The sequence below is a fragment of the Aegilops tauschii genome, chromosome 4 (genome assembly GCF_002575655.3).
Source record: "Aegilops tauschii subsp. strangulata cultivar AL8/78 chromosome 4, Aet v6.0, whole genome shotgun sequence".
Taxonomy (NCBI): domain Eukaryota; kingdom Viridiplantae; phylum Streptophyta; class Magnoliopsida; order Poales; family Poaceae; genus Aegilops; species Aegilops tauschii.
The window spans coordinates 467,300,439-467,444,617 of record NC_053038.3 but is presented as its reverse complement, the minus strand read 5'-3'; the positions used below and the strand labels follow the sequence as shown (position 1 = coordinate 467,444,617).

Genomic DNA, 144,179 nt, shown 5'->3' with positions numbered 1-144,179 from the left:
TTACATCACGTGTGGTTACATGGAGCTTACAAAACGGCGTCCGGTTTACCCCTTGATTTAGCTTCTTAAAGTTTGATATCAGATCACTTGGGGGCTTGGTCGTATCCGAACCATAGCTACACCTCTTGGTCGGCGCAATGCCACAGCATCACTTGGGAGCATGGTCGAACCCGAACCATGGCTACGCCTCTTGATCGGCGTAAAGCCATAGAATCACTTGGGGGCTTGGTCGTATCCGAACCATAGCCACGCCTCTTGATCGGCGTAATGCCACAACATCACTTAGGAGCATAGTCAAACCCGAACCATGGCTACGCCTCTTGATCGGCGTAAAGCCACAGAATCACTTGGGGGCTTGGTCGAACCCGAACCATAGCAATGCCTTTTGATCGGCGTAATGCCACAGCATCAATTGGGGGCTTGGTCGAACCCGAACCATAGCAACACCTCCTGATCAAATTTGGGGCCTGGCAGCCCGTGAAAAGCCTCGACTACAACGGTTTTATTTTCCTTTTGCTAAGTTTCTTTTTCTTTTGCTAAGATTTGTGATGTTTTCAAGCCGGTGTTTATCAACCCGGTTGGGCTGTCAACTACAAGTTGTCAGTACATGACCAAGTTATAATCCGGAGACTATCAGCCCGGTCTGGTTTTGACTCATAGTCACCAGTATGGAATAAGCCGGTGTTTATCACAACCCGGAACGGTTTTGTTGTAAACCGGCATTATATAACAGGAGATACTTTTACTCCGAATTAAGGTTATTACCTTCATTACAAGGTTGGTCAGCCAACACTATGCCTAAAGGTCGCAGGTATCATATATTTCCATACTTGGTTATCTTTTACAACCTTGGTTATAAAACTTGGTCATATATATAGTTGGGTATCATGACCCGCCCGGTGGTAAACCGCCAGGGAACTTTAAGCTTTTTATCTGCAGGAACAATTGGAATAAATAGCTATGGATTATGAACATCATATCTCAAAGCATGGTGGATTAACACGCATCAGTTGCAGATAAGTATGCACGAAGGCATAACAGACCAAGTGTTTTAACTAGCCTATTACAAGGCATTTCAGTGCCCAAAGGAATAATTGTTTCTCAAAAAACATTGAAGTATGGAAGGTTAAACCGGCCCCCGGGTTATGATCACTGAGCAGCTTGACCTGCCGGCTGCGGGTCATCTTGCACCGGTTCTTCTTCTTCGTCCCTACCCAGCGGCTGGAAGTCCAGTTGTCCAGTCGATCCCAGTTAAAGCTTGGAACACAGCTTCATCGCTTATAAGGGTGGACGGTTCAATATCAGGGGCATAAGTGTGCTTACGGATTGGAGGGATCAGGCTTTGAGTTTCAAGAGCTGGTGCAGCAACCTGCTTGTTATTGATATCATAACTTGCCTGATAATGTGAAAGATCAGCTTCTTCAGCAAGTTGACAAGCCAGTGGACGTACTTCCCGGTTTATGGCGTGGAGATCTTCAGTGCAAAATTCTGATCCGTCCTCTTTCAAGCTTGGGTAGCCTTTAGCCATGTCCGTCGGATCAAGATTAGGCACCCATGCTTTTGCCCGGGTTAGCGCGGTCAGAGCGCCAGCCCTTGCAGCAGACCTCTTCAGCTCTTCTATCCGGGCAGGCAGCATAGATAGCCTGTCTAAGGTATCCTTGATCAACGTCGGGGGTGGCTTATTGTGCGAAGCGGTGTAGATAATCCGTTGTGCGCCGGTATACAGTTGCTCTATCAGCGTGTAGGTAGCTTTCAACTTCTTCTGCACATCTGAGCCCAGATGGCTAATGCGGGTTCCTGTATCATTACAAACATCAGTAAACCAGCAACGCATGAGAGGACACGTTGAAAGCATAAAGGAAGGATGCTTACCAAACACAGCAGAGGTCATAGCATGCACTTGCCGTTTTACACCAGTGAGCTCGTCAACCACCGGTTTAAGAGCGGCTTCTGCGTTTTGAGCCCTTTTTATCAAAGTGGCTTTTTCAGTCTCCCAATCCGCCCGCTCTTTGTTGAAGCCCTCTTTCAGTTTCTCCATAGCGCCTAGAGCGCGGGTCAATTCTTCCTTCGCTTTGGAGGCTTCAACTTGCTGGGTTTTGATATTCTCCTGCAGATCAGCGGTTTGGCGTTCCTTCTTGTTCAGCTCCGCCTGTAAAGAGACAGATACATAATGAGTTGACAGTACATATTTGAAGTACCAAGCACATAACAAGTTATGCCCTTAGTACTTGGGGGCTAATGCATATTTGCATTTACTCAGAAATTTTTACAAGTCCCAAACACAATACAAGTATTAAGCTTGGCACTTGGGGGCTAATGTGTGTTTGAAAAGCTGTTGATATGGGAATTCTTCTACAGTCCCGGTTCATCTTTATAAAGTTAAACCGGCCCTTGGGGACTATACCGGCGAAAGAACAGTATGGCAAATTTTAAGGAACCGGTTCATCTTAACGAGGTAATCCGATCTCTGGAGGCAAAATATGCAAAGATAAGTTGTGAAAAAAGTCCCGGTTTAGATCGGTATCATAAACCGTCACTTGGGGGCTACTAGGAATTGATAAACTACAATTGGACAAAAGAGAAAAATGGTAGTTACCTCATATCGCTCCTTCATTAAGTTTACCAAACTAGCTTCATAGTCACGGCTGGTATACAGACGGTTCAAGAAGCCAGAGTGAATATCTTGAACACTGAGGTTGGCGAAGCTTGATAAATCGGCATTCCATTTGCCTTTGCCAATAGCAGAGAGATCATCCTTGGCAGTATGCTTTGACAAAGCTACAGGGTTGCGTGGAGTGGAGTGGCAGTGCCAGTAATCATAACATCATCGTCTTGTTCATCAGTAGCTCTTGCCGGAGTTGGTGGTTTATCAGTGTCCTTCGTTTGACTGACCGGTTTGTCACCAATTCGGACAGGGCTGGTTGGCCGGTCTGCATGACTTGTAGTATCAACTTGCACTTGTTCAGCAAGGAAATCATGGTCTTGAAGCGGCGGATCATGAAGCATGGCGTCAGCATCGGTTTCTTCCAGATCTGGAGTTGTTTCCGGTTCAGCGGCTACATTTTCATCAGCCGGTTTGTTCAACCGAGCTTTCTTGCTGGGTCTTGGCTTGGCGCTGCGAAAATATAAGACATAAGCATCAGTACAGTATGAAAAGATAACATATCAAGAATAAAGACATGTGCATAAATCACCCAGGAACTGTTTTGAGAGGTGGAAGCTGCGTGGCCGAAGACTCGCCAGAGGATGAGTGAGAAGTACCCTGATAATTTGAATCAGACGGGTTAAGAGGCTGGCGAAAACAACCTGCTTTTGGGCATGAAGTATCAATGGGATAAGAGACCTCTGATCGGCGTTTCCGAACCGGACTGTTCGGTAAACCGGCGGAGGTAACTACCTGGCCGCTGTGCCGGGTTGTACGGCGAGCTTCGTGCTGCTGCGTCTTCAAAAGAAAGTTTGGATCCAAATAAGCAAGAGGGTGTGAAAATTTTACTTTCCGGTTTGCTTGACGGATTTTTGATATTGGCAAAGGATCTGAATCGGAGGAAAGAATAGTTACCTCTACGTCCTCAGCGTGACTGCCTTCAGCGTCGTCCTGATAATAATCATTGTCAATGAGATGTACGAAAAATGAACCAAGAGAGTCAAGTTCTACCTCTGATTCCGGATTACGTACATTGTCATCAACTGGTAGATCGGAAGATGCAGTGGTCCTTCTTTTGGCAGGTTTTTTAACAACCTTGGTCTTCAGATGAACTGGCTTGACCGGTTTGTCTTGCGGCTTCGCCGGTTTGTCTTGTGATGGTTTCTTGTTCCGGAACGGATCATCACCCTGTCAGAAAAATAATCACACTTTCAGAGAGTATTTGGACAGAAGCAAATTCAGATACAAAGGATTATATGATTCTTACAGCTGGTGGTTTGTTGAAGGTGCAGAAAGGGAGTAGCCCGGTTTGGGCACAGACGGCCTCCGGTTCATTCAGTATTTTCTTTACAGCCTCAGTGACTTCGTCATCTGTAAGCTGAATGTGAATGTGCCGCTGAGCATCCTTCAAACTCCCCGTGTACTCACACATCAAACCGGGGCGCCGACTTAAGGGCAGAATGCTCCAGCTTATCCAGCAATGCGCAAGATCAACTCCTGTCAAACCGTTCACCATGAAGGCTCTAAGCTTTGATAGTTGGGGAGCATAGTTGGTCCGTTCTCTTGCTGTGAGCCTCTGAGGAAATGGGTGTGTGTTGCTCAGGCATTCAGGGCGGTAACCCGGCAGGGGGTTTTCATCAGATGGAGAGGTATCCATGCAGTAAAACCAAGTTCGGTTCCACTCTTTGGGGTAACTGTGGAGTTTGGGATGGGGGAAGGTGACTTCTTTCCTCTTCTGAACCGCCATTCTGCCCAGTTCTGTATTGGGTCCATCTGAGAACTCGGTGCGACGGTTTAAATGAAAGAAATCCCTAAACAGTTCGACTGTAGGTTCCTCTTGCAGATAAGCTTCACAGAATACTTGGAAGTGGCAGATATTGGTAACAGAGTTGGGACCGATGTCTTGAGGGCGCAGCTGAAAATTGGCTAGCACATCTCGGAATTTTTTTGAACAGGGAGGGCTGAAACCTCGTCCGAGATGATCAGCAAACACGACTACTTCTCCATCCTTGGGTGTAGGAGGATTCTCCGGGCCAGGGACCCTCCAGTGGATGACATTTTTCTTGGCTAAAGCGCCCGTTTTAACAAGGTTGTTTAATTGCTCCTCAGTTACTCGAGAGGGAGCCCAATTGCACTCATAGACTTGTTTAGCCATGACAAGGAAAATCTGAAACATGAGTATTACCGATTTAAGATTTACAGTGGACAGCTATACAGCGGTATGAGGATACTAGCATATTGGTAAACCAGAGTCTGGCAATGGAACAGTGTAATGCATTGGCGGTTCAACAGGGGACTAATGGTATCTACCGGGTCATCATTTTTTCTGTGAGGTTAAACCGGCCAATCTGGTATTCAAAGGGTGTAAGAGAAGGAAGAAACAAGTTTCACATCTTGCTATGGTAATTTCAGATCTACCGCGCGTAGGAAAAACAAAATATATTCTGACCTAAATTCCAGTGTACTGAAGGTTCACCAAGATGAGATGAGTTGGATATCAAACAGGTGCTGAAACTGCTAAAGCACGAGATCTATGTGGTTTAAACTACTACCGCACGAGCCCTATGTGGTTTTTGGATCTAACCCACGGATATATATAAGGGAAAAGAAGGGCGGCGACAAACACCGATGAACGACAGAAACCCTAAGCGCAGATCTATGGTAAGAGAAAGGGGAGACTTACGGATGCTGTGGAGCAGCGGCGGCGCGCGGAGGAGCTCTGGTACGTTCAGGTCGATGCAGCGGCCAAGGTTGGTGTAGCAGTCGAAGGTTGACGGCAGCGGCCGAGGTCGAAGGTTCGGGCATCGCGAGGATGAAGATGAAGCGAAGAGGCACGAGGGGGAAACTGGAAAGACCCCCTGGCCCTATTTATAAGGAGATAAACGACAGATGCGAAAATCGAGGAGCCAGATTTTTGGATATAAGGTAATGCTGTCGCCTTGATTGTCGGAGGCTCGTTAATGACATATGACGTCACGGCGGTTTACCAAGATCCAAGAAGATGATGTCATGGCGGTTTACAAGATTGTGTGAAGATGCTGAAGAAGAAATTTTCTCAAGTATTGAGGATTGACATGAACCAGTTCAAATCAATCTGGGGCCTAATGTTGGGGATATTACCACTGGGCGTAAACCGGCCAGGAGAGGCCGGGTTAACTTCATAAGTAGTTCATCTGTATCTGAAGCCCATGAAGACAGACGGTGACGCTTCATGAAGGCCTAGGGCCCAAAGCCGGTTTAAGGCATGTAGCGACAACCCGGCATTGAGATGTAAACTTGTGTTGTAAGATACGCGTAGCAGAGACTGAGCCGGACACGATTATGAGCCAGCCTCGGAGTCTGTAAACCGATGGGCGTCAGCCCATGTATATAAGGGGACGACCCGGCGGCGGTTCAAGGACGACAGACAACAATCGAGACTCAGGCAAAGCGTATTCGCTCCCTGGTCATCGAAACCCCATCAATTCCATCACAAGTGGACGTAGGCTTTTACCTTCATCGAAGGGGCCGAACTAGTATAAAACTCTCTTGTGTCCCTTGTCCGCTTTAACCCCTTCAAGTTAACCCGTAGCGATGGCTCCACGACTAAGTCCTTTCTCTAGGACATCTGCCGTGACAAAACCACGATAGTTATATTACTCATATCATGCATATGTTGTATTGCAATGCTTAGTTTTTACATCATATACATAATATTGAATGTCATCTCCTTAGTTGACACATCATATATGTGATTGCCCTCTGCTCACTTGCTTATTATATAAATCATATATTTGAATTATATCATGCCATGATGTTTACATAGACAACATGTATCTGAATTATGGCATGCCAACCCATTTTCTAAAGACATAATACAATTATATCATCTCATCCTGTTTACATAGTCATCATATTTTGAATTATGCCATTCTATCCGTGAATTATATCATGCCATCATGTTTCCATCGACGGCATGTTTGTGATTTATGGCATGCCAACCACTTTAATAGACACATCGTATAGTTATATCATGCCATCCTGTTTACATAGTCATCATATTTTGAAGTATGCCATTCTATCCTGTTTAGTTAGCCATCATACATATGAAATTGTGTCATGTTATCCTGTTTAATTAGCCATCATATATGTGAAATTATGTCCTGCTATTCTATTTGGTTAGACACCATAAATGTGAATTATTTCATGCCCTGTTTTCTTCCCTACTATCCATTGCACCTGTCTATCTTACAATGTCTGTACATTCAATTACTTTTCTTGTTTATCAGCCAATTCAATTGGAGGGGTTGATGGCAGTATCTGTGGGAGTAAAAACATGGTCTTCAGAAAAGATCGTGCTACCTGTCGACGCAGATAGAACCACAGTTGTACTTGCCCAAGAACCAGCCCCACCACACATAGCCCAGACTCACGTAGATTGTACCCCTACCCAGTTGGACAGAGAACCAGCTACACCCCTTCTAACCCCAACCCCAGCAAATAGTAACCCAGTTCCAGTTGACACAACACCGTCTCCACCACAGAGCACCCAAACACGAGCAGTTAGTAAGGCAACTGCAGTGCCCAAAGCACGTAGACCACCACTCCGAACCCCAAGTCAATGCTTAAAGCAGAAGAAGAATTGTTCTCAGGTCAGGTTCCATAGCTATGGTTCATACTACTTTGCTCTTGCATCACTGTATTTACTCATAGCAACTAATTTCAAATTTGAAGGATGCAATTGAAACTCCAATGGCGCAACAGGTATGTTTTAAACCTGTTTCTTTAACGTGTTTGCTGTTGTAACTTGCTCTATGTTGATTTCAGTTTTAATTGAATAAAGAGTTATGTTCTCATGCCATGCACATTACAAGTGTTGTTATTGTTGTGTAGTTTCCCACACTTATATTCTGTCTATGCTGCTTTGTCTTAAATAGATATGATTCAAACTGTCTCTATCTTGATTTGGCAACATAAACGAGAATGATATAGACCATACAGTGACCATACTACATAGATATATGTTTATTTCATGCTGTTGTCCTGTCCACCTTACTACTGAACTGGTTTACCAAAATGAGTTTCATATACAACATGGTAAACCTGTGATGTGTTCATTTGTTTCTCTTTTAGAACGCGGATAAAATACTGGAGAAGAAAAAAAGACTCATCCGTGACATTTTGGGCCGAACGAATTTTTTTTCTGTCATACTTATGACACTTCTATGGCGATAATTGTGACAAAACCCGGTATCATCATAGATGTGGTGGGGTCCTACTTCTATGACAAAAATGGGCTTTTCGTCCTAGGCGGGCCAGAGACACAGCTGCATGACATTCTTTGGGCCGTCCATGACGGAAAAAACCGTGGTAGAAGCAAGGGCGAGGAAAATATTGGGGAGTTCTCGGTTACGGTGGGTGGTCGGGGGCCGAGCGATGCGCGTTTCTCTCGTACGTACGGGCGTGTGTGCGAGGCGTTGGGCTCTAACTGAACCCGAGCAATGCGTTGGGCTCTAACTGAACCTGAGCGATTGCACTGCAGGCTACGCGTTACTGAACCTGAGCGATCGATCGATCCCTTGCTGTTAACTAAACCCGAGTGTGATTCCTTCGCTACCGCTGCTAACTGAAGCCGATCGAACACTGCTGCCTCCTTCCCTGGATGAACAGTGAGCGTTGTTGAGGGGGTTTGGATGAACAGTTCCCAGTGGGGGGTTGGATGAACAGGACCCCGTGGTAGTAGAGGCCGTTGCCACTGGATGAACAGTACCCCGATCGATCGAGCGGTTGGATGAACAGGACCCCGTGGTGGGCTGGATGAACAGGACCCCGTGGAGGGTTGGTTGAATAGTAGCCAGTGGAGGGTGAGGGAGTCCTAGACTAAGGGGTCCTTGGGCGTCCGGCCTGTTATCTATTGGGCCGGACTTATGGGCTATGAAGACATGAAGGCCGAAGACTATACCCGTGTCCGGATTGGACTCTACTTGGCGTGGAAGGCAAGCTAGGCGATCGATTATGAAGATTTCCTCCTATGTAACCGACTCCATGTAACCCTAGATCTCTCCGGTGTCTATATAAACCGGAGGGCATAGTCCGGATAGACAGATTCATTACCATATACTCATAGGCTAGACTTCTAGGGTTTAGCCATTACGATCTCGTGGTAGATCAACTCTTGTAACACTCATATTCATCAAGATCAATCAAGCATGAAGTAGGGTATTACCTCCATAGAGAGGGCCCGAACCTGGGTAAACATTGTGTCCCCCGTCTCCTGTTACCATCGATCCTAGACGCACAGTTCGGGACCCCCTACCCGAGATCCGCCGGTTTTGACACCGACATTGGTGCTTTCATTGAGAGTTCTGTTGTGCCGTCGACGAAAGGTTCGATGGCTCCTTCGATCGTCAGTCATGACGTGATCCAGGGAGAAACCTTCCTTCCCGGACAGATCTTCGTATTCGGCGGCTTCGTACTGCGGGCGAACTCGCTCGGCCACCTGGAGTAGGTCGATAGCTACGCCCCTGGCCATCAGGTCAGATTTGGAAGCTTGAACTACGTCGCGGACATCCGTGGAGACTTGATCTTCGATGGATTTGAGACCGCGGCGATCGCTCTTCTTCTCTCCGATGAACATGAACCAAATCTGTCATCGGAACACACCCAGGAGATGGATCCTGTTGCTGCAACGGCCTCAGTCCCGAAGCAGGTCATCCCCTCCGAGGCCATAAAGTCCGCGGCGTTGGAGCCGCACACGGACTCGACATCCTGCAATGCTTGCGTCAACGGAACCCCGGACTCGTTTCCGGCTGCACGTTCCGGACCGGATACACCCGCGGACACCGAGCTGGATCGGTTGTCGATTTTCGTATTTAGCGCCGAGACGTCTTCCAGCATTCGCCTTTGGGTGACGTACTAAATTCTTTGAAGAACTTGTCCTTGGAGGAAGACTCACAGTCGAACTATGTTCGGTTCGAGCTAGAGGCGGACGATGAGGAATTTTGCTTCCCACCCGCCACCCACTTCATAGCCACCGTCGACGACTTAACCGACGTGCTTGACGATGGCTCCGAAGACATCACCGGTATGGACGACGATGTCGACGATGAGCAAGGCCAAGACCCGCCATTCACTGAACGTTGGACGGCCATCTCTTCGTACGACGTATACATGGTTGATACACCCAAAGGATCTGGCGACGACAAAGAAGAGCCAGATAAGAATAAACCTTCTGAGACGCAGTCCAAGCGCCGGCGCCCCAAACGCCGTTCTAAGCCTAGCCGCTCAAAAGATAGCAACACTGGTACCGGAGAAAAATAGCACTCCGGGTGATACCGAAAACAATGAAGACCTTGTCGGTGCTGCATCCGAACAGGAGGAACATGACGACAGACAAGACAACCCTGATGAGCAGGCCATAGAAGATGACTCGGGGGACGATAGTTACCGTCCACCCTCCAAAGAGGAGACAAGCCTCGGCAACGAAGATTTCATCATGCCTGAGGACCCTTTGGAGCAGGAGCGCTTTAAGCTTCAACTCATAGCTACCGCAAGGAGCCTGAAAAAGAAACAGCAGCAGCTTCAAGCTAAACAAGATCTGCTCGTCGATAGATGGACTGACGTCCTGACAGCGGAAGAATGCGGCCTCAAGCGCCCAACCAAGAGCTACCCAAAACGCAGACTGCTACCTCAATTCGATGAGGAGGCACCGGAGCACACATCTCCCTCGCGTAATGCGGAACGACCACCACGTGGTCGAGACAGGGCGGCGGACCGGCCACCACGCGGTCGGGATAAAGCGGCAACTCAGGCCAAACAGCATCCTGCCCAACCGCCCCGCAAAAATAAAGACGGAAGAATTCGGGGTCACACGTATGACCTCCGGCAGACCCTGGACAGTAGAGAAGGACATACAAGATCGATCTACGGATCGCGAGAACGTGCCTCGAGGCACGAAGACGGCTACCTATCCGGACGTGACAAACCTAACCACACCCAGTCTGAGTGCTGCAGACGGACTCCATCAGAGCTACGCCGCGACACGGCACGGTACAGAGGTGCCACACACCCTCTCTGCTTTAAACACGAGGTACTGTATCATGAATTCCCCGAGGGATTCAAGCCCGTCAACATCGAATCATACGACGGCACAACCGATCCCGCAATATGGATCGAGGATTTCATTCTCCATATTCATATGGCTCGAGGAGATGACCTCCACGCCATTAAATACCTCCCACCCAAGCTCAAAGGGCCAGCTCGGTACTAGCTTAATAGCCTGCCTGAAAATTCTATGGGCAGCTGGAAGGACTTGGAAGAAGCTTTCCTAGACTACTTCCAAGGAACATATGTCTGGCCACCAGACGCCGACGATCTAAGCCACATAGTTCAACAATCTGGAGAATCAGCCAGAAAATTCTGGACTAGGTTCCTAACCAAAAAGAACCAGATCGTTGACTGCCAGCATCCGGGACGAATGGCTCGCCCGCCACCTCGGCCAAGAAAAGCCGAGGTCCATGGCAGCCCTCACGACACTCATGACCCGCTTTTGTGCGGGAGAGGACAGTTGGCTGGCTCGAAGTACAAATACGGCCAACGAAACAAGCCCCTCTGAGGTAAAAAACAGCACCGACAAGTTACGGCGCAACAGAAACAAACGCCGAAGCAACGGCGCTAACACCGATGACACAACAGTTCATGCCGGATTCAATGCTTCCAAGTCCAGCCAATGAAAGAAGCCCTATAAAAGGAGCAGTGGAAAACCATCCAGCTTGGACCGCATACTCGATTGTCCTTGCCAAATACATGGCACCCAAGACAAACCGGCCAACCATACTAACAGAGATTGCCGGGTATTTAAACAAGCCAGCAAGGTAAATAGCAGAAACAAAGAAGCGGAATTACAGAGCGAGGACGATGACGAAGAGCCCAGGCAGCCGAACACTAGGGGGCAGAAGAAATTTACCCCTGAAGTCAAAACGGTGAACATGCTATACGCTACACATATCCCCAAAAAGGAGCGCAAACGCGCACTCAGGGACGTCTACGTGGTAGAGCCCGTCGCCCCGAAGTTTAATCCGTGGTCATCATTCCCGATCACCTTCGACCGTCGAGACCATCCGACTAGCATCCGGCACGGCGGTTCAGCCGCACTGGTCCTCAATCCAATCATTGACGGATTTCACCTGACTCGATTCCTAATGGACGGCGGTAGCAGTCTCAACCTGCTCTATCAGGACACAGTACGTAAAATGAGCATTGACCCTTCACAAGTCAAGCCCACGAAGACTACCTTTAAAGGAGTCATACCAGGCGTAGAGGCCCGTTGTATGGGCTCAATAACGGTGGAAGTAGTATTCGGTCCCCCAGATAACTTCCGAAGCGAAGAGCTAACCTTCGATATCGTCCCATTTCGCAGCGGCTATCACGCACTGCTCGGACGAACCGCATTCGCTAGATTCAATGCGGTGCCACATTATTCTTATCTCAAGCTCAAGATGCCTGGTCCACGTGGCGTCATTACAGTAAATGGAAACACGAAATGCTCCCTCCATACAGAGGAGCAAGCACAGCGTGGCCTTCTCAAGCAGCACTACTATCCGGTTTCCGAGCCCCTGGACACCATTAAGAGGGTCCGGACTATACTGCAGCAGGACAGCCCGGCTTGTCACGGGCCAAACTAGCAAAATTCGCCCTCCGTCCAAGCCCAGATGAGGCAATGGTATTAGTATCGCGAGCACATAAGCTACGCACTCATGGGTACTGACGGAAGCACAACTCGCTCGCGATCCACAGTACGGCTTGATAGACCCTGGGATTTGCACGCTTCTGCTTTTTCTTTGTACAGGTCTTCTTCTCTTTTCAATAGCTATACGGACGACCTGCCTGCAGAACACTCCAAGGAAGCAAGGGGCTCCGGCATACACAAGAACCCCCAGGTGGTTTCTAATAAATGATTCATCTACTTGTTTTACATACCCGCATGCAGCTCGCCCTTGGTTACGGCATTTTCAATGGCCTTACTTGCTTATCGCATTACTGGTACAAAGTACGCCTTGACGTACCGATTACATAACAACGGTGAATAAATAGTGGCGTCGGCCCATTACTTCATTTTTTCCGTTCACCCACCTCAGTATTTATTACTCACTACACACGTACACCATGGTACGTACTAATACGCCAGGGGCTTAAGTACACCCTACATCACGGCAATAAAAGTCCGAACACTTTTACAGTACAGTTCAGCACCCCGAACTTATAGCATTATATGCATCGGCTCCGAATCATGTCTTTGGTCAATAGTTGGGTTGCCCGACTCCTGTGCTTACTACCTTACGTTCCGCTATATCGGCTAGGGTAGTAAAGGGAGAACTACTGCGATTGTGTCCCGGTTCTTCCGGACGAGCACCTCAGTAGAGAAAGCCGAAAACTGACTGTCATGATGCGGCGAGAGCCGGTCAGCTGTTCGTGAGGTTCCAAATCGTTGGAGATTTTTCCCGCTTCTTGCGAAGAATCGGTTCTTCCGATTAGGCGTGTATAGCGCCCCTAATTCGGCCTTCCGAATACCAGGGGCTTCGCTAACTTTATTAATTGTCAAACTCCTATGGCTAAGTGGGGGCGGTAAAGGCCGCATAGTCTGATTGCCTTGTTCGTTGCGCTAAACACCTCCTTTAAGGACCAGAATGTGGAGTAAAGAGTGTTTAGATTTATCCCGAACACCCCCGTAATATCTACATGGGGGCAGAAGCCGACGACTGGTCATCCCTCAGATTTAACAAACGGCTGCACAGGAAGTAAAATTTAAAAATCACATACATTATACTACATAACATCCTTGTTCCACATTACAGGGCAAGATAATACACATGTCCTTACGGGAATATAATATCCTTCGAACATTTCTCCGCCACAAGGCGGGACCCCTCCAGGACACCATCAAAATAATGCTCGGGTCGACGATGCTCCTTGCCCTCCGGCGGTCCCTCGGTCATCACCTTCTTGGCATCCAGCTTCGCCCAATGCCTCTTGACGTGGGCAAAGGCCATGCGCGCACCTTCAATGCAGACCGACCGCTTTACGGCTTTGAGCCGCGGACAGGCACTCACAAGCCGCTGCACAAGTCCGAAGTAGCTGCCAGGCATTGGATCGGCAGGCCAAAGCCGGACTATAAAGTTCCTCATGGCTAGCTCTGCCAACCTGTGTAGCTCGACCAACTGCTTTAGCTGGTCGCTGAAGGGCACCGGATGTTCGGATCCCAGATATTGGGACCAGAACAGCTTCTCCGTAGACATCCCTTCCTCGGCTCTATAATGCTCGGCCGCATCCGACGCACTGTGCGGCAGACCTGTCAATGCCCCTGGAAAACCAAAATTAAGGATAAGTACAAGGGACGTTGCTTCTACACGCCCGCTCTGCATGGTGAAGAACTTACCCGCCGCAATCTTCTTGGCCATCTCGACTTCCTGGAGGGCTCTCTGGGCTTCGGCTCAAGCATCCTGAGCGCTCTGGCGAGCCTTCATCAATTCGGACTCCTGCGCCTTAAAATCACACTCCAAGGACTCAAATTTCTCTATCACGCCCTGGAGCTGCTGCTGTGCCTCGCCAACCTGGCCCTCGTGCTTCTCGCGCAAAGCGCGTTCCTTGGCCGCTTTGTCCTCGGCCTCGGCTAGCGCCTTCTTAAGGGTTGCCACCTCAGTTATGGCCCCTAATAAAGTTTATGACACTTTTAATCCGGCCGATTCATTTTTTCGAAATGTACCCACGGGTTACTGCATACCTTGGCTATCCTCCAACTGCTTCTTTATGCGGCCGAGCTCCTCCTCGGCCCGCTCCAATTTCTGCTTCAGTCCGGAGACCTTCGCAGCATGAGCAGTGGCAGCCTGCAGCGATACCTGCTTATTCACATAGACAACTCAAGTTAGACTCCTGCGATTTTTTGATCCTCTGTTAGGCTTTTCTTCCCGAACACCAAACAGAGTATCAGGGTCTACTGTCTATACTGTGATACTTTTCCTATAATCACATTACTTACCTCAAAGCCTGTTAGAAGGCCAGTGCAGGCTTCGGTCAGTCCGCTTTTAGCGAATTGAACCTTCTCTATTACCGTGTCCATAAGGACACGATGTTCATCCACGATAGAGGCGCCTTGCAGCGCCTCCAGCAGATTATCCGGTGCCTCGGGTTGGACAGAGGTCACCGGTGGGACAGGCACGCTCCCTCCTTGGGGGGAATGCCGTTCGTTGGACCCCGGAGCCGTATAGATTTCCGGAATGGTATCCGGCTGAGGTCCGAAGGGAACTCGGACCCCGTCACCAGTCTCCATGGGGGCTTTTTCCCCCGTATGTCTGGCGTCCGAGGAGTCATCCTGGGGCGTCACCCCGATGATCTTCGGGACCTCCCCCCCGCCTGGAAGGCCTTTTTGGACACCACCTCGTCATCACCCCTGAGTGAGGCGGATGAGCGGGTGGCGGAGATATGCTAGCCATCTCCTCTGTGTCCAGCGAATCCTCTGTCGAGGATCGCGGGGAGTCACCGTGCTCCGGACTGCAATAACAAACGTTTACGATATGTCAATATTACAAACCAGGAAAGCCAGACTTTTGCGAATTTCGGTACTTACGAAGCAGCCCGAGGCATGGTCTGGCGAGGTCGTTTCGGACTACTGTCGACGTCCCACGCGAAGTTATCTGCGAGGGAGCCTTTAACCCTTTTAGGCGCTTCCGCCTCCGGGCTTGTGGGGGCCGCTCTCTTCTTCTTCCCCACTTCAGGTGGGAAGTCGTTTTCCTCTTCCCCTTCATCGTTGTCGTCAGCGGACGAAGAGGAAGTCTCGCTTTCGGACGTCTCGTCCGGAGTGCTTCTCCGGCAAAGGCCCTTCTTGGCCCCTTGGGCCGCCTTTTTAGCCTTCTTCTCCGGCACCTCATAAGGTGCAGGGAACAACATATTCTCCAATAATGGAAATTCCTGGTCCTCGGGCAGCGGAGCCGGACAGCTGATCTCCCCGGCCAACTTAATCCAGGCCTGAAAATAGGGGGAGGAAGCTTAAGTTTCCTCTCATAATATGCTAGTAGGGGATGCTCCTTGAAAACATTAAAGGAACTGACTGGATTGGGCTGGCGCTTTAAACTAAGCCCGCGGTCTTCGATCGTAGGCGGTGGCGTCTCGCCGGCCTTGAAGAGCACATTCCAGATTTCTTCGTGCGTCGTGCCGAAGAGCCCCAGCAGCGTCTAGTGCTTGGACGGCTCTAACTCCCACAAATTACAAGATCGGCGTTGGCACGGAAAGACCCGACGAACAAGCATGACCTGGACCATGTTGACGAGCTTGATTTTCCTTTCTATCATGTTCTGGATGCACGTCTGGAACCCAGTCAGCTCGTCCGAGGGACCCCATGTCAGGCCGCTCTCTTGCCAGGAGGTGAGCCGCATCGGGATTCCGGATCGGAATTCGGGGGCCGCCAACAAGTTAGCATCGCCTGGCTCGGTGATGTAGAACCACCCCAATTGCCACCCCTTCACCGTCTCCGCAAACGAACCTTCGGGCCAGGTGACGTTGGGCATCTTGCCGACCATAGCGCCTCCGCATTCTGCTTGCTGGCCGCGCACAACTTTCGGCCTCACATTGAAGGTCTTCAGCCATAGGCCGAAGTGAGGCGGGATGCGGAGAAAAGACTCACAGACGACGATAAACGCCGAAATATTGAGGATGAAGTTGGGGGCTAGGTCATGAAAATCCAGCCCATAGTAAAACATCAACCCGCGGACAAATGGGTGAAGAGGGAACCCAAGCCCGCGGACGAAATGCGTAAGGAACACAACCCTCTCGTGGGGCTCGGGAGTGGGGACGATCTGTCCCTTGGCCGGAAGTCGATGAGCGATCTCTTTGGCCAGATATCCGGCCTCCCAGAGCTCCTTGATGTCCTTCTTCTTGACGGAAGAGGCCATCCACTTGCCTCCAGCTCCGGATCCGGACATCTTTGGAGTATTTTCTCGAACAAGAGAGAAGCTAAGGCTTGGGCGCTGGAGCTCAAGGACGGAAAGGCTGAGGAAGAGAAAGGGTGTGGGTGGAAGAAGGGAGTCCTTACCCCCTTATAGAGGCGGCGAATGTCAAACGCCTCCCTGCGCGCCTTAAACTCGCCTATTCCCAAGGGCCGTGTAAACGACACGGTTGGGTTACCCATGCCCGCATTGATGAGAACCCCGCAATAGGGGGGCACGATCTCTGCTTCGACAAGACGTGACAGTAGCAACCGCATTTTGAAACATGGGATGGCAGAAGAAAAACGGTTCGAAATTGTGACCGGACGGGCGTGATATCACGTTACAGGAAGCTGTCAGCAGATGGTACTCGTGTAAGATATATATATTCTCTCTGCGGTTGTGCATGGTGTGTAATAGGTCCGGATACAATCATCACATTCGAAGACTATCTTGGAGTTCGGAAGGAGGGGAGCCCGCCTTGTAATGTCGAAGACAATCTGCGCACCGGACTCCTCGTCATTGAAGCCAGGTTCAGGGGCTACTGAGGGAGTCCTGGACTAAGGGGTCCTCGGGCGTCCGGCCTGTTATCTGTTGGGCCGGACTGATGGGCTATGAAGACATGAAGGCCGAAGACTATACCCGTGTCCAGATTGGACTCTACTTGGCGTGGAAGGCAAGCTAGGCGATCGATTATGAAGATTTCCTCCTATGTAACCGACTCCATGTAACCCTAGATCTCTCCGGTGTCTATATAAACCGGAGGGCATAATCCGGATAGGACAGATTCATTACCATATACTCATAGGCTAGACTTCTAGGGTTTAGCCATTACGATCTCGTGGTAGATCAACTCTTGTAACACTCATATTCATCAAGATCAATCAAGCAGGAAGTAGGGTATTACCTCCATAGAGAGGGCCCGAACCTGGGTAAACATTGTGTCCTCCGTCTCCTGTTACCATCGATCCTAGACGCACAGTTCGGGACCCCCTACCCAAGATCCGCCGGTTTTGACACCGACAGAGGGCTGGTGGACCAGTAGCCGATGGAGGGCTGGATCAATAGTAGCCCATGGAGGGGTGGTTGAACAGGACCCCCGTGGAGAGGGCTAGTTGAACAGTAGCCGGTGGAGGCTGGATGAACAGGAGCCCGTGGATGAATACTCGCAGGTGGAGGCTGGAGGAGGTCGACGGTGGATGAACAGGAGCCCGTGGAGGCTGGAGGAGGTCGACGCTGGAGATGAACAGTATCCTGTGGAGTCCCGTTTTGCGGTACGCCACACCCCTCCCAATGAACAGGACCCCCGTTTCGACCGTCGCGCTCCAACACAAGTCTGTTTCCTCCGTTTTGCGGTACGCCACACCCCTCCCGATCAACAGGACCCCGTTTGGACCGTAGGAGGTCTGCTTCCTGCGTTTTGCGATACGCCAGACCCCTCCCGATGAACAGGATCCCGTTTCCACCGTGGCCGGTCGAACACAAGGCCATTTCCTCCATTCTGCGGTACGCCAGGCCTCGTTTCCATCGCCTGTTCCGTCCAAGCCGGTTGGCTCCCGATGAACACGACGACGCATTCCGTTCCGACCCAGCCGGTTGGCTCCCCATGAACACGACGAAGACGCAGTTTCTTCGTTCCGACCCAGCCATGTACACGAGCCCTGGCCGTACGTATGCGCGAGTAGGCATTCGAGACCCCACCCGTATGTACGTACGTGGCCATATTTACTTTCTAGCACCCTGGGCGCTGTACGTACTTGTAAATGCTATGTGCGCGCCTCTACTACCACACGTGAGCGCCTCTACATTGACCAGTATGTACGTACACGTTCGTGACCAGAATGACAATGCTATGTACGCTTCGACCGGGTGGGTCCCGATTGTCAGGCACTTCCTTGCGTGCGAAGATGTAGATGGTGGGTCCCAGCAGTCATGGGGGAAATGTTTTTTACGCAAAATACGGTGGCTCGTCCGGTGGGTCCCTGCTGTCAGGTGGAGGAATAATTATTTTGCGCGTAATAAGGAGGCACTTCCTTGCTGCGGCCATGGACCCAGCTGCCAGCCTCTCCACGTACAGTACTCTTCCGATGGAAGTCGTTCCTTGACCACCACGCCGCGCCGAGAGCACCAAGGCGGTGGACGATGGCGAGGCCTAGGAAGGAGACGACGCGGAGCCGGGGAAGACATAGCAGTGGAAGCCCACGTAGAGAGGAGTACGAGGGTTCACTGGTTCGGCTGCGGTGTGAGGCTGCCGTCGCCGCAGAATAACAGGGGTTGTGGGTGAGTAGAGGCGGATGGCCTGGCTAGCGTTGGGAGTAGTAGGGGGCGGTGAGGCCTCTGCGGCATCACAGCCGGCCACAGGAAGCAGGAGCACGCGGTACGACGGACGCTGGTTTGGGCGGCTGGAGCAACAAGACCAGAGGTTTAAGAAGCACTATGGCCGTTGGATGGACATCGTACGGTCACTGGAGCTAGAATCCTTCATATTGACTAAGTTGACAAAGCCCTCCGTCCCCGTCAACTTAGTAGGCCCACAAGTCAGCCTCCCACGCGGGGGGGGGGGGGAGGGGGGTATTCATTTTTGTGTGCGTAATAAGGAGGCACTTCCTTGCGTGCAAAGATATAGCTGGTGGGTCCGAGCTGTCAGCGGGGGGAACATTTTTTTTGCGAAATACAGAGGCCCTTCCGGTGGGTCCCAGATGTCAGGTGGAGGAATCATTATTTTGCGCATAATAAGGAGGCATTTCCTTGTGTGCGGCCGTGGACCCAGCTGTCAGCCTCTCCACGTACAGTCCACTTCCGATGGATGTCGTTCGTTGACCACGTTGACCACGCTGGGCCGAGAGCACGCGGTGGGGAGTACGAGGGTTGACTGGTTCGGCTGCCGTTGCCGGAAAATAACAGGAGGTGTGGGTGAGTAGAGGGATAGACAGGCCAGGGATGCGAGTATGGTGGGACCGTGAGGCCTGCCCGGCAGCACAGCCGGCCACGGGAGGTGGGAGCAGGCGGTTCCGCCGGCGCTGGTTTGGGCGGCTGGAGCAGGAAGATCAGAGACTGAAGAAGCACGATTGCCGTTAGATTGACATCTAACGGTCTGACGCTGGTAGAGTCGATTGTTGACTAAGTTTCTTTTTTTGAGAAACCTTGTGTACGCATGAACTTAGTAGGCCCACAAGTCAGCCTCCAAATCTGTGGCAGACAACATAGAGCCCATTTGCTGAATTTTTTTATAATTTGCAGTCCATTTGCTAATTCTTCAGTAATTTATTACAGCCCATTTTCTGCCCAGGACCACGGTAAAAAAGTTCAACCTTATTTTGCATATTTCGGTAGAGTCCGAACTGTTGTAATCCCGAAATGATAAACATTTTCTTAAGAACTTATTGATTTGCGAAAAAAATCATTTTGTTTTTGTAAGAAAATAAGACGTGGGACAATTGAGTTGGTTTAAGGGAAAACCAGTGGTAAAGAAATCAGCACTGGGAGGGAAAACAACAACAAAAATAAGGATGTAAATATGAAAAGGGAACTTTATGTATTTTCAATATAATGATACGTGTATATGAATTAGTAAAACTATAGGTAGAGATTGGAAAATGGATGTAGGACATGGCGTTTCAAGAGGAAAATAGAACTGGGCTGTGTGTTTGATTCAGTAAAAAAATGCCTGCGGATGTTGCAAGACAAAATATAACTAATGCTGGCGGGCCAGAGGCCAGTAGATACCTGTTGGATCTTTGTGCCCCGTTGTCGTTATGGGCTGGGCCTTTTAAAAACAAACCAAGCCTGGGCAGTATACAGCCCAGTTGAAACTTGCTCGACCTGAAAAAACAATATACCTGCTCAACAAACGAGAGAATTCTGCAAGTACAGACTGATAACTGGGATGCAGTTGTATATTCTTTTTCATCGTGATAATAAGTGCATGCACTTGTTTCAAAAAATTTGGAGAACTGGGAATTCGAACGGCAGGTGCTTATGCTACCCATCAAATAAAAATCAGGTGCCTGAAAATTTGTTTCGAAACAAATGATTCAGCTTTATATCCATGTCGACCCTCGACATGATTGTTGGAAGCAAATGCCAAGTTCATACCGAAAGATCGTTAACAACAATACCAACTTGCGGACGACAAGGTAGTACAAGTACCAATATCAAACTAACTTATAATCTTTTTACTCCTGGCCCTAGTGTTCGTCTGGTAGAAAATCTTGTAGAGGACCAGCTCCCGCTTCTTCTCTTGCTCCAGGTCCCCGAGGTGGTACTGGTGCATCACCCAGTTGGTCCTTTGCTGGTCGAAATTCTTGTTGGTGTGCAGCACCAGAACCTTTTTGCTGCCCGTCTGCCGGCCGTTGACCACCACCGGCAAGGTATTGCCAGTCTTGTGCCACATCGCGTGCATGCCGCACTCCGATTGTATCTTGCGATGTGTCCACGTGCCCCTTCTGAATGCCCTGGAATTGCGCTGGAATAAATGCTTGCTTAGGCCACTCAGCATGATACCTGCAGTATTGTCGAATACAGGTTTTAGTGTACGTGGTTGGCATTTTCATAACATCTTTGGCATGTTGCACTCACTTGTTTCACTTTTTATTAACTGTCAAATTTTAACTGCTTCACTAGGTTTGCGTCTAACAAGAAAAATAGAGCTATAAACAAAAAAATATGTTTGTGCAAGTAGACGGCCGATCGGTGTCTTATCTGGAAGTTTCTCAGGATGGGTGTAGCATATGCCGTGCTCGCTGTCGATGGTTGGTATGAACAAATCGATGAGAGGGTGAGATCTCGCGCTGTCAGCAGTCACTTTGGCCTCAAGGTGCTCGATCAGCTCCTGAGTCGTGGGATCAAACTTGACGCCAGCCGGCAGCACTGGCCAATCCTTCTTGGACTTGCATCGGTTAATTTCAGTTATATGGTACTCAATGTATGATCAATCGACTGTTTTAAGTGAATGATGATATGTTTTGACAGATAAGTGGTACTCCAAATCTGAAGTCCACAATACCCGAAGACGCCGCCGGGATTCTTGTGTCACCTCACGCGCAGTGTGTTGTCACGTTAATTCAATGCGTGGACATGATGAATAATTTGACCGACGTATACTAGTACTGCTACTATACTACTTACTAGTCGTATTTAGTGTCACATTTTAACCATATGTTTAACTAATAAAATGTCAATGCGTGTCACCGAAAATTATTCCATTGGAAATTATGTTGAAATACGAATAAAACGATATAATTTTTTGTCACATGCATTAACATTTAGTTAGTGAAATTTATGGTCAGAATTTGACACAAATTACGAAGGGGACAAGTAAACAAAGAGGGAGGTAGTAGTACGAGTAGCGCAATATACGATATAGAGGACTAATACAAATTTAGAAATGGGGTAAGAAGTTACAAGGCTGTGCGACAGATTTTATAGGCTACATTAGTAATATAAAATATAATTCCCATTGAACAACACTTTCACCAACAAGTACACACTTGAAGCCTAATTGAATTATATGGATCACATCGCCCTATATAAGGCCGATTGGAGTTCCTGAGATCTCGTAGAAAAAAAAAATCCCACCCAACCGTCCCCCACCTCTCACTCTCCCCTCGATCCCGACCGCCCCCGACCCACCTGTCGCCGCCACAGAACCCCCGACCAACTCGCCGCCGCCGCCCTCCTTCCACTGCGGTGGGCGGCCTCCCTCTCCCTGAATCCACTGCGGCGGCGACGGCCTCCCTCCCCCTGAATCCACAGCGGCGGCGGCCTCCCCTCCCCCTGAATCCACCGCGGCCACGCCCTGACTCCACTGCGGCGGCGACGGCCTCCCTCCCCCTGAATCCACAGCGGCGGCGGCCTCCCTTCCCCCTGAATCCACTGCGGCCACGGCCTCCCCCTGCTTCCAACGTGGCGACGCCGTCCCGCCCGCATGCTTCTGCAGACCACCAACGCCATTCACCGGCGACAGGCTCCTCCGCGGGTCGTCTCGGCAGTGGCGGTGCCCTCCTCCCCTCGGGCCCCTCCCTTCCTCTGCTTCAATCAGGCCACCGTTGCTGCGCCACCCGCCCCAAGCGCCGTCGTCCCTCCATCTCCTCCGTTGAATCCACCGCGGACGGCACCCTGCTCCTCAACGTCGGCACCACATCCAACTCTGACCGCGGCGGCCGACGACAATGTTACAGGTATTATCGCTACCTTTATTCCCTGATTTCTCTGTAACTCCATCTCCTCCATCTCCCTGTAGTCCAGAAAAGTTTTGGACAAAAGTTAAGGTGGTTGTTAGTGCTGCAATTTAGAGATATTGACGTTGATGATTATGTAAAAATTTGAACAGAAGTTCGAAGTTTAATTAAAAAGGAAAAAAAGGGCTCCATTTTAATAAGGAAACTTAAAAAAGCCATTGTCACAGGGCCGACCATGAAGATCTGATATTGAGAAGGTCAGGTGCATGATGCATCTCCGGCCATCGCCTTCCCACCTTTGCCTTACACCAAAAGCTGACCTTCTCTCCACCGTAGTGGTGACCTTCTGCTGCTTCCTCCTCCATCGCGCGCGCATCAGTGAAGCATAGATGGCGGCGGACTCCTATCCCACAGCATACTCGACGACCTGCCTGAGGCCTAAGCGTTGACCTGCCCGAGGCCTAAGCCGTGACCTTCATGCATCTTCTCCAAGTTGTTGTCATGGCCGCCCGCGGATGATGCATCAATGCTGGTCATGGGATTATGTGAGATATGTTCCTTGCAGGAAGAAGCACTAAAAAAACTGTGACGATGGTCTTCTCAGTAGCTCTACCGCAACAGGAACGTCTCTCTCAGTACTGATGGACACCAATAGTGTGAATTGATGTAGAGAACAAGTTTTGATTATGTGCTGTGTACATGCTTGTTGATATGTACACACATGACTTACACAGTATCAAACTTGTTAAACCTTGTTGGAACAAAAAGTCAGAAACCAATGTTATGATGGGATGATTCGCTGTATACATAAGTGATTACAACCACATTGATGCTCGCTGTAGTATGGAATACAGATTATTGAGTTCATAAAGTTTGTGCTATGCTTAGATTTAGTCATGCAAGAGGCTTGTATGGAATGTGTGATAAACTTACTCAATGGCTGTGTGACTGAACATGTTTGGTGTCTTGTTTCCTATGTTAGGCGTCAATCTAGTATTGCTCATGTATATGCAACTACATCTTTAGCGTTCTGTAATATTCAGAAGCAGTTCTTAAAATTCAGAAGCAGTGCTTGCCATGCTTTTCTACTGCCCGTATTTCAGATATATGGTTGGTGATTTGTCACTTGTTAAATTATATGGTAAGATGACATGAGGCGTGGAAAGGAGCAAGCAGGACACAATAAAGATGATGTCCTGACTTCATTTTTGGGACGGTTCAAAATGTATTTGGTTCAATTTCTTCTTTGTTTTGTCAATCACTATCTTGTTCATGCTCATTTGGTTAAAAATGGTCTTGTGTTCTGTGAAAATGTGAACAAATATGTATTCACAACAAAGAACGCCCAAGCATTTGCAGTTTTCCAGATTGCTATAAAATAATTTTTATATCTTGACTGTGGCTTTGATGCAATTTATTTCTGCATATGTATAAACCTGTCTGAATGGAGTGTTCCTGACTTGAGCGTGTATTTTCTTTTGATTTATGTGGCATTAATATATGAGGTACTGTGGTACTGAGGTTTGGTAGCAATGAGTGAGGGAGTTAATTTGTTTGAGCATTGGACTTGTTGCTGCTTCTTTCCAGTAGCATCATGCTACCAGCCTTTCCTTGTTGTCTACTAGGCGGCGTGCTGTTTTAGGAACAAACTTTGTTGCTAAACACAGGAAAATCTGTAGGTACAATGACACAATTGCAGCTCACCTATTCTTGCACCTACAATTTTGCTAGGTTTGCACCTGGATGTTGTTATGCTACAATTTTTTTAGAAAGTTCAAAGACAACAACTATAGAAGTTTGATGAATGTTTTTTTAATAAACAACAAATCCCAGTTTATTGTGAAACTATGGCTTTTCCCGTTAAATGAATAACACCAAGAAGTCCGAATTAAAGAAACACAGTAGTTCAAAATGAATAAAAAATGGATAAAAACTCAATTCCTTGTTAATAAAGAATAAGACCAAGAAGTTCAATTTAAAAAGTGGAGTTGTTCGAAATTTATTACAAAACTTGGATTTTGTCTGTACTTAAGAATAAAAATGGATCAATTTAATGTTAAAAAACCCACATATTTTCCTTCTTCATAAAACTAAAATCAAGAAATACAAAATTAAAATGAAGCTGTTTGAAATATAGAAAAGTTGGATTTTTCGAGTTTCCAAAAAAACATAGAGGTCCAATTTTAAAAAAGCAAACAAATTTATTTGAAATAATCCCAAGAAGTTCAAATTAAAAAATGGAACAATTCATTTTTACGAGAAAATCAGATATTTGCCCTTTACTATAAGAATAAACAAAGAAGTTCAAATTAAAATAACAGAAAAATCCAATGTTTAATAAAAAACTATTATTTTAACCATTAATAAAAGAAATAAAACCAAGAAGCCCAAATTAAAAAGAAGGATCAGTCGATGATTACACAAAATTCGGAATAAGAAGTTCAACATAAAATAACACGGTATTTCGATGTATAAAAGTCGGAAAATAAAAATCCGCTGACAAGAAGATCATAGGAAGTTCAAAAAAAATATAAAAGAGTAGTTCTAAAAAAAAGCACTTACAAGCGGATATCTCACCATCTCTAAAAATAAAAAAACAAGAAGTTCGAATTTTAAAAATGGAGGAGTTCAAAAATCATAAAAACGACTTTCATTGTTACTAACAATAAAAAAACTCTAGAGTTCAAATTTAAATAACGGACGGTCCAAATATTTATTACAAAACTAGTATATTTCTTTACTAAACAAATCAAGAAGTCCAAATTACAAAATAGAGAAGTTCGATATTTATAAAAAAACTCAAATTTTCCTTGTTACTAAAGAATAAAAATAACGAAGTTCAAATTAAAATAGAGGAGTAGTTCGATGTATACGGGAAACTCAAATTATAATAATGTTTCTAAGAAAAAGAAAACTATGAAGTTCAATTTACAAAAAGAATATTTGATTCTTATTTAAAAACATATTTCCTTTCTAGGAATATTTGATGCTTATTTGTTGCAAGAAGTTCACGTGCACCTCCGTGCATGATTCAGAATTTGTATTGCGGGACGTCTGACTTCCAATTACATGTTTTAAAATGGTAAAAAATGACGTTCGACCTTCAATTGCGTGTAATTCGACGTATACATAAAAATGCGACAGAAGTTCATAGTGAAAACAATGAGAAGTTCAAGTACTGCAAGGAATGCATTTTAGGTGAGAATAAAAGTATAGAAAAAAAATAAAAGTTTAAAAGTTTTGTTGAAAGAATTTCAAGTGCTCTGTCCGGAGAAGTTCAAAAATTCTTGCGAGAGAGGTTCACCTTGTATTTCCATGTTTGATTTTTCCGTATAAGCGAATACAATTCTTTACTAAAAAATATAAAAAGGTGAAGTTCAAATTGAAATAACAGAGCAGTTCGGAGTTTATTAAAACCTAGGATTTACCTATTCAAAAAATAAAAAACACACCGCCATTTTTTGCACTTCTAAAAACAACTCATAAACGGAAAAAAATGGTTGCTCGAAGTTCAAGTGCTCGGAGATGAAAAGTTCAAAAAATTCTTGTGAGAGAGGATCACCATTTATTTAGATGTCCAAAATACATAAAAAAATATGTTGTTTTTTGTGTTTTAAAATAATTCTCTCAAACCAGAGAGAAGTTCAAAGTGATAACAACCGGAAGTTCACGTGCTACATGGTGTGTATTTCATATAAGAAAAATACAATAAAGTGAAACAGAGTGAAGTTCAAACAGACTTGCCACAGAAGTTCAACTACTTCACGCATTGCAAAAAACAGAACGTCAAAAACAGACTGAAGTTCAAACTGACATGCCCGAAAGTTCAACTACACGCAGTGCATTTCCATTCGCGGTGAAGGCAGAAATCATGATCTCGTTATTTTCTAATTTATTTCAATACGACAGGAATATCATTTTTGTAAGTTCAAGTCCTCGCACGGAGATAGTTAAAAAAATATTGGGAGAGAGGTTTGTACAAAAAGAATAGCATTTGTGTAACACTGACGAAATGGATGACAAAATCACAAAACGAAAATATGTCACAGAAGTTCAACGTGAAAACAGCAGGAAGTTCACCAACTATACTAAATGAATTTCAGATGAAAAACTTTTAAAACCGTCGCGAGTATGAAAAAATGATCAACACGGGAAAGTTGCGTGTTTACAACAGCTTTCCATCGGTATATCACTTGCTCAATTCCAGTGAGTGGATGGAGAGCTACGAGCAGCGGATGAAGAGCTACGAGCAAGGAAAGCACGTGACAAAACAGAGTGAAGTTCAAGTACACATGCCGAGAAGTTCATGTTTTTCACGCGGTGCATTTTTGAAGAATCTGTTTCTGATAAAGACAGAACGAATGATCCCGCCGTTTTCAAAATTACTTGAAAACGGCTAGGAATTAGCGAAAACCATCAACATGAAAAAGTTTCGCATTTTCCGTAGGTTTCTAACTGTATATTATTTGCCCCATTCCGATAAAAGTTGTAAAAATTACAGCAAAAATACATTTTCAGCCATTTTCAGAATTGGCATAAAACCGTAATGAATTGGGAGAAATATTATATACCACAAAGTTTCACATTTCCTCAAGCTTTCCAACGCCATGTCATTTGCTGCATTCGGACGTAAGATTAAAAAATTAACTCGAAAATACAAACTCGGTGGAACTTGTGCCGTTTTCGATATTACTTTTAAATCGTTAAAAATTAGAAAAAACTTTCAACAAGAGAAAGTAGCGCATTTTCACAAGCTTTCCAACGCCGTATCATTTGCCTCAATTGGATTAGCCGTTTAAAAATGACATCGAAAATACGAACTCAGCTCTTTAGTTTGTAAAATTTTATGATTTTCCAAATTCCTTTTTAACTATAGGGAACTAGAGAAAACTTTCAACAAGGGGAAGAAGCGGTTTTGCAGCAGCTTTCCAATGCCATATTATTTGCCTCATTCCGATAAACGGTTTAGAAATACGATCAAAAATACGATTCACGTTTTTTATCTGAAGAAAAAACGGTTTTAAAAACCGCTCTTAAACCGCTTACATCTTGCCAAAAATTTAACTTGGGTCATGATACTGGTGTCCATAGCTTTCCAACGGTATATCGCAAGCCCCATTTGGACAATGTTGGATGAAGTTCAACCTAGCACATGGAGAAGTTCAGGTCGAACAACTCAGGCAGTAAAATTGCAAAAAACGCAATTTCATCACGACCCGAGAACAAAATCCGCCAACAAGCGAGATTCCTATTTAAAACCGGTATTTAGTTGCTAAAAAACGTTTCTAGATTACACTAACATCATATAGAACACGACTAACCAGAATAATTCGCGGAGGAAGCCACGGTTGCGAAGATAGCCTAAAGGTCAGGTTCGTACAGAGGGAAGTTCAGGTGCGTTACTCAGGCAGTTCAGGTTGTGATTAGAATATTATTCTGATCCCGTGATCAGAATATCTATATGTGTGTGTGTGTGTGTGTGTGTATATATATATATATATATATATATGTATATATATATGTATGGCTTCTGCACAACATCTCCATCATCATTATCAGTACATCCTACGCAGGTGAGTTAGGATGCGCTTGATCCCAGAAAGGTATCTATCCTTCTAGCCAGAGGAGTCCTTCAAACTAACAACAGTACTTAATATCCAACAAAAGAGGGTCATGCTACAGCAGCAGGACACATGGCTCAGTCTAGATATCAGTACGAATCAAGTTGTGCATATTTGCTATTGGCATGAACCACATCGCCGCATGTCGGGTTTCCAAAAGCCATCCATCACATGGAAGCTTGATGCCTTTCACACACTGAAGATTATCTGGCAACAAGCTGTGTCGACGAATCTCTGGATATGGTGATTCATGAAACCCATGGTATGATGTGTAGACACAGTTCCCACTGGCGAATGGAAATTGCATAGGACGGTAATCATCACCGGTGATATGATCGATGATTGGTTGGATGATTGAATAATTGATCCCGAGGAACATGGAGTGGTTGCCGAGGCTGTAAACCCGCCTCCAGTTGAATACGCCTGGCCCAACGGAGCTGGGATCTTTCTCGAACACAAAGCAGCCATAGCCATCAATGTCACGAACGCCCCAGGCATTGTACTGCATGTGGTTTGATGAAATGGTTTGGTCAATTTGGTACGTGCAAATGAGCATCAAATGACCGCCGTTAGCTGAACGAGCGATAAACCACCATGCATCGGCTGGTATGATTCCAGGTCCTAGAATCATGAAGGCCAGCGCATTTGCGTCTGCTGCAACAATTCAAATTGGAGACCAAAAGGACAAAAGTAAACAATCATGTTCAGAGCATGTGTGGAATTAAGATTATTATAACAGTGACACATATCATAAATAGAGAATTGCAATGCCGTGGTCACAATCATACCCCAAGTTAAAAAAACAAGCCAATGGCCTTCATATTCTATCTATATATCATGGTTCAAACATCATGTAACAATGAGAGGAAAACAGATATGACAGGGCCTACTCATATTCTACCATAGCACTTACTATAGTTATCATATCAACTCTAAGCAATAATAGGCGTTGTTATAAAAATCCTGGAAATGATAGTAACATATAGCAATCATGAGGTTATACTCATAATATCTATTCTAACAATCATTAGATGCCAATTGTTCTCATATCAACTCTAACAATAACATGTGTGGTCATAAAAATCTAGGAAATGAGAGGAACATATAGCAATGATGTGGTTATAGACATACTATATATTCTAAATTTGTAACAATGAACAGGCAGTCGTATTCTTAAAGTAAAGATGAGATAGAACAATTACACAACGATAGGTTCCACCAGTATAGGTAGCCAATCTGTGCGTCGACCGCATAAATGGTGCCATCATGCACTATAGCATCAGACAGAAATGCTGGGTGAAGAGGATCAACGATGAGCCATAACCATGTATGGCGACCGAATTCTAGATAGACTAATCCCATGTTGAACACGGCAATGAGATAGTAATCCATGTAGTCTTGTGATGGTGTGGGCACTTCGCAGATTACAACCTTTAGCAAACAGAGGTCGAGCCAAAAGCTCGACGCGTCTCGTGCGTAGTAGGCAGGAGTGTCCAATGTGCCGCGAGGCTCGATGGCGGCGGTATCCAACGATGGAAGGGTGATCTCTCGCTGGGTGTAGATATCCATGAGACGCCACGGACTACCGGATTGGTGGATGAGGACGATCCAGGTTGCCTTCATGCCCGCCCAATAGTGGCCGCGCATGAAGGACAGGTAGACGGGTAGTGGTAGCATGTCGAGGGGCACCACGGCAACCTCCGTAGGATCGTCAAGTTGGTGTCTGGGCCACCTGCGAGGATCGGGCATCAACAAGCAGGGTGGCTTGAAAAGAGCCGGCCGGTTGCAGACGAGTATACGGTACAAAGACACCGAGCATGCGGCCGGACGGACAGTGCTGAGCAGGTCCATACGATTACAGATCTGCTCCAAGAGAACATCGGGGAGGGAATTCCAATCGCGGCTCTGCATGTCAGTCGGTTCTGCCATAGGTTTTTTTAGGGTGCTGAGTGAGTGGGGTTTTCGGTGCCTGCGAGCCAGCGGGGAAGTGGATTCGGGCGGACGAGCGAAGAAGATGGCGTGTGTGGCTGAGCAGTGAGCGGGGGGATATGGTACGCGCGAGCTACCAAGGAAGATGGCATGGGCGGGCGAGCAGTAAGCGGGGGGAAATGGTGTCCGGTCGACGATGGGGAAGAGAGGAGGAAGATGAAGAGAGGAGGAAGAAGAGTGAAAGACGGGTAAGAAAGTACATTAAATCTCAATTCTACTAGTACTGCTACAAGGATATACCGTCCTTCGGAGTGTAAATAGTTACGCTGATGACATGTGGGTCTACCTCAAGAGGGCCCATATGTCAGTTAATGGAGGAGAGAGGTCCGCAGTCGTATTTGCGGAAGCGTGCTCCACTGGAAAACATGATGGCAGTACTAGGTAAGGCTGATTTAGTAACACCAACACGCTGGTTCAGCTTATTAATCAAGTGTCCCATCTGCTGCAGCGTGTATTGTCACTTCATTGTGAAGCTAGTTGAATAGTTCTCTCTGACCGAGATGGGGAATAATGGATCGCGAAGACTTCCTATCTACAGTATCCCTATGCCTGTATGCTCGGGCCCCTCCCAATGCTCCGCCTTGTACAGGTGCTAAGGCTGCCATGTAGGCAAAAAGTCTCATGTGGCAAGGTAATTAAGAGGGGAGATAAGTGTGGTGACCCCAGTACTAAGCGCGAGAACCTAGACAAAAGACTTAAATGGAATAATCCCACCAATGCATGAAGAACTTTACTTACAAAATCATTAAATAAAGGATGCTTAGCACGAACAAGTTAAGCACCTGTACATGTAAGCATTGGGAGCTTTAGTTGCTAAAGTTTTTAATGTGCTTAGCACCCCATGTAAGCATTGATGCATCCTGTCCAACAAGATGAAATATTGGCCAAGGCACCCGGCACCAATAATGTGGGAGTACTAGTACTAATTCCTTTCCGGTTTATAGGGCTCAATTCAAAAATCTCATCATCCAAGGTAGATGATGAGTGGTGGAATAATTTTTTTAGTTTGCAAAAATACTCAATTAATGCACTCATGTTGATGATGAGTGGTGCGTCTAAGGTCGATGGTAACAGGAGGCGGGAGACTCAATGTTTACCCAGGTTCAGGCCCTCTCTATGCAGGTAATACCCTACTTCCTGCTTCATTGATCTTGATGAATATGAGTATTACAAGAGTTGATCTACCACGAGATCGTAATGGCTAAAACCCTAGAAGTCTAGCCTGTAGGACTATCTCCCCTTTCCGGACTAAGCCCTCCGATTTATATAGACACCGGAGGGGGCTAGGGTTGTATAGAGTCGGTTACAGAGAAAGGAATCTACATATTCGATCGCCAAGCTTGCCTTCCGCGCCAAGGAGAGTCCCATCCGGATACGGGTGGAGTCTTCGATCCTCGTATCTTCGCAGCCCATTAGTCCGGCCCATGTCCAACAGGCCGGACGCCCGAGGACCCCTTAGTCCAGGACTCCCTCAGTAGCCCCTGAACCAGGCTTTCAATGACGAGGTGTCCGGCACGCAGATTGTCTTCGGCATTGCAAGGTGGGTTCTCCTTCCGGAACACTCCAAGATAGTCTTCGGACGCAATGAACATGCCCGGATCTATAACACAAGTACCACACACACAACCGTAGAGAGTATAATATTTCACGAGTCCCATCCGCTGACAACTTTTGGCGAGATGACATCGCGCCTACCCGGTCATTGTTTCGAACCGTTTTCATCTGCCTTTCCGCGTTTCGAGATGCAGTTTTCATTGGCATGTCTTGTCAAAACAGAGATCGTGTCCCCTTATTGCGGGATTCTCATCAATACGGGCGTGGGTAATCAAACCGTGTCGTTTACACAGCCCCTTGGGAACAGGCGAGTTTAGAGGTGAGTGGGGAGGTGTTCAATATCCACCGCCTTTATAAGGAGACAAGGATTCCCTTTCTTCACCCACGCCTTCTCTCCCTCTCTGTCCTTCCATTCTTGAGCTCCAGCGCCCAAGTTCCCATCTTATCCACCTCAAGGAAGCACTCAATCATGTCCGGATCCGGAGGCCAAGGCAAGTGGATGGTCTCCTCTGTCAAGGAGAAGGACATCACCCAGCTTCGGGCGGCCGGGTATCTGGCGAAAGGAATCGCCCACCGTCTGCCTACCAAGGGGCAAGTCATCCCCACCCCGAAGCCTACTGAGAGGGTGGTCTTCCTCCCGCACTTCGTCCGCGGGTTAGGGTTTCCACTCAACCCTTTCATCCATGGGCTAATGTTCTATTATGTGCTAGATTTCCATCATCTAACCCCGAACTCTTTCCTCAACATCTCGGCATTCATTGTCATGTGTGAGGCTTTCCTCTGCATCCAGCCCCACTTCGGACTATGGCTTAAGATCTTCAACGTGAAGCCGAAGGTGGTGGATGGTCAGCACGCGGAGTGCGGAGGCGCCATGGTGAGCAAGATGCCCAACGTTACTTGGCCCACGGGCACTTTTGTGGAGACTGTCAAGGAGTGGCAGACGTAGTGGTTCTACATCACAGAGCCACGTGGCGTCGCTTAGGCGGCTGCTCCCGAATTCAAGGCCGGAGCCACAATGTGGCTCACCTCCTGCACGGAGAAGGGCCCCAACTGGTCTTCGTCGGATGAGCTGATAGCGCTGCAAACGGGCATTCAGAGCATGGTGGATAAACACATCAAGCTCGTCGACGTGATCCAGGTGATGCTCGTTTGCCTGATCCTCCCGTGCCAAAGCCGAAGCTTCCCCTTGTGGGAATTCGATCCAAAGAAGCACCAGACCCTGGAGAGGCTCTTCGGAACTACTCATGAAGATGCCTGGAAGTTTCTCTTAAAGGGCAACGAGAAGCCGCCGGTCATTGACTCGGACCGCGGGCACGATCATACCCATCCCGCTAATGCGGTAAGTTCTTTATTTCCCCCGGCGTACCCTCTACTTGCTTGTCCAAGGAGGGTGTTTAATCTTTACCATATTATTTCAGGTGTGGACGGAGAGAGCGGAGCGGATCCAGTGTTCGGCTCCGCTGCCCGAAGATCCAGTCATCCCGCTCCTGGCAAAGATGCTGGTTCCGGCACCTTATCAGCCGCCGGAGAAGAAGGCCAAAGCAGCCAATGGTGGCCCCCGTTGCAAGGGTGCTTCAGACGTGACGTCCGAAGATGAAGAGACCCTTTCCTCTGCTGCTGAGGACGACGACGACAAGGAGGAGGAGGAGGAGAACAACCCTTCCCCTGCTGAGGGAAAGAGGAAGAGGGTGGCCTCCACGAACCTGGAGGCGGACACGTCCAAGAAGGGGAAGGGCTCCCTTGCGGATAACTCCACGTGGGATGTCGACAGCAGTCCGGAGCGACGCTCCCGACCCAAGCCCCCGGCTGCATCATAAGTGTCAAAACCCGTATATGTCCATATATCCGGCCTCTCCTTGTTATTGTATTGATATGGTTAATCATGCCATTGCAGTTCGGCCCATGACAGTTCCCAGCGATCCTCATCAAGGGGTTCGCTGGACTCAAGGGCGATGGCCAGCGAGTCACCGCCGGCCGCTTACTCTCCCAAGGCCAAGGGTGACGCCGAGGTGCTGTCCCGAAGGACCTTCCCAGGCCAGGGGGAGGTTCAGGAGGCGCTGGAAGGCGAAACCTCCATCGCCGGACACCGGGGGGAGCCAATCCCCATGGAGACCGGTGATGAGGGCCGTATTCAGTTTGGTCCTTAGCCGAATATGATTCCAGAGACCAATACGGCTCCGGAATCCCATGTGAACCTCCTTCGAAAGAGGGGGGTATGCCCATTCCACCGGTGACCCCTGTCGAACTAGGGGCACCGGATAATCTGCTGGAAGCGCTTCCATTGTAGATGAGCACCGTGTCCTTATGGGCACGGTAATTGAAAGGGTTTAGTCCGCCAAGAGCGGACTAACCGAAGCCTGTAGCAGCCTGCTGACAGGTTTTGAGGTAAGCGATGCAAAAAGAGAAGATCCCAATATAGACAGTAGCCCCTGAGACACTGTCCAGTGTTCGGAAAGAAAGGCCGGACGGAGGATCAATCCATTATTGCAGGAAACTAACTAAATATGTCTGAAATGAATATGCAGGCGTCGCTGCTGGCCGTGGCCTCACATACTACCGAAGTCTTCGGACTGAGGCAGAGACTGGAGCAGGCCGAGGAGGAGCTCGGCCAGGCGAGGAGGCAGCTCCAGGAGAAGCAAGGTATGTAATAACCCGCTATATATTCGGAAAGAGTAAATGATATATATTGACCGGAGTGTCATGATATGTGTAGGAGCGACGACGGAGGTCGAGGCCCTAAAAAAGGCCCTGGCCGAAGTCGAGGAGAAGGCTGTCAAGGAGCAGGCCGCCCGTAAGAAGCTCAAGGCCCGGGTCAACGAGGTCCAACAAGAGCTCCAGGACGCGGTGAAGAAGTGCGAGACCTTAGAGCGCGATGCGTCGACTCAAGAGACCGAACTCTCCAAGGCTCGTCAAAGCACAGAAACGCCCGGAATGAGGCCCAGGGCGCCCTCTAGGAGATCCAGGAGGCCAGGAAGATCGCGGTGGGTAAGGCTTTTAGCATGCAAAGCAAATATGTGAAGAGGAAGTATCTTTCACTAACCTGGATTCGGAGTTCTCCAGGGGCTTTTGCTGATCTGCCACGCAGTGTGTCCGGCGCTGCGGAGTTCTTCCGAGCTGAAGAAGGGAGCTCCACGGAGAAGCTGTTCTGGTCGCAATATCTTGCGCCAGAACATCCGGTGCCCTTCAGTGATCAGCTAAAATAGCTGGTCGAGCTGCACAGGGTGGCCGAACCGCCATGAAGGATTTAATAATCCGGCTGTGGCCAGCCGAAGCTATACCCAGCAGTTACTTCGGCCTCGTGAAGTGGCTGGTGGATGCCTATCCTCGGCTGGACATCGTCAAGCATTCGGTCTGCATCGAGGGAGCGCGGATGGCCTTCTCACGAGTCAAGGCATGGTGGGCGAAGATGGACGCCAAGCTTGTGACCAAGGGGCCGCCCGAGGGCAAGGAGCACCGCACACCTGAGCGGTATTTTGGAGACATCCTGGAGGGGTCCCGCCTTGTATAGGCGCAGTGTTCACAAGAAATTATCCTTGAATGAATATATTCAAGTTGTCCGTGCCTTGTAAGATGAAACAAAGCTGTTATGTAATATAATTTTTGTTTTTATAAAAAAATTACCTCCTGTGCGACCGTGTGTTATAAAATCTGAGGGTTGGCCAGTCGTCGGCTTCTGCCCCCACGTAGGTAGTACGGGGGTGTTTGGGATGGAATCTAAACACTCTTGATCCAATTGTTTGGTCCTTGAAGGAGGTGTTTAGTGCAACGAACCAGGAAATCAGACTATGCGGCTTGAACATCCTCACTTAGCCATAGGAGTTTGAGAATAAAAATATAGGCGCAACCCCTAGTATCTGAACTAGGATGCTGTGGACACCTGATCGGGCAAGTACCGATCCCTCGCGTAATGCGGAAAAAATCTCCAACGATTTGAGACCTCCGAAGAGCTGACCGGCTCTTGCCACATCATGACAGTCAGTTTTCGGCTTTCTCTACTGAGGTGCTCCATTGGGTAAACCAGGGCACAATCGCAGTAGTTCTCCCTTTACTACCTTAGCCAATATAGCGGAACGTAGGGTAGCAAGCACAGGAGCTGGGCAACCCAACTATTGACCAATGACATGATTCGGAGCCAATGCATATAATGCTAAATTCGGGGTGTCGAACTGTATAGTAAAAAGTGTTCGGACTTTTGGTGCCGTAGAGCGGGGCGCTATGAAGCCCCTGGCAAATTGAAATGCACCGCAGTGTATGGGTGCTATCTGATAAGTTTACTAAAAGAAAGGGGAAACATAAAAGTGGTAAATGCAATAGGGAGGGGCCCTGAAAGTTGGGCCGCAAACTGTTTCCGTTATAATTCGATTAATACGCCCAAGCTCATTGATACAAATAGTGCGATAAGCAACAGGCTATTTAACATGCCGTCACCAAGGGAGAGCTATGTGTGGGCCCTAAAAACAGGTAGAGTGGTCGTTAAAGAGACCGCCTAGAAGTTCCCCTCTACGTCCATGCTGACTGCCGTCTTGGTGTATTTGTCCTTCGAAAGGAACTGCGATCAAGCCATCAAGGAAGGCCTGTGAAATGAACCTGAAAAGTAAAAAAGGAAACAGTGAAATTAAATGTGTCCGGGAGCTGTCAAGCCGTGTTGTGGATCATAGGGTAGGTATGCCTCCGTCTCTCCCCATGGAATTTTGAGTGCGTAGTTATGTACACGCGGTACCAATGCCACCACTTGATCGGGACTGGGACGGAGGCCGAATTGCTAGTCGAGCTCCTGACAAGCCTAGCTATCCTACTGCAGAATAGTCCGGACCCTCTTAACGGTGTCCGGGGGCTCGGCAGCCGAATTAAGGTTCTTCTTGAGAAGACCGCTCTGTACTTCTGCTGCTAAGGTAGCGGTGTGCTCTTCTGTACAGAGGGAGCGTTCCGTGTTTCCATTGACTGTTATGACGCCGCGTGGACCGGGCATCTTGAGCTTGAGGTAAGCATAATGTGGGACCGCATGGAATCGAGCGAATGCGGTTTGTCCGAGCAGTGCGTGGTAGCCGCTGCAAGAAGGGACGATATCAAAGATTAATTCTTTGCTTCGGAAGTTGTCCGAAGATCCGAAGACAACCTCCAGCGTAATTGAGCCGATACAATGGGCCTCTATGCCCGGTATGACTCCTTTAAAGGTAGCCTTTGTGGGCTTGATCCGTGATGGGTTAATGCCCATTTTGCGGACTGTATCCTGATAGAGCAGGTTCAGGCTGCTGCGGCCGTCCATAAGAACTCGCGTCAGGTGGATCCATCAATTATTGGGTCAATGACCAATGCGGCTGAACCGCCGTGACAGATACTGGTCGGATGATCCCGTCGATCAAAAATGATCGGGCATGACAACCATGGATTAAATTTTGGGGCGACTGGCTCTATCGCATAGATGTCCCTGAGCGCGCTTGCGCTCCCTCTTGGGGATGTGTGTAGCATATATCATGTTCACCGTTTTGACCTGGGGAGGAAACTTCTTTTGTCCCCCTGTGTTCGGTTGCCGGGGCTCCTTGTCATCGTCCTCGCTTTGCGATCCCTTTTCTTTGTTTTCAGCATTTAACTTGGCGGCCTTTTTAAAAACCCAACAATCTCTGTTGGTATGTTTGGCTGGTTTGTCTAGGGTGCCATGGATCAGGCACGGGCGGTCGAGTATGCGGTCCAGGCTGGATGGTCCCTGACTGTTTCTTCTATATGGCTTCTTTCGCTGACCGGACTTGGAGCCACTGAATTCGGCGTTGACTGTCGTGTCATCGGTGTTGTCGCCATTGCTTTGGCATTTGTGTCTATTGCGTCGGAGCTTGCCATTGCTATTTTTGCCATCGGAGGTGCCTACTTCGCTCGCTGTGTTTGTGCTATGGGCCAACCAACTATCCTCACCCGCACAGAAGCGAGTCATGACTGCCGTGAGGGCTGCCATGGACTTCGGCTTTTCCTGGCCGAGGTGGCGGGCGAGCCATTCGTCATGGATGCTATGTTTAAAGGCCGCTAGGGCTTTGGCGTCCGGAGAGTCGACGATCTGGTTCGTTTTAGTTAGGAACCTAGTCAAGAATTTCCTGGCTGACTCTCCAGGCTGTTGGACTATGTGACTTAGGTCATCGGCATCAGGTGGCCGGACATATGTACCTTGGAAGTTGTCGAGGAAAGCTTCTTCCAAGTCCTCCCAGCTGCCAATAGGATTTTCAGGCAGACTATTTAGCCAGTGCCGAGCGGGCCATGTGGATGTGGAGAATAAAATCCTCAATCCATACCGCGGGATCGGTTGTTCCATCGTATGATTCGATGTTTATGGGTTTAAACCCTTCTGGGAATTCATGATCCATTACTTCGTCAGTGAAGCAAAGGGGGTGTGCGGCGCCTCTATATCGGGCCGCCTCGCGATGTAGCTCGGATGGAGTCCGTCTGCGGTTTTCGGCCTGGGCGTGACTAGGTTTTTTATGTTCGAATAAATAGCCGTCCTCGCGTGTCAAGGCACGTTCTCGCGATCCGTAGATCGATCTGGTATGTCCTGCTCTACTGTCTAGGTCTTGATGAAGGTCATATGTATAACCCCGAGCTGTCTTATCCCTGCCTTTACGGCGAGGTGGGACAGTCTGGTTTTCGGCTCGAGTTGCCGTTTTATCCCGACCACGTGGCGGTCGGTCGGCCGCATTGCGCGATGCTGGTGCGGGCTCTAGCGCCTCGTCATCGAACTGAGGTAGCAATTTGCGCTTCGGGTTACTTTTGGCTGGGCGTTTAAAGCCGTATTCCTCGGCTGCCAGGACATCGGTCCATCTGTCAGTTAGCAGGTGTTGATCAGCTTGAAGTTGCTGCTGCTTCTTTTTCAGGCTCTTCGCAGTGGCTATTAGCTGAAGCTTAACGCGCTCCTTCTCGAGAGGTTCCTCAGGCATGATGAAGTCTTCATTGCCGAGGCTCACCTCCTCCTCGAAGAGCGGATGATAACTACCGTCTTCTTCTACGGCCTGTTCATCAGGTCTGACTTGCCCATATTCCCGATTGTCTTGTTCGGCAGTTTATTCGTCGGGGTCTTCTGTGTCTTCGGCACCATCCGGAGCGTTATCGTCTCCTGTGCCGGTGTTGCTGTCCTTGCTGCGGCGTGATTTAGAGCGGCACCGCTGACGACGGCGCTTTGGTTGTGTCTTAGGAGGGTCATCCTTCGCTGGGTTCTCCTTGTCCTCGCCGCTATTTTCTTTGGGTGTATCCACCATGTATACATCGTACGACGAAGTGGCCATCCAGCGTCCGGTAAACGGCGGGTTTTGGCCATGCTCTTCTTCTGCATCGTCGTCCATACCGTCGATGTCTTTGGAGCCGTAATCGAGCGTGTCGGTTAAGTCCTCGACAGTGGCTATGTAGTGGGTGGTGGGTGGGAAGCGAAATTCCCCGTCATCAGCCTCCGGTTCGAACCGGATATAGTTCGGCTGCGAGTCCCCCGCTAAGGACAGATTTCTTAATGAGTTTAACACATCGCCCAAAGGCAAGTGCCGGAAGATATCTGTGGTGCTGAATTCGAAGATCGATAACTGATCAAGCTCGGCGTCTGCGGACGCACATGGTTCGGAGCTTATAGCCGGAGACGAGTCCGAAGTTCCGGTGACATAGACATCACATGAGATTAAGTCTGTGTGCAGCTCCAACGCCGCGGAATCTGCGACCTCCGTGGTGGGGTTGATACTCCCGTCCTCGGATGGCGCGGTCTGCTCTGGATCTAAGGCCAGAGCGATTACAGGTGCAATTTCTTGAGTATGGTCCGATGACGGATTTAAATCATGTTCATCGTAGGGATAGGGAGCGGCTGCCATGGTCTCGAATCCGTCGAAGATCAAGTCTCCACGGATGTCTGCGGCGTAGTTCAGGTTCCCAATTCTGACCTGATGGCCAGGGGCGTAGCTGTCAATCTGCTCTAGATGGCCATGCGAGTTGGCCCGCAGTGCGAAGCCACCGAACACGAAGATCTATCCGGGGAGGAAGGTTTCCTCTTGGACAGTATCGTTGCTAATGATTGAAGGGGTCATCGAACCTTTTGGGGACGACATAGTGGAACTCTCAATCAAAGCACCAATGTCGGTGTAAAACCGGTGGATCTCGGCTAGGGGGTCCCGAACTGTGCGTCTAAGGTCGATGGTAACAGGAGGCGGGGGACACAATGTTTACCCAGGTTCGGGCCCTCTCTATGGAGGTAATACCCTACTTCTTGCTTGATTGATCTTGATGAATATGAGTATTACAAGAGTTGATCTACCACGAGATCGTAATGGCTAAAACCCTAGAAGTCTAACCTGTATGACTATCTCCCCTTTCCGGACTAAGCCCTCTGGTTTATATAGACACCAGAGGGGGCTAGGGTTGTACAAAGTCGGTTACAGAGAAAGGAATCTACATATTCAATCGCCAAGCTTGCCTTCCGCGCCAAGGAGAGTCCCATCCGGATACGGGTGGAGTCTTCGATCTTCGTATCTTTGCAGCCCATCAGTCCGGCCCATGTCCAACAGGTCGGACGCCCGAGGACCCCTTAGTCCAGGACTCCCTTAACGGCCTAGATGGCGCACGTCGTCTTCGAACGTGTAGGGGTACAAATCTGCTGCGGCCAACATGCGCCAGCCTCTGCCGTTTCTGCCTCTTGCATTGATGGCAAACCTTATGTCGAACACCGCGATGAGATAGTAATCGTCGTAGCCGCGTCGCTTTGTCGGCGGGTCCACAATTGCTATCTTCTTCAATCTCAAGTAGGCATCATCATACGTATTCATGCCTAGCCAGTCCGGAAGGCTGATCCCAATGGTTGAGAAGGGGTCTACGGGAACAGCCGCACTGCTGTGGATGTTGTGCAAAATGATGGTGGTATCCGGCCGAGGTATGCAAGCCAATCTTCGTTGGCACCGACCCAGACCTATATATAAGACGGTGGGCAGCGGAGAAATTACGGGATGGAAATGGAATAACTAAGTACTACATGATCAAACTCCATGACTGACCTGCTCATCGGACAAAATCCGACTACCTCTCAACGTCGACAAGTCTAGCGGAGTCAATGTGCAACCATGGCCAGGGAGCGGTGGACTGTTCGAAGGATTGTCCCATAGAAGAACCTTCTCGAGGACGCATGGAAGACCAACAAGCATGGCCTTTTCCCAAGCCTGTTTAAGCACCGTCTTGAAAAAGTTGGTGCAGGAAGGACCGAGTCTTGCGGCGGTGAGGACGTCGGAGCGGCATGCGATTTCTCCCAGAGGATCGTCGTCCAAGGTCTCCCAGCCCCAACGAGGAGGAGAACCGCCTGGCGAATCCATGGGAGCAGCGACGAACTGCCTTCTCTTCGGGGGGAGGGGAACTGGCGAGGAGGAGATAAGAGCGTAGTAACCGCAGGGCCTAATCCCTTCCAACTGTAGCTCCTCGATCGTTCCTTAGCGAAGGGGTGAGGCTATTATTTACTATGTACTCGTACTGTAGCAGTAGTAGTACTACTTTCTCAACTAGTAGTGCGATGTACTGTACTTCTATAGTGCACCAGTTTTGAACTCTTGAATCTCAAGGCCAAGGAGCTACAATTGCAAGTGGAGGGTACTACTGTTCTCTAGAACCATCATTGTACTATCAATGCAGAGAAAGTACACCAGCGTAGTGGGTACTCTCCGTGCTCTATTCAAGCGCGTAGCTGGCCTACTCAGCCGCTCCTCTCACTCACAGTTCCCAATGCCGCGCCAGGCTTTTCCGGCTCCTCGGGCTTAATTGGGAGGCGCTAGTTTAAATATGCTACTAGCTGATGAGGAAGCTGCAAGCGAGGTGTGGCTAGGGCGAGCACGTGAGCCACGAGATGATGGGAAGGAAAACCCGTTCACGTGGCTGGGCTATCCAGTGCACCCAGATTGTGGTGCGACACGTCCGTTCGACTTCAAAACTCAAACTACCCGTGTACAATATTGGCTCGCAGCGAAGTTACTATTTAAAAAGAAGGCCATCGTGCGTCGGCCGGGATCAAACCCACAAAACGAGGTATACACTCCCGCGACCACTAGTAGTACTTGTTGGACTACAACGCAACCTATAATCGCCCTTGTCGCTAGTAGTACATTGTTCCTTACGAGAAACAACTAATAATGCCAAGAAACTACTACCACTTGCATACGTGGCAGACTTAAGATAAGAATACCTTATCAACCATTGTACATGCCCTTACCAACCAGCCCTACCAAGAAACGACTACTCTAAAAGTGCCATTATAGGCATGTTTCAACCCATGTCGCCCCTTAAGTCAACGCCTTCTATTCGACCGGCAAGTTTGGCGTTATGACTTGTGGGACCTACATGTCAGTCTGCACAAAAATCCCCGAGTGACCTCCTACCTCCGGCCCGTCCACCTAGTCATCCTCGGCCATGGAACGCAGCTACCGCCGCTGGCAGAAGGCGAGGTCAAAACCGCTGGCGGTGGGAGCCCATCTTGCGGCAGACCGGATGCCAGCTCCGTCTGGCGATCGCGGCCGCTAGCTAGCCAAGATAGCTCCGTCCAGCTGCTTGTCTACAAGGTTTGCTAGCTAGATTGGCACGGCGGCGCGGCTGCTTGCTCGCGCGTGCCGCGCTAAGGCTAGCCATCTGGCTCGAGTGAAGGCCAGCGCGGCGGCTTGCTCGCTCGTGAGTCACGCTCGGGCCAGCCTGCCAGCCCGTCCGGAGGCCAGCGCGGCGTCCGGCCCGTCCGGCGGAGCGGCGGCCAACTTGCTCATCACCGGCGCCACCGACGGACATGCATCAGTACTGTTAAAGTAATGTTCAGGAAAAATAATGATTTGAGGGGGAATAACAGGATAGAAGGTCAGATGTGGGTCCCTCGTATCAACGGTCAAACAAAATGTGTTGGTTTAAGCTGCCTCGTCAGCACGGACGTGTGGGCCAACCCTGTCATAAACGGGTTTAAACGAGCCTAATCGGCATTAGGTCGTAGTTTTTGGTGCGGATTAAGAAATTTTGGGTATGTTTTTGCTATTTTTTGTACAATAGTTTCTTCCTAGGGCTGGTTGAAAGTGGTAGTTTTTTGTTAAATACTCTACATATTGTAAGTAGGAGTGAAAGTTAAGCTGTGGAAGCCAATAAGCAAGGCTAGTTACACATGTGCATATGTGTACGTGATTGAAAGTAAATATCAACCATGAGTGACAAATATCTTGACGGAAAACTCGAAACTATGGAAATACTAGCATTTTTTGCATGGTTGGAAATACTAGCAATGTTCACGTGCGTTGCAACGGATCATAATTAGAATAATACTTATTCACAAACTTGATACAAAACACTAATTTTGGTATACATATATCACTAGAGATATATTATGTTTCAATCAGAATATATTCCTTGGGCTGTTTTGGTTAGGTGAGGGAGGGATGTGGTTGGTTTTAAGATACTAATTATGGGTTTTTCTGCAAATTGGTAGAGAAGTGGGATGTTGGTGAGAAAAGGCAAGAACTTACCTCACAGTCGTTAGATGTAGATCTAATGGTCAGAAATGACAGATGGCAGACACACCATCATCACCAACTTAGTCATCTATAGGAGTACCAACAAGATGTCCGTGCATTGCGCGGAACATCAAGATGCATTTTTTATAAAACACTTGTTGTGATTGACCCATGCGGGAGTAATCCCATGTGTAAAAACTAATGATATCTCGAGAAATAGGAGATAAGGTGAAGAGGAGTGGGGCGTGGTGGTGATTGGTGGTCGGACTGAGCGGAGGCATGGGCATGGACGACGCCGGCAGTGGCCACCAGGCCAGTTTGTTCCAAAGGCTTCCTTTTTAATTGCTCAACAATGAGGTTGTTGCACATAAGGATGAACGAGGGAAGGCCTTGTGTGCAAGTGTGGAGAGAGGTGCGGGTATCTTTTAGTTTAATTTCCATCCGTCAGATATAGATCGGACGGTCTATTTTGTAAGATGGCACGTGTACCATCATCACCAACTCAGTTTTTTATAAGAGAAGAAATATAAGTATGGAGATACAAACGTATTATCGATACTTGTTTCCGCAAACTAGGATCCACATTCTATTCAAGGCCTCAGCATGTGGGGCCTTAGCACAATGACTTCTCGACTGTGTAAAACAAAGGTTTTCCCATCGCCAATAAGGAGGGGGTGACGGCGGCGCGTTTTCGGCTTGCTCTAGTCCTAGTGGTCATACTAGGTGGTCTACGCACGTGTAGATTTATTCTTTTTCACGTCTCATGTTCGCCGTACTGCCACGACTGTTGATTAATAGACGGTAAGTTATTCACGGGGAAACCCTTGTTGGGCGTGTTTGCGAGAGAGAGCGACAGTGTGCGTGTGTGATATGTCTAGAGACCGAGGCAATGATAAGAGATTCTTTGTGTCTATGTGTGTGGAGGATAGAGAGAGACATGTACATGGGGCTTTGTGTTGTGTAACGTGGAGACGCATAGACATAATCAGAGAGTGAGTGTGTGAGATACACATGTGGACATGGGGAGAGATGAGGATCCAGATAAATGGGTGTTTTGTGCGTGTCTTTGTGTGTTTGTGTGCGCGTTTGTGTATGAGAGGGAGTGTGTGTATGTGGAGTAGAGAGACCACTAATGATGTAAACCTAGTATAAGGGAAGGGGGAATGGTGTGACATGTGTGTCACAGAGAGACAAAGGCATGTGTAGTAGCGGGATAGCATGGGTGCGGGCGGGGAGCAGCCTATTTGTAAGAGACATCGAGTGTGTGTGGGAGAGGGGTGTGAGAGCGAGTGAGTGAGAGAGAGAGAGACAGAGGGAGGGAGAGAGTGACGGAGAGAGATAGAGAGGAAGAGAGGGGGGAGATGGGTCGTTTTCGTCCATAAATGGCGTATAGATAGGGAGACAATGTTGATGTTGTGCAAAATTGGCCTATGTACGGAGACGCAAGGGAAGCGAGTCATCGTGTGTGCGATAGGGACTTCATGAGAGATCTAGAATAGACGGTGTAGAGAACAACATGCGAGATTGAGAACGATGATACATTAGGGAGCTATGGAAAGAGTCACGGCATATATGTATACATGGAAGGAGCTGGGGCGACTCCGCATGTGGGAGAGATAGAAGGAGAAGAGTGGTGCACAAGGAGACAAAGTGTGCTTGTTTGCAGTGGGGGTGGTGTGTGAGGTGAGTGTGCGAGAACCACATAACTAGGGAGATAGACGTTTGGGGGCGACGTTTTGTTGGATATGCCCTAGAGGCAATCATGTATGATGATATTTCCTATGTGTTTATGAATAAAGATAGTCCTTGGACATTATCAATGATGTGTATCAGCAAGTACGTGACTTGTTTGTGGGACTATACGTTGTATGATGACTGTCCTAAAAGGTCCCTAGTCGAAAGTGCTGTGTGGACGAGCAGCCGACTAGACTAGCATATGACACGGTCGATGGCTTGGTCTCACTAGCCATGGAGCATTGGATGCTAACCGGATAATATGGACTTGGAAAGTTCTGGTTGGATTCTACGTAGTCGGATCCGAGTCGAGATAAGGTCCGAGTCCGACAGGCCCAACTATGAGACGCAGCGATATGTCATCTGTGAGTCTCTAGTACAACATACGTTCTATGTCCTAAGACCTGAGCTGGCACATGTACTCGGGATGGTGACAGACTTGCTTTGGGCCGACTAAACGCTACTCCATGACTGGGTAGTTACAAAGGTAGGTTTCAGGCTTGTCCAGACCCATGCTGCGAGACATGGTCGAGCAAGATGGGATTTGCCCCTCCGACCAGGAGAGATATACTCTGGGCCCCTCGTGTGATTCGACCAGGATAAGCATGGCCATGCGACAAGGATTATGAGATAATCCGGATAGTGGTCGGCATCACTGGAACGAGAAAGAGGTCGGGATAGCACAAGGATGACAGACTCGCCTTGAGCCCGACAACATATATCGTGTGGCAAAAGGAATGGAAGTGTGATGTACAGGTTCGCTAACCAGCTTCATAGTCTGCTTGGTGTTCGGCATGCCTTGCTAGAGGCCGCTACCAATCGTGCAGTTTGGAGGTGATCCGGACTGCGACCAAGTCGGCTTGAACCTAAGGGGTCACGCGCTTAAGGTAAGGAACCTATCAGATCGGATCCAAGGACACTGGTCGGATGTGACTCGAGCTGTATTCGGATTGTGGCCAAGTAGACTTGTGGGCTTTAGGATCTGTGCAAGGCCCAAGAGTTGAGCCCGCGACAGATGCCTATATATAGTGGAGGTGCGGCACACTCATTTGATTGATCGCTTCGACGCTGCCACTAGGGTTTGCATGTGTTGCAAATAGACACCTCCACTCGCCGCCGGTTGTGTGATCTGACCTAGTAGTCCGCCGCACGACGTTCCTCCTGCACGCACGGATACCGTTAGAGGCGGTGCACTTGCACCGCTCCGGCGAACCTGTACGTGGGAACCGACGACTGGCTGTTCGAGGGAGATCAGACGAGGAGGAGACGATCCACGCGGACGCGCTGCCCAACTCTTCTTCCGCTGCACGGCACTGCGTGTCTAGTGGTAACGAACTGTGATCCATCTCCCGTAGCATGTTCCTGGTTGTTCTACGCGTAGGAAAATTTTAATTTGCAATCGACGCACCCTACCGTAGAACCCAACACGTTTTGTGTGTATGGGAAAGATACACTCTACATAGTGCGTGTGCTTGGCAAAGAGAAATGCCGGGAGACCTAGAGAGTGGGGGAAGAGATGTGTGCATGCTCGAGAGACAAGATAGAGACCTATATTGGGGTCCGGACTTTAGAAGAGAGGGGGTGTTAATGTGCTCGTGTGTTCGTGTCTGGGGGAGAGAACGACTTATGTAATTGAGATATATATGTTCAATAGTGTGTGCACTCATGGTTGATCAATTTGTTTCACAGTTTGGACTATGAGATAACGATACTTTTGAACATGCGTGATATACCTTGATGTACCAGAATTACAAACCTAAGATTGGAATTTTGGAATTCGACTCCATCATTAGCTTTTGTAATTCATTTAAACGGAGGTACATTTTTTAAGCCGGGGTTTTGTGATTTCAAATTCACATATCAAACCTAGATATATACACATACGGGCATGTTCAAACTTTATAATCATCCACTTTATTCATACACATACACATTTTTGCTTTTGTCATCATATTTAGGATAAACACATTTGGAATTTCATTTGAATTGGACCGTATGATGGTATTTGCTTGTACTAGCTCAATGATCCATAATTGAATTGAATGGACAATCTAAGTTTCGAGTTGGAGACACTGATTTTCAAAACTTGCACTTTTTTGTGTGTGCAAAACAAATAAATTCTCGGCCATGATATCATAGTCGACCGTACAAGAGCAGAACACTTATAATTTCAGGCGCCAAAAGCTCTGAAACTTCCCGCTCACATCAAAATATCTCACGCCCGAAAGTTTAGCCCTGCGATATTCCTGTTTTACCCCTGCCACATGAACGGAAAAGGGCTGCTTTGGTAACTCCATTGTTTTCCCCTCTTTGCCCTCAACATTCTTCCCCAGTGTCGTGGTTTTGTCACGGCAGATGTCCTAGAGAAAGGACTTAGTCGTGGAGCCATCGCTACGGGTTAGCTTAAAGGGGTTAAAGTGAACAAGGGACGCAAGCGAGTTTTATACTAGTTCGGCCCCTTACGATGAAGGTAAACGCCTACGTCTAGTTGTGATGGAATTGCTGGGGTTTTGATGACCAGGGAGCGAATACGCTTTTCCTGAGTCTCGAGTTATTTTCTGTTCTCCTTGAACCGCCGCCGGGTCGTCCCCTTATATACATGGGTTGACGCCCGTCGGTTTACAGAATCCCGAGGCCGGCTCATAAACGTGTCCGGCTCGGTCTCTACTCTTTCTATCTTACAACACAAGTTTACTTATCAATGTCGGTTTATGTCTACAGGCCTTAAACCGGTTCTGGGCCCTGGGCCTTCATAAAGCGTCACCGTCTGTCTTCATGGGCTTCAGATATAATGAACTACTGATGGGGTTAACCCGGCCTCTCCTGGCCGGTTTACGCCCAGTGGTAATATCCCCAACATTAGGCCCCAGATTGATTTGAACTGGTTCATGTCAATCCTCAATAATTAAGAAAATTTCATCTTCAACATCTTCACATAATCTTGTAAACCACCGTGACGTCATCTTCCAGGACCATGGTAAACCGTCGTGACGTCACCTGTTATTTAAAACTATGTATAATCCACCTTCATTAATGAGCCTCCGATAATCGAGGCGACAACTCCGCCTCATATCCAAAATTTAGGCTCCTCGATTTTCGCGCCTGACGCTTATCTTTCTGCCCTTATAAATAGGGCCAGGGGGTCTTTCCATCCCCCCGGTATCTCTTCACCTCATCTTCTTCCTCGCACTGCCCATCCTTTGGAGCTCCGCCGCCACCGTAGACCTTCGTTTCTTCCTCCGCGACGGCCGCTGCATCAACCTGATCGGACCAGAAAAACGCGGCAATCCTCCGCTACTTCCTCAGCACCAGTACGTTCCTCCTTTCTTACTCCAGATCGACCATTAGGGTTCGTCGTTCTTCGTAGTTCTTCGAAGTTCTTGAATCTGTTTGTTTCTCTTTAGCAGTACCAATGGCTAGTTTAGATCTGCTTTTTCCAAAGCCTTTGTACTTTAAACTCCTGCTTCCTTGTTAGAACATCTGCCTTGTATAAAACTCATCTCAACTTGGTGAACCCTTAACACGCTGGAAATTAGGTCAGAATATATTTTGTTTTTCCAATGCGCGGTAGATCTGAAATTACCATGGCAAGATGTGAAACTTGTTTCTTCCTTCACTTATACACTTTTAATACCAGATTGGGCGGTTTAACTTCATATACAAAATGATGACCCAGTAGATACCATTAGTCCCCTGTTGAACCGCCAATGTGTTCATCATTGTACTATTTCCATTGTCAGACTCCGGTTTTCGAATAACAAATTCCGGTTTAATAATATGCTTACATCCTTATACCGCTGTATAGTTGTCCACTGTAAATCTTAAACCGGCATTAATCATGTTTCAGATCTTTCATTGCCATGGCCAAGCAAGTCTATGAATGCAATTGGGCTCCTTCTCGAGTAACCGAAGAACAGTTAAACAATCTTGTTAAAACAGGCGCTTTAGCCAAGAAAGATGTCATCCACTGGAGGGTCCCTGGCCCGGAAAATCCTCCTACACCCAAGGACGGAGAGGTAGTTGTGTTTGCTGACCATCTGGCTCGAGGTTTTAGCCCTCCCGGTTCGAAATTTTTCCGAGATGTACTAGCCAATTTTCAGCTGCGCCCTCAAGACATCGGTCCCAATTCTGTGACCAACATCTGCCACTTCCAAGTCTTCTGTGAGGTTTATCTGCAAGAGGAACCTACAGTCGAACTGTTTAGGGATTTCTTTCACTTAAACCGTCGCACAGAGTTCACGGATGGACCCAATACGGAACTGGGCGGAATGGCGGTTCAGAAAAGGAAGGAAGCCACTTTCCCTCACCCCAAGCTCCACAGTCACCCCAAAGAATGGAACCGGACCTGGTTTTATTGCAAGGATACATCTCCACCTGATGAAAACCCCCTGCCGGGTTACCGCCCTGAACGCCTGAGCAACACACATCCTTTTCCTCAGAGGTTGACTGCAAAAGAAAGGGCCAACTATCCTCCTCAATTATCAAAGCTTAAAGCCTTCATGGAAAACGGTTTGACAGGAGTTGATCTTGCTCGTTGTTGGATAAGCTGGAGTATTCTGCCCTTAAGTCAGCGCTCCGGTTTGATGTGTGAGTATACGGGGAGTTTGAAGGATGCTCAGCGGCACATTCACATTCAGCTTACAGATGCAGAAGTCACTGAGGCTGTAAAAATGATGTTGAACGAACCGGAGGCTGTCTGTGCCCAAACCGGACTACTCCCTTTATGCACCTTCAACAAACCACCAGCTGTAAGAATCATATAATCTTTTTATCTGAAGTTGCTTCTGTCCAAATATTCTCTGAAAGTGTGATTATTTTCGCACAGGGTGATGATCCGTTCTAGAACAAGAAACCACCGCAAGACAAACCGGTCAAGCCGCAAGATAAAACAGTCAAGCCAGTTCGTCCAAAGACCAAGGTTGTTAAAAAACCTGCCAAGAAAAGGACCACTGCATCCTCCGAGCTACCAGCTGATGACGCTGTGGGTAACCCGGAATCAGAGGTAGAACTTGACTCTCTTGGTTCATTTTTCATACACCTCATTGACAATGATTATTATCAGGACGACGCTGAAGGCAGTCACGCTGATGATGTAGAGGTAATCATTCTTTCCTCCGATTCAGATCCTCTGCCAACATCAAAAATCCGTCGAGCAAACCAGAAAGTAAAATTTTCTCACCACTTTGCTTACTTGGACCCAAACTTTCTTTTGAAGACACAGCATCACGAGGCTCGCCACACAACCCGGCACAGTGGCCAGGTAGTTTACCTCCGCCGGTTTACCGAACAGCCCGGTTCAAAAATGCCGATCAGAGGTCTCTTATCCCCTTGACACTTCATGCCCCAAAGCAGGTTGTTTCTGCCATCCTCTTAACCCATCTGATTCAAATTATCAGGGTACTTCTCACTCATCTTCTGCGAGTCGTCTGCCACAAAGCTTCCACCCCTTAAAACAGTTCTTGGGTGAGTCATACACTTATTTTTATCCTTGATATGTTATTTTAGTATATACTGTACTGATCCTCATGTTTATTTTTCTCAGCGCCAAGCCCAGACACAGCAAGAAGGCTCGGTTGAATAAACCGGCTGATGAGGACGTGGCTGTTGAACCGGAGAAAACTCCAGATCCTGAAGAGACCAACATTGATGCCATACTGAATGACCCACCACCTCAAGATCATGACTTCGTTGCTGAGCAGGTAGAAGTTGACACCACAAGCCATGCTGACCAGCCAACCAGCCCTGTCCGGACTGATGACAAACCGGTCAGTCCAGTGAAAAATACTAACAAACCGCCAACCCCAATAATGGCTGTTGATGACAAAGATGATGATATTATGATTACTGGCACTGGCCATACCACTCCTGGCAATCCAGTCGCTTTGTCAAAGCATACTGCCAAAGATGAGCTCTCTGCAATTGGCAAAGGCAAATGGAACGCCGATTTGTCCAATTATGCCCATCTGAATGCTCAAGACTTTCACTCCGACTTCCTGAACCGTCTGTACACCAGCCGTGACTATGAAGCCGGTTTGGTAAATTTGATGAAGGAGCGATATGAGGTAACTACATAAGTGTTTCTCTCTTACATTTAATTGCAGCTTATCAACTCCAGTAGCCCCCAAGTAACGGTTTAGTATACCAATCTAAACCGGGACTTAGTAACAATTTCATGTTTGCAACAATGCATCTTAACTTCACTGATGTAGCCCCCAAGGGCCAGTTTAACTTTATAAAGATGAACCGGGACTTTGTAGCAGAATTCCCATATCAGCAATTTCTAGCAAACACACATTAGCCCCCAAGTGCCAAGTTTAATACTTGTCTTGTGCTTGGGACTTGCAAAAATTTCTGATAAAGAGCAAATATGCATTAGCCCCCAAGTACCAAGGGCATAACTTGTTATGTGCTTGGTACTTCAAACATGTACTGTCAACTCATTATATATTTGTCTCTTTATAGGCTGAACTGAGCAAGAAGGAAAGCCAAACCGCTGATCTGCAAGAGAACCACAAGTCCCAACAAGCATAAGCCGCTCTTAAACCGGTGGTTGATGAACTGACCGGTGTAAAGCGGCAGATTCATGCCATGACTGCTGTTGTGTTCGGTAAAACATCTTTCCCTTAATACTTTCAACATATCTTTCCCATGTGTTGTCGGTTTACTAATGTGTACAATGGTGTAGGAACTCGCATTAGCCATCTAGGCTCTGATGTACAGAAGAAGTTGAAAGCCGCCTACACTCTGATAGAGCAGTTGTATATCGGTGCGCAGCGGATCATCTATACTGCTTCACATAATAATCCTCCTCCCACTTTGATCAAGGATACCTTAGAAAGGTTATCTATGCTTCCTGCCCGGGTAGACGAGCTAAAAAAGTCTGCCGCTAGAACGGGCGCTTTGGCCGCACTAACCCGGGCAAAAGCATGGGTACCTGACTTTGATCCAGTGGAGGCGGCCCAATGCTATCCCAGTTTAAAGGAAGACGGAACAGAATTTGGCAATGATGATCTCCGAATCATAAACCGGGAAGTACGCCCATTGGCTTGTCAACTGGTTGAAGAGGCAGATCTTTCGTACTATCAGGCGAGTTATGATGATAAGAACAGACGGGTTGCGGCACCAATTCCAGAAGCGCAAAATCTTATCCCACCAATCCGTAAGCACACTTATGCCCCTGACATTGAACTGTCCACGCTGATAAGCGATGAAGCTGTATTCCAAGCCCTAACTAGGATCGACTGGGCAACTGTTGATTTCCAGCCACTGGGTAGAGAGGAGGGAGTTGAACCGGTACGAGATGATCCGCAGCCATCAGGCCAAGCTGGTGACCAACCATGAACCGGAGGCCGGTTTAGTCTTCTACATGCTGCAACATGTATTTGAGAAAACAATTATCCTTTTGGGCACTGAAACGCCCTGTAATATGCTAGTTAAAATACTTGGTCTGGTATGCCTTCGTGCATATTTATCTGCGACTGATGCTTGCTTAATCCGACATGCTTAAGATATGATATTCATAATCCATAGCCATTTATTCAAGCTGTTCCTGCAGATAAGAAGCTTAAAGCACCCTGGCGGTTTACCCCCGGGCGGGTCATCATACCCAAATATATATGTGACCAAGGTTTGTAACCAGGGTTGTAAAAGATAACCAAATATGGAAATATATAATACCTGCGACCTTTAGGCATGATGTTGGCTGACCAACTTTGTAGTGAGGGCCATAACCCTACTGTGGAGGATAAGTAACTCCTGATATATGATGCCGGTTTACAATAAACCGTTCCAGGTTGTGATAAACACCGGTTTATTCCATACTGGTGCCTTTGAGTCAAAACCAGACCGGGCTGATAGTCTCCGGATTATAATTTGATCGTGTACTGACAACTTGTAGTTGACAGCCTAACCGGGTTGATAAACACCGGTTTAAAAACATCACAAATCTTATGAAAACAAAGAAAACTTAGCAAAAGGCAAATAAAAACCGTTGTAGTCGAGGCTTTTCACGGGCTGCCAGGCCCCAAATTTGAGGCTTTTCATGGGCTGCCAGTCCACTGAGTTAAACCATTTTTGCAAAGCCTTTTAAGATGGTCCTCAATCCTTAACCAATCATCGTTTTAACTTGACAAGTTCAGGGTCTTCATTTTAGAGTAACTTGTCAAAGTTCGAAGGGTCATACCAGGTTTACCTGGGCGGAGTGACTTACTTAAAGAGGCAGGTTAACCCAGGGTTTTAGCTGTATACACAGGCTTCCAAGCCATGGCTTGATAGCCTGTTACAAGTGTAGATTCTTAGTTCATTCTGACAACAAAGAATCCCCAAGCAACATTGTGAGCTGTGCTCAGTGGGTGCCTATGTTTGAGCTGTTGTTTTACAACACTCTCTTTGGCCCCGGATTGATGTGGCTTTGAGCCGATCAAGAGGTGTGACTGTGGTTCGGATACGACCAAGCCCCCAAGTGATGCTGTGGCATTGCGCCGATCAAGAGGTGTAGCTATGGTTCGGATACGACCAAGCCCCCAAGTGATGTAATATAAAGCTCTGAGAAGCTAAATCAAGGGGTAAACCGGACGCCGCTCTGTAAGCTCCATGTAACCACACATGATGTAAGAAAAACAACAGATACCCCGCTTTAGCTAAGGTTCCGGTTTATTATATTGATCATAATATATACAATGTCATAATATGTACATAAGCAGAGCCTATAGCTCAAGTATAGTAGGGCCGAAGATGAGCAATATTCCACGGCCGGTTGGTCTCCTCCTCCGATTTACGTGAGTCTTTGTGCTCTCGAACATCGATTAGGTAGTATGACCCGTTGTGCAGATTCTTGCTGACCACAAAGGGTCCTTACCAAGGGGGGGATAGCTTATGCATATCCGTCTGATCCTGGATGAGCCGAAGCACCAAATCACCTTCTTGAAAGGTTCTGGTTCTAACCCGGCGGCTATGATAACGATGCAGATCTTGCTGATAAATCGCTGAACGGGCTGCCGCCATGTCACGTTCCTCATCTAACAGGTCAAGAGCTTCCTGCCGTGCCTTCTCGTTGTCAGCTTCAACATATGCCGCTACACGAGGCGAGTCATGACGGATGTCACTAGGAAGAACTGCTTCCGCTCCGTAAACCATGAAGAATGGTGTGTATCCCGTCGATCTGTTGGGTGTGGTATTGATGCTCCACAACACAGAAGGTAACTCCTCAACCCAACAACCCGACGTCCGTTGCAAAGGAACCATAAGCCGGGGTTTGATGCCTCTCAAGATCTCTTGATTGGCCCTCTCCGCTTGACCATTACACTGTGGGTGAGCCACTGATGACACGTCAAGCCGGATGTGCTCACGTTGACAGAACTCCTTCATGGCACCTTTTGACAGATTGGTACCATTGTCTGTTATAATGCTGTGTGGAAAGCCAAACCGGAAGATCACCTTTTTGATGAATTGAACCGCCGTGGCTGCGTCACACTTACTAACTGGCTCTGCCTCCACCCACTTCGTGAACTTATCAACCGCCACCAAAAGGTGGGTCTTCTTGTCCTTGGACCTCTTAAAAGGCCCAACCATATCCAGCCCCCAAGTTGCAAACGGCCAGGTGATTGGAATCATCCTCAATTCTTGAGCCGGTACATGAGCGCGCCTTGAGAATTTCTGACAGCCATCACATCTTTTGACCAAGTCCTCAGCATCAGCATGAGCTGTCAACCAATAGAAACTGTGACGAAATGCCTTGGCCACCAAAGATTTTGAACCGGCGTGGTGACCACAATCTCCTTCGTGGATCTCACGCAAAATTTCACGGCCTTCCTCAGGAGACACACAGCGTTGAAACGCCCCTGTCACACTGCAATGATGTAACTCTCCATTGATAATAGTCATGGACTTGGACCGCCGGATATCTGCCTGGACAAAGTTTCATCCTCTGGTAACTCGCCCTGGTTCATATACGCCAGATATGGAAACGTCCAATCCGGGATAACATGAAGAGCCGCCACCAACTGAGCCTCCGGATCAGGAACAGCCAAATCCTCTTCACCAGGGAGCTTGACGGACGGATTATGCAAAACATCCAGGAAGACATTAGGTGGAACCGGTTTACGTTGGGAACCCAGGCAGCTTAAAGCATTCACCGCTTCATTCTTCCGTCGGTCCACATGATCCACCTGATAACCTTTAAAGTGACCTGCAACAATATCCACCTCACGACAATATGCTGCCATTAGTGGGTCCTTGGAATCCCAAGTGCCAGACACTTGTTGAGCCACCAGATCCGAGTCACCGAAGCACTTAACTCGGCTTAGGTTCATCTCCTTAGCCATCCGAAGACCATGGAGTAAAGCCTCATATTCAGCTGCATTGTTAGTGCAAGGGAACATTAAACGGAGAACATAACAAAACTTATCACCTCGTGGGGAAGTTAATACGACTCCAGCCCCCGAGCCCTCCAATTGCCTGGACTCATCAAAATGAATAGTCCAATAAGTATGATCCGGCTTCTCCTCTGGCGCTTGTAATTCTGTCCAATCATTGATGAAATCCACAAGTGCCTGAGATTTGATCGCCGCTCGGGGTATGTATTTCTACCCGTGAGGCCCGAGCTCTATAGCCCACTTAGCAATCCGGCCAGTTGCTTCCCTATTCTGGATTATATCTCCCAAAGGAGCAGAGCTGACCACCGTGATGGGATGACCATGGAAATACTGCTTAAGCTTCCGGCTTGCCATAAAAACCCCATACACCAATTTTTGCCAATGCGGGTACCTCTGCTTGGAATCAATAATTACCTCACTGATATAGTAGACCGGCCGTTGAACCGGATATTCCTTTCCGGCCTCCTTGCGCTGCACCACAATAGCCACACTAACAGCCTGGGCGTTAGCTGCCACATATAGCAACAATGGCTCTTTGTCAACCGGAGCAGCGAGAACCGGCGGATTAGCCAGCTGCCGCTTTAAGTCCTCAAATGCTTCATTAGCGGCGTCACTCCAGATGAAGTTATCCATTTTCTTCAGCATCTGATACAAAGGGATGGCCTTCTCGCCAAGGCGACTGATAAACCGGCTCAACGCGGCAATCCGGCCTGCCAGGCGTTGAACATCATTGATACACTTCGGTTTGGCCAAGGAGGTGATGGCCTTGATCTTTTCCGGATTAGCTTCAATACCCCGGTTAGACACCAAAAAGCCCAAGAGCTTGCCTGCAGGTACACCAAAGACGCACTTGGCCGGATTAAGCATCATTTTCTAAACCCGCAGGTTATCGAAGGTTTCCTTCAAGTCATCAATCGATGTCTCCTTCTTCCTTGATTTCACCACAATATCATCCACATAGGCGTGAACATTGCGGCTGATCTGTTTATGAAGACAATTCTGCACACACCGTTGATAAGTCGCCTAGGCACTCTTGAGCCCAAAGGGCATGGACACATAGCAGAAGGCTCCAAAGGGAGTTATGAAGGTTGTCTTCTCCTGGTCCTTAACTGCCATTTTGATCCGATGATAACCAGAATATGCATCCGAAAAGCTCAAATGCTCGCAACCCGCGGTAGCATCCATAATTTGATCAATACGAGGGAGGGCAAAAGGATCTGCTGGACAAGCTTTATTAAGGTCTGTGTAGTCCACACACATCCGCCAAGTGCCGTTCTTCTTAAGGACCAGCACCGGATTAGCCAACCACTCAGGATGGAATACTTCAACGATAAATCCAGCTGCCAAGAGCCTAGCTACTTCTTCTCCAATAGCCTTGCGTCTTTCTTCATTGAACCGGCGGAGAAACTGCTTGACCGGTTTATACATAGGATCAACATTGAGAGTGTGCTCAGCGAGTTCTCTCGGTAGACCTGGCATGTCACAAGGCTTCCACGCAAAAATGTCCTAATTCTCATGGATGAACTCGATGAGTGCACTTTCCTATTTCGGATCCAAGTTAGCGCTAATGCTAAACTGCTTGGACGAATCGCCAGGCACGAAGTCAACAAGCTTAGTCTCATCAGCCGATTTAAACTTCAGGGCCGGATCATGCTTTGTAGTTGGTTTCTTCAATGAAGTCATATCTGCCGGATCAACATTGTCTTTGTAAAACTTCAACTCTTCTATTGCACAAACCGACTCAGCATAAGCCGCATCACCTTCTTCACACTCCAGAGCGATCTTGCGGCTCCCATGCACGGTTATAGTTCCCTTGTGACCCGGCATCTTGAGCTGCAGATAGATATAACAAGGCCATGCCATAAACTTAGCATAAGCTGGTCGTAGAAACAGGGCATGATACGGGCTTCTGATTTTCACCACTTCAAAGGTCAAGGTTTCTGATCTCGAGTCATGGTCATCTCTGAAAGCCACTTCTAGAGCTATTTTACCAACAGGATATGCCGACTTACCAGGCACCACGCCATGGAACACCGTATTGGACAGTTTAAGATTTTTATCTGTTAACCCCATGCGACGGAAAGTTTCATAATAAAGGATATTGATACTGCTCCCTCCATCCATGAGTACCTTGGTGCACTTATAACCTCCCACCTGAGGTGCCACCACTAACGCCAGATGACCCGGATTATCAACCCGGGGCGGATGATCTTCTCTACTCCACACGATTGGCTGCTCAGACCAACGCAAATAACGGGGCATCGCCGGTTCAACGGAATTCACTGCCCTTTTATGAAGCATCTGATCGCGCTTGTCCAGGCGAGTGGTGAAGACATGATACTGTCTGCTATTCAACTTCTTCGGGTTGCTCTGGTAACCCGACTGCTGCTGCTACTGATTGCCCTGATGATTATAGCCACCTTGGTTGCCCTGATTACTTTGATTGTTATGTCCACCCTGATTACCGTGGAAGCCTGAACTGGAATTTCCTCCACCATAACCCGGCCCATGAGACCCGGGGCCCGAACCGCCTCCTGGGCCATGATCATACCGGAAAGAATTAGAATTTTTGAACTCTTGGATGATGTAACAATCTTTCCAGAGGTGCGTTCTCCTTCGTCCCATGCTTTGGACAGGGCTGGTTCAACAGATAAGACAGACGGTCCGGGTTAGGACTTGGCCCTCCACCGCACTGGGGCGGTTTACCCTTACGTCGCTTGCCCTTGTCATGTGTATTAGTATTAGCCACAAAGTCTAAACCGTGGTCCGCCTTACGCTTGCCGCCGTTTCCATGACCCGCCGGGTTGTGGTGCTGCCCCTTGGCGTTGCCGCTCTTTTTTCCCTTCCCTGTCTTATCATCGTCAGACTCGGGATCCTTGGTACTATCAGAGTCGGCATACTTCACCAGTGCAGCCATGAGGGTTGCCATGTCATTACAATGATGTTTGAGCCGTCCCAACTTCAACTTCAGGGGTTGAAACCGGCAATTGCCTTCCAATGTTAAAAATGCGGTGTCAGCGTTGATGCGGTCCGATGAATGCAAAATCTCTGAAACCCGGCGCACCCAATGGATTGTCGACTCTCCTTCCTCCTGGACACAGGCAGCTAAGTCCACAATTGACATGGGCTGCTTGCATGTATCCTTGAAATTCTGAATAAACCGGGCTCTCAACTCGGCCCATGACCTGATAGAATTAGTCGGTAAGCTCTTTAGCCAAGTGTGGGCCGTCCCTTCTAGCATCATGGTGAAGTATTTCGCACATGCCGCATCATCCACATCCAGCATCTCCATGGCCATCTCATAGCTTTCGACCCATGTTTCAGGGGATAAATCGGCGGTGTAATTCGGCACCTTGCGCGGGCCTTTGAAATCCTTGGGCAGGCGCACATTGCGCAACACTGGGACGAGACACGACACTCCCAAAGAACTAGAGGTAACTCCTGGTTCCACCGATGTGGTTGGACGAACCGGAGTAAGCTGACGGGCTTCATGCTGCGCCACTAACTCGGCTTCTCTGCGTGCCCGAGCCCAGTCCGCCACCTCCTGAGCATCACCAGCACCACCCGCCGGGTTATTGCCACGGGGCGGATCACGGTTTCGCGCATTGCTTGACACTGCCGGTTCATCCATATGCCTGCTGTAACTCCGGCTTGGACGGGGAGTGGAATGAATCCGATCGCGACTATATGTATAAGCCTCCTGTTGAACCAGGGCTGTCTAAAGAAGCTCCTTAACCCGACGCGTCTCGACCGCCGCCGGAGAATCGCCTTCGATCGGGATGGCCGCCAGCCGTGAGGCGGCAGCGACAATGTTGTCTATCGGGTAAGAGCAATGACCCGGTGGCGTGGAGACATGCGGTGTTACAATGTTGTTCTGACAAGGCAGATCCACCAAACGTGGCTGAACCGGCGCCCCTGCTCCAGGTGCCTCCGCCCAGTTTACCACCAGCGGATTACCCTTCCCTGCTCCTGGGGTGTTAAAGAGGTTTCTACGTCATAAACCGGCGGCAGGCGAGATCGGTACCTCCTCTCAGGACTTCGTTCGACGCACTCTGATCCAGCATAATCCGGTAAGCTTGTGCATCCAAAGCGGCCCGCTCCGCGGCCATCCTGGTATCCTCAGCTGCTAAATCGGCTTTGGCCTGTGTGATCTGATCTTTCACTTTCGCGATTTCCGCATTGTGTGCATCCTGATCCGCCGGGTTAACCTCCGCCATCAGCGTTGCCAACGCGTCAAACAAATCAGATAGAACCTGAGCTGGCGGTCGCACAGGGCCTCCTGCCCCGGCCGTTGTTGCCGCTGCCGATCCGGAAATTATCGCCGCTGCGGTCGAAGAGTGGAGCGCCCGTTGCATACCGGCCATGAAGATCGCAACCCGGTTTGGCAGATCAAAGGGGTCCGGAATACTGTCGCCATCGGAACAGCCCCCAATCCGGCCATCTTGCAACTGATATAACGACTCGGTCTCTCCGGTCGATGACTCATTGCCGGAATAAACGACGGTCTCACCACCAGATTCCGATATATCCTCAGATTCCCCTCCATGGATAACTCCCACGAAGGCACGCTTCATGACAGGCTTGACCCGGGCAGATCTCGCATGCTGAGCCGTTTCGACGAGGTCGGTGCAGATGTCCGGCTCAGGGCCCGGTTCACCGATCTTGCCAATGAAAATGTGTATGCCACCAAAGGGGACCCGGTACCCGTACTTGATTGAGCCGGCCTCGGGGCCCCAGCCTGCATCGTCGATGTAGAGCTTGCCGCGGCGACTCTTGGTCATCCGGCCCACAGCGTAACCCTTGAGTCCTTCGAAGCTGCCCTCCAAGAACTTGAAACCATCGTGCAATAGCCCCACGGTGGGCGCCAACTGTCGTGGTTTTGTCACGACAGATGTCTGTGGCACCCCGGCTCAGAGCGATCGGTTTACCCTGCATTGCCAGCCCAGAGATCATGTCTTCTGGCAACACATAACATATTGGTACAAAAAACAACCGCTTTATTGATGCTAGCGGAACAGAGTTCATATTACAACAGTGGTCGAGGCCAAGCGGCACACTCGGTGCGGCGGAACAATATGTACATTATTTAGTGAACATAAAAGGGCCTCGACTCGAACAACTACGTGGCAGCGGAATAACGTCGTAGCGGAAGCTCCATATCACAGGGACACTGATGTGGACACGATCTAGACTCGAACAACGCTCCTTTCCAACGAGACTTTCCTGAAATCTGGCATAACACGCCAGGTCAGTACATTGAATGTACTTGCAAGCTCACAACAAGCATAATCATAATGACAAACAATATCATGATATTTAACCAATTATTAATAATGCAACATTATATGTCAACATGCTGTGATCAAGCCCGAACGTCCCTCAGGACAGCTTACCAACTGTGATCATCTCTGGACCACAAACACACCACCATAGTGGTCTTTCTCAAGAACAACTCGTGATCGTTACGGCGATCACAACCACGACCATCATTTGGTCCCAAATACCTCGATGGCCTTTCTGCCATCCATTGACAATGCAAACTTCATAGCTTAGTGTGCAATTTTTATTAAATGTTGACTCATGGTGCGACCTAGTACGAGGTGTCCGTAACCGTGGACTCGGCTATCGATAGATTATACACTCTGCAGAGGTAGCACACTGTACCCACACCACGGAACCCATGGCCTCGCATTCCCATTCGGGTGGACCAACGGCATTCCGACAAAACCCCTCCATTGCCACAGCACTCTCCCGGCCACTCCGACCCAAATCCCCAACGGACTGGTCCTGGGTGGCCCCGTGTCTACCAAAGACACCCCGACCACTGTCGTGGTCAAAACACTCCCACTCGGGGACTTGGTACCATAATCTCATCAACGAGCACACAAGATTATGTGTGCTTACCGGGCCAGGGCAAGCACGACATAATCTTCCCAAGATGGAGGCACCGACCAAAGGCCGTGTCAATGGACCGAATCAAGGCCTCCCACAAGGCAAATGTGGTTGCACTGGAAAGAAACTCGATTCAGCGGCACCATGACCCAGTCAATGGTATATTCAAGTTGAATTATATTCAGGATTAATCTTTAAACTAAAAATGACCGGTGTCATAGCATGCCATGAAATGCAAAACAACACATGCATCACATATTGATAAAAATGACCGACGTCATCCATATGCACACCAAGCATAAACGTCAACAACTCATATTACTCTACTTGCTCAAAATGACTCACAACTTAACCAAAATATTTTGCAACAAGTTTTATTAATTTCCTATGCAAGAAAGTAACTCCGATAAATCTTTCATATGCTTGATCAAAAGATATCATTATCAACAAATCTTAATTTTTTTATCACTAAGTTGGGTTCAAACATTCTGTAAGAAAAGTAATATGATTAAACAACTATTTAATAGAATATTTTCTAACAAATTTTTATTAATTTAAGAATGCAAACACAAAGCTTTACATAATTACTAACATGCATAACAAAATAATTTCTAACATCACCTCAAATAAATTTTAACTTGCTTTACTAGTTTCAACTATTCTGTAAATCAAGCATAACAACTGACCAATACTTAACAGAATATAAATAATTCAATAATTATTTACATGCATGGGTTAATCATTTCATTTAAGTGAGAAAATCACAAATATTGAAATGGCATCATAAAAATGTTGTTGTGGCTTGCCTTAGTACAGATGGGGTTCACAAGCCTCCTGGTGATCCTCAAGACAAGCCTCACCTTCTGAAAATAATTTTAAACACAAAAAGAGAATATCAAGAACACTTCTAAAATTCACCAGAAATTCTAAACAGCTCAGAAAAATCTTATCTTTGGTGAGCTGTTAGATTTCCTTTCAAAGAACACAATGCAAAAAGAATCATCTCATTTGGACTTATGGTTAAAAAGTTAAAATTGTTTGAAGCTCTCTGGAATATAAATGAATTTGAATAAAAAGAAACAGCTGGGGGGGGGGGGTGACGTCGAAGGCGTAAAGCCCAGGGGCGCCACCACTCGTACCGTTTTGCACGTGTACTGAGTGGCTGACTAGCGGGCCCCGCTAGTCAGGTGGGGGAAGAGGGAGAGAGAAATAGAGAGGGCCGCGGCTTCACCGGAGCTCTCATCGGCGACGACGGCTCTTTGGCCAAAACGAGAGGGAGGGATGGCAAGAGGAGGTCGAGGCGCACCTACCCGTACCTGCAGCGTGGCTAGGGGTGGTTGGACGGCGTCGGAATCTAGCTCGCGAGCGGAGGCAGAATGAGGAGGTCGTCGGAGTTGAGGAAGATGGCGAGCAGAGGCCGCTCCAGGGGCTCCAAGCGGGCGAGACAGCCTCACCGGAGAGAGGCGGAGGCCCTGGAGAGGTCGCCCAGGCCTGGGAGGGGCTGGAGCTACCGCGGCGGCCAGAGGGGATCGCCGGCGAGCTCGAGCTCAGGGACGGCGGCCCGAGGCCTGCCCGGCCGGGCTACAGCTTCCTACTCGACCATGGAGTGTGTGTGAGTGCTGGAGGATGCTCAAGAAGGTTGGGGAGGGGCTCTATTTATAGGCGAGCGACGAGGGTGCTTCGGGCTCCGCCGGTGGACACCTGTCCACGGCGCCCGGCGACGAGCGGCGTCAGTGAGAGGGGGAGAAGGCGACGGAGGTCACGCGGCCACTATGGGCGAGCGGAGACGAGCACAGGATCAAGGGGGTGACGACGAGCACATTGCGCCCGCACTGTTGGGCTGGCCGGACCTTGCCTGTGCTCGCTGCGGCGAGCTCCGGCGTCGGCGAGTGCCAGGGTGGAGTTAAGGACGTCGAGACGATGATGGTGGCGAGGTTTGGCATGGTTGGGGCTGGCGGGGGAAGCAAGCACGCGCGAACAAAGCGTTCGCTGGCACCCAGAGCGCGTCGACACGCATGCCTGGCATCATGGACACGCGTGGTCACCACACGAACTCTCTCCTCCGGCCAACCTTCATCCAAAAATCATGTCTGGCATGTTGCTCGTGGTAGTTTTGAAGTTCACCACGGTTTGGTTTGGATCCAGGTGCAGTAGAGAAGATTTTACAAGCCAGGTAAGTTTCTGTTCAGTAACTTTGTGATGTTACTATGGTCAAATGGCTGGGAGTTTGGGGCTGTGCTTTGGAGGCTAGTAATAAGTTACTAAGGTAAAGATGCACAAGAAAGTTCAGGTCAAATGGAGCAAGTAAAATGGTAGTTGATGTAGAAACCACCATTTTTGTCCAGAACAGAAAAGATTTTCTGTAGCAAAAATATTCCAAAAAGTGCTGAAATATTTTTGCTCAGGGAGGAGCCCTAGGGTCCCTAGAATATTTGTGAATTATCTTAGAATTTTTTGAGCTATAAAAATTAGGGTTGCCTTGAAGCAAACAGATCTGGCTTAGGGTTTTTGAGAGAAAATGAATATTTTTCATTTAAGAAAAATATTCCAAAGGTTATTTTGTGGTGGATCAGAAGTGAAGTGATGGTTTGGGAGAGAAGTGAACACTTGGGTGAAAGCCAAGGATGCCCAAGTGTTTAAGTCCAAATGAAAAGATTCAGAAACTCCAAGTTTCAAAAAATTTCAAATGAAATTTCAAGCAAATAAGAAAGGGCGAAAACCAGGCTGTCACAAACCTCCCCCATTTAGAATGAATCTCGTCCTCGAGATTCGGTTGCTTGGGAAAACCACTCTGGATACTGACTCTTAAGGAACTCTTCCTGCTCCCAAGTTGCTTCTGACTCAGTGTGATGCTCCCACTGAACTTTGAAAATTTTTCTGACTTTGCTGCGAGCGACCCTTTCCACTTGATCCAAAATTTTGGACGGTCTTTCTTCATAAGTTAAATCCTTTGCCAATTCTATCTCAGCCATTGCAGTCCTTTTCTCAGGCGGGGATATGCATCGTCTCAATTGCGAAACATGGAACACATTATGTATTTCTGACAACTCCGGGGGTAGTTCCAGTTGGTATGCAACCGTACCTACTCGAGACATAATTGGGAATGGACCAATGAATCTGGGTGCCAGCTTTCCACGAGTCTAAAATCGCTTAACTCCTTTCATAGGAGTGACTCGGAGGTACACATGTTCTCCGGGTTCAAAACTGACCTGCCGGTGCTTTGCATCATAATAACTCTTTTGACGGGATTTGGCCAATTGCAGTCGGTCTCTGATTTCCCTGACTTGTTTCTCGGCTTCCATCATGAGATCGGTTCCGAAGATATGGCTATCTCCAGCTTGAGACCAATTTAGAGGAGTGCGGCACTTATGACCATATAGAGCTTCATAGGGTGACATCTTTAGACTGGTCTCGAAACTGTTGTTATACGAGAACTCGGCGTATGGCAAGCAATCTTCCCAGTTCACCCCGTTGGCTAGCACACAGGCTCGCAACATATCTTCGAGTATTTGATTTACTCGCTCTGTCTGACCGTCCGTCTGGGGGTGATAAGCAGTACTATATTTTAGTGCTGTCCCCAAGGCTTGATGGAGGCGAGACCAGAAAGCGGAGGTAAACAAAGAACCTCGGTCAGAAGTGATAGTCCGGGGTACCCCATGCAGACTGACGATTCTGGATACATACAGTTGCGCCAGTACATTTGCTCTGTATCTGGTGCTGACCGGAATGAAATGAGCAACCTTGGTTAGGGTGTCCACTATAACCCAGATTGCGTCTTTTCCTTGCTGTGTCCTAGGCAATCCGGTGATGAAGGCCATGCAAACATCATCCCATTTCCATTGTGAAACTGGCAGTGGTTGGAGAAGTCCGGCTGGCTTCTGATGCTCTGCTTTCACCTTGTTGCATATGTCGCAACAGGCTACAAAATAGGCAATGTCTTTCTTCATCCCATTCCACCAGAATATTTGTTTAAGGTCTTCATACATTTTTGTACTTCCCGGATGAATGGAATACGAGGATTCGTGTGCTTCTGACAAGATTTTCCTCTTCAAGTCCGGTTGATTTGGTACACAAATTCGTCCACGGAATCGGAGGGTACCGAAGTTGTCCTTGAAGAAATCTGGGGGCTGCCTTGCATGTTTTTGTAGCTTGGCGTCATCTGGCTGGGCCTTACGGATTTCCATCTCAAGTGTGGGGGTAACTCCCAAAATATTAGTGAGGCCAGCATCCACGATGACCATGTTGAACTGAGCGATCTCCTCCTGAAGTTCGGTAGGCAATGATTTTAACATGACATTTAAGCTGACGGGCTTTCGACTGAGCGCATCGGCAACGACGTTTGCCTTGCCTGGATGGTAATTTATTCCAAGGTCATAATCCTTGACCAACTCTAACCATCGTCGCTGACGGAGATTTAAATCTGGCTGAGTGAAGATGTACTTGAGGCTTTTGTGGTCGGTAAAAATTTGGCACCTTTTTCCAATGAGATAGTGTCTCCAAATTTTTAATGCATGAACCACTGTAGCCAATTCCAAATCATGAGTAGGATAATTTCCCTCATGTGTTCGTAGTTGTCGTGATGCATAGCTACCACCTTGCCGTCTTGCATCAATACACAACCAATACCTTGTCTGGAGGCATCGCAGTACACGTCGAAGCTGCGATAAATGTCTGGAAGAATCAATACGGGTGCGGTTGTCAGACGCATTTTTAGCTCATAAAAACTCTTCTCACAGTCCTTGGTCCACTCAAACTTTGTATCCTTTTTGAGCAGTTCCGTCATAGGTTTAGCAGTTTTGGAAAACCCTTCAATGAAACGACGATAGTATCCAGCTAATCCAAGGAAACTCCAGATCTGTGTTACAGTCGTGGGCGGTACCCAATCGAGCACATCCTTTACTTTGCTCGGGTCCACGGCTATGCCTTCGGCGGATAGTACATGCCCGAGAAACCCAACTTGCTTGAGCCAAAATTCGCACTTACTAAACTTGGCGTATAGCTGATGGTTGCGGAGCCGTTGTAGCACTGCCCGGAGGTGATCCTTATGCTCTTCTTCACTCTTGGAGTAAATGAGGATGTCGTCGATAAAGACTACCACAAATTTGTCGAGGAAGTCCATGAACACCTTGTTCATCATATGCATGAAGAAGGCAGGGGCATTGGTGAGACCAAAGGACATCATAGTATATTCGTAAAGACCGTATCGTGTAGTGAATGCGGTCTTAGGAATATCTTCCCTTTTAATCTTGAGCTGATGATACCCGGTCCGTAAATCGATTTTTGAGAATACTTTAGCCCCACTGAGCTGATTGAACAGATCAATCCTTGGCAGTGGGTGTTTATTTTTGATGGTGACCTCATTCAGCTGGCGATAATCTATGCACATACGGAGACTGCCATCCTTTTTACTCACGAAGATTGCAGGTGACCCCCACGGTGAAGAGCTGGGACGAATATAACCTTTCCGGAGTAATTTGTCAAGCTGTTTCTTTAGTTCCACTAATTCTGATGAGGGCATCCAGTAATACTTCTTGTATAATGGTGCGGTTCCGGGCACAAGATCTATGGCAAATTCCAGTTCCCGATCTGGTGGCATGCCTGGCAGTTCTTCTGGAAACACATCAGGGTACTCACTGACCACAGGAATAAATTCCAATTTGACCACCACAGTGCACACTAGTTCTGGCTTGGGTATATGCTTGCGAGCATAGAATTTGGTGAGATGCCCATTCAGACTGGTTAAATTGACTTCTCGGGTTGCGCAGTTTATACAAACTTGATATTTGGTCAGCCAATTCATTCCCAATATAATATCCAACTGTTTAGACTCAATGATTATCAGAGATGTTGGAAAGTGGACCCCGTTGATATTGATCTCCAGATCGCGGCAGACTAGATTGCTCTTGATTATAGATCCCGGGGTTTGTACCAGCATATTTTTGCCCAAAATTGTGCAAGGAAAATTGTTTTGGGCGGCAAAACTCCGAGAAATAAAAGAATGGGAAGCCCCAGAGTCAAATAAAATTACTGCAGGTATGTCATTAATAGAAAACATACCAATGACGACTTCAGGCTTCTCTTGGGATTCATCGGCGGAGATATGATTCACGTGCCCAGTGAAGTTTTGCTGGGTTGGCCCTGACTCCATAAAGTTGACTTGTGGCCTGCTCAGCGCATTCACTCTGTGGTTCTTGGGGCACTGTTTGGCATAATGTCCGGGCTGCCCGCAAGTGAAACAAGAATTATTGCGCTGCCGCTCCTCATGCATTGGATTGGCCACAACATTCTTGACTTGAGTGGTGGTCTTGTTAACTTTCTGCTGCCAATTTGGCCGGTATTCCACCTGAGTCTGCTGCCAGGTACGAGCATTTTGCATAGGTTGCCCATCCTTCTTTGGCTCAAACTTGCGCTTGTTGTCGTTAACAGGCCTATTATCTGATATAAGCTTGTGTTCCCGTTCAGCAATAAATGCCTTGTCTACCAGAGTTTGGAAATCCGTGAAATCAAACATACTGAGAGCACACCGAAGTTGCGGATTTAAACCTCCAAGAAATCTGTCCATCTTCCTTTCTTCGGTGGCTACGTCATACAGGGAGTAACGGGCCAGATGATTGAATTTTTGCAGATACTCAGCCACAGATTGATTTCCTTGGACAAGCGCGAGAAATTCACGCTGCTTGGCCTTCATAACTCCAGTAGGGATGTGATATTTGCGGAACTTATCCTTGAATTTTTCCCAGGTGACTTCCTCATTAATCGGCCACATGGCTTTTGTATTTTCCCACCATATAGCAGCTGCGCCTTCAAGGTAATGGGTTGCAAATGGGACTTTATTATTTCCTTCAGTACGGGCGATCTCAAGCTTTTTCTCCATGGTGCGCAACCAATCGTCTGCATCCAATGGGTCAACAACCTGACTGAAATTGGGTGGATTGGTCCTCTGAAAATCTGACAGCTTTGAGTGATGGCCATTCTGATTTCCATTTTTTCCAACTATAGCTTGCACACTTCTCAATATTTCAATCAGATCATTGTTCCTTTTTTCTTCAAACATACGCAGAACTTGCTCGGTGGAGGGAGGATCAGGCGGAGGAGGTGGTGGCTGGACGTATGGCTCGGGAGAATATCATGCCTGTCGTGCGGAACGACGAACAGGAGTTCCCTCATGAACGTTGCTACTGCCGCCTCCCCGCGTCATCCTATTGAGTATTTTTGTCCAAGGCAACGAAATCGAGATGAGGGACATCCAAGAATAAAATTGGGGAAAAGCCAGCAACAATTCTCGAAAAAAAACAAAAGAGCGAAGAGAATACGGCGATTAAAGTCCCATCATAATTATACATAGACTCATACATGAAAATTTAACAACCTGACTGATTCCACTACTCTCATACATGAAGCATCATGACTCGTACAACTACATCCGTACACCATCTAGACGACTGCGAATACTCAAAGGCACTACTGCTCTGCTGGTGTTGCGGTGTCCTCCCCTGAAGCGGTCTCAGATCCCGAAGTGACGTGGTTAACGGAAACCTCCGGGTTAAAGGTAACACAACGACGCTGCCTCGAGGGCTCTCCCTCAGGGGCAGGGGTAGGATGAAGCATCGGGACTGCAGGAATAGCAAGACGTGAGACCCACTCGGCAGGAGTACTGAGAGGGTTCATGGCCGGAACGCCTGTGCTACTCGGGGGTGTAACCGGCGAAATAGGGGAGCTAGAGCTAACTGGGACATAAGGGGTAAATCCCAGTGAGGATGGAGTAATGGTGGATCTAGTAGTGATCAAGGTAGCGGCTAAAGCAGTATGGGCACGAGTCAGCTCTCGAGCCAGCTTGTGGATCATCAGATAGCTAGCAGTGATATAGCGAGCAAGATGGCTAGCAACACTATCAGACTCTGGGTTAACGAGAGGAAAACGGACATGACCGTTGTCGTGCAGAGATGGGTAGTAGTAGAATCCTGGGTGATGCTGCATTTGAACCTCGGTATAACGAAGCTCGACAAGGATCTCAAATGCGGCAAACTGGACAGCCTGAGAAGCGGTGGAGGCGTCACCGCTCCGAGAAGTGCGAGTGTAAGAGCCAGAATCGGAACTGGTGCGCAGAGTAACCACTGCGTGATACTCATACACTGAGTCTGCTAGACGCTCCCGGTACACACGGTAGACTGGTTCGTCTCTGTGAGGGTACAGCCGACGCCACACGTTGCAGAGAAGGTGCGGTGACGTGTACGGCATCAACTGCAACTGGCACGGATACGGCACCAGAGCCATCTACACTCACAACCATTAACAGGTTAGCATAAAACAATAATCAAATGACTACAATGCAACAACCAGCTATAACTGCTACCAACACTCACATTTACTCGTGTCTAGCGTCCAATTAACAGGTCGTAGTCTAGCGTGGCCTACAGTCAGTGCGGCTCTGGTACCAACCGTTGTGGCACCCCGGCTCAGAGCGACCGGTTTACCCTGCATTGCCAGCCCAGAGATCATGTCTTCTGGCAACACACAACATATTGGTACAGAAAACAACCTCTTTATTGATGCTAGCGGAACAGAGTTCATATTACAACAGTGGTCGAGGCCAAGCGGCACACTCAGTGCGGCGGAACAATATGTACATTATTTAGTGAACATAAAAGGGCCTCGACTCAAACAACTACGTGGCAGCGGAATAACGTCGTAGCGGAAGCTCCATATCACAGGGACACTGATGTGGACACGATCTAGACTCGAATAGCGCTCCTTTCCAACGAGACTTTCCTAAAATCTGACATAACACGCCAGGTCAGTACATTGAATGTACTTGCATGCTCACAACAAGCATAATCATAATGACAAACAATATCATGATATTTAACCAATTATTAATAATGCAACATTATATGTCAACATGCTGTGATCAAGCCCGAACGTCCCTCAGGACAGCTTACCAACTGTGATCATCTCTGGACCACAAACACACCACCATAGTGGTCTTTCTCAAGAACAACTCGTGATCCTTACGGCGATCACAACCACGACCATCATTTGGTCCCAAATACCTCGATGGCCTTTCTGCCATCCATTGACAATGCAAAGTTCATAGCTTAGTGTGCAATTTTTATTAAATGTTGACTCATGGTGGGACCTAGTACGAGGTGTCCGTAACCGTGGACTCGGCTATCGATAGATTATACACTCTGCAGAGGTAGCACACTGTACCCACACCACGGAACCCATGGCCTCGCATTCCCATTCGGGTGGACCAACGGCATTCCGACAAAACCCCTCCATTGCCACAGCACTCTCCCGGCCACTCCGACCCAAATCCCCAACGGACTGGTCCTGGGTGGCCCCGTGTCTACCAAAGACACCCCGACCACTGTCGTGGTCAAAACACTCCCACTCGGGGACTTGGTACCATAATCTCATCAACGAGCACACAAGATTATGTGTGCTTACCGGGCCAGGGCAAGCACGACATAATCTTCCCAAGATGGAGGCACCGACCAAAGGCCGTGTCAATGGACCGAATCAAGGCCTCCCACAAGGCAAATGTGGTTGCACTGGAAAGAAACTCGATTCAGCGGCACCATGACCCAGTCAATGGTATATTCAAGTTGAATTATATTCAGGATTAATCTTTAAACTAAAAATGACCGGTGTCATAGCATGCCATGAAATGCAAAACAACACATGCATCACATATTGATAAAAATGACCGACGTCATCCATATGCACACCAAGCATAAATGTCAACAACTCATATTACTCTACTTGCTCAAAATGACTCACAACTTAACCAAAATATTTTGCAACAAGTTTTATTAATTTCCTACGCAAGAAAGTAACTCCGATAAATCTTTCATATGCTTGATCAAAAGATATCATTATCAACAACTCTTAATTTTTTTATCACTAAGTTGGGTTCAAACATTCTGTAAGACAAGTAATATGATTAAACAAGTATTTAACAAAATATTTTCTAACAAATTTTTATCAATTTAAGAATGCAAACACAAAGCTTTACATAATTACTAACATGCATAACAAAATAATTTCTAACATCACCTCAAATAAATTTTAACTCGCTTTACTAGTTTCAACTATTCTATAAATCAAGCATAACAACTGACCAATACTTAACAGAATATAAATAATTCAATAATTATTTACATGCATGGGTTAATCATTTCATTTAAGTGAGAAAATCACAAATATTGAAATGGCATCATAAAAATGTTGTTGTGGCTTGCCTTAGTACATATGAGGTTCACAAGCCTCCTGGTGCTCCTCAAGACAAGCCTCACCTTCTGAAAATAATTTTAAACACAAAAAGAGAATATCAAGAACACTTCTGAAATTCACCAGAAATTCTAAACAGCTCAGAAAAATCTTATCTTTGGTGAGCTGTTAGATTTCCTTTCAAATAACACAATGCGAAAAGAATCATCTCATTTGGACTTATGGTTAAAAAGTTAAAATTGTTTGAAGCTCTCTGGAATATAAATGAATTTGAATAAAAAGAAACAGCTGGGGGGGGGTGACGTCGAAGGCATAAAGCCCAGGGGCGCCACCACTCATACCGTTTCGCACGTGTACTGAGTGGCGGACTAGCGGGCCCCGCTAGTCAGGTGGGGGAAGAGGGAGAGAGAAACAGAGAGGGTCGCGGCTTCGCCGGAGCTCTCGTCGGTGACGAGGGCTCTTTGGCCAAAACGAGAGGGAGGGATGGCAAGAGGAGGTCGAGGTGCACCTGCCCGTACCCGCAGCGTGGCTAGGGGTTGTCGGATGGCGTCGGAATCTAGCTCGCGAGCGGAGGCAGAACGAGGAGGTCGTCGGAGTTGAGGAAGACGACGAGCAGAGGCCGCTCCATGGGCTCCAAGCGGGCGAGACGGCCTCACCGGAGAGAGACGGAGGCCCTGGAGAGGTCGCTCAGGAATGGGAGGGGCTGGAGCTACCGCGGCGACCAGAGGGGATCGCCGGCGAGCTCGAGCTCGGGGACGGCGGCACGAGGCCTGCCCGGCCGGGCTACGGCTTCCTACTCGACCGTGGAGTGTGTGTGAGTGCTGGAGGATGCTCAAGAAGGTTGGGGAGGGGCTCTATTTATAGGCGAGCGGCGAGGGTTCTTCGGGCTCCGCCGGTGGACACCTGTCCACGGCGCCTGGCGACGAGCGGCGTCAGTGAGAGGGGGAGAAGGCAACGGAGGTCACGCGGCCGCTGTGGGTAAGCGGAGACGAGCACAGGATCAAGGGGGGTGACGACGAGCACAGTGCGCCCGCACTGTTGGGCTGGCCGGACCTTGCCCGTGCTCGCTGCGGCGTGCTCCGGCGTCAGCAAGTGCCAGGGTGGAGTTAAGGATGTCGAGACGATGATGGTGCCGAGGTTTGGCATGGTTAGGCAGGCGGGGGAAGCAAGCATGCACGAACAGAGCGTTCGGCGACACCCAGAGCGCGTTGACACGCATGCCTGGGATCGTGGACATGCGTGGTCACCGCGCGAACTCTCTCCTCCGGCCAGCCTTCGTCCAAAAATCATGTCTGGCATGTTGTTCGTGGTAGTTTTGAAGTTCACCACGGTTTGGTTTGGATCCAGGTGCAGTAGAGAAGATTTTACAAGCCAGGTAAGTTTCTGCTCAGTAACTTTGTGATGTTACTGTGGTCAAATGGCTAGGAGTTTGGGGCTGTGCTTTGGAGGCTAGTAATAAGTTACTAAGTTAAAGATGCACAAGAAAGTCTAGGTCAAATGGAGCAAGTAAAATGGTAGTTGCTGTAGAAACCACAATTTCTGTCCAGAACAGAAAAGATTTTGTGTAGCAAAAATATTCCAAAAAGTGATGAAATATTTTTGCTCAGGGAGGTGCCCTAGGGTCCCTAGAATATTTGTGAATTATCTTAGAATTTTCTGAGCCATAAATATTAGGGTTGCCTTGAAGCAAACAGATCTGGCTTAGGGTTTTTGAGAGAAAATGAATATTTTTCATTTAAGAAAAATATTCCAAAGGTTATTTTGTGGTGGATCAGAAGTGAAGTGATGGTTTGGGAGAGAAGTGAACACTTGGGTGAAAGCCAAGGATGCCCAAGTGTTTAAGTCCAAATGAAAAGATTCAGAAACTCCAAGTTTCAAAAAATTTCAAATGAAATTTCAAGCAAATAAGAAAGGGCAAAAACCAGGCTGTCACAATGTCCTAGAGAAAGGACTGAGTCGTGGAGCCATCGCTACGGGTTAGCTTAAAGGGGTTAAAGCGGACAAGGGACGCAAGAGAGTTTTATACTAGTTCGGCCCCTTACAATGAAGGTAAAAGCCTACGTCTAGTTGTGATGGAATTGTCGGGGTTTCGATGACCAGGGAGCGAATACGCTTTGCCTGAGACTCGAGTTGTTTTCTGTTCTCCTTGAACTGCCGCCGGGTCGTCCCCTTATATACATGGGTTGACGCCCGTCGGTTTACAGAATCCCGAGGCCGGCTCATAAACGTGTCCGGCTCGGTCTCCGCTCTTTCTATCTTACAACACAAGTTTACATATCAATGCCGGTTTATGTCTACAGGCCTTAAACCGGTTCTGGGCCCTAGGCCTTCAGAAAGCGTTACCGTCTGTCTTCATGGGCTTCAGATATAATGAACTACTGATGGGGTTAACCCGGCCTCTCCTGGCCGGTTTACGCCTAGTGGCAATATCCCCAACACCCAGAGCCCCTCCCCTTCCCCTCCCCAACCCCCCAACCCTGGCAAGCCGCTGAATCTATTCGTCCACCACAGCGGTGGACCTCACACCCCGCCGGATCTACCTTCCGCACCTTGGAACACCCAATTTCCAACTCACCACTTCACCGGAGCCGCTTCAGCGACTGGCTTGTCCATCGCTCCAAATCTCCTTGACCGCCATCATGGCCCACCGCACCGAATCTGCTTAACCGGCGCCCTCGTCCACCATAGTTTAGGCCCTTCACTGACTCCCTCGTCCGCCCCATCGCTGGCCCTTCATACAAGCCCTCGTCCGCCGCAACAGATCCGCCTCACCGAAAGCACTGTACACCACGCCCACCGAAGCCTTCGTCCACTGCACCAGACCCGCTCCACGGATGCCATATTCAACTCCACCGGCCCTGCTTTACGGATGCCGCAGCCTCATCAGGTTATTTTGATTTGTACTCCTTAGGTTTTTCTCTTCTTGATCATGCAACTGTTCACTTACCACAGATGAGCTTTCTTGCATGTCGACAGGCGCCGCAACCGAAGCACCGGAGCCGCTTGAGCGACGGTGACAGCCGACCCAAACTCAACCGCAACACGAGCACCATCGATGATCCTTAGCTATCAAGATGACAACGATACCCATACGCCGCCGAGAATCAAGTACTATTATCCAACGGCCGGCGCCTACGTTCACTTTCTTAGCATAAGCACCACACCTTTGAATTTCCTCAGGACATCATTCAATTTTTCATGAGACGCGTTATTCTGCTTGCCCCTGTAGGGCCATACTTCTGGTAGTGAACATGTTACATGTGCTAAATTACATACCAGTGCACATATAGTTAATATGCTTTAGTTTTGTCCTAAGTATTACACCATCTTCTTAGTTTAAGCATCATATATGAGTATATGCCATACCTATCCATTTTCTTTACCTATTCCATGTGTCGTCATACTATGTTTTTCCAGTCAAATGTTGTTCTTTCGTAATAGATGTCCAAAAGGAAGAGGGTGAGTGCAGATCCTCAAGGAGTACAAACTAGGTATTTGGAAAAGGTAGTGATACCTGTTAAATCAGATAGATCAGCAGCCACAGAAAACACAGGCCCAACTGTACCACACTTTACCTCTACTCCAGTGGCCAAACCCCTATTAGAACTGGTGAGAGCCTAGCATCAGGTACTGTCTATGATATCAGTTCAAAATTTGAACTCCTAAATTTCTGCATGTGCCTTACCTTCTCTCTTGTATGAAAACTAATTTCACATGAATCTCCTTTCTCAAAGGATCATAGGAACTCATGACAATACTGGGCTCTGCATTGCTCTTGTCAGTACCTCTTGCCCTTTGTCAGCATACTTACACTCATTGATGTTTGATTATGTAGCATCACTGTAAATGTTTGCTTCTTTATCCCCCCTTTGCTTGAAATTATAATATCTATATTTACTCTTAGATAAATGTAGAATTAACACAATGGTTATGAAGTTTTGGATTGCTCAAGTAAGTACCTGTTGTCATGTACTCCCTCTGTATCGAATTAATTGTTGATCAATTGCATGTATTTAGAACTTAATAGTGCTAGATACATCCATTTGAGCGACAAGTAATAACGGAAGGTGGTGGTATTACTGTACTTGCATCGCAAGATAGTTGATCGTCTACCATTACTCTGCATCTTATCTGCCCTGCCCTCCACTTTCTCCAAATTATCATATCTACATTTACTCTTACCAAAATGTTGAATAAAGCCAATGCCACTGCACACGTTGATGTCTGCATTCCTCTTGTCAGTACCTTTTGCCTTGTAACGTTGTACTTAATTAAGTGCTATTTGATTATGTATCATCAGTCTGCACCTGAGCTTCATTATCCTCTGTTTCTTCCAATATTATTTGATCTATATTTACTCTTTGCAAAATGTAGAATAATGGAAACGCTTATAAAGAATTTTCTTTGGGGAATTTATTGAATTATCCTTCCATCAACATGGAGAAGGGCTTTGTCCAGCCCGTGTTAACATGTAATGTGAGTTCATCCTTCTCAAGCCTTCAAAGTTTGTTCTAGTATAGATTTGGATAAGCATCATTTCCTCCACTGCTGTTTACTTTGCTGTTTACATCTGATTGCATGTTTGCAACAACTACCAGTTTTAAATTGTAGTTGTAAAAACATGTTCCTTATGCAGAACAGATCCATTTATTTGCTTATATAATTGTGAAACCTGTTACGTGTCTCCTTATTTCTCTTTCAGAGTCGTATCTCTTATGCCAGGTAGAACTTTAGGGAAGATAGTGAGCCAAACCATCTTGGGGACAACGAGATGACCCCAAAGTCTTGTCTTGATGAAGACAGTGAGTTGAAGCTACTCATCAGCAAGTGTGAGACAACCTCTGTGCAGTCGCTGCCTCAATCAGTTTGACTTCTTCAGTCTCAACTTAAAGCGGAAAGGCTTGCTTCAGCTCAGCTCCGACTTGAAGTCAAAGATATAATGAAGATGTCAGGGGACTGCCGTGCGCACTATGGCGCCATACAGCTAGGGATGAAGCATCTATCGTTGACACAACTATGGGACTGCCGTGCGCACTATGGTCTCATCAGCTTGTTCGGCTGCTTGCGGGGCCCGACCTTGCCAGGCCTAATGCCTTCTGAAGTGCTCTCAGTTTTGTATATTCTTTTGTCGGCGCGTTTATATGCACTGGTGGCGACCTTTGATGCCCAGTGTATGTAATCTGTGGTCATGTTGCGCTTTATTATCATCGGTAGTGAACTTTGATTCCCAGTGGAAGTAATATGCCGTAATTTCTTTATTGTATAGTCTAGGTTTATTCTTTGGTCGGTATGCTGTAATTTAGGCGAGAAGGTTTAGTGGATCTTAGTGTTGTCGGTCTTCAGGCCGGCCCGTTACTCATATGGGCCAAAACGTGGGCCTATAATCATCTTGGGCCATTAGCAGGTCTAAACCTATAGTAGTTTCCTGCCTTTAACAGGCCGAGTAAAGTTCTGGCCAGCTGGGCCAGAGAATACCATGGGCTTTTAACATGCTAAAACCTAGATTGGGCTATCATTGAGCCGAAAAATTCACGGGCCAATACAGGCCGAAACTGCCTAAGGCCCATGTTGGGCCCAAATAGGACGAGCAGTTAACACGCCAAAATATATCTCGAGCCTGTTTGGCCCAATAAAATTATGGGCTTTAAGCAGGCCGGTATCCACGGGGGCCATAGGCCCAAAAGTGTCATGGGCCATTATCAGATGGCCTGTAAGCAGGCTGGATTCAACACGGGCTGTAATTAGGCCCAACTGTTACACGGGCCATTAACAGGCTGATAAGGCAATTGGGCTGAAATTTATGCACGAAGACTACGGGCCATTAAGAGGCCTAAAGTTACTTCGGACAAGAAATAGCCCAGTTTTTGCGGCCGTTAAATGGCCTAAAGTTAAACCAGGCCAACAACGTCCCAGATACTCCACGGGCCGCTAACAGGCCGAAACTATTATCGGGCCAAACTGGTAAACGGGCATTTAACAGGCTGAAATACAAAACTGTCTTAGAATGGGCCCAAAGGTATAGTCGTCTGTTAACGGGCCTGATCCGATATGGGCCGTAATTTGGCCCAAAACTCGGCAGGCTGTGAATGGTCCTGATCCGATATGGGCCTCAATTTGACCCAAAACATGGCAGGCTGTTAACGGGCCAGCCCACTAGTGTCTGAAAAAACATGGTGGGCCTTTAGCTGGGCCGGCCTTTTCACCGGAATGGGCCTCTATTGGGCCGTGCCACGTGTCGACATATCATAGGCGCCTCCTGTCCAATGAGTGGATGACATCTGTCCCAACGAGGAGCTGAAATGTGGTTCCGTCGGCCAATGAGAATTTTACACGTGGAAAATCCCCATTGGTCCGGGCCGTTAACGGGTTATCAGATCCAAAACCGGACCCGATAGCTTAACGGCGAGCCGTTACGGTCGATGCCACGTGTTGGTCACCCTTGACGAAAGCACTTCTATGACGCACGATTTATTGTCATGGAAGTGGACACTTCCATGATGATAATTTTGGTAATGTCATGGAACACTTCTACGACAGCACAAGTATGACTATCTTGATTCTGTCATAAATTTGTCATGGATGTACATGCATGACAGAAAACGTGACCTACTGTGACAAACACGTATCATCACGGAAGTGTATTTTTTTGTAGTGTACCCCATTATGCAATGGTAAAGGAAGTAATGCTGATAAGGTTCAAGATAGTGAGACATCCCTGTTGGTCTCCAAGAAAGCTGATAAAAACTATATTGAAGACACTGAGACAACCCCAAAGTCATGTATTGATGTAGTGTTCGAGTTACTGGCTACTACTGCTGGCACCAGCTCTTCGAACTTGCTGCCTGAATCAGTTCGGCTTCTTGAGTCTCAACTTCAAGTTGAAAGATATTGATCAGATGTTATGCGACAGGAAGCCAAAGGACTGAGGAAGTCCCTGCAGAATTCAGATGCATACTTTCTGGTGCAACAACAAGTGCTGGAGGATTTAAGCGCCAAACAAGAGAAAGTTAATAAGCTTGATAAGCATCTTGCCAGCATTATGGGTACCCAGGATATTGTTTCTTGAGATCTTCGGAAGTGGTTTCAGTTCTGGACTTGTTTTGCTGCGGCGTTTATTTGCACTGGTCGCCAACTTTGACAACCAGTGTATATGATATGCTGCTTTGTTCCCTATATTTGCACTGGTGGCGAACTTTGATGCCCAGTGGATGTAATATGTGTAATAGCCGTGATAGCCTAGCGTAAGTTGCTTGCTTATTTATTTCCTTGTTGTCTTGTTTTTTTCTTTGCTTGTAGTCAGTGCAGTTCTTTTTCCGCGGTTTGCTAGTGGCTGCAATAACCTATTTTTTAAAACTAGGCCACAATAACCATGGGCTACATATTTACTGTAGTTACCATGGGCCTCCTACGGGCCGCTGAAATAATGGGCCTTCTAAGGGCCGTAGAAACAATGGGCCTTCTACCGGCCATAGCATCAATGGGCCTTACGGGCCGTATGTAACACCCCGCATGTAACTTTCCATATTTGTAACTCCAACTCTTGCCATTTTCGGCTATGTGTTATGATATTCCCTCCGTGGTCGGGTTTTGTCTTTCGTTTTGTATTTTTGTTCATGTCATGCATTTCATATCATGTCATCATGTGCATTGCATTTGCATACGTGTTCGTCTCATGCGTCCGAGCATTTTCCCCGTTGTCCATTTTGCAATCCGACACTCCCACCTCCTCCGGTGCACCCCTCTTGTTTTCTTTTCGTGAGCGGGTTTCTAACGTTCTCGGAATGGACCGAGGCTTGTCAAGTGGCCTTGGTATAACACCGGTCAAGTTTCGTTCCATTCGGAGGTCGTTTGGTACTCCAACGGTTAACCGGGTAACCGCAGATGCCTTCTGTGTGTTCCAGAAAACCCCCTCTCTAACCAGCCCAAAACCCACCAAACTCTCTTCCATGCTGTAGGTCGTTCGATCACGATCGTGTGGGCGAAAACCGCACCTCATTTGGACTCTCCTAGCTCCCTCTAGCTATATATTTGCATCCATCCCGAAATACTTTCGCAGACGAAACCCTAACCACCTTCCTCTCCGCGGCCGGACGCGTCCAGCCGCCGGCGGACGAAGCCACAGCCACCCCGCGTCCGCCACGTGGCGCCCGCCGCCGCCCGTACCGCGCCGGCCCGCGCGGCCCATCGCGAGCCCGTGCCTCCTCGCGCCGCCCACGCGCCTGCCTCGCCCGTCTCCGCCCGAGCCCGAGCTCCCTAGCCCGATCCGATCTGGTTGACCAAGGTTGACCCCGTGACCCCGCGAGAAGTTTTTTTTGCATTTTCACATTATATACCCCTGTTCAACATGCAATAACTCTCTGCATATAGCTCTGTTTCGCGCGTGTAATATATCGAAGTGTTCGTCTTGTGATGCTCTACATTTTTTTCAATTGCACCATGTTCATTAGAGGCCATCTTGATGCCCAAATCTCCGTTGCAAGAGTGCTAGTTGCTGTTTTCTGTTGGTTCTTAGCAGAACTTGGAGTTTTGTTATTTTTGTATCATTTAATCTGTGCATCTTATGGGCATGAGCTCTACATGTGTTTTGTTTTATGACATGCCATCTTTCCAGTGGTTTATGACATGTATTTTTGTGATCTCTGTGGTGACTAGAGCAAGCATGCAAACTAGGCCCCGTAATGTTTCTGATTTCGGGGACAGTAATTTCTCTAAGCCTTTGTCTGCTGTTATTTTGTTGCCATGTAAACTTGATGCTACAGAGAGATCCATGCATATTTTGAAGATGTTCATTAAGGATATTTTGTAGCTATTGTTGTAATTGATCAATTCCTGCCTTTGTTTGCAATTATGGAGTGCCATAGCATGACTCAATATTGCTCTACTTTTGCTATAAAATATTTCTGGCAGATTCTTAACATGATATTCATTTTTGCCAAGCTTGTTGTAGTTGTTCCATACATGCTATGCTTTTGTTCTTGCCATGGATAGCTTCATAAACATGCGATCGTGCTGTAGGTATGCTTGTTTTGTCATGCATTGCTTTGTGGTGAGTGCATCAAGCTCACTTAGATGTCCTCATAATGTCTGTTTCTGCCATGCTCTGTTTTATGCTAAGTCTGAAACCTGATAACGAAACATGCTATGTACATGGTTGCCATCATATCTTCTGGTCCTTTTTCGCTTATGGTCAGTAAGGGGCTTTTGTCACATGCATTTAGTAGAATCGTTCTATGCCTTGTTTTGCCATGTTAAGTTCCTGTAGCATGTTGATTTCGTGCTCTGAACATTGCTACCTGATGCTGTTTTCTGCCATGTCCAGTAATTTCACCAAGTCTGTGAACCTGTTATCTTTTGCACTTTTGCCATGCTTGTTTGGGCCTGTTATGTTGTGATCTAGCCGTAGCTCAGTGTTCATCTTTTGTCGAGCATCTCCTTTAGATTACTTCCGTATGCTTTGTTGCTATGTTGGAGTGCTGTAGCAATGTTACTTGTTGCATTCTATGTGCTATCATGCTGTTAATCGCAGATTCGTGTCATTCTTGTTTTGCTTGCCATTTGCAAACCGTGCATCCGTTTCCGGTGATCTTTATATCGATTTCGACCGAAATCATCTCATCTTTCCAGTGGAATGCTTGGTTTGCCAAGTTACTTCCTTGTTCATCATTTTCCTTCCGGAGCACGCATATGCATCGCATATCATATCTCGCATATCATACATGTTTTGCATCATGTTGCTTGTGCATTTCTCGTGATTGATTGTGGTTCCGTTGCTTGTGTTCTTGTCTTGGGTAGAGCCGGGAGATGAGTTCATGAACGAGGAACCTGTTGAGTACGCTTACGAGGATCAAGCTTTCGACAACTCTGAGAACCTTGCAGGCAAGATGACCATACCCTCGAAATCACTTCTATCTTTGCGTTGCTAGTTGTTCGTTCTATTGCCATGCTGCGCTACCTACCACTTGCTATATCATGCCTCCCATATTGCCATGTCAGCCTCTAACCATCCTTTCCTAGCAAACCGTTGTTTGGCTAAGTTACCGCTTTTTGCTCAGCCCTTCTTATAGCGTTGCTAGTTGCAGGTGTAGTTGAAGTTGGTTCCATGTTGGAACATGGATATGTTGGGATATCACAATATCTCTTATTTAATTAATGCATCTATATATATTGGGTAAAGTGTGGAAGGCTCGGCCTTATGCCTGGTGTTTTGTTCCACTCTTGCCGCCCTAGTTTCCGTCATACCGGTATTATGTTCCTTGAGTTTGCCTTCCTTACGTGGTTGGGTGATTTATGGGACCCTATTGACAGTTCGCCTTGAATAAAACTCCTCCAGCAAGGCCCAACCTTGGTTTTACCATTTGCCACCAAAGCCTTTTCCCCCGGGTTTTCGCGAGCCCGAGGGTCATCTTTATTTTAACCCCCGGACCAGTGTTCCTTCGAGTGCTGGTCCAAACTGGGTGATGTCCGGCGCCCCCTGGGCAACCAGGGTCTATGCCAACCCGACGTCTTGCCCATCCGGTGTGCCCTGAGAACGAGATATGTGCAGCTCCTATCGGGATTTGTCGGCACATTCGGGTGGCTTTGCTGGTCTTGTTTTACCATTGTCGAAATGTCTTGTAAACCGGGATTCCCAGACTGATCGGGTCTTTTCGGGAGAAGGTTTATCCTTCATTGACCGTGAGAGCTTATGATGGGCTAAGTTGGGACACACCTGCAGGGTATTATCTTTCGAAATCCGTGCCCGCGGTTATGAGGCAGATGGGAATTTGTTAATTTCCGGTTGTAGAGAACTTGTCACTTGACCCAGTTAAAATACACCAATTGCGTGTGTAGCCGTGATAGTCTCTTCTCGGCGGAGTCCGGGAAGTGAACACGGTTCGAGTTATGAATGATGTAAGTAGGAGTTCAGGATCACTTCTTGATCATTTCTATATGACGGCCGTTCCGTTGCTTCTCTGCTCGCTCTCTTTGGCGTATGTTAGCCACCATATATGCTTATTGCCGCTGCAGCTCCACCTCATTACACCTTCCTTTCCTATAAGCTTAAATAGTCTTGATCTCGCGGGTGTGAGATTGCTGAGTCCTCGTGACTCACAGATTCTACCAAAACAGTTGCAGGTGCCGACGATGCCAGTGCAGATGATGGGATCGACCTCAAGTGGGAGTTCGATGAGGAACGTGGTCGTTACTATGTGTCTTTTCCTGATGATCAGTAGTGGAGCCCAGTTGGGACGATCGGGGATTTAGCATTTGGGGTTATCTTATTTTCATTTGGATCTTGACCGTAGACGGTCTATGTGTGTATTTTGGATGATGTATGAATTATATTTATGTATTGTGTGAAGTGGGGATTGTAAGCCAACTCTTTATCCTATTCTTGTTCATTACATGGGATTGTGTGAAGATGACCCTTCTTGCGACAAAACCACAATGCGGTTATGCCTCTAAGTCGTGCCTCGACACATGGGAGATATAGCCGCATCGTGGGCGTTACACCGTATGATTGATAGGTCAAACATGGGCCAATAACAGACCGCATTATGGGCCATAAACGGGTTAGATTTGGAATCGTCCATTCATGGGTCGACAATAATGGGCCGTCGTTAATCTGCCGTATTTGATGACGCTATGGAAACGGCCCATCGGATTAACGGTCCGCAAACGGGACGATTGTAACCACGGGCTGAATTTGGCCCACAAGCCGAAAAGGCCAGTAATGGGCCGTAAGTAATCGAATGATGGAAATGAGCCCAAGAATAAATGGGCGCTGAGAAGGCCGAAAGATAACATGGGTTGGAAACGACCCAATGGAATAATGGACCGTTAATGGGTATAAAGCGGTACACTGTCCATTGCAGGCCAGATTCACCATGGGCCGTTAATTGGCTAAGAGTTACAAATGGCCTCGTATGGGCCGAAAGACATCATGGGCCATACATGGGTCGGAAGTTACAACGGGCTGGAATCATATTGGACGGCCCAGGTGAAGCTACTGGCTTAATTCCGATAGGCCGTAACGGGCCGTGAGTTAGCGGGCCGTAAATGCGCTATATACGAACATGCCGTTAACAGGCTTTCCGTCGGCCGGCCCGTTACCTTTTGACCAAGTCAAACGGGACGGCCTTTTCATCGGAATGGGCCTCTGTTGGGCTGTGCCACATGTTGACGTATCATAGGCGCCTCATGTCCAATGAATGGATGACATCTGTCCCAACGGTGAGCCAACACGTGTTTCCTCCGGCCAATGAGAATTTTACACGTGGAAAATCCTCATTGGTCCGGGCTGTTAGCGGGTTATCGGATCCAAAAGCGGACCCGATAGCTTAACGGCGACCCGTTATGATGGATGCCACGTGTCGGTCACCCTTGACGAAAGCACTTCCATGACGCGTCATTTATCGTGATGGAAGTGGACACTTCCGTGATGATAATTTTGGTAATGTCATGGAACATTTCTACGATAGCACAGGTATGACTATCTTGATTCTGTCATAAAATCGTCATGGATGTACATGCACGACAGAAAACGTGACCTACCATGACAAACACGTATCATCACGGAAGTGTATTTTTTTGTAGTGACCAAGCAGATTTCCCGTGGAACACTTACAAATTTTTTTGAATCGAACACCAGTCTTGGGGGAGCGGACGAGGATAGGGTCCAGCCTTATCTGCTTGGTCCTGGTGACTACTAGTTAATCCGGGGTGCGTGAAGTGTCGTGGTCCCTACGAAGGCCACGTCCTGTCAGCCGAGGTGATGTGACCAGACGTGTCTTCTTGGGCGCCAGTGTCATTAACGGAGCGCCTAGACCCCTGTGCTTTGTTGTGTGTGAGTGTAAAATTGGCAGGGTTATCCCACCGCGTGTCACAGTGTGGTTGCAGTTGTTTGCTTTTCGTCCAGGCTTTATAAGAGGAATGCATTGGACGACTCTCTTCTTTGATTATTTCTCCCACTTCTTCCTCCTGAGTGCCTCTTTCTCCACTTTTGTTCTCGCCTGAGCTCTCTCTCTTTCTCTGCTTGCATCACTTCGATCTCCACGCGCACACGCCGACGACCAATGGCTCCCAAGTTGGCCAAGAGTGAGGCTGCGAAGAGCAGCACTGCAGGCAAGGAGGTCGTCACTGGTAAGGGCAGCAGCAAGGGGAAACAAAATATTGCTTTCAACACCAAAGAGAAGTGGATGGACTCTATATCCATCACCGCGCATCTCCACCATCACTCCGAGCAGGGATATTTGCCACTGATGGGGGTTGTAAACTGTCGCTCGTCGGTTACGATAACTAAAGAGGGAGATGTTGCTAAAGTTGTTCCAAATCATAGGAGACGAGAGAGTATGCTTCAAACCCTTCCTTCTTAGTGGACCTAGCTTCTTGGTACATGCCTTCTTCTGAGGACTTCTTCACTTTTACAGGCTCCAACACCATCACTTGACGCTGAACGACATCTTGCACATCACATGCTTCATGGATTTGTGTGAATGTTTTCTTGGAGTCGAGCTCCATTTTGGCCTCTGGCGGCTGTATATCCAAGTGAAAATCCAGACCAATGTCATGGAGATCCGCGAATGCAGCGGGGCCGCTATTATGAAGAAGCTCGTAACTAGCTACCTTGAGCGAGAGTTAACTGAGTCCAACAAAAATGGCAGGAGGGATGGTTCTATATCATCATACAAAATTGTTTGCGATGAAGAGATGCACAAATCCCGGGCGCCAAATTTTCTCTTGGCTTAGTGGTGAAGGAACCATAGCTCTCGCTTTGCATACGGGTGTTCAATCTGAAACATTTCCGATGAGTGTTTTATTCAGAGAAAAACGCTAAGTTGATCAAAACCATAGATTTCATTCGATCACACTATGACTTTACATTCATACGATCGAGATACAATATTAAACAAAAAAACTAGTTGGGGTGGCGGCCGCATGCTGCATCGACGTTCTCATCCTCCGAGACGCCGTTGTTAAAATCTTCAAGCCATCCCAGAATGTTCTTGACTTGCAAATCAAAGAGTTGTTCATCACGCGATCGACGGGAGGGGATGTGGGGATGTCCACTCGCGGCGCTATGAGGTAGCGGTCGACGGCGGCGTCCATGATGCTAACGGGAGCGCGGCAGGTGCAGGCAAGCGCATGGGGACCGGTGTCGCGGGGGGTGCAAGGGGGCGCATGAGTGTAGGCGGGGGCGCTGGTGCTGGCACGTACACGAGCTCGCGCAGGTCCGTGGGGACCTCTCTGATGCTCACGGCTTCCAAAGCTGTGATGGTGCTCGGTGACCAGCCCGTCAATGCCATGGGGATGGTTGTTGCTACCTCTTGAGCATGCGTTGGTTTTCCCTTGAAGAGGAAAGGGTGATGCAGCAAAGTAGCGTAAGTATTTCCCTCAGTTTTTGAGAACCAAGGTATCAATCAAGTAGGAGATAACACGCAAGTCACCTAGTACCTGCACAAACAAACAAGAACCTTGCAACCAACGCGATAAAGTGGTTGTCAATCCCTTCACGGCCACTTGCAAAAGTGAGATCTAATAAAGATAGTAAGATAAATATTTTTGGTATTTTTGTTGTATAGATTGGAAAGTAAAGATTGCAAAATAAAATAAATAGGAAACAAGAATTGTAGATCGGAAACTTATAAGATGTAAAATAGACCTGGGGCCATATGTTTCACTAGTGGCTTATCTCAAGATAGCATATATTACGGTGGGTGAACAAATTACTGTTGGGGAACACAGTAATTTCAAAAATTTCCTGCGCCCACGCAAGATCGTGGTGATGCATAGCAACGAGAGGGGACAGTGTTGTCTACGTAACCTTGTAGACCGTAAGCGGAAGTGTTATGACAACGCGGTTGATGTAGTCGTACGTCTTCACGATCGACCGATCCTAGCACCGAAAGTACGGCACCTCCGCGATCTGCACACGTTCAGCTCGGTGACGTCCCACGAACTCACGATCCAGTAGAGCTTCGAGGGAGAGTTCCGTCAGCACGACGGCGTGATGACGGTGATGATGAAGCTACCGATGCAGGGCTTCGCCTAAGCACCGCTATGATATGACCGAGGTGGAATATTGTGGAGGGGGGCACCGCACACGGCTTGGAATAATCAACTTGTGTGTCCTAGGGTGCCCCCCGCCCCGTATATAAAGGAGCAAGGGGGAGGCCGGCCGGCCTTTGTGCGCCCCAAGGAGAGGAGGAATCCTCCTCCCAGTAGGAGTAGGATTCATCCTTTCCTAGTCCTACTAGGAAGGGGGAAGGGGGAAGGAAGGAGAGGGAGAGGGAGAGGGAGAGGGAAAGAGGGGCTGCGCCCTCCTCCCCTAGTCCAATTTGGACTCCCCATGGGAGGGGGCGCGGCACCTCATGGGCTGCTGCCCTCTCTCTCCCCTAACGCCCACTAAGGCCCAAAACTTCCCCGGGGGGTTCCGGTAACCCCTCTGGCACTCCGGTTTTCTCCGAAACCAACCGGAACACTTCCAGAGTCAGAATATAGCCGTCCAATATATCAATCTTTATGTCTCGACCATTTCGAGACTCCTCGTTATGTCCGTGATCACATCCGGGACTCCGAACTATCTTCAGTACATCAAAACACATAAACTCATAATATCGATCGTCACCGAACGTTAAGCGTGCGGACCCTACGGGTTCGAGAACTATGTAGACATGACCGAGACACGTCTCCGGTCAATAACCAATAGCGGAACCTGGATGCTCATATTTGTTCCTACATAATCTACGAAGATCTTTATCGGTCAAACTGCATAACAACATACGTTGTTCCCTTTGTCATCGGTATGTTACTTACCCGAGATTCGATCATCGGTATCTCAATACCTAGTTCAATCTCGTTACCGGCAAGTCTCTTTACTCGTTCCGTAATGCATCATCCCGCAACTAACTCATTAGTCACATTGCATGCAAGGCTTATAGTGATGTGCATTACCGAGAGGGCCCAGAGATACCTCTCCGATACACGGAATGACAAATCCTAATCTCGATCTATGCCAACTCAACAAACAGCATCGGAGACACCTGTAGAGCATGTTTATAATCACCAAGTTACGTTGTGACATTTGATAGCACACAAAGTGTTCCTCCGGTATTCGGGAGTTGCATAATCTCATAGTCATAGGAACATGTATAAGTCATGAAGAAAGCAATAGCAATATACTAAATGATCAAGTGCTAAGCTAACGGAATGGGTCAAGTCAATCATATCATTCTCTAATGATGTGATCCCGTTAATCAAATGACAACTCATGTCTATGGCTAGGAAACTTAACCATCTTTGATTCAACGAGCTAGTCAAGTAGAGGCATACTAGTGACACTCTGTTTGACTATGTATTCACACATGTACTAAGTTTCCGGTTAATACAATTCTAGCATGAATAATAAACATTTATCATGAAATAAGGTAATAAATAATAACTTTATTATTGCCTCTAGGGCATATTTACTAGAGTCAGTAATCTTAGTTCACATCGCCATGTGACAATACTCAAAGGGTTTACTAGAGTCAGTAATCTTAGTTCACATCGCCATGTGATTAACACCCAAAGAGTACTAACGTGTGATCATGTCTTGCTTGTGAGAGAAGTTTAGTCAACGGGTCTGCCATATTCAGATCCGTATGTATTTTGCAAATTTCTATGTCAACAATGCTCTGCACGGAGCTACTCTAGCTAATTGCTCCCACTTTCAATATGTATCTAGATTGAGACTTAGAGTCATCTAGATCAATGTCAAAACATGCATCGACGTAACCCTTTACGACGAACCTTTTGTCACCTCCATAATCGAGAAACATATCCTTATTCCACTAAGGATAATTTTGACCGTTGTCCAGTGATCTACTCCTACATCACTATTGTACTCCCTTGCCAAACTCAGTGTAGGGTATACAATAGATCTGGTACACAACATGGCATACTTTATAGAACCTATGGCTGAGGCATAGGGAATGACTTTCATTCTCTTTCTATCTTCTGCCGTGGTCGGGCTTTGAGGCTTACTCAATTTCACACCTTGCAATACAGGCAAGAACTCCTTCTTTGACGGTTCCATTTTGAACTACATCAAAAATTTGTCACGGTATGTACTCATTGAAAAAACTTATCAAGCGTCTTGATTTATCTCTATATATCTTGATGCTCAATATGTAAGCAGCTTCACCAAGGTCTTTCTTTGAAAAAATCCTTTCAAATACTCCTTTATGCTTTCCAGAAAATTCTACATCATTTCCGATCAACAATATGTCTTTCACATACACTTATCAGAAAACTATAGTGCTCCCACTCACTTTCTTGTAAATACAGGCTTCACCGCAAGTCTGTATAAAACTATATGCTTTGATCAACTCATCAAAGCGTATATTCCAACTCCGAGAGGCTTGCACCAGTCCATAGATGGATCGCTCGAGCTTGCACATTTTGTTACCACCTTTAGGATCGACAAAACCTTCTGGTTGCATCATATACAACTCTTCTTTAAGAAATCCATTAAGGAATGTAGTTTTGAAATCCATTTGCCAGATTTCATAAAATGTGGCAATTTGCTAACATGATTCGGACAGACTTAAGCATCTCTACGAGTGAGAAAATCTCATCGTAGTCAACACCTTGAACTTTCTCAAAAACCTTTTTTGACAAGTCTAGCTTTGTAGATAGTAACACTACTATCAGCGTCCGTCTTCCTCTTGAAGATCCATTTATTTTCTTGGCTTGCCGATCATCGGGCAAGTCAACCAAAGTCCACACTTTGTTCTCATACATGGATCCCATCTCAGATTTCATGGCCTGAAGCCATTTCGCGGAGTCTGGGCTCATCATCGCTTCCTCATAGTTCGTAGGTTCGTCATGGTCAAGTAACATGACCTCCAGAACAGGATTACCATACCACTTTTGTTGAGGATATAGACCTTAGAGTCACCCGCCAGGAGGGGCCGGGTTACTCATAATGGTCATCGCCAGAAGCCCGGCGTCAAGCAAGAAGACGGTGGGCCAAAGATGGGTTTAAGACCCGGATATGGCTTAAGGCCCGTAGTTACAATCATCATTATGGTAGAACTTGTAGTGTAAGGAAAGAATAGTTGAGAGTCCGAGCCGGACACTCTTATGAGCCGGCCGGGACTCTGATAGCTGCTGGACGTCTGCCTCCCTATATAAGGGGACGACCCGGCAGCGGTTTACGGTAAGAAAGATTTCATCGAGAGCCAGGCATAGCAGTTAAGCTCCCTGGTCATCGAAACCCTAATCAATACCACCTCAACTGGACGTAGGCTTTTACCTTCACCGTAAGGGGCCGAACCAGTATAAACCCTCGTGTTCCTTGTCCCGTTAACCCCTTCAAGCTTCCTAGCAGCAATGGCTCCACGACTAAGTCCTAGCTTTCGGACATCTGCCGTGACAATTCCACGACAGTTGGCGCCCACCGTGGGGCCAGCGCACGGTGGATTTGAGTTCTTGAAGGGCAGCTTCGAAGGGCTCAAGGGATACGCTGTGGGCCGGATGACCAAGAGTCGTCGCGGCAAGCTCTACATCGACGATGCAAAATGGGGCCCCGACGCCGGCTCAATTGAGTACGGGTACCAGGTCCCCTTCGGGGGAATTCATGTTTTCGTTGGCAAGATTGGTGAGCCGGGCCCTGAGCCGGATCTCTGCGCCGATCTCATCGAGACGGCTCAGCGTGCACGACCCGCCCGGGCCCGGCTTGCCTTAAGGCATGCTTTTGTGGGATGTGTCCATGGAGGGCTCTCTGATCGATCTGGATCTGGTGATGAGACGGCCGCCGGCTCTGACGGCGAGTCGTCCACCGATGAGTCAAACTCGTTGTATCAACTTCAAGATGGAAGGCTCATGGGTTGTTCCGATGGTGACAGTATTCCGGACCCGTTTGAGCCACCAAGCCGGGTTGGAATCTTCATGGCCGGTGCGCAGCCTGTTCAGAACCCTGCTGCTGGAGCGGGAAACCCGGTGCCCTTGCCGGCTCAGGTGCTAATGGATCTCACGGACAAGATGACGGCCCTGCTAACAGCCATGGTTGACCCGGCGGATCAAGCTCAGCATGATGCGGAGGTGGCACAGTTAAAGTTAGATCTAGTGAAAGCTAAGGAGGATCTGGCAGCAGAAGGGATCAGGATGGCTGCGGAGAGGGCGGCTCTCGACGCCCAAACCCAGTTGATTCAAGAGCAGTCCTTCTGGCTCACGATGGATCAAAACGCGTCCAATGAGGTCCTGAGAAGGAGGCATCGAAAGGCCCAATCTCGACTCCCTTCGGTTTACGATCCACGAAACCTCTTCAACACGCCAGGTGCAGGGTCTAGTAACCCGCCAGGGGTCATAGTGCCCGGGTCCGGGACCCCTATTTAGCCACAAGTGATGGGGCCTCCCCAGGTGCACCCTACCCCGCCTCAGTACGTGCCAATACCACCGGGTCATTATGCTAACCCGCTGGAGAACATGGTCGCCGCGGCAGCACGGCTGGCGGCTCTCCCAATTGACGGCGACTCTCCGACGGCTATTGAAACCCGCCGGGTCAGGGAACTCCTTCAGACAACACTAGCGCAGCAAGAGGCGTACTCCTACAGCCGGGACAGGATCCACTCGACCCCTCGTCCAGGCCGGAGCCCGAGTTACAGCAGACACATGGTCTCAGCGACCGGCTCAAGTAACGTCCGACGCCATGACCCGCCCCCTGGCCATGGCCCGGCTCATAACGGAGCCTTTCACGCAGCAGACCAAGACAGAGCGCGGCAAGAGGCGGAGCAGGCGCCTCAGTTGACGGCGTACCAGACTCCCCCGGCTTATCCGACGACTTCCGTCGACGTGGGTATCCCTACCAGGACTGGGGGTGTCCCTTGTTTAGTGCCAGCTATCCGCAGTGAACGTCTACCCAAGGACTTCAAAGGCCCTAGGAAGGTGCCTAATTACACGGCAGACTTACAACCCGCAGCCTGGATCGAGAGTTATGAGATGGCCATGGAACTGCTGGAGGTCAGTGAAGCGGCCATGGCTAAGTACTTCACCATAATGTTAGATGGGACTGCCCGCACTTGGTTGAAAGGGCTACCACCGAATTCCATTGGGTCTTGGGCTGAGCTGAAGGCCCAGTTCATCCAAAACTTCAAGGATACCTGTAGGCAGTGTATGTCAATTGTGGATTTGACTAACTGCAAGCAGCAGGAGGGTGAGTCTACGACACATTGGGTTCGCCGGGTTAAGGAGATAATACATTCCTCGGATAAGATGGATGCCGGCTCTACAGTCTTAATGTTGGAGCAGAATTGTCGTTTTGTGCCCCTGAAGATGAAACTCGGGCGGCTTAAGCGTGACTGCAATGATATGGGTACACTGATGGCGGCTCTTGTCAAGTACGCCGATTCTGATGGTACCAAGGACCCCGCTTCAGATGATGAAAGGACAGGGAAGGGAAAGAAGAACGGCAATGGCAAGGGTCCTCAGCATAACCCGGGAAACCAAGGAGGAGGCAAGCGCAAGGCCGATGGCAGCCTAGAGTTTGTAGCCAACGCCAGCTCACAAGGTAATAACCAGCGACGCAAGGGGAGGCCCCCTCCCCGAGCTGGCGGGCCAGGCTCGATGCTGGAGCAGCTGCTGAATGAGCCTTGTCCAAGGCATGGCTCTAGAGAGAAGCCAGCTACCCATCTATGGAAGGATTGTGCAATCATGAAGGCCTTTAAGAATTACAATGGCCCGGGCGGCGGCTCAGGCGCCGGCGGCTTTCATGGCCCGGGCGGCGGCTCAAATTCTAATCCTCAGAACGGTCAAGGGGGATTTAATCAGCAGTCTGGCCAGGGTCATCAACAGCAGCAGGGGGGTTATCAGACCAATCCAAAGCAGCTTAGCGGTGGGCAGTATCATGTGTTTACCACCAGTCTGTGTAAGCGAGATCAGAAGCTTCATAAGAGGGCTGTGAACGCTGTTGAGCCGGCGGTTCCACGCTACTTGTGGTGGTCTGAGCAGCCTATAGTGTGGAGTAGGGAGGATCACCCTCCCCGGGTGGATAATCCGGGTCACTTGGCCTTGGTGGTGGCTCCTCAGGTGGGAGGATATAAGTTTACTAAGGTACTCATGGATGGAGGCAGCAGCATCAACATCCTCTATTATGAGACGTTCCATCGTATGGGGTTGATTGATAAGAACCTCAGCCAGTCAAACACTATTTTCCATGGTGTGGTACCTGCTAAGTCGGCTTACCCAGTCGGCAAGATTGAGTTGGAAGTGGCCTTTGGAGATGAGCACAATTACAGGGTGGAAAAATTGACCTTTGAGGTGGTCAAGATAAGAAGTCCGTACCATGCCATATTTGGGCGGCCGGCTTACGCCAAGTTCATGGCACGGCCGTGTCAATCTTCAATTCTTTCGACAGAAAACCTCCGGCTTACAATTGTGTGAAGGCCATAACCCGGCGTGACATCATTCTCTGGACTCCGGGTGATCCGCCGTGACGTCATATTCCATTAAGTCCATTCTTTACTCCACCAGATCCGCAACGGATCTTATCTTTACTGCCATCCCGAAACTCGAGGTGCCTCTCGAGCGAGATAACCGCGCCGGGACCTCCTCGTTTCTCGCGCCCACTTATGAGACTGGCCTTATAAATAGCCTGACCCTCGGGTCTTCCTCATTCTCCCTCTTCTGTTGTCTCCTTCCTCTCACTGCCCCCGTGCTGCTCGAGCTCCGCCGCCGCCGCCGCCGCAACAGAGCTTCGCGTCGTCGTCGTCCTTGGCCGCTGCATCACCCTGAACCGTCCAGAGAAACGCGGCGAAACTCCTGCATCCGTAAGTTCCTTCCTCCCCATAGGACAGATCTGCGTCAAGCTCCTGTTGTTCTTCCGTGTTCTTCGCCGTCGCCCACGAGTTCTTCGGTAGTTTTCATTTTTACTGCCCTTCTTGATCTTAGACCTGTATAGACCTGCCGCGGTAGCTGTTTGGCACTCATTTCAAATGTAAGTAGACCTCTTTTGACTGCCTAAAGGCCCCATTCAAGCCCAAGAACTTCCCTCGCGTCTGTTTTTAGGTCTAGAAATTTTCTTTTTCAGCCGACCACTTGATCCAAATTATTTACCGCAATGTGTGAAACTTGTTTTCACCACACTTAGTAAAAAACTGCACTCGTTGAGCCATGGCGATTTACATTTCCGGTTTAAAGAAACCACGCGCCACAGGATCTTCCGGCTCAAAAGAAGCCACACGCCGTAAAAATTTCCGGCTTACTTACAACAAGGCTGTAGACGAATTGAATTACTCTTGACATCTTTTCAGCGGCTTAGATAACCCAATGTACTCTGATATATATCATTAGGCCCCTCCATGAGCCGCCACCTTAAACCTTGACTTGTAAGTCTCCTCCGGCTCATTATTAAACCAGACATTTTTCCCTGTATCATAGGCTTCCAACGTTCACCATGCCTCCCAAAGCTCCCAAAGCACCCATCACATGCAACTGGATGAGGTCCAACGTCACCGATGAGACCTTAACGGACTTTATGTAGTCGGGTTACCTTCCCAAGAAGGATGTCATGTCCTACCGTGCCCCTGACCCGTCAGAGGAGAGACCACAGCCAAAGGACGGGGAGGTAGTGATTTTTGCGGATCACATGAGCCGGGGCTTCGCACCGCCCAGCTCAAAGTTCTTCAGAGACGTGCTGAATTTCTTCGACCTGCAGCCTCAAGACATAGGACCCAACTCAGTGTCCAATATCTACAACTTTCAAGTGTTCTGCGAGGTCTACCTTGGAGAGGAGCCCAGCCTACTGCTCTTCAGAGAGCTCTTCTACCTAAACCGTCAGAATGAGTGCGCCAATGGGCCAAGTTTGGAGCTTGGTGGCATCTCCATTCAGCGGCGGAGGGACTGCCTTTTCCCTTACGCAGAGCCGCCAAGCCACCCCAAAGAGTGGAACGAGACGTGGTTCTATTGCCAAGACACGTCGCTGGCTGATGAGAGTCCGCTGCCCAGCTTTCGCCCCTCGCGTCTGGAACCAACACACCCACTGTCAGACAAGCTAACTCAAGCGGAGCGCCAACCTCTCCTCCCCACTATTAACAGGATCAAGGCTCTCCTGGGCAATGGTCTCAATGGAATTGATCTGGTCCAGGTCTGGATCTCATGGCGGGTGATCCCCTTGAGCCGCCGCCCTGGCTTAATGTGTGAATACACAGGCCGGAAAGATGACCCCCTGCGACACAGCCGCAGCGACCTCCCTGAAGATGTCGCCGAGGACATGACCAAGGCTCTCTGTTTTGAATGATATCTCCAAGGGGGGCAGAACTGACCACAGTGGTGGGATGACCCTGAAAATAATGCTTAAGCTTCCGGCTTGCCATGAACACACCATAAACAAGCTTCTGCCAATGCGGATACCGCTGTTTGGAATCAATGAGTACTTCGCTGACATAATAAACCGGCCGCTGAACCGGATGCTCCTTACCCTCTTCCTTGCGCTCCACCACCACGGCCACACTGACGGCTCGTGTGTTAGCAGCCACATACAGTAATAAGGGCTCCTTGTCAACCGGAGCAGCAAGGACTGGGGGCTCGGCCAGCTGCCTCTTCAAATCCTCAAAAGAAGTATTGGCTGCATCATTCCAGACAAAGTTATCAGTTTTCTTCATCAACTGATATAATGGCATGGCCTTCTCCCCCAAACGGCTTATAAAACGGCTTAAAGCAGCGACACGACCCGCAAGGCGCTGGACGTCGTTTATACACGCCGGCTTAGCCAGGGAGGTGATGGCCTTGATCTTCTCCGGGTTAGCTTCAATGCCCCTGTTAGACACCAAGAAACCCAAGAGCTTGCCTGCAGGAACACCAAAAATGCACTTGGCCGGGTTAAGCATCATCTTGTAAACCCGGAGATTATCAAAAGTTTCCCTTATATCATCTATCAAGGTTTCCTCTTTCCTGGATTTAACCACAATATCGTCCACATAAGCATGAACGTTGCGCCCAATCTGGTTATGAAGACAGTTCTGCACACAGCGCTGATAAGTCGCCTGCGCAGCCTTGAGTCCAAAGGGCATAGACACATAGCAGAAGGCTCCAAAGGGAGTGATGAACGCCGTCTTCTCCTGGTCCTTAACTGCCATCTTAATCTGATGATATCCAGAATAAGCATCCAAGAAACTTAAACGTTCACAACCCGCCGTAGCATCAATGATTTGATCAATACGGGGAAGGGCAAAAGGATCAGCCGGACACGCTTTGTTCAAGTCCGTGTAGTCCACACACATCCGCCAGGTGCCGTTCTTCTTGAGCACGAGCACCGGGATAGCTAACCACTCTGGGTGAAAGACTTCAACAATAAACCCGGCCGCCAAGAGCCGGGCCACCTCTACTCCAATGGCTTTCCGCCTCTCTTCATTAAACCGCCGAAGGACTTGCCTGACCGGCTTAAATTTCGGATCAACATTGAGAGTGTGCTCAGCGAGTTCTATAGGTACACCTGGCATGTCGGACGGCTTCCATGCGAAAATGTCCCTATTCTCACGGATGAACTCGATGAGCGCGCTTTCCTATTTTGGATCCAGATCGGCACTGATGCTAAACTGCTGAGATGAATCTCCTGGAACGAAATCAACAAGTTTAGTCTCATCAGCCGACTTAAATTTCATCGCCGGCTCATGCTCTGTAGTCGGCTTTTTCAGAGAGGTCATGTCTGTTGGGTCAACGTTGTCCTTGTAAAACTTTAACTCCTCTGTTGCGCAAACAGACTCTGCATAAGCTGCATCGCCTTCCTCACACTCCAAAGCTACCTTCCGGCTGCCGTGAACCGTAATGGTCCCATTATGACCCGGCATCTTGAGCTGTAAATACACGTAACATGGCCGTGCCATGAACTTGGCGTAAGCCGGCCGCCCAAATATGGCATGGTACGGACTTCTTATCTTGACCACCTCAAAGGTCAATTTTTCCACCCTGTAGTTGTGCTCGTCTCCAAAGGCCACTTCCAACTCAATCTTGCCGACTGGGTAAGCCGACTTACCAGGTACCACACCATGGAAAATAGTGTTTGACTGGCTGAGGTTCTTATCAATCAACCCCATACGACGGAACGTCACATAATAGAGGATGTTGATGCTGCTGCCTCCATCCATGAGTACCTTAGTAAACTTATATCCTCCCACCTGAGGAGCCACCACCAAGGCCAAGTGACCTGGATTATCCACCCGGGGAGGGTGATCCTCCCTACTCCACACTATAGGTTGCTCAGACCACCGCAAGTAGCGTGGAACCGCCAGCTCAACAGCGTTCACAACCCTCTTATGAAGCTTCTGATCTCGCTTACACAGACTGGTGGTAAACACATGATACTGCCCACCGCTAAGCTGCTTTGGATTGGTCTGATAACCCCCCTGCTGCTGTTGATGACCCTTACCAGACTGCTGATTGAAGCCCCCTTGACCGTTTTGAGGATTAGAATTTGAGCCGCCGCCCGGGCCATGAAAGCTGCCGGCGCCTGAGCCGCCGCCCGGGCCATTATTGCCGTTAAAGGCGTTGGAATTCTTAAAGGCCTTCATGATTGCACAATCCTTCCATAGATGAGTTGCTGGCTTCTCTCTAGAGCCATGCCGTGGACAAGGCTCATTCAACAGTTGCTCCAGCGTCAGTCCTGACCCGCCGCCTCGGGGAGGGGGCCTCCCCTTGCGTCTCTGGCTATTACCCTGTGAACTGGCGTTGGCCACAAAATCTAGGCTGCCATCGGCCTTGCGCTTGCCGCCTCCTTGGTTCCCCGGGTTATGCTGATGACCCTTGCCATTGCCGTTCTTCTTTCCCTTCCCTGTCCTTTCACCATCTGAAGCGGGGTCCTTGGTACCATCAGAATCGGCGTACTTGACGAGAGCCGCCATCAGTGTACCCATATCATTGCAGTCGCGCTTAAGCCGCCCGAGTTTCATCTTCAGGGGCACGAAGCGACAATTCTATTCCAACATTAAGACTGCAGAGCCGGCATCCATCTTATCAGATGAATGTATTATTTCCTTAAACCGGCGAACCCAATGTGTCATAGACTCGCCCTCCTGCTGCTTACAGTTAGTCAAATCCACAATTGACATAGACTGCCTACAGGTATCCTTGAAGTTTTGGATGAACCGGGCTTTCAGCTCAGCCCAAGACCAGATGGAATTCGGTGGTAGCCCTTTCAACCAAGTGCGGGCAGTCCCATCTAACATCATAGTGAAGTATTTGGCCATTGCCGCTTCACTGACCTCCAGCAGTTCCATGGCCATCTCGTAACTCTTGATCCAGGCTGCGGGTTGTAAGTCAGCTGTGTAATTAGGCACCTTCCTAGGGCCTTTGAAGTCCTTGGGTAGACGCTCATTGCGGAGAGCCGGCACCAAGCAAGGGACACCTCCAGTCCTGGTAGGGATACCCACATTGACGGAAGCCGTTGGATAAGCCGGGGGAGTCTGGTAAGCCGTCAACTGAGGCGCCTGCTCCGCCTCTTGCCGTGCTCTGTCTTGGTCTGCTGCGTAAAAGGCTCCATTATGAGCCGGGCCATGCCCAGGGGGCGGGTCATGGCGTCGGACATTACTTGAGCCGGTCGCTGAGACCATGTGTCTGCTGTAACTCGGGCTCCGGCCTGGACGAGGGGTCAAGTGGATCCTATCCCGGCTGTAAGAGTACGCCTCTTGCTGCGCCAGCGCTGTCTGAAGGAGCTCCCTGACCCGGCGGGTTTCAATGGCCGTCGGAGAGTCGCCATCAATTGGGAGGGCTGCCAGCCGCGCCGCTGCGGCGACCATGTTCTCCAGCGGGTTAGCATAATGGCCCGGTGGTATTGGCACATAGTAAGGCGGGGCAAGGTTCACCCGGGGAGGCCCCATCACTTGTGGCTGAACAGGAGTCCCAGACCCGGGCACTATGATCCCTGGCGGGTTACTAGACCCTGCACCCGGCGTGTTGAAGAGGTTCCGAGGATCGTAAGCCGGAGGGAGTCGAGATTGGGCTTTTTGATGCCTCCTTCTCATGACCTCATTAGACGCGTTCTGATCCATCGTGAGCCGGAAGGACTGCGCCTGAATCAACTGAGTCTGGGCGTCAAGAGCCGCCCTCTCTGCAGCCATCCTGATCCCTTCCGCTGCCAGATCCTCCTTAGCTTTCACTAGATCCAATTTTAACCGCGCCACCTCCGCGTCATGCTGAGCTTGATCCGCCGGTTCAACCGCGGCGGTCAGCAGGGCCGTCATCTTGTCCGTGAGATCCATCAGCACCTGAGCCGGCGAGGGCACCGGGGTTCCCGCTCCAGCAGCAGGGTTCTGAACAGGCTGCGCACCGGCCCTGAAGATTCCAACCCGGCTTGGCGGCTCAAACGGGTCCGGAATACTGCCACCATCGGAACAACCCATGAGCCTGCCATCTTGAAGTTGATACAACGAGTTTGACTCATCGGTGGACGACTCGCCGTCAGAGCCGGCGGCAGTCTCATCACCAGATCCAGATCTATCAGAGAGCCCGCCATGGATACATCCCACAAAAGCATGCCTTAAGGCAGGCAGGGCCCGGGCGGGTCGCGCACGCTGAGCCGTCTCGATGAGATCGGCGCAAAGGTCTGGCTCGGGGCCCGGCTCACTAATCTTGCCAATGAAAACATGAATTCCGCCGAAGGGGACCCGGTACCCGTACTCAATTGAGCCGGCGTCGGGGCCCCAGTTTGCATCGTCGATGTAGAGCTTGCCGCGACGACTTTTTGTCATCCGGCCCACAGCATATCCCTTGAGCCCTTCGAAGCTGCCCTTCAAGAACTCAAATCCACCGTGCGCTGGCCCCACGGTGGGCGCCAACTGTCGTGGAATTGTCACGGCAGATGTCCTCAAGCTAGGACTTAATCATGGAGCCATCGCTGCTAGGAAGCTTGAAGGGGTTAAACGGGACAAGGAACACGAGGGTTTATACTGGTTCGGCCCCTTACGGTGAAGGTGAAAGACTACGTCCAGTTAAGATGGTATTGATTAGGGTTTCGATGACCAGGGAGCTTAACTGCTATGCCTGGCTCTCGATCAGATCTCCCTTACCCTAAACCGCTGCCGGGTCGTCCCCTTATATAGGGAGGCAGACGTCCAGCAGCTATCAGAGTCCCGGCCGGCTCATAAGAGTGTCCGGCTCGGACTCTCAACTATTCTTTCCTTACACTACAAGTTCTACCATAATGATGATTGTAACTACGGGCCTCAAGCCATATCCGGGTCTTAAGCCCATCTTTGTCCCACCGTCTTGTTGCTTGACGCCAGGCTTCTGGCGATGACCATTATGAGTAACCCGGCCCCTCCTGGCGGGTGACTCTAAGGTCTATATCCTCAACATTAGGCCCAGATTGATTTGAGCCGGCTCATGTCTTGAATGATATCTTACCCAGTCGGCTTACCCAGTCGGCAAGATTGAGTTGGAAGTGGCCTTTGGAGACTAGCACAACTACAGGGTGGAAAAATTGACCTTTGAGGTGGTCAAGATAAGAAGTCCGTACCATGCCATATTTGGGCGGCCGGCTTACGCCAAGTTCATGGCACGGCCGTGTTACGTGTATTTACAGCTCAAGATGCCGGGTCATAATGGGACCATTACGGTTCACGGCAGCCGGAAGGTAGCTTTGGAGTGTGAGAAAGGCGCTGCAGCTTATGCAGAGTCTGTTTGCGCAACAGAGGAGTTAAAGTTTTACAAGGACAACGTTGACCCAACAGACATGACCTCTCTGAAAAAGCCGACTACGGAGCATGAGCCGGCGATGAAATTTAAGTCGGCTGATGAGACTAAACTTGTTGATTTCGTTCCAGGAGATTCATCTCAGCAGTTTAGCATCAGTGCCAATCTGGATCCAAAATAGGAAAGCGCGCTCATCGAGTTCATCCGTGAGGATAGGGACATTTTCGCATGGAAGCCGTCCGACATGCCAGGTGTACCTAGAGAACTCGCTGAGCACACTCTTAATGTTGATCCGAAATTTAAGCCGGTCAGGCAATTCCTTCGGCGGTTTAATGAAGAGAGGCGGAAAGCCATTGGAGAAGAGGTGGCCCGACTCTTGGCGACCGGGTTTATTGTTGAAGTCTTTCACCCAAAGTGGTTAGCTAACCCGGTGCTCGTGCGCAAGAACAACGGCACCTGGCGGATGTGTGTGGACTACACGGACTTGAACGAAGCGTGTCCGGCTGATCCTTTTGCCCTTCCCCGTATTGATCAAATCATTGATGCTACGGCGGGTTGTGAACGTTTAAGTTTCTTGGATGCTTATTCTGGATATCATCAGATTAAGATGGCAGTTAAGGACCAGGAGAAGACGGCGTTCATCACTCCCTTTGGAGCCTTCTGCTATGTGTCTATGCCCTTTGGACTCAAGGCTGCGCAAGCGACTTATCAGCGCTGCGTGCAGAACTGTCTTCATAACCAGATTGGGCGCAACGTTCATGCTTATGTGGACGATATTGTGGTTAAATCCAGGAAAGAGGAAACCTTGATAGATGATCTAAGGGAAACTTTTGATAATCTCTGGGTTTAAAAGATGATGCTTAACCCGGCCAAGTGCGTTTTTGGTGTTCCTGCAGGCAAGCTCTTGGGTTTCTTGGTGTCTAGCAGGGGCATTGAAGCTAACCCGGAGAAGATCAAGGCCATCACCTCCCTGGCTAAGCCGGCGTGTATAAACGACGTCCAGTGCCTGGCGGGTCGTGTCGCTGCTTTAAGCCGTTTTATAAGCCGTTTGGGGGAGAAGGCCATGCCATTATATCAGTTGACGAAGAAAACTGATAACTTAGTCTGGAATGATGCAGCCAATACTGCTTTTGAGGATTTGAAGAGGCAGCTGGCCGAGCCCCCAGTCCTTGCTGCTCCGGTTGACAAGGAGCCCTTATTACTGTATGTGGCTGCTAACACACGAGCCGTCAGTGTGGCCGTGTGGTGGTGGAGCGCAAGGAAGAGGGTAAGGAGCATCCGGTTCAGCGGCCGGTTTATTATGTCAGCGAAGTACTCATTGAGTCCAAACAGCGGTATCCGCATTGGCAGAAGCTTGTTTATGGTGTGTTCATGGCAAGCCGGAAGCTTAAGCATTATTTTCAGGGTCATCCCATCACTGTGGTCAGTTCTGCCCCCCTTGGAGATATCATTCAAAACAGAGAGGCCACGGGGAGAGTGGCTAAGTGGGCTATAGAGCTCGGACCTCATGGTCTGAAATATGTGCCATGCACTGCTGTTAAGTCTCAGGCTTTGGTGGATTTCATCAATGATTGGACAGAGTTATAAGTGCCCGAACAAAAGCCGGATAACACATATTGGACTATTCACTTCGATGGGTCCAGGCAGTTGGAGGGCTCGGGGGCTGGAGTCGTATTGGCTTCCGCTAAGGGTGACAAGTTCCATTATGTGCTACAATTGATGTTTCCTTGTACCAACAATACAGCGGAGTACGAGGCCTTGCTTCACGGTCTTCGGATGGCTAAAGAGATGAGCTTGAGCCGGGTAAGGTGCTTCGGCGACTCGGACTTGGTGGCTCAACAAGTATCAGGAAAATGGGACTCCAAGGATCCTCTCATGGCGGCTTATCGCCGCGAAGTTGCTGCCATTGCTGGGCACTTTCAGGGTTACCAAGTAGAGCACATCGATCGCAGGAAGAACGAGGCAGTTGATGCTTTAAGCCGGCTGGGCTCTCAGCGAAAGCCGGTGCCGCCTAATACTTTCTTGGATGTCTTGCATAACCCTTCTGTTAAGTTGCCTACAGAGGAAGACTTGGCTGTCCCTGACCCGGAGGCACAATTGGTGGCGGCTCTCCACATCATCCCGGACTGGACAGTGCCTTATCTGGCTTACATGACCCGGGGAGAGTTGCCTGAGGATGAAACTTTGGCCAGACAAATAACCCGGCGGTCTAAGTCAATGGTGGTTATGAATGGTGAGCTGCATCGCCGCAGTGTTACGGGAGCGTTCCAGTGTTGTGTCTCCCCTGGGGAAGGACAAGAGATCTTGCGTGAGATTCACGAAGGGGATTGTGGTGATCATGCCGGCTCAAAGTCCCTTGTGGCCAAAGCTTTTCGTCATGGTTTTTATTGGCTGACGGCTCATGCTGATGCGGAGGACTTGGTCAGTAAATGTGATGGCTGCCAAAGGTTCTCGCGACGGGCTCATGTGCCGGCTCAAGAGCTGAGGATGATCCCAATTACTTGGCCCTTTGCAGTCTCGGGGCTTGATATGGTTGGGCCTTTTAAAAGGTCCAAGGATAAGAAGACCCACCTCTTGGTGGCAGTTGACAAATTTACCAAGTGGGTTGAAGCGGAGCCAGTTAGCAAGTGTGATGCAGCCACGGCAGTTCGGTTTATGAAAAAGGTGATCTTTCGCTTTGGCTTTCCACACAGCATTATAACTGACAATGGTACCAATCTATCCAAAGGCGCCATGGAGGAGTTCTGTCAACGAGAGCATATTAGACTCGATGTTTCATCAGTGGCTCACCCTCAATCCAATGGTCAAGCTGAGAGAGCTAATCAGGAGATTCTGAAGGGCATCAAACCCTGGCTTTTGGTCCCTTTGCAACGGACGCCGGGTTGTTGGGTGGAGGAGTTACCCTCCGTACTATGGAGCATCAACACTACTCCTAACAGGTCTACAGGTTTTACGCCTTTCTTCATGGTTTATGGAGCGGGAGCAGTCCTCCCTAGTGACATCCGTCATGACTCCCCTCGAGTGGCGGCTTATGTTGAGGTGGATAATGAACAGGCGCGCCAAGATGCTCTTGACTTGTTGGACGAGCAGCATGGTGTGGCAGCAGCTCGCTCAGCGATTTACCAACAAGACCTGCGCCGTTATCATAGTCGCCGGGTTAAATCCCGGGTCTTCCAGGAAGGTGATCTGGTGCTCTGGCTCATCCAAGATCAAACAGATGCGCACAAGCTATCCCCGCCTTGGGAAGGGCCCTTTGTGGTCAGCAAGAATTTGCACAACGGGTCATATTATCTCATTGACATTCGGGAGCACAAAGATTCACGTAAGTCGGAGGAGGAGACCCGTCGGCCGTGGAACATAGCTCAGCTTCGGCCTTATTACACTTGAGCCACCGGCTCTCATAATGTACATATTTCCCTAAGCCATGTATATATTATGATAAGCAATAAAGCAGGACCTCTGTCCCTTTTTTCTCCTCCAAAGATAAACCGTGTTGTTTTCATTATAAGATCATATGATAATTTGAAGGAGGGTCCGGCTTATGATCGTATCCGAATCTAGCCGTACACAATATGGTCACTTGGGGGCTTCCTGTTCAAACATAGGTCGTATTCGAACCAAAGAGAACATAGCTGTCGATACCCATTTGATTGGCAAAGTGCCGAGCTCATTGGGGAGTTTTCTGTGATCATATTTGAATCATGGTTTAACCCCTTTGGGAACCGACGTGGATCGTATCCGAATCAGCGTCGTTAAACAATTCTTAAGTCATTTGGGGGCTTCCTGTTCAAACATGGGTCGTATTCGAACCAAAGAGAACATAGCTGTCGGTACCCTCTTGATTGGCATCGCCACACCTATTGGGGGCTATGTGATCGTATTCGAATCTTAGCGTAACCCCTTTGGGATGGGTCTCTGGTCGTATTCGAACCGGAAGCCTCTAAGTTTTTTCTGATTTATAGCAAGTTCTTCTGATTGCTTAAAGTATGCATAGCGGGTCTCACCTTGCCGGCTTAAACTTTGATCTACAGTACTAGTTGAATACAATCGGCGTTCTTAAGACTGGTAAACCGGAGTTGAGGTACCAACCTTATTACCCGGGTTATATAAGCCGGAGTGTGCTTGCAGGCCGGTAAGTGTGTTATTACGGGTATGTCAAGGACATGATTGAGGACCAGTCTTTTCCGATTCATCTTCCGGGTTATATGTCTAAAACTACGATTCTCAGTGCGGTACGCCGCCTAGAGACTTGTGATTCGTCTTTCTATGCAGGATAGTTAAAGACAATTACTTGAGGCTAAGGAAAATGAATGACCCGGGGAAATTTAAAGGAGACAACTTCAATGGACTTCGGCATTCAACGCGTGCACGATGGCACGGCAAAGTTAAAGTATTGGTCCTACTCTATTACAAAGAACTCATTGAGTCCAAAAGGGTGGAGCATTGTATAGTAAGCCACTGGCAGAGTTACGACGCTTGCTGAGCTGAAGCCTCCGGCTCATCCCTCTCCTCTCCTCCGGCTGTTCCCAAGACCTGGAAGGTTGATGACTTCCAGTCGATGCCTCTCAGAGCTTCAAATTGAGCTTCCTCGTCAATTAACCCGGCCGGGTTAAGTTCCGGGGCAAATGTGTGCTTACGAGCCGGCGGGATTAAGTTGATGGCTTCGTAGCGCGGAGTGGGGATCCTTTGATTTTCTGCATCATAACCCGGCTGGTACTTGGTCAGATCCGTGTCATTTCCAATGAGGGTGGCCACTGGATGCACGATCTTCACGCAGGCGGCAATGTCCTTCTGGTCGAAGGGCGTGCCGTCTTCCTTCAAACTCGGATAGCCGAGGGCAATGTCCGCCGGGTCTAACTCTGTAAGGAACGCCTTGGCCCGGCTCAGAGCGGCGATCGCTCCGGCTCTTGCGGAGGCTCGTCGCAGCTCCTGGACACGTTGAGCAAGAACGGCGAGCCGGCGAAGAACTTCCGCCAGGTGAGTCGGCACCTCATTGGATAGGGCCACCACAGCCAAAGCGCGCTGTGACCCGGTGTAGAGCTGCTCCACCAGGGTGTACACGGCCTTCAGCTTGGTTACCACACTTTGGTTGAGGTTGGCGCTTCTGGGACCTGTTTAACAGAATACAATAAGCCTCCAACAAGATGAGTTATGAGATATACAGATTACAAACTTGATGAAAGCCGGTGAAATGACTTACCGAAGATTGCGGCAACCATCTGGGACACTTGGCACTTTAAGCCGGAGAGTTCAGCGGTCTTCTCTGTCAAAGCCTTCTCCGCCTGTTCAGCCCGGTTCACCAGCGTGGCCTTTTCTTCAGCCCAAGCCTTCCGTTCAGCGTCAAACTCCGTCTTCAACTTTTCTTGCGCAGCAATACTGGACACAAATTTGGCATTTGCTTTCCGGGTCTCCATTTCTTGCGTCCTCAGCCGGTTCTTCAGATCGGAGATGTCAGCTTCAAACTTTTTACAAGCAGCCTGCATAATTTTCGGGTTATAGGATGAACAGTTATTGCGCACTTTTAAAGTCCCAAGCACTTTCCAAGCAAAGACACTTGGCACTTGGGGGCTAATGCATATCGAACGTTTCTATCTACAAATTGCCGGTTCAAGTGAGTAAGCCGGAATTTAAAGTCTACAACATATTCTATCATAAGTCGTAGACTTGGGGGCTAGAGCATGGTAAGAATGACAAGATAACTATACAGTAAGCAAGAAGAAAGACGAGTGGTACCTCAGACTTCTGCTGAATCTGGTTTACCATGCCGATCTCTGCATCCCGGCTTTTGTGCACTTGGCTGACAAAGCCGGAGACGATCTCTCCGATGTTCAAATTGGCGTAGTCGGTGAGGTCCAGGTTAACCCGGCGGGACTGTAGCAGCTCCCCTTTGGCGGAGCACTTGGCCAGCGCAGTAGGTCTCCCCGGCTCAACAAATTCCGTCCGGGTGATTACCATGTCCGGGTCATCTGCTGGTTGAGCCGAGCTGGAGGCCTCCGGGTTAGCAGAAGCTTCTGCTATTGGCTTGTCGGTTGGAGCAGTGGCTTCAGGAGCAGAGGCAGCTGGCGGCTCTTGAGCGGCTACCTCCGGTTCAGGCAAGTCCGGCTCTTCGACCGGTTGTTCTTCTTCGCCTTCTTGGTGAGTTTTTCCTGGGCACTGAAAAGACAAAAAGATTAAGCACAAAAGTGTAAGTAAAGACAAGTATAACATGAGATGGTCATCATTACCCGGGCACGGTCTTGAAAGCCGGCAGGTTCGACTGCATATAGTCGCCAGAAGAGGGGGACGTTTCCTGATAATTTGAGTCAGAAGAATTGAGTGGTTGACGTATAACACCTGCCAAAGGATGAAAAGGGTACAAGTTGGAGATAACCTCAGTTCGGCGTTTCCTCGATGCGTCAGGTAACCCGGCGGCGAGGTCAGTGTCCTTGTTGGTCCGGGTTTGACGCCGGCTCTCATGAACCTGTCGCTTCAAAATAAATTGAGGGTCTTGATAAGCTAAAGGATGTGAAAAGCTTACTTTCCGGGTTACCCTTCGGATTTTTAGCCGTGGCAAGGGCTCCGAGTCGGAGGAAAGTATCATTACCTCTTCAACCACCGGGTTACTTGCTCCGGCGTCATCCTGTTGATAAATAGAATTGATAAGGTGGACAGAAATAAATAACAGATATAGCAAGAGCTTACAGGTTCAGGGGTTACCTCTGACTCGGAGCTGTCGCTTAATTGCATCAGCTCTGAAGCAGTAGGCCTACTTCCCTTCTTACGGGGAGCGGCTTTCTTGGCGGCTTTCTTCGCTTTCCTAGCCTTCTTGGCCGCCTCATGGTCATATTTGACCTTCCAGAACTTGTCATCAGCCTGAAAAATACAAGGATGATTTCTTAAAGATTCAGATGACGGTTATCTACAGAAGAAGATAAAATGTTCAGATCAGCGGCTTACCGCTGGGGCTGGGTTGGTCTTGCAGAAGGGGGCTAACCCAGTCCTCCCGCAGTCAGCGAGGCTCTCGTTCAAAAGAGCCTTGGTCATATCCTCAGCAACATCTTCAGGGAGATCGTTGCGGCTGTGTCTCTGGGGGTCATCCTTTCGGCCCGTGTACTCGCACATTAAGCCGGGGCGGCGGCTCAATGGGATCACCCGCCACGAGATCCAGACCCGGACCAGATCGATTCCGTTGAGACCATTGCCCAGGAGAGCCTTGATCTTGTTGATGGTGGGGAGCAGAGGTTGGCGTTCCGCCTGAGTTAACTTGTCAGACAGCGGGTGAGTTGGCTCCAGAGGTGAAGGGCGAAAGCCGGCAGCGGGCTCTCGTCAGCCGGTGACGTGTATTGGCAATAGAACCATGTCTGGTTCCAGTCCTTTGGGTGACTCGGCGGCTCGGCGTAAGGGAAGAGGCAGTCTCTCCGTCGCTGAATGGAGATTCCGCCGAGTTCCAAACTTGGCCCGTTGGCGCACTCGTTCTGGCGGTTCAGGTAGAAGAGCTCTCTGAAGAGCAGCAGGCTGGGCTCTTCTCCAAGATAAACCTCGCAGAACACTTGGAAATTGCATATGTTGGACACCGAGTTGGGTCCTATATCTTGTGGCCGCAGGTCAAAGAAGTTCAGCACGTCTTTGAAAAACTTTGAGCCGGGCGGTGCGAAGCCCCGGCTCATATGATCCACAAAAATCACTACCTCCCCGTCCTTTGGCTGTGGTCTCTCTTCTGACGGGTCAGGGGCACGGTAAGACATGACGCCTTTCTTAGGCAGGTAGCCTGACTTGACAAAATTTTCTAAAGTCTCGTTGGTGACATTGGACTTCATCCAATTGCAAGTGATGGAGGCTTTAGGAGTTTTGGGAGGCATGGTGAAAGTCGGCAGCCTATGATAAAAGGAAACGTCCGGTTTAATTATAAGCTGGAGGAAATTTACAGTTCAATGTTAAAGTGGCGGCTTATGGAGGGGACTAATGACATATATCTAGGTGCATCAGGTTATTTAAGCCGCCCAAGGTATTGAGAGTAATTCGATTGTCTACGGCCTTATCACAGATGAGCCGGAAAATTCTATGGCACATGGTCTCCTTTGAGCCGGAAGGTCCTACGGCGCGTGGTTTCTTTAAACCAGAATTGTAAACCGCCATGACTCAACAAGTGTAGTTTTTTACTAAGTGTGGTGAAAACAAGTTTCACACATGGCAGTAAATAATTTGGATCAAAATGGTCGGTCAAAAGGAAAGTTTCTATACCTAAAAACAGACGCAGGAGAAGTTCTTGGGCTCGAACGAGGCCTTTATGCAGTAAAAAGAGGTCTATTTGCATTTGAAATGAGTGCTAAACAGCCGCCGCAGTGGTTCTATACAAGGCTAAGATCAAAAAAGGGCAGTAAAAATGAAAACCACCGGAGCTTGCGGGCGACGGCGAAGAACACGGAAGAACAGGATGAACCCTACTGCAGATCTGTCCTATGGGGAGGAAGGAACTTACGGATGCAGGAGTTTGGCCGCGTTTCTCTTGACGGTTCAGGGTGATGCAGCGGCCAAGGACGACGACGACGCGAAGCTCTGTTGCGGCGGCGGCGGCGGCGGAGCTCGAGCAGCACGGGGGCAGTGAGAGGAAGGAGACGACAGAAGAGGGAGAATGAGGAAGACCCGAGGGTCGGGCTATTTATAAGGCCAGTCTCATAAGTGGGCGCGAGAAACGAGGAGGTCCCGGCGCGGTTATCTCGCTCGAGAGGCGCCTCGAGTTTCGGGATGGCAGTAAAGGTAAGATCCGTTGCGGATCTGGTGGAGTAAAAAATGGACTTAATGGAAGATGACGTCACGGCGGATCACCCGGAGTCCAGAGAATGACGTCACGCCGGGTTATGGCCTTCACATAATTGTAAGCCGGAGATTATTCTGTCAAAAGGATTGAAGATTGACATGAGCCGGCTCAAATCAATCTGGGGCCTAATGTTGAGGATATAGACCTTAGAGTCACCCGCCAGGAGGGGCCGGGTTACTCATAATGGTCATCGCCAGAAGCCCGGCGTCAAGCAAGAAGACGGTGGGCCAAAGATGGGCTTAAGACCCGAATATGGCTTAAGGCCCGTAGTTACAATCATCATTGTGGTCGAACTTGTAGTGTAAGGAAAGAATAGTTGAGAGTGCGAGCCGGACACTCTTATGAGCCGGCCGGGACTCTGATAGCTGCTGGACGTCTGCCTCCCTATATAAGGGGACGACCCGGCAGCGGTTTAGGGTAAGGGAGATCTGATCGAGAGCCAGGCATAGCAGTTAAGCTCCCTGGTCATCGAAACCATAATCAATACCACCTCAACTGGACGTAGGCTTTTACCTTCACCGTAAGGGGCCGAACCAGTATAAACCCTCGTGTTCCTTGTCCTGTTAACCCCTTCAAGCTTCCTAGCGGCGATGGCTCCACGACTAAGTCCTAGCTTGAGGACATCTGCCGTGACAATTCCATGACAACTTTGGTGCGGATCTCACTCTGGTTGACCTACGAGGTTCGGTAGTAACTTCATCTGAAGTTACATGATCATCATCATTAGCTTCCTCACTAATTGGTGTAGGAGTCACAGGAACAGATTTCTGTGATGAACTACTTTCCAATAAGGGAGCAGGTACAGTTACCTCATCAAGTTCTAGTTTCCTCCCACTCACTTCTTTCGAGAGAAACTCCTTCTCTAGAAAGGATCCATTCTTAGCAGCGAATGTCTTGCCTTAGGATCTGTGATAGAAGGTGTACCCAACTATCTCCTTTGGGTATCCTATGAAGACACATTTCTCTGATTTGGGTTTGAGCTTATCAGGATGAAACTTTTTCACATAAGCACCGCAACCCCAAACTTTAAGAAATGACAACTTTGGTTTCTTGTGAAACCACAATTGATATGGTGTCATCTCAACGGATTTAGATGGTGCCCTATTTAACGTGAATGCAGCTGTCTCTAATGCATAACCCTGAAACGATAGTGGTAAATAGGTAAGAGACATCATAGATTGCACCATATCTAATAAAGTACGGTTACGATGTTCGGGCACACCATTACGCTGTGGTGTTCCAGGTGGCGTGAGTTGCGAAACTATTCCGCATTGTTTCAAATGAAGACCAAACTCATAACTCAAATATTCTCCTCCATGATCAGATCGTAGAAACTTTATTTTCTTGTTACGACGATTTTCCACTTCACTCTGAAATTATTTAAACTTTTCAAATGTTTCAGATTTATGTTTCATCAAGTAGATATACCCATCTCTGCTCAAATCATCTGTGAAGGTCAAAAAATAACGATACATGCCACGAGCCTCAACACTCATCGGACTGCATACATCAGTATGTATTATTTCCAACAAGTCTGTTGCTCGCTCCATTGTTCCGGAGAACAGAGTCTTAGTCACCTTGCCCATGAGGCATGGTTCACAAGCATCAACTGATTCATAATCAAGTGATTCCAAAAGCCCATCAGCATGGATTTTCTTCATGCGCTTTACACCAATATGACCTAAACGGCAGTGCCATAAATAAGTTGCACTATCATTATTAACTTTGCATCTTTTGGCTTCAATACTATGAATATGTGTATCACTACGATCGAGATTCAATAAACCATTCACCTTGGGTGTATGACCATTGAAGGTTTTATTCATGTAAATAGAACAACAATTATTCTCTGACTTTAAATGAATAACTGTATTGCAATAAACATGATCAAATCATATTCATGCTTAACGCAAACACCAAATAACATTTATTTATGTTCAACACTAATCCCGAAAGTATAGGGAGTGTGCGATGATGATCATATCAATCTTGGAACCACTTCCAACACACATCGTCACTTCACCCTTAACTAGTCTATGGTCATTCTGCAACTCCCGTTTTGAGTTACTAATCTTAGCAACTGAACTAGTATCAAATACTGAGGGGCTCCTGTAAACACTAGTAAAGTACACATCATAACATGTTTATCAAATATACCTTTGTTCACTTTGCCATCCTTCTTATCTGCCGAATACTTGGGGCAGTTTTGCTTCTAGTGATCAGTCCCTTTGCAGTAGAAGCACTTAGTCTCAGGCTTAGGTACAGACTTCGGCTTATTCACTTGAGCAGCAACTTTCTTGCCGTTCTTCTTTAAGTTCCCCTTCTTCCCTTTGCCCTTTTCTTGAAACTAGTGGTCTTGTCAACCATCAACACTTGATGCTTTTCTTGATTTCTACCTTCGTTGATTTGAGCATCACGAAGAGCTTGGGAATCGTTTCCGTTATCCCTTGCATATTATAGTTCATCACGAAGTTCTAGTAACTTGGTGATAGTGACTAGAGAACTCTGTCAATCACTATCTTATCTGGAAGATTAACTCCCACTTGATTCAAGTGATTGTAGTACTCAGACATTCTGAGCACATGCTCACTAGCTGAGCTATTCTCCTCCATCTTGTAGGCAAAGTACTGTCAGAGGTCTCATACCTCTTGACACGGGCATGAGTATGAAATACCAATTTCAAATCTTGGAACATCTTACATGCTCTGTGGTGTACAAAAACATTTTTGAAGTCCCGGTTCTAAGCCGTAAAGCATGGTGCACTAAGCTATCAAGTAGTCATCATATCGAGCTTTGCCAAACGTTCATAACGTTTGTATCTGCTCCTGCAATAGGTCCGTCACCTAGCGATGCATCAAGGACATAATTCTTCTGTGCAACAATGAGGACAATCCTCAGATCACGGATCCAATCTGCATCATTGCTACTAACATCTTCCAACTTATTTTTCTCTAGGAACATATAAAAAATAAACGGGGAAGCTATGCGCGAGCTATTGATCTACAACATAATTTGCAAATACTATCAGGACTAAGTTCATGACAAATTAAAGTTCAATTAATCATATTGCTTTAAGAACTCCCACTTAGATAGACATCCCTCTAATCATCTAAGTGATCACGTGATCCAAATCAACTAAACCATGTCCGATCATCACATGAGATGGAGTAGTTTTCAATGGTGAACATCACTATGTTGATCATATCTACTATATGATTCACGCTCGACCTTTCAGTCTCAGTGTTCCGAGGCCATATCTTCATATGCCAGGCTCGTCAAGTTTAACCCAAGTATTCTGCGTGTGCAAAACTGGCTTGCACCCATTGTATGTGAACGTAGAGCTTATCACACCCGATCATCACGTGGTGTCTCGGCATGAAGAACTGTCACAACGGTGCATACTCAGGGAGAACACTTATACCTTGAAATTTTAGTAAGGGATCATCTTATAAAGCTACCGCCGAACTAAGCAAAATAAGATAAACATCACATGCAATCAAAATATGTGACATGATATGGCCATCATCATCTTGTGCTTTTGATCTCCATCTCCAAAGTACTGTCATGATCTTCATTGTTACCGGCATGACACCATGGTCTCCATCATCTTGATCTTTTATCAACGTGTCGTCACATGGTCGTCTCACCAGCTATTGCTTTTGCAACTATTGCTATCGCATAGCAATAAAGTAAAGCAATTACATGGCACTTGCATCTTATGCAATAAAGAGACAACCATAAGGCTCCGCCAGTTGCCGATAACTTTAACAAAACATGATCATCTCATACAACAATTTATATCTCATCACGTCTTGACCATATCACATCACAACATGCCCCTGCAAAAACAAGTTAGATGTCCTCTACTTTGTTGTTGCAAGTTTTATGTGGCTGCTACGGGCTGAGCAAGAACCGTTCTTACCTACGCATCAAAACCACAACGATTTTGCGTCAAGTATGTGTTGTTTTAACCGTCAACAAGGACCGGGCGTAGTCACACTCGATTTAGCTAAAGTTGGAGAAACTGACACCCGCCAGCCACCAGTGTGCGAAGCACGTCGGTAGAACCAATCTCGCGTAAGCGTACGCGTAATGTCGGTCCGGGCCGCTTCATCCAACAATACCGCCGAATCAAAGTATGACATGCTGGTAAGCAGTATGACTATTATCGCCCACAACTCACTTGTGTTCTACTCGTGCATATAACATCTACGCATAAACCTGGCTCGGATGCCAATGTTGGGGAATGTAGTAATTTCAAAAATTTCCTATCCACACGCAAGATCATGGTGATGCATAGCAACGAGAGGGGAGAGTGTTCTCTACGTACCCTCGTAGACCGTAAGCGGAAGCGTTATGACAACGCGGTTGATGTAGTCGTACATCTTCACGATGAACCGATCCTAGCACTGAAAGTACGACACCTTCGCGATCTGCACACGTTCAGCTCGGTGACGTTCCACGAACTCACGATCTAGTAGAGCTTCGAGGGAGAGTTCCGTCAGCACGACGGCGTGATGACGGTGATGATGAAGCTACCGACGCAGGCCTTCGCCTAAGCACCGCTACGATATGACCGAGATGGAATGTGGTGGAGGGGGGCACCGCACACGGCTTGGAACAATCAACTTGTGTGTCCTAGGGTGCCCCTCCCCCCGCCCCCGTATATAAAGGAGCAAGGGGGGAGGCCGGCAGGCCTTGGTGCGCCCCAAGGAGAGGAGGAATCCTCCTCCTAGTAGGAGTAGGATTCATCCTTTCCTTGTCCTACTAGGAAGGGGGAAGTGGGAAGGAAGGAGAGGGAGAGGGTGAGGGAAAGAGGGGCCGCACCCCCTCCCCTAGTCCAATTCGGACTCCCCACGGGAGGGGGCGCGCCACCTCCTGGGCTGCTGCCCTTTCTCTCCCTTAAGCCCCACTAAGGCCCAATACTTCCCCGGGGGCTTCCGGTAACCCCTCCGGCACTCCGGTTTTCTCCCAAACCACGCGGAACACTTCCGGTGTCCAAATATAGCCGTCCAATATATCAATCTTTATGTCTCGACCATTTCGAGACTCCTCGTCATGTCCGTGATCACATCCGGGACTCCGAACTATCTTCGGTACATCAAAACACATAAACTCATAATACCGATCGTCAGCGAACGTTAAGCGTGCGGACCCTACGGGTTCGAGAACTATGTAGACATGACCGAGACACGTCTCCGTTCAATAACCAATAGCGGAACCTGGATGCTCATATTGGTTCCTACATATTCTATGTAGATCTTTATCGGTCAAACCGCATGACAACATATGTTGTTCCCTTTATCATCGGTATGTTACTTGCCCGAGATTCGATAGTCGGTATCTCAATACCTAGTTCAATCTCATTACCGGCAAGTCTCTTTACTCGTTTCGTAATGCATCATCCCGCAACTAACTCATTAGTCACATTGCTTGGAAGGCTTATAGTGATGTGCATTACCGAGAGGGCCCAGAGATACCTCTCCGATACACGGAATGACAAATCCTAATCTCGATCTATGCCAACTCAACAAACACCATCGGAGACACATGTAGAGCATCTTTATAATCACCCAGTTACGTTGTGACATTTGATAGCACACAATGTGTTCCTTCGGTATTCGGGAGTTGCATAATCTCATAGTCATAAGAACATGTATAAGTCATGAAGAAAGCAATAACAACATACTAAACCATAAAGTGCTAAGCTAACGGAATGGGTCAAGTCAATCACATCATTCTCTAATGATGTGATCCCGTTAATCAAATGACAACTCATGTCTATGGCTAGGAAACTTAACCATCTTTGATTCAACGAGCTAGTCAAGTAGAGGCATACTAGTGACACTCTGTTTGTCTATGTATTCACACATGTACTAAGTTTTCGGTTAATACAATTCTAGCATGAATAATAAACATTTATCATGAAATAAGGAAATAAATAATAACTTTATTATTGCCTCTAGGGCATATTTCTTTCAATTACTGCCGAGCAATTGATAGAAAAGCGCATACTTATGAGAATATCTAGGCAATGATCATGAATATAGGCATCACGTCCGTGTCAAGTAGACCGAAACAATTCTGCATCTACTACTATTACTCCACACATCGACCGCTATCCAGCATTCATCTAGAGTATTAAGTTCATAAGAACAGAGTAACGCATTAAGCAAGATGACATGATGTAGAGGGATAAACTCAAAAAAATATGATATAAACCCCATCTTTTTATCCTCGATGCCAACAATACAATACGTGCCTTGCTGCCGCTACTGTCACTGGGAAAGGACATCGCAAGATTGAACCCAAAGCTAAGCACTTCTCCCATTGCAAGAAAGATCAATCTAGTAGGCCAAACTAAACCGATAATTCGAAGAGACTTGCAAAGATATCAAATCATGCATATAAGAATTCAGAGAAGAACCAAATATTATTCATAGATAAACTTGATCATAAATCCACAATTCATTGGATCTCGGCAAACACATAGCAAAAGGGTATTACATCGAAAATATCTCCAAGAACATCGAGGAGAACTTTGTATTGAGAACCAAAGAGAGAGAAGAAGCCATCTGGCTAATAACTATGGACCCGAAGGTTTGTGGTAAACTACTCACACATCATCAGAGAGGCTATGGTGTTGATGTAGAAGCCCTCCATGATCGATTCCCCTTCTGGCAGATCGCCGGAAAAGGCCCCAAGATGGGATCTCACGGGTACAAAAGGTTGCGGCGGTGGAAAAGTGGTTTTGTGGCTCCCCCTCATGTGTTTAGGGTATAAGAGTATATATAGGCGAAAGAAGTATGTCGATGGAGCTCCATGGGGCCCATGAGGGTGGTGGCGCGCCTATCCCCCTGGGCGCGCCCTCCTGCCTCGTGGCCGCCTTGCGGAGTTCCAGACTTCAACTCCAAGTCTTCTGGATTGCTTTCGTTCCAAGAAAGATCATCGCGAAGGTTTCATTCCGTTTGGATTCTGTTTGGTATTCCTTTTCTGCAAAACACTGAAATAGGCAAAAAAACAGAAACTGGCACTGGGCCTTCAGTTAATAGGTTAGTCCCAAAAATAATATAAAAGAGCATATTAAAGCCCATTAAACATCCAAAACAGACAATATAATAGCATGGAACAATCAAAAATTATAGATATGTTGGAGACGTATGAAGCATCCCCAAGCTTAATTCCTGCTCGTCCTCGGGTAGGTAAATGATAAAAACAGAATTTTTTATGTGGAATTCTACCTAACATAATTTTCAATGTAATTTTCTTTATTGTGGCATGAATGTTCAGATCCGAAAGATTCAAGAAAAAAGTTCAATATTGACATAAAAATAATAATACTTCAAGCATACTAACAAAGTAATCATGTCTTCTCAAAATAACATGGCCAAAGAAAGTCCATCCCTACAAAATCATATAGTTTGGTTATGCTCCATCTTCGTCACATAAAATGCTCAAATCATGCACAACCCCGATGACAAGCCAAGCAAATGTTTCATACTTTAGTATTCTCAAACTTTTTCAACTTTCACGCAATACATGAGCACAAGCCATGGACATAGCACTATAGGTGGAATAGAATGGTGGTTGTGGAGAAGACAAAAAGGAGGAAGATGGTCTCACATCAACTAGGCGTATCAATGGGCTATGGAGATGCCCATCAATAGATATCAATGTGAGTGAGTAGGGATTGCCATGCAACGGATGCACTAGAGCTATAAATGTATGAAAGCTCAACAAAAGAAACTAAGTGGGTGTGCATCCAACTTGCTTGCTCACGAAGATCTAGGGCATTTTGAGGAAGCCCATCGTTGGAATATACAAGCCAAGTTCTATAATGAAAAATTCACACTAGTATATGAAAGTGACAAAACAAGAGAATCTCTATCATGAAGATCATGGTGCTACTTTGAAGCACAAGTGTGGAAAAAAGATAGTAGCATTGCCCCTTCTCTCTTTTTCTCTCATTTTTTTGGGCCTTCTCTTTTTTTATTTGGCATTTCTCTTTTTTTGGGCCTTCTCTTTTTTATTTGGCCTTTCTCTTTTTTTTCCTCACACGGGACAATGCTCTAATAATGATGACCATCACACTTCTATTTACTTACAACTCAAAAATTACAACTCAATACTAGAACAAAATATGACTCTATATGAGTGCCTCCGGCGGTGTACCGGGATGTGCAATGAATCAAGAGTGACATGTATGAATTTTTTTGAATGGTGGCCTTGCCACAAGTACGATGTCAACTACATGATCATGCAAGGCAATATGACAATGATGAAGCGTGTCATAATAAACGGAACGGTGGAAAGTTGCATGGCAATATATCTCGGAATGGCTATGGAAATGCCATAATAGGTAGGTATGGTGGCTGTTTTAAGGAAGGTAAATGGTGGGTTTATGGTACCGGCGAAAGTTGCGCGGTACTAGAGAGGCTAGCAATGGTGGAAGGATGAGAGTGCATATAATCCATGGACTCAACATTAGTCATAAAGAACTCACATACTTACTACAAAAATCTACAAGCCATCAAAACCAAGCACTATGCGCATGCTCCTATGGGGATAGATTGGTAGGAAAAGACCATCGCTCGTCCCCGACCGCCACTCATAAGGAGGACAATCAAAGAAACACCTCATGCTTCAAATTTGTTACACAACGGTTACCATACGTGCATGCTACGGGACGTGCAAACCTCTACACAAGTATTTCTCAAATTCAAAAATACTAAACTAGCATGACTCTAATATGACCATCTTCATATCTCAAAACAATCATCAAGTATCAAACTTCTCATAGTATTCAATGCACTCTATATGAAAGTTTTTATTATACCCATCTTGAGTGACCATCATATTAGGACTAATTTTATAACCAAAGCAAATTACCATGCTGTTCTAAAAGACTCTAAAAATAATATAAGTGAAGCATGAGATATCAATAATCTATACCAATATAAAAAGACCCAAATGGGCAGATCTAAACCATCTCGACTGTCAAATCATGTTATCTAGCGGTTCAAATCGCTACAATGTTGAGCACTAAACATGTTTAACGCTCTAATTACCCACCACTGCCAGTGGTTATAAACACGTTTTGACTCAACGCTATCCCATGAAATCTGCCATGTAATTAATATCCTACCATTCATGCGAAAAAGTAATTGATATCTTACCAAATACCAACGTGCAACAGATATATCTTACCTAATACAACATGCAACTAATATTCTACCTAATATAAACGTGCATTGCACGTACATTATTACTAGTTTCTATAAAATAAAACCACCACCGTGCTCTAAAAAGTTATAAGTGAAGCACTAGAGCAAAATTATCTAGCTCAAAAGATATAAGTGAAGCACATAGAGTATTCTAATAAATTCCGATTCATGTGTGTCTCTCCCAAAAGGTGTGTACAGCAAGGATGATTGTGGTAAACTAAAAAGTAAAGACTCAAATCATACAAGACGCTCCAAGCAAAACACATATCATGTGGTGAATAAAAATATAGCCTCAAGTAAAGTTACCGATAGACGAAGACAAAAAAGGGGATGCCTTCCGGGGCATCCCCAAGCTTAGGCTTTTCGTTGTCCTTGAATTTTACCTTGGGGTGCCTTGGGTATCCCCAAGCTTAGGCTCTTGCCACTCCTTATTCCAAAATCCATCAAATCTTTACCCGAAAACTTGAAAACTTCAAGACACAAAACTTAAACAGAAAATCTCATGAGCTCCGTTAGTATAAGAAAAGAAACCAGCACTTTAAGGTACTGTAATGAACTCATTCTTTATTTGTATTGGTGTTAAACCTACTGTATTACAACTTCTCTATGGTTCATACCCCCCTGATACTACTCATAGATTCATCAAAATAAGCAAGCAACACACGAAAAACAGAATCTGTCAAAACAGAACAGTGTGTGGCAATCTGTATCAAACGAATACTTCTGGAACTCCAAAAATTATGAAATAAATTGGTAGACGTGAGGAATTTGTCTATTAATCATCTTCAAAAATAATCAACCTAAAATCACTCTCCAGTAAAAAAATGGCATCTAATCTCGTGAGTGCAAAATTTTCTATTTTTTACAGCAACATTGCAAAGACTTTACCCATGTCTTCCCAAAGGTTCTACTTGGCACAAACACTAATTAAAACATAAAATCACATCTAAACAGAGGCTGGATGAATTATTTATTACTAAACAGGAACAAAAAGCAAAGAACAAAAAAATTGGGTTGCCTCCCAACAAGCGCTATCGTTTAACGCCCCTAGCTAGGCATGAAACACAAATAGATCTAGGTATTGCCATAGTGATAAGGCAAATCGCGAAAACTCATCTCATACTCCCTACGTTCAGCAGCAAGCTTTCTTTGCGGGAGGCAAAAGTAATCAAAAGGGCTAAATTTAATGGGACAAAAGTCCCCAAGATCAAGCTCGGGAGGTATTGGTTCCTCCTTTGGCCCCTCATATTGCACAACCAATTCATCATTATAAGCATTCTTTTGGAAAAAAGTCGTGAGCCTTTGTTAAAGAGAAAAACCTAATCCATTGTTCTGAATAGCAAAATTATCTTTAAGTTCAGAAATTCTATTAACTAGAACATCGGTAGGAACCTTCTTTCTAAGGTTTTCATTATAAGCAACATGATCTAAAGATCGTAAACGCATTATGTCTTCTTGATTAAAAAGGATAGCTTCTATGGGAGGACGGCCAGCATCCACCCTATAATGCGCAAAAATTTCATTGGCCTCTTTCATAATAAATCTGAACTCATGTGCTAAAACGATAGTAGCTACTCGCTTAACAGAAGAATGCTCAATATTGGAAAATTCTAGAAAAATCCTTTGTATGCAAGGATGCATATGAATAAATTGTCTTTCAAGTTCAACTACGAGCAAAGATATAGCATCCACAAGAATACTAGTTCTATGAAGAATAGACCCACCCAGAGTGGGCAGAGCACCGGCACAAGTAAAGAAATCTTGAATAACTCCTTTTCCAATAATATTACCACTACCAATCCGAAACTTTTTAGTGTGTAAAATAGTAGGTTCTTCATGAGGATTATCAAAAGCATCAAAGTTCCCCCCGTTGTTACTACTATCCTTTTCAATGATAACCTCCCCAGTTTCAGACATGATGGCAACAAACCGCACTAAGAACGAACACACAAGAAGCAAGCGAAAAGAGGCGAACGGAAAAGAGGCGGAGAAAAGGCAAAGGTTTTTGAAAATCATCCTAGAAGTGGGGGACAGGAAAACAAGGGGCGAATGGAAAATAATGTAATGCGAGGGAGAAGATTTTATGATGGGTGAGGGAGTCCTGGACTAAGGGGTCCTCGGGTGTCCGACCTGTTATGCATGGACCGGACTGATGGGTCGTGAAGATACGAAGAACGAAGACTCTCTCCCGTGTCCGGATGGGACTCTCCTTAGCGTGGAAGGCAAGCTTGGTGGCCAAATATGAAGATTCCTTTCTTGGTAACCGACCTTATGTAAACCTAGATCCCTCTGGTGCCTATATAAACCGGAGGGCTAGGTTCGTAGAGGCCAATCATCATAATCCTTGTCATACAAGCTAGACGTCTAGGGTTTTAGCCATTACGATCTCGTGGTAGATCCACTTTTGTAACACTCATATTCATCAAGATCAATCAAGCAGGAAGTAGGGTATTACCTCCATAGAGAGGTCCCGAACCTGGGTAAACATTGTGTCCCCTATCTCCTGTTACCATCGACCTCAGACGCACAGTTCGGGACCCCTACCCGAGATCCGCCGGTTTTGACACCGACATTGGTGTTTTCTTTGAGAGTTCCGCTGTGACGTCGAAGACAGGGTTGATGGCCCGCCTTGTTGTCAAGGATAATATCACCTCCGGAGGAGCCCTGGCTCCAGGCCAAACCCTCCGACTTGGCGGCTTTACCATGACCGCCTGTTTGGCCGTAAAGCCGATGATGACCTCTCAAGTCATCGAAAATTGTCTCTGCGTTGACTCCGAATACTCCAAAAGGATGGATCCGACGGAGTTGTCATCTTTAAATGAACTCCTAGATCACATCGCCGCCTTGGGGGTCGGTACCGACTATGATCGGATTGGGCTTAAACCTGATCAGAGAGAAATCAAATCTCCGCCGATCACCCATCAGATAGCGGTAGTGGAGGAGCAAGACAATAACTCTTCCCCTATATTGAGGACGAACTATGTTTGGATTTCCGATCTCATCGAGCTGGATACCTGTCCGCGGAATGACGCGCCCTGCCCTCCGAACCAAGAATCAGACGACGGTCCTAAAACGTCAGTTGATATCTCGGAGTCCGAACCATTAAGATCAGAAGATTTAAAAACCCAGAATCCCAAATCGGGTCAGGGTTCAGATTTAAAACCACCCACCCACGCAGCTATACGCGATCTTATGTATATACGACAACAATCTCGGGAAATGGTCCATCACTTTTGGGCCAGATTCCTCCTTGTCAAAGACAGGATTAAAGATTGTCGCAATGAACACGCGATCTCAGTATTCTGCAACAATTGCACGGATGAAGGAATCCTCAACGCCATCAGCCGCCGTCGCGTATTAAACTTCCCTGACTTGGCGACCATAGTACAGAAGTACCGCACAATGGAAAGCGCCTGGAAAACTCAGGCAGCTCGTTGGGAACCACCGGCTTCAACTCAGCCCCTCGTCCGTGCAAAAAGGACGCGCCCTCGTGGGGCGCCTGACCCACTAGTAAAGAAATCAAAGCCCATCACGGGACGCGGAACCGTTCTGGAGGGATGGCTCGACATGCCATGCAAAATACATGCAACACCAGATACCATACCAACCCACAGCCTTAGAGCATGTTGGATACTCCGGCAAGTGGCCAAGAGTAGTGAAGATCTCCTCACCAAAAACATCCCACAACAAAAACCCCTGGAAGACGACGACCTCAGAGTATTGACGGTCTTAGAGACATTTGCTTCAAAAAATCAGTGCAAAACGGCACTCCGTGACCTTGCCGAAGTCTGCCAAGTCGCAGCAATAAACCCCTGGAACAACACGGCCATAACTTTCAATGCCAATGACGAACCAAAATTCAGAACAGTCCGGGCACCAGCAGCCTTGGTCCTCAGTCCAATTGTAGACGGCTTCCGGCTCACCAAAGTGCTCATGGACGGCGGCAGCGGACTAAACCTCATCTACGAGGACACACTCATAAAAATCGAAATAGATAGGAGCCGCATTGAGCAAAGTAGCACGACCTTCCAGGGAATCATTCCCAGTCGGGAGGCGCGATGCGCGGGAAAAATCATGCTCGACGTGGTATTCGGCACGCCGGAGAATTATCGATGCAAAGAAATGACCTTCCAAGTGGCCCCTTTCAACAGCGGATATCACGCCCTACTGGGGCGAGACACGTTCACACGCTTTCAAGCTATACCTCATTACGGGTATATGAAGCTCAAGATGCCCGGGCCCAATGGCACCATCACTCTTGCCAGTGATCCGGACATAGTACTGCGCGCCAAAAATAAAACTGCATCCCTGGCCCTCGAGGCATTGTCTGAAGCCCTCGCGGCTGAAGAGCTAACCGCGCTGCGCTCCACCGTGGAGAGGGATGACGTAATCCTAGACAAGCGACCCAAATCCACCTCCTTTAAACCAGCAGACGAAATAATCAAATTTCAAGTCCACCCGATGGACCCCAAGAAGACAGCATCCATCGGGGCACAACTCGACCCAACGGTCGATGTCGCGCTATGAGAGTTCCTACGCGAGAACTACGACATATTCGCCTGGCACCCTTCTGATATGCCAGGAATCCCACGCAGGTTGGCCGAACACAGCCTTAATATCTTGAAGGGATATAAACCAGTCAAGCAAACATTGCGGCATTTTTCCGAACTTAAACGACAAGCCATGGGAGAGGAGCTAGCCAAGTTACTGGAGGCCGGATTCATCAGAGAAATAAAACACTCGGACTGGCTAGCAAACCTGGTGATGGTACCAAACAAGGATAAATCCTGGCGCCTGTGCGTCGATTTCAAAGACCTTAACAAGGCCTGCCCTAAGGATCCCTTCCCCCTCCCTCGCATTGATCAGATTATCGATGCAACCGCAGGAGACGACTCGCTGTGTTTCCTCGATGCGTACTCCGGATACCATCAAATCAAGATGAAGGAGTCCGATCAAGCCGCAACGGCATTCATTACCCCATATGGGCCTTTCTGCTTTAACACTATGCCTTTCGGGCTCAAAAACGCCGGCTCCACTTACCAACGCATGATTCAAACATGCTTGGAGAAACAGATCGGCAAGACAGTTGAAGCATATGTGGATGACGTCGTCCTCAAAACCAGGCACGTTGAGTCATGGATAGACGATCTACGTCTTACATTCGACAACCTCCGTACATATGACATCAAGCTCAATCCGAAAAAGTGTGTTTTCGGCGTCCCAGCCAGAAAACTGCTGGGCTTCATCGTTTCCAATAGAGGAATTGAGGCAAATCCAGCCAAAATACGAGGTTTGTCACAATTGGCTACGCCAACAGACCTTAAACAGGTCCAAAAACTTGCGGGATGCATGGCAGCTTTAAGCCGATTTATCTCTAGATTGGGAGAAAAAGCATTGCCACTCTACCGCCTTCTCCGACGCAGTGACCACTTCGAGTGGACGGATGCGGCAACGGCCGTACTGGAGGAAATAAAGGCCCTTTTAGCGAGCAACCCAATCCTGGCCGCGCCGAACGTCGGCGAACCCATGTTACTATACATATCGGCAACACACTAGGTGGTGAGTGCCATGCTCGTTGTCGAGCGAGAGCAGGACGGACACAAGTTCCCACTCCAGAAACCGGTATACTATGTATCCATTGTCCTCACACCATGCAAATCCCGGTACCCTCATTACCAAAAAATAGCATACGCGGTCTTCATGGCATCCCGGAAGCTACGGCACTACTTTCAAGAGTGCTCGATCAGGGTAGCCTCCGAAGTACCACTCAATGACATAATAAACAACCGCGATGCAACAGGCCGGATTGCTAAGTGGGCCATTGAGATCTTTCCATTCGACATAACATACAAACCGCGCCGGGCCATCAAATCCCAAGTACTGGTTGCCTTTGTCGCCGAATGGACAGAGGCGGAACTCCCTAAAGAGTACGGCATGTATTCCAACTGGGTTATGTACTTTGATGGTTCCGAAATGCTAGCGGGGTTAGGGGCGGGCGTTGTCCTAACGTCCCCCACTGGAGACGTAGTTTAGTACGTACTCCAAATATTATACACAGACTCCAACAATGCAGCCGAATACGAGGCCTTGTTGCATGGACTTCGGATGGCTGTCTCCATGGGCATACAACACCTGGAAGTGCACGGGGACTCAAACCTTGCAATATCTCAGATAAATGGAGATTTCGATGCCAAAGATCCGAAAATGGCAGCTTACCGCAACGCCGTTCTTAAAATCTCGGCCTGTTTCGAGGGGCTCGAGTTCCATCACATGGCTCGAGAAGGTAATCAAGCGGCAGACGTCCTTGCTTGCATCAGCGGCAAGCGCGACCCCGTCCCACCTAACATCTTTTTGGAGAGGCTTTTCAAGCCGTCCGTGGTGTGGCAAGGGGAAAGCGGCAACAACAGTTCGGACCCAACTATAACCACATATACTGAACACACCAATATCATCGGGGGCTCAGCCACCGAAATAACACCATCGGCCCATCTCATAATGGCAGTCATTGCCCCATGGACCGAACCCTCCTTGGCCTATCTTAATAAGCGAGAACTCCCCGAGGATCAGAATGAGGCTCGCCGGATTGTCCGATGCTCTATAGCCTACAAGGTCCATGATGGGGAACTCTACAAGAAAAGTGCTACCGGAGTACTCCAAATATGAATCTCCGAGGAAGAGGGGCGGCAGCTCTTGGCTGAAATTCACGCCGGCCATGGTGGTCACCACGCCGCAGCTCGGGCCCTTGTAATCAAGGCCTTCCGTACAAGTTTCTATTGGCCGACGGCCCGAGCAGACGCACAGGACCTTGTCCAACGTTGTGTCGGATACCAGCTCTTCGCCAACCAGAGCCACATGCCACCCACCGCTCTACAAACAATCCCCATCACTTGGCCTTTTGTGGTCTGGGAGCTTGATATGGTTGGACCCCTTAAAGGAGGAAGCCATAAGAAAAAATATCTGCTGGTCATGGTGGATAAATTCACTAAGTGGATAGAGGCCATGCCAGTTAAAACGCTGAGGTCGGGCAAGTGATAGACTTTATATCCGGTGTTGTACACTGTTATGGTGTCCCACACAACATCATCACCGATAACGGCTCCAATTTCACAGCCGATGAGGTGAAAAACTGGTGCGCCAATCTGGGCATTAAGCTCGATTATGCCTCCGTCTATCACCCGCAAACAAATGGTCAAGTCGAACGAGCCAATGGTCTCATTATGAGCGGCATGACAAGCACTGGGTTGAGGAGCTCGACTCCGTACTCTGGGGGCTGCGGACCACGCCCAATCCCACTACTGGGTATACACCCTTCTTCATGGTGTACGACGCAGAGGCTGTGTTACCCTGCGACATTATTCATGACTCACCTCGAGTGCGCATGTACGAAGAGAGAGAGGCCGAGCTTGATCGGCAGGACAGCTTAGATGCCCATGAGGAGGAGCGCGATGTTGCAAAAGGCTGTTCCGCATTTTATCAATAGCAGGCTCACAGGTACCAAAACAGGGAAGTGCGGGCCAAGACTTATAATGTTGGTGAACTCGTTTTATGCCTGCCGGAGAAGAAAAAGGACAAACTCAAGTCCAAGTGGGAGGGTCCCTTCATCATTGACGAAGTTCTCACCAGAGGAGCGTACCGCCTGCGTGATGCGTCAGACAATCGCCTAGAGCCGAACCCCTGGAACGCGACCAGACTCCGAAGATTCTATGCCTAGTGCCGGACTCTTTGTTCGTCTCCTTCTCCCTATTGTTTCCATTACTTTTGCCTCTCTTTTTGCTTTTTCCTTTCTTAACCTTAAAGCTTTTCGTGAGGCTAAACCGTGCGCTTCTGATATACAAAGAGTCAATTATACCTGGGGGCTTCTTTGACAGAAGCTTATTATTGTTATTTTTCGAGCATCAACCTCATCACATATGTGTGTTTTCCCCATATGTACCTTTTCTTCGCCATTATATGCATCGATATGACTTAAGTTTTGGCCAAGCTCGGTTGCCTGGCTCCTGTGCTTATGCCCTACATTCCCGTTAGTTCGGCTAGGGCATAAAGGGAGCACCTCTGCGATTGTTACTGCCAGGTCATCCAGATGTGTACCTCAGACTGGGTGAAGCCGAAACTAGGGTTCTTAAGGGAATATTCGGTCGGCGAACTAAAGATGTTTTTACAGTCATTAAAATATGAACCCCCAGATGTTGAATATACTGCGATTTTTTCAATCATAGTTCGGATGTGCACATTAGCGCATGTATACCCAGGGAAAGGAACCCTTAACGGAACTATTCTCTCTTGAAGATGTTTCTTACAATCACAATGTAATATAACATAGCTAGCCGGATACAACTTGTCTGTTCATGCAACTATGACCCCTACGCCAGGTTTCCACGCATACCGCGGTATATTTTGCCGCCCAGGTATTCGGAAACACTCTGCACCTTCGGGTCCAGAGGTCGAAGCGAAAAGGTCTGCCATGACAATCGTTTTACAGTCCGGCTCATAGTCACTTGGGAGAAATAAGTCAAGGAAAGTACATAGTCACTTGGACTCATAAACTTCCTCCTCTATACCGTCTAACAGGCTATGTAACTTACAATCCTGTTGGGAATATTTGGCGGCTACTTCTACTTGGTCATATACCAAATTCACGGGAATTTCTTTCCCATCTGACCCTATAGGTCCGACCCGGGCCATATGATTTGGATTAAGCTTGGTATACCGTATTTTTACCATGGCCCAGGCTTCTCGTGCACCTTCCCGGCAGGCCGATATCTTCCATAATCGGAAGTGCCACCGCGCTCCCTTGAATAGCTCTATAAGCTCCTCCATCCTTCCTGGAGGGGAGGCGGATGGCAACAAGGCCTTGGCAACACTTCGCATCGCCTGCCGAGCTTGTTCGTGCATTTGCGACAGCTCTTGTAGCAGATCGCCCGAGACTCCGGACATCTCCTCTTCGGGACGGCTGGTCAGCACACCTAGAGATATAATTCTGTCATTCCCTTTAATCTCCGAACTACATGGAGTTAAGTGTGACCACATACCAAATATGCTGCCACGTAGCCTCTTATTTTCCTTTACGGAATCAGCCAGCTGGGCCCGTACATCTTTCAGTTCTTCGCCCAGCTGGGTGTGGGCATCCTGTAGCTTGTTCTTCTCAGCTCTGAGTCGTGTCAGCAAACGTTCGCCCGCGGCCAGCAGTCTTTTGGCTTCTTGTCCTTCCGCTTGGGCGGCTTTTAGTTGCTCCTTCAATTGATCTGATGATCCTGCCATAAGATGAGCAACATTGTTAGCATTGCCGGTATATAATTATGTTTTCTCGATGGAGGGGAATATTACCAGGTGATGCCTTCTTGGATTCCTCCAGTTCGCCGGTAGCAGCAGCTAGCTGGGTCCGACACTTTTCTAGGTCCTGAGACAATAGGATGTTCTTCTCCGTAAGCGCCTGGTTATACAATGATCCTTAAATCAGTTCTATCAACTGGTTCAAGTCTCGGGGGCTACTGGTATATGATTATCAGTTAAAGTCTCGAGCAGCTTGGACATATGCATCAGCCGAGCTGAAGGCACTGAATGTCTCGTTCATAAAGTCAAGGTCGCGTAGAACGGCTCTTCGGCGCTGATGATTCATGGCGCTCTCCACTTCCGAGTTTGTGACGGATACATCATCCGACTCCTCCGCCGAAGGACAATCCGGCGTCACTCCCGTATCAGCCCTAGCCTTTAAAGCAGGGTCGGGAACCTGACTCGGGGAGGCGCGGCCGGCGGGATCCCCGGACATAGTCCGGCGAACGCTTTTCCTGATAAAACACAGCAAATAATGTCACAGTTGGATGTGACTGCCAAGGGGCATATTCATAAATCAATACCTCTTCGATGAAGGCTCGGCCGCGTCTTTGTTAGCCTTCCTCTTCGAAGGCTTGCCCGGTGTAGGGGCCGCTCTCTTTGGAGTCGCCTCTTGGGCAGCATGGCGCGCCGAACGCCTCCCCTTTTGAGCACGAGACAGTGCGGTGGGTGAGGCAGAACGAGAGAACTCTTTCGGAGGAGATGTCTCCTGATTACTTTTGTGTGAAGCAGGGAGAAGGCTGGGGTAATCGGCGGTGATGGCCACTTCCGTGCCGTCATAGCTCGCCTGGTAAAACACTCCGTCCTCGAGCACCATGAATATATCCGGATCCTCTTCAAATCTGGGGTCAAGGTCTCGGTTGTGGCCCTCTGGCTGCGGGGCGGAGCTGTGAAGCCCCTCGGAGATCTTTCGCCAGTACTGTTATGAATGGACGGATCCGTATTCGTGGAAAGTGGTTCAGGAGTGGAGTGAGTAGAGCAGAGGGGTGGGGACTTACCCAGCTAGGAGGAATGTACATGGAAAATCCATCTCTGCGCTTGATACGAAGAAATTCCTCCTCCTCCCCTTTGAACAGTTCGGCCAATATTTTGGCCAGAGCGGCGGGGGTTTCCGGACCCTTCCGGCCGCAACGGGAGGCGTCATCCTCCCCATTGTAGTGCCACATAGGAAGCCCTCTGTACTGGAGTGGCTGAACCCCCTGCACTATGGAAGTCACCATTACCTCGACTATTGATAATCCGGACTGGGCGAGCGTCTTTATCTTGCTCATGAGTTGACGAACTACCGCACTATCTTCCTCCTAGAGGCTTCGAGGGCGCCAACTGTGGCATTTCTTTAAAGGAATGCTTGTGAACTCGGGAAGACCCCTCCGAACTGCGTCAGGAAGTGCGACGTCCTCGATGTAGAACAATTTGGAAGGCCATTCTTCAGATGCTTTCTTCGGTGTCCCAGACGAGTATCCGGTCCCGGCGATGCGGCATACCTCGGCTCCGCCCACTTCGAATATGGATCCCTCGTAGTTACGCGGGACGAGACAGAAGAGCTTTCTCCACAATTCAAAATGGGCCTCACAACCCAGGAACAGCTCACAAAGAGCCACGTAACCCGCGATGTGCAGGATGGAGGCGGGAGTGAAGTTGTGTAGTTGGAGGCCATAATACTCCAGAAGCCCTCTTAGGAATGGATGAATTGGAAATCCGACACCTCTTAGCAGATAAGGGACGAAGCACACTCGCTCCCCCTAGATGGGTTGGGGAAATTCTCAACCCTGCCTGAACAAGGACCAGATCCGCGGGGGGAAGAAATCCCTGTGTTTGTAGCTTCACTAGCTGACCATGGGATACGGCATATTTCTCCCAATCGCCTTTTTCTGGGATGCAGGGACGGGAGGAAGAGCTGGGAGCGCTAGCCATGTGGGACTGGCCATTCCTAGCAAGCTCTGAGGATTTTTCCATGTGGTGCTGAATGGATCTGAGATCCAATCCCTTTAAATAGACATTCCTCCTTGCATGGCCGGGGTGTTATGTGTAAAAACACCCTGACCTCTCGCATTCGCTCGACACATGGAAGCTGAGATTATTAATGCACAGAAGCCGAGGGGTACGACATTAAATGGAAGGCCGAATACATCACTTTGAAGTCATCGGAGGAAGAACCCGCCTTGCAATGCCGAAGACAATCTGCGCGTCGGACACCTCGTCATTGAAGCCTGGTTCGGGGGCTAATGAGGGAGTCCTGGACTAAGGGGTCCTCGGGCGTCCCACGTATTATGCATGGGCCGTACTGATGGGCTGTGAAGATAAGAAGACCGAAGACTCTCTCCCGTGTCCGGATGGGACTCTCCTTGGCATGGAAGGCAAGCTTGGCGGCCAAATATGAAGATTCCTTTCTTGGTAACCGACCTTATGTAAACCTAGATCCCTCCGGTGCCTATATAAACCAGAGGTCTAGGTCCGTAGAGGCCAATCATCATAATCCTAGCCATACAGGCTAGACGTTTAGGGTTTTAACCATTACGATCTCGTGGTAGATCCACTCTTGTAACACTCATATTCATCAAGATCAATCAAGCAGGAAGTAGGGTATTACCTCTATAGAGAGGGCCCGAACCTGGGTAAACATTGTGTCCCCTGTCTCCTGTTACCATCGACCTCAGACGCACAGTTTGGGACCCCCTACCCGAGATCCGCCGATTTTGACACCGACAATGGGTACTTGGTATGTCTTGACTTGAGCGTAGATCTCCCGGGCAACGGCGCCAGAAATCCTTCTTGCTACCTCTTGAGCATGCGTTGGTTTTCCCTTGAAGAGGAAAGGGTGATGCATCAAAGTAGCGTGAGTATTTCCCTCAGTTTTTGAGAACCAATGTATCAATCCAGTAGGAGATAACACGCAAGTCACCTAGTACCTGCAAAAACAATCAAGAACCTTGCAACAAACGCGATAAAGGGGTTGTCAATCCCTTCACGGCCACTCGCAATAGTGAGATCTAATAAAGATAGTAAGATAAATATTTTTGGTATTTTTGTTATATAGATTGGAAAGTAAAGATTGCAAAATAAAATAAATAGGAAACTAAAATTGTAGATCGGAAACTTATAAGATGTAAAATAGACCCGGGGGCCATAGGTTTCACTAGTGGCTTCTCTCAAGATAGCATGTATTACAGTGGGTGAACAAATTATTGACGAGCAAATGATAGAAAAGCGCATAGTTATGAGAATATCTAGGCAATGATCATGAATATAGGCATCACGTCCGAGTCAAGTAGACCGAAATGATTCTGCATCTACTACTATTACTCCACACATCGACCGCTATCCAGCATGCATCTAGAGTATTAAGTTCATAAGAACAGAATAACGCATTAAGCAAGATGACATGATGTAGAGGGATAAACTCAAAAAAATATGATATAAACCCCACATTTTTATCCTCGATGGCAACAATACAATAAGTGACTTGCTGCCCCTACTGTCACTGGGAAATGACACCGCAAGATTGAACCCAAAGCTAAGCACTTCTCCCATTGCAAGAAAGATCAATCTAGTAGGCCAAACTAAACTGATAATTCGAAGAGACTTGCAAAGATATCAAATCATGCATATAAGAATTCAGAGAAGAACCAAATATTATTCATAGATAAACTTGATCATAAATCCACAATTCATCGGATCTCGGCAAACACACCACAAAAGAGTATTACGTCGAATAGATCTCCAAGAACATCGAGGAGAACTTTGTATTGAGAACCAAAGAGAGAGAAGAGGCCATCTAGCTAATAACTATGGACCCGAATGTCTATGGTAAACTACTCACACATCATCGGAGAGGCTATGGTGTTGATGTAGAAGCCCTCCGTGATCGATTACCCTTCCGGCAGATTGCCGAAAAAGACCCCAAGATGGGATGTCACGGGTACAGAAGGTTGCGGCGGTGGAAAAGTGGTTTTGTGGCTCCCCCTGATGTTTTTAGGGTATAAGAGTATATATAGGCGAAAGAAGTACGTCAGTGGAGGTCCGTGGGGCCCACGAGGGTGGGGCGCGCCTACCCCCCTGGGCGCGCCCTCCTGCCTTGTGACCGCCTTGCAGAGTTCCAGACTTCAACTCCAAGTCTTCTGGATTCCTTTCGTTCCAAGAAAGATCATCGCGAAGGTTTCATTCCATTTGGATTCCATTTGGTATTCCTTTTCTGCAAAACACTGAAATAGGAAAAAAATAGAAACTGGCACTGGGCCTTCGGTTAACAGGTTAGTCCCAAATATAATATAAAAGAGCATATTAAAGCCCATTAAACATCCAAAAGAGATAATATAATAGCATGGAACAATCAAAAATTATAGATACGTTGGAGACGTATCAGTTGTCGGTGCGGGCGCGGGGATGGGAGCTGGGACGAGCATGGCGGCAGTATCCACCACAGCCAACTCGTTCAGGACCATATCCCTGAGGCCCTATTCCTCCTTATTTTCTATCTCCTCCGGCTCGGAGTTGACTTCACGAAACCGGAAGACTAGTGGCAGATGATCGTTTTGATCCGTGGAGTAGGTGGAGGCCTGGGAGATAGGATTCGGGGTGAGAGGGGAATGGGAGCCGAAGAGTAAGGCCGCCTATTAAATAGCGGCTCGGGCGCCATTAATGGAGAAGTTGGGAGCGAGGCGGGCGCCGATGGAGTTCAAAGGCTCACTTCCTAGTGAGCCTACACAGCGTACTGCTCTCATGCTTCTCGATGAGCCTACGCAGTTGAGGACTGCCCGCACGCCTCCCGTCTACTCAAGTAGCGGCCCACACGACACCTCCTAGGCAATAAAAGTGTGACACGTGGCGTCACGTGAATGGTTAGGAGAATGCCCATGATTTAAATTATACAAACATTTGAGATTATAACGTGGCAGCTATTTGTTTCAAAATGCCTTTGGCTATTCATTTGTGCGCCCACTCTCAAATTGGACATGATAAATACCACAACATGTTGGTGCCATTTCATGTTAGACCATGGAACAAACTCAATGCATGCTTCGATTATCTTACCAAGATGATATGGATGTGTCTAACTAGTGTAAGATCTTGCTGCTGGCCACATGTGCTCAAATTCTTCCCCACTGAATTTTTTGGTTCATCCACATATCGTCAAAGCACTCCCTTTCTCAGCATGGGGAAAGACATTCTTGACTGCAATTTCTAGCTCTTTACATGCATCTGTGTGGAATGCCAAAGGTGGCACTCGGCCTATGCATCTTTTCAACTGCATCATGAACCATGTCCAGGAAACCTCTGTCTTTGGCAGAAACAAGCCAATAGTAATAGGGAACATCCAATGTGGCCATCTAGAGCATTGCATGCTGCATATTAACCATTCCATTTGCTAGTTAAAGAAGAAGAGCCTATGATCAAATATGGACGTCACCCTACGTTGAAGGCATCGATGCAAGGCTTTAAAGCCATAAAGAACTTAGACAAAAGAACTTTGCCATCCTCTATTACCTCATTATCTATCTCAACAACACTGCCAAGTGACCTCTTCTCCACCTCAGCTTTGAAGTTATAAAGCATCCTAAAGGTATTTTCCCAACCACCATATAATTATTTCATTGCCCTTTGTTTTTCCTTCCACTATGGTATATTTCAGCTTAATGGGGCACTGAACTACTGATTTTCTAAGTCTAGTAAAAGTTGTTTGCAGTAGTGCTTGGTTTCTTGGCTAAAATAGGAGTGATCTTTTCTGCAACCAAAATGTGTGATGTCATGGTTGATACTCTCTGTGAACTTGTAATACAAGTATGTTGATGTGGAATTTGATTAACCCTGATGATACTCCCATCAGGTTGGCATCTAGCAGATATGTACCACTTGCAAGGCTTGGCGTTTTCACAAAACCTCTGCACATCGCATAAAACTTCTTTCTATCAGTCCACTTAGTCTTGCATCAAACTCATCCTTCACCGCATAAGTCTTGAACACATCCTAAACTCATCCATATTTGGCCACAACTTCCCCCACTTCAATAACAGGGTTTTATTTGTCATAGACATTTACCATCTCATCATCATGTGCATCATCAACACCATCTACAACATCTTCCATCAACTGTCTGTCCACATCTTTGGATGAATCTCTGTAAGCATCACAGGCAAGCTAGATTCACCCATCTCCTCATTATCTCTAACATCTACTAGAACACCAAAAAAAATTGCCATCTCAGTGTCGGCCATCGGTGAAGTGAACAAATCTGTACGGTCATATAATTCTACTAAATTCCAATCAAAGGTAGCAACCCTTGCAGCACCACCCACCCTATTTGTCAATGTCAGTTCCATCTCGTTCATCCCACCTGCACCATTCCAAATCATCAAAAAATAGAGGTGTCGCGATCAGATCAAAATCGACACAGAGTATGGTTCCAAAATCACTCACCTCATCTACCACAGCCAAGAACGATAGCTCCGCCGCCCGCCACCGAGAAAGAAGAGGGGACAGGGAGGGTTTAGTCTGGCACGGGGACCCACCTGCCTTAACATAATCTCATTCCTTTGACGATTGTTTATCGACTAGTCATTATTTATTTATTTTTGCCTTAAAACGTCGCACAACAACTTTTGTTATTACCAACTGCGTCTCTCTCCTTCTATTACGTGTTAAAAACATCGCGCGGGAAGTAGGTCGCCCCACCTATCAGGATATCACGCCTACCCACTAGTAAGAAGGTAACGATCAATGGCGTTGACTGGACAATAGTGCTCCGTTTGGCCTTTTGTGAGCAGGTGGTGGAGTGGGGAGGGGAAAAGTGAGCAAAGTTAGTTGGCTTGGACAAAACTGAGCACACCTAAGGAACCAGGGGCACAAAAATAGAAATCCCTTAATTTAACATCAATGGGCCTAAAAGGCCAAGAGGTGGAAGGCAACTTGGGCCAAAATGGCCCAAGTGGGAAAGTGCCTCCTTCCTGGAGGCCGAATTGGGAGAGGGGAGGAGTCAGAATCCTCCTCCCCTAGATGACGCGCCAAGGAGGTGGTTTCCCTCCTTGGTGGTAGCCCTCCCTTTCCCCTCTAACCTATATATACTTGAGGTTTGGTGCTCTTTTGATATACAAGTTTTGGAGCCTCCTCTAGTTCTTCTAGTTCTAGTTCTAGTTGGTCCTAGTTGACTAATTAGAGCTAGGATAATCCTCTTGTCCTCGTAATTAGAACCCTATGTGGCTCTCATCTCCTCCCCTTAATTCGTCGATGATGATTAGCTCTGGACGACAAAGCGATGTTGGATCATGAAGGCTCCACGCTTGCAACCAACTAGAGAGGCCGAGCTTTCAGTCTTTTGTTCGAGGGACTGTTCGTGGATGGTTCGCGGGATCGTTCATCGACAGTTCGAGGGACTCCAAGTATGATCTACACTGACACGTTCTTCTTCAGCTACAACCCGGTGACGATAACGATCGTGAACCCAACCCATTATGCATCTTAATATTGATCTTGGATGTGCGCAGGTGTACTTTTTTGTTTTCTACTATGTTAACCAATAGTGGTATCAGAGCAGTTATATGAGTAGATGCAGGTTGCGATCTAGATCACATGTGATTGTGAGGGTTGATGTTCTTGCTATGCTTCCCTCGAGTGTTGCTTTGGTTCAGTTCATCAACAACATGGTGTCGCTTTTCACAAGGTTCTGACAATTGATCGCCTCTGGCTGTCAACGATTTGCTAATAGTTCCTTGGGCTTCACCATAGTTGATAATAGTGAACCGTTGCTTACACAATAGGGTGCCGAAGATGGATGATCTTCTAGGGGGTCACGCGTATTTGATGAAGTTTAGTGTGCGGCTAGAGATTTTTAATTAAGTCTCTTGTTTCACACACCCAAAAACTTAATCTAGTATCAAGAATCATCGCCTATATTCTGGATATAGATAGCTGGTATTATTTGTTAAAACTGGTTAACCACATAACTAAGATTTTGCTAAAACCGATTAGAGGACGTCTAACTTAGTTTTGCAGGGTATGCATATATGTGGTATAGCCTTCATCATGATAATGAATTTATGTATAAGATGGTTATATGTTGTAATGTTAAGTGGCCTACGCGTCACGGCATGATGGCTGGAGCCACGATATTGCCACGTTAATGTCGTAGAGATAGCCTACAGGTTACAAGTGACGATGGCAACCACACATGAAGGACCCCAGCGTGGAGAAGGTGTACTTGACGCGGGAGAGGAGCTATAATTTTGTACCATGGCGGAATTTCTAAATTTGGATCCATGGCAATATTTTCTGAAACGGTCACCATGGCAACATTTTCTGAAATTGCCGCCAGGGCAACATTTTTTAAACGGTTACCACGGGAACGAAAATATTGGCTGTCATGATGCTTCAACTGGAGATTATATATGATAACGGACATTCCCGGCGCCCAGGCTACACCATATCATGCTTTTATGAAATGCCCGAGATGTTTATCCCTTGTTATTTTCACCCTTTGATTGCACAGTAGTCAATTAATGGGGTGATCTCTCACAGTAAATATCAACTTAAAAGGTGCTCTTCCCAATGTTGCAACCATCTATAACATGTGCCCTTTCGGAGTACTACATGCTACCATGAGTACAAATGAGAAGTGAAGTGTAAAGCGGTGCAGCAGGACTTCACGGCAGAAACACTCGTTTGTCTTGAAATTCTAGCAAAAAAATTCTAAGCTCGGAGCACGAAGCATCAAAAGATGAACAAGAGTCATATCGAGATATAACTGGCAAAAGATTGCCTACTGATTGAAATTCACACAATAGGAGACGCTACCATCCATGGTTGTGAATGAGATCAGGATCTTGAATCACTCATTACCAATTATGAGAGATATTTATTTGAGTGGGAGAACTATTATGCATTAATTAAGTTTAATCACTAGTGCAAATTAATTATGAACAATGTCTATGTGTAGTTTGTATTATAGTTGTAGAACTATGGCTCACGGCTTCGCCTTTTCTATTGAAATTAATCGACTATTATTTATCTGGTTGAATCTTTTATGATGGAGAGGATTGTCCTCTAAGATTGCCAAGAAGGATTTTGTCCTACTACATGCTTACAAATCTGTCTTGCTAATGCTATGGAAGACGAGACTCATGTCCTTTGATCCAAAAGCTAGAATTGCATTACGGTCTTCTTGCTTCCAAGAAACCCAAACTTCATAATATTTTGGATAGTCATGTGATATTCTTGGAATGAAAATTGTTTACAGAAACAAAAAAAAAATTAAAAGATATGTGATATCTAAACAAGAATTTTGTTTTCAAGATCTAGGGAGGTGTTCAACTATGTTTGAGACTGAAATGTGTAAGACCCGAAAGAACACTAATCATGAGTTGATGGTGAGAACTTAAAGAGAAACAACAAAACCAAATGATGTAATGGGACCTACATACCTAGGGAAGTTCGGGGCTCACACCACTCTTAAAAAGTTAGATGGTTCTTCTATTGAGTGGGAGAAATATTGAAAGTAAACTCTAAGAAGTTTAGAGGAGGAAGGAAAAGAAGACTGGAATGTCTAACTCAGGTACGAATGTCATACAAGTTATAAAATGTAGAGAAAGTCAGTCAAGTAAAGTGTGATTCTTGAGAGACATGATTAAATTTTTAAACACTAAATTCTTCTGGAATTGTGGTTAAAAGTTGATCATAAGGATGCCGACTCGATTGCATATTGTTGCGAATCAATGTAAGAATTAATATGGCCTAATGACCAACAAATTAATGTGGTTACAATACTTGTTGAAAAATTTGTAATAGTTATGATACTTTTTCATCAACATATTACCTCAAAATTTATTACGATAATTCATTTTAGAGTTATGTACACTCTTACCCATTGCATAGAAGCTACAAGGAGGTTGTTCATAAGAGAACAATAGTTGTTCGATGTAATGAACAAAACGGCCATACTCCTATTGTGAATAGGATTTAAGTTATGAATATTGATGATAAAATTGAACAGCCATAACACTGACGCTAAATGTTGCAAGACTAAAAGAATACCACATATGTGTGGCACTGCATTTAGTCACATTGTAGAAACCCGCATGGAGAAATTCCATAGTGATGAATTTTGGAGTCATATGATTACGAATAATCTAACACTTGCAACTTTTCATCCAAAAAATGAAGTAAACTAAAATACCATTCACATGCCATAAAGAACAAGCAACAAAATAAATTGGAAGTATGTAGTCCAATAAGAGTTGTTGCAGGTAGTGCCTTTTTCTATCTTTAAGCATGACTCGTGTAGATATTTATATTTACTAATTGAGCCATAATCTAGATCTTTTGAAATGTTTCAAAAGATTTCCAGAATGAAGTAGAAATTATTGTAACAAGAAAATTATGTTTCAACAATTGGATTATAGAAAAGAATATTCGAGTTACAAATTTAGTGAATGTCTGATGAGATGTAAAAGAATTTTTTATAGCTTGCACCTCCTAGAAACACTACTAAGAGTAGAGTGTTTTAGTAGGTGTAATCAAGCTATCTATGACATGGTGAGATCAGAGATAACATTGATTGTTCCGCCAATATACTTTTAATGTGATGCTTTAGAGACTATGGCTTTTACATTGAAAAGAGCATCACCAAATTTGTTGAACTAAGTGATACTTTGTAGGTTATGCTGAAGTGTTAGGTATTCCTTTATCACTACGCCAAGGCAAAGTGTTTTGTCACAGAGTGTGAAATTTTGAAGAAATGTTTTCGGCCAAAGAGTAAGTGCGAGGACAGTTCAATTCGACGATATTACTGAATCTTCATGATCAGGTCAAAGAAAAGAAGCGCTAGAAGTGGTTCTAAAATTCTTAGCGCAACTGATGCAGAAGCCTCTACAGAGGATATAGAGACTTCGGTTGAATGTGCAACTGAGCTATATAGATTGGAAAATTCATACAAACCTTTAGGGTGTGCAGACAAAATATTGTTGAAACAAACAATGAAGCTATAATACACAGAGAAGCGTTGATGGGCCCTGACTCCAGAATTGGCTGTACGCCAAAATAATCTAAGATGACATCCATACACATAATTCAAGTTTAGAACTTGGTAGACCCTCTACAAAATTTAAAGTCTAAAGTGTAGTGATGGATCTATAGATTAACAAAGATAAAAATGTTTTATAATGCTTGACTTCTTGCAAATAGTTTATGAAAATATCAAGGAATTGATTATGACGAGATTGTCTCATCATAATAATACTTAAAGTCAGTTCGGATTAAACTAGAAATTACTAAAAAATCAATTATGAGATACAACGAATGGATTTTGAAATGATTACCATGAGATGGAAAGAAAACAAAGGTTGTATATTTTATACGATCCAAGTTAATTTTCTTGCTCCAGAGGATGCTAGTAAGTGTGAAAACTCCAAGAGATCCAGTAATGATTTGAAGCAAGCATAATGGAGTTGGAATCTTTATTTTGATGAATTGGTCATACACTACTGGAATCAGCTAATTTGCCATCTGCCAGCTCTTTGCCGTCTGCTAGCTGACGGCAAAGCAGCTCTTTGCCATCAGCTACGCATAAGCAGACGGCAAAGAAAAGGCTGACGGCAAAGAAGCTCTTTGCCATCTGCCAGCTCTTTGCCGTCTGCCAGCTGACGGCAAAGAATCTTTGCCGTCCACTGGCGGACGGCAAAGAGTGTGGTGGACCCCACCCCCCGCTCATTTGAAAAAATGTTAACGGCCCACCTCTTTGCCGTCCGCTAGCAGACGGCAAAGAGGCAAAAAAGCGGACGGCAAAGGCTGGCGGACGGCAAAGAGGGCACTTGACTAACGGCAAGTGCCCCCCCGCCCGTTACTCACTTCGTCCTCGCGCGCCCTTCTCCTCCGACCCCGCCGCCGCCGCCCGCCGCCCCGTCGCCCACGCCGCCCCGTCGGCCCGCCGCCCCGGCTCCCCGCCGCCCCACCGCCCCGTCGCCCCCCCCCCCGCCCCGGCCCCCCGCCGCCCCGCGCCCCACCGCCGCCCCGGCCCACCGCCGCCCCGGCCCCCCGCCGCCCCGGCCCCCCGCCACCCCGCGCCCCCCGCCTCCTCCTCCACCGCCCCGCCCCGGCCCCTCGCCGCCCCGGGCCCCCGCCGCCCCGCCTCCTCCACCGCCCCGCCCCGGCCCCCCGCCGGCCGGGCCCCCCGCCGCCCCGGCCCCCCGCCGGCCGGGCCCCCGCCGCCCCGCCTCCTCCACCGCCCCGCCCCGGCCCACCGTCGCCGGCCCCTCCCCGACCCGTTGGCGCCCCCCACAGTGAGCCCCTCCCATTTTTTTTCTGTTTTTTTGTTTTTTGCTGTTTAGATAAGGTTTTTTAGTTTATGTTTTTTCAGTTTAGAATTAATTAGTTTAGGTTATTTAGTTTAATTAGTTTAAATAGTTTAGTTTTAATTAGTTTAGGTTTTTAGTTTAGGTTTAGGTTAAGTAGAAGGGGGAAGAAGAAGAAGAAGAAGAAGAAGAAGAAGAAGAAGAAGAAGAGGAAGAGGAGGAGGAGGAGGAGGAGGAGGAGGAGGAGAAAGAAGAAGAAGAAGAAGAAGAAGAAGAACAAGAAGAAGAAGAAGAAGAAGAAGAACAAGAAGAAGAAGAAGAAGAAGAAGAAGAAGAAGAAGAAGAAGAGGAGGAGGAGGAGGAGGAGGAGGAGAAAGAAGAAGAAGAAGAAGAAGAAGAAGAAGAAGAAGAAGAAGAAGAAGAAGAAGAAGAAGAAGAAGAGGAGGAGGAGGAGGAGGAGAAGAGAAGAAGAAGAAGAAGAAGAAGAAGAAGAAGAAGAAGAAGAAGAAGAAGAAGAAGAAGAAGAAGAAGAAGAAGAAGAAGAAGAAGAAGAAGAAGAGGAGGAGGAGGAGGAGGAGGAGGAGGAGGAGGAGAAAGAAGAAGAAGAAGAAGAAGAAGAAGAAGAAGAAGAAGAAGAAGAGGAGGAGGAGGAGGAGGAGGAGGAGGAGGAGGAGAAAGAAGAAGAAGAAGACGGGGGATGAGAAGAAGTAGAAGAATGAGAAGAAGTAGAAGTAGTAGAAGAATGAGAAGACCCCCTGACCCCCTGACCCCCCAACCCCAGCACCACACCCCGACACCCGACCCCGACTCCACCCGACACCCGACCCCCTAACCCCCTGACCCCGACACGACACCCCGACCCCCCGACCCCCTAACCCCCTGACCCCGACACGATAGCCCGACCCCCCGACCCCGAAACAGCACCCCGACCCCGACACGGCACCCCGACACCGACACGGCACCCCGACACCGACACGACACCCCGACCCCCGACACGACACCCCCGACACCCCGACACCCCGACCCCGAGACCCCGACCCCGACCCCGAGACCCCGACCCCGACCCCGACCCCGACCCCGACCCCGACACCCCGACCCCGAGCCTGACCCGACACCCCGACACCGACACGGCACCCCGACCCCGACCCGACACCCCGACCCCGAGACCCCGACCCCGACACGGCACCCCGAGACCGACACGACACCCCGACCCCCGACACCTCCCGAAAAGGTGTTCTTTGGCCTTCCAGAAGCCGACGGGGTCATATATTTGTGAATTATTAGTTAGGTCATATATCTTTCGATTTTGTTATGAAAAACATCATATATAATTGTGTTGATCGGGTAGTTTTAAATGTGCAGTTCTTTCATCGCTGCGAGGTTTGGTGTTCGACGACCTCGCCGTGCGTTTGACGAGCTCTGCCCCTTCGTTCGTGGGTGAGCACAAATGACATGTCCTCCTCCCCCATTAATTATTTGATCTATTCCTATGAAACTTGATAGCTAGATATATATGTGTCTTGAATCATCAGTATGCGTAACCAATATGTGTCTCCCATTCGAAAGCGTCATAGTTATAAATATGCATGCATTTGCATATTTATAACCTTGATTCTTTCGAATTGTCCAACGCTATCCATGGACAGCCCGAGTATGTTTAGATTGGGTTCGTTTTCCCATATGCTTTGCTCCGGATCCGACGCATAAATTTCGTCAGTGCCTCCCCTGTTGTTCTCCGGGTACACATCCTCTCTGTTTATCGCAGAGACGTGTATCAGGAGAACAGCGGGGAGGTGCTGCCGAAATTTTGCGTAGGATCCGGGGCATAGCATGGGAAAATGAACCCAATCTAAACATACTCGGGTGGGATTAGGACCTATCATTACTTATTAGAGTGTAGGTTGCATGGACGTAATAAAATTGACAAAGTAGATCAACTGATGAATACATACATGGTGAATTATATATATATATATTTGTTGTGTGTCTAGTAGCTCTGAAAGTCAAGATGAGTGATCGTGCGTGGATGTACACCGGTCACACTGGTCAGAACAAATGGAGCACTGAATGGTTCACAAAAACCAAGGGGTTTGTGCGAGCCGCATTTGCAAATGGCCAGAGGAAAACCTGGTGCCCCTGTTTACGGTGCGGCAATTGGGAAAAGAGGACAGAGGCTGAAATGGGCAAACACCTGCAGAAGAGTGGTTTTACGCCCGATTATACGGTGTGGACATTTCATGGTGAGTCTGCCCAACGTGACCGAGCTGAGGTGGACCGTCGTCGCACCGACGAGCATGGTACCGGGATGGAAAACATGGTGCAAGAATTTGATGATGCTCGGGATTCGGACGAGGAGATGGAGGAATCTGCAAAGGCCTTCAATGAAATGTTGGAGTCTTCAAAACGTCCGCTCCATGAGCACACTGAGCTTTGTCAGTTGGATGCCATCTCACAAGTAATGGCTCTGAAGGCTCAGTTCAACTTGGGCAGAGAATGCTACGATGCAATGATGACAGTATTTGGACGCTTTCTACCCAAAGGCCATGTAATGCCTGCAAACCTGTACAAGTCGGACAAAATCCTCCGTGCACTGAAGATGCCCTATGATAAGATACATGCCTGTGAGAAAGGATGTGTCTTGTTTAGGCTTGACTATGCGGACTTGAACTATTGTCCCATTTGCAAGTCTTCCAGGTATGTTGTGGTAGACAACGGTATGGGTGAGAAGACACAGACCAAAATCCCCGTTAGTTTTCTTCGGTATATGCCAATCGTACCAAGACTTCAACGTCTTTTCATGGTCGAAGAGACGGCCAGACAGATGACATGGCACAAAACGGCCAAAAGAACCGAACTAGATGCAGATGGGAATCTGATGATTGTACACACATCGGATGGTGTTGCGTGGAAAAAGTTTGATGAATTACATGGTGACAAAGCGGCAGATCCGAGGCATCCTCGAGTCGGCATCAGCACGGATGGGTTCAGTGTGTTTGGTATGACGGCAGCCCAATACAGTTGTTGGCCCGTATTTGTCTTTCCACTCAATCTCCCCCCCCCGGACAGATTATGCAAAGAAAGAACATTTTCCTGACGTTGATAATTCCAGGGCCCAACTATTCGGGGAAAAATATGAATGTGTACATGCAACCGCTTAAGGATGAATTGCAAGAAGCCTGGGATAATGGGTTCAAGACATACGATGCCTATAGCAAACGGAACTTCATAATGCGTGTCTGGTACATGTACTCGACGCATGACTTGCCGGCGTATGCGCTATTCGTTGGCTGGTGTGTGCATGGAAGGTTCCCGTGCCCCACATGCAAGGGAGCTCTTGAGTTTCGTTGGCTTCAGGCCGGTCGCAAGTTTTCTTGCTTCGACATGCATAGACAGTTCCTGAATCCTCCCCATAAGTTCAGGAAAGACAAGAAGAACTTCATCAGAGGTAGAGTTGTCAAAAACTCTGCACCACATGCATTGACAGGCCAACAGACCCTGGATCAGTTAAACGCTCTCGAGCCAGATCCAGAGCGTCCAGGGTACTCACAAAACATGCTTATGGGATCTGCCTTACTTCAAAGACCTCCTTTGCCCACACAACATCGACGTGATGCACACTGAGAAGAATATCGCCGAGGCACTTTTTGGTACATTGTTCGGCATAGATGGGAAGTCAAAGGATAATACTAAGGCTAGAGTCGATCTGGAGGCGCTATGTGATAGGCCATTACAAAACATGAAAGAACCGAAAGGAAAGCAGAACTGGACGAAGCCAAAGGCATGGTTCAATCTTGGAAGGCCAGCTATGAGGGAAATTATCTTGTGGGTGAAAATGCAGTTGATGTTCCCCGATGGGTATGCAGCGAATCTACAGAGGGGAGCCAGTCTTGATAAATTGAAGATATTTGGTCTCAAGAGTCATGATTGGCACATATGGATTGAGCGGGTAATGCCGGTGATGTTGCGTGGCTTCATCCCTGAGGATGAATGGCTAGTACTGGCAGAACTCAGCTATTTCTTCCGTGTTCTTTGTGCGAAAGAACTATCGCCTGGCGTGCTAGAAGAAATGGAAGAGTTGGCGCCGGAGTTGATCTGCAAGTTAGAGAAGATCTTTCCACCGGGCTTCTTTAATCCAATGCAACATTTGATTTTGCATCTCCCGACCGAGGCAAGATTGGGGGGGCCCGTGCAAAATCGTTGGTGCTACCCAACTGAGAGGATGCAGAAGACGCTTCGACAAAAATGTAAAAATAAACGTAGAATT

General features: G+C 47.7%; 1 non-coding gene across 1 annotated transcript; it reads left to right on the top strand.

The window, feature by feature from the left end:
* The first annotated feature begins 22,147 nt into the window (after nt 1-22,147).
* LOC109762788 (uncharacterized) lies at nt 22,148-23,836 on the top strand. Its single transcript, XR_012182453.1, has 2 exons — nt 22,148-22,778; nt 23,006-23,836. It is a non-coding gene; the product is annotated as an uncharacterized protein (transcript).
* Nucleotides 23,837-144,179: the final 120,343 nt, after the last annotated feature.